At 40.3% G+C, this 121896-nt stretch overlaps 4 protein-coding genes across 7 annotated transcripts in view; 1 reads left to right on the forward strand and 3 right to left on the reverse strand.

Annotated features, from left to right (window-relative positions):
* wdr93 (WD repeat domain 93) overlaps positions 1 to 897 on the reverse strand; it is a 7177-nt gene extending 6280 nt beyond the window's left edge. The window contains exons 1-3 of one of the 3 annotated variants that reach the window (XM_074666679.1): positions 808 to 869; positions 333 to 409; positions 86 to 197 (exon numbers count right to left, since the gene is read on the reverse strand). In XM_074666679.1, coding sequence (XP_074522780.1) covers positions 86 to 197; positions 333 to 334 — 114 coding nt within the window. In that variant the 5' untranslated portion in view covers positions 335 to 409; positions 808 to 869. Of the gene's footprint in view, positions 1 to 85; positions 410 to 807 lie in introns of all 3 variants that reach the window. The other 2 variants (XM_074666680.1, XM_074666678.1) reach the window with 2 other exon arrangements.
* A 340-nt stretch (positions 898 to 1237) lies between these two features.
* Positions 1238 to 28585, reverse strand: LOC141788267 (RNA polymerase II elongation factor ELL2-like). The gene is made up of 12 exons (XM_074667160.1): positions 28430 to 28585; positions 27837 to 27884; positions 11245 to 11372; positions 10073 to 10236; positions 8278 to 8525; positions 7586 to 7710; positions 6177 to 6291; positions 5592 to 6051; positions 5048 to 5099; positions 4527 to 4698; positions 4372 to 4416; positions 1238 to 3793 (listed from the first exon to the last, which is right to left on the reverse strand). Exons 1-12 carry the CDS (start codon positions 28565 to 28567, stop codon positions 3683 to 3685), a joined length of 1806 nt encoding a protein of 601 aa, XP_074523261.1. The 5' UTR covers positions 28568 to 28585; the 3' UTR covers positions 1238 to 3682.
* Positions 28586 to 50227: 21642 nt separating this feature from the next.
* On the forward strand, positions 50228 to 51990 carry serf2b (small EDRK-rich factor 2b). The gene is made up of 3 exons (XM_074666709.1): positions 50228 to 50385; positions 51162 to 51270; positions 51556 to 51990. The coding sequence occupies exons 1-3, from the start codon at positions 50379 to 50381 to the stop codon at positions 51629 to 51631; spliced, it is 192 nt and encodes a 63-aa protein (XP_074522810.1). The 5' UTR covers positions 50228 to 50378; the 3' UTR covers positions 51632 to 51990.
* Positions 51991 to 60494: 8504 nt separating this feature from the next.
* sema4bb (sema domain, immunoglobulin domain (Ig), transmembrane domain (TM) and short cytoplasmic domain, (semaphorin) 4Bb) lies at positions 60495 to 121283 on the reverse strand. 2 transcript variants are annotated; one of them, XM_074666303.1, is made up of 15 exons: positions 121018 to 121283; positions 94713 to 95155; positions 81454 to 81614; positions 81165 to 81227; positions 80519 to 80617; positions 77520 to 77631; positions 76955 to 77071; positions 76455 to 76612; positions 70126 to 70307; positions 69439 to 69589; positions 67738 to 67948; positions 67432 to 67547; positions 66438 to 66595; positions 65592 to 65683; positions 60495 to 65282 (listed from the first exon to the last, which is right to left on the reverse strand). In XM_074666303.1, the coding sequence occupies exons 2-15, from the start codon at positions 94831 to 94833 to the stop codon at positions 64510 to 64512; spliced, it is 2514 nt and encodes an 837-aa protein (XP_074522404.1). In that variant the 5' UTR covers positions 94834 to 95155; positions 121018 to 121283; the 3' UTR covers positions 60495 to 64509. The 2 variants fall into 2 exon arrangements, with proteins under 2 accessions (XP_074522404.1, XP_074522405.1); XM_074666304.1 differs by lacking the exon at positions 121018 to 121283 and adding an exon at positions 111668 to 111873.
* Positions 121284 to 121896: the final 613 nt, after the last annotated feature.

Consider the following 121896-nt stretch of genomic DNA (forward strand, 5'->3'; position numbering starts at 1 on the left):
TTTTGAAGGCTTTAGTCTAAATTTGACACTTAACACCTCTATCATTCAGTCTTTAAAAGTTTATCCACTAACTACCCATTTGTACCTGCGCTGCACTGGAAAGCTGCAGAGTAGGTGTTTCCTCTCCTGGTGCTCCTGATTTGCATACTCCCACCATTTCTGAGTCTGGAGTACTTTTTGTGCAGTGCATGGTCATCCTGTGGACATACAAGAATGTTTCATGTATGATTGGAGGAGCACAAGACAGCTAGTGCTATTTGTTAATAGAGGTTTTAGACGTTAACTTTTTTTTATTTTTTTGAATAAGTATCTAAAAGATTTATGGTTTTAACATGAGCTGGAAACTGTCAGATCTGGAAATCCTGGATTACGGCGTTGGCCCCTGGAAATAATTGTGGTCGACCATTATCTGTAAAAAAGAAATAACTGTGATCGCTATAACTAAAAGTACCCATCACACACAGACTTGACTTTAAGTGTAAGTCAGTGTAAGTTGTACGCCCAGTGATAAAATGATGATACAATGCGATATAAAGACATGTTGCTAAAAGTATAAAGCGTCATATGATCATATCTCCTGCGTTTTACTCTTTCGTTTAGCATAGCTGTTAGCTAAATGTTAATGTTGACTGAAAGAATGTAGCACTGTTATACTGCATAGCTGTTATTGCTAATGCTGTAGCAGTATTGACTCGTTTAAAAGTATGTAAAACAGAAGAGAACATAGCTTTTAGTCTTTTTAATGTCAGCTATAGAATAGCCCTCGAAATGTAATTAACATTTCAGACGGTAGAAGCGCAGTCTTACCTTAGTTGAACTAATGTATGATGCCACACAAGATAGCAGCCTTGATAGCCTATGTAGCATGGAGTTACGCTGCCATGACAACAGCACCTGCTGCCATAGACGGTGTAATGAACTTGCTGCGCAGCCCCGGGTTACAGGGTTTGGGGCGATAATCTATTTTAGAGCAAAAAAAAAAAAAATCTATTTCCTTTGTCTTTATTCATAGAGAGTATTTTTTTTTTTTTTTTTTTGCAACAGTTTAGTATTTTTGTTTCTTATCTTTCAACCAGGGTGTACTACACCGTTCAATACAGGCCTACAGTAAATGCTTCAAACATTTCAAAACATCTGACATTTTCAAAGGCTAACTGTAGACAGTCAGATAGCAGAGTTGTGGTCAGAGCACAGTTTTCAAGACTGTTGTAAATTTAAAGAGAAAGGCTGATGAAATACAAATGAAGACAAAAGACACTTTGATGTTTTATTCTTTTGAACCTTGCACAACAGGAAAAGATAATGTATACATTTGTTAAATGCAGTTCATTTAGAAATCTTTTTTTTCCGGTTCCTTTGTGGCTAAGCTTTACCCAGTAGGCTACATAAAAACACCTTCTGTGCCAGGTCCATTGTAAATCTTCTGCACAAGTCCACAACAAAACTTATGAACTTAAAATGAAACGTTTAATAAAGATTTAAATGAGATAAATAAAATTAATTTGCAAATATTTTATGAAATGCAACAACTTGAAGACCAATGATTCTTTCAGCATCTCAACTGATAAGGTCTTTAAGCAACAACTTGAAACTAATACATCTGTTTCCTCAAAAACCTTTTCATGAAACCCCCCAACTGCGTGCGTGTTGTTGAGCATTATTTCAACAAGGGAGTATTTGTGCTTGAACTTTAGCGATAGTAAGTGAAGGTAACCTTCCAACCTAACTGCTCCATGCTCTCAACAAAGTGTTAGTCCTACAGACAAACACCTGACCATGATTACTTGGCGTACCAGAGATAAATAAGATGCCATCAGAGCCTGTTAAAACCTGTGCACTTTATTTTCTAACTTCATAAATATGTCTTCAGAAAGTACTCAGAGGTGTGAAAAAGCCACTGGTGGCATCAGTTTGACAGTGAAATGGAAAGAGGTGTTTATGTAAGAGATCAGCGTAATGTAAGGCAGATTACAGGAGTGTGTGTGTGTGGGTGAGGAGTCCTTGATGATGTTGGCAGTGTGAGGTTTTTGTCTTATAAAAAAAGTCTTCTTAAGGCTTTCCATCACTGGCTGTATGATAACAGTCAATACAAAAAACTGCATCCATGATGAGAAATAACAGTTCAAAAGAAGTTTTAACTGTTGTCCTCCCGCTCTCTCAGAACGGCTCTAGTGCAAAAAGAACTGTCTGGGAACCGATGCAAGCTACTGGACCAAAGCAGGCTATTTTGTTATGGATTCAATTTTCAAAGCAATATGGCTGCACATTCCCACAATTAAAAGTTGAACAAAACAGTCATTGTCCACTCCAAAGACAGAAGTTGAAAAATACAGCTATGAATAACAGTGTGGACACTTTGGAGTTTCTCACCTAACAGTGAAAATTTTCAGATCCAGAATAAGTAGTAAATGTTGAATCAAGTGGGAGCTACACATGCTCTTTAAGCAGCTTCAACCAAAACACTTTCTGCCTCTATCAGGGCAGCAGACATTAAAATAAAAATAAATAACCTTTGATCCAGTCCAACCAGCTTTTTCTTCTCTACAAAAATCTTTGATCTCAAGATCTGACACTTCTGAGCGAGGACACCATTCAGATTAAACTGATAGGTGGCTTCAAATGAATACATAAGTAGATCTAATGAAAGCAATGAAATGAGAGGGGAAGACACTTGTTTTTCAGTTGCTTTAAATACTATAGACTTGTCGCCTAAATGAAAATGCGTCAGTAATGACTCAAGAGAAGAAATGCTCCCTTGATGGTCCTTTTTTATCAGTCGTTTGCAACTAGACAGCATGAATCTACAACTCCTAAAGTACTTGTATTTTTTTCTGACATTTGATTTTGACTCCTTCAAATCAGATGCTCCAGACAAGTTACTGCCTGAACTATTAGTCCCAGCTCTGAAATGTAATAAAATAGAATTCTTTTACTGCCCATATTGCAACTTGTATACATTTTAATACATCAATTTTAACATTCTTGAACCCTATAAATATTATTTTCTGAGGGAGATAATCTTGCTTGCAGTACAAACAAGTGTCTTCTGAGAAAATATCTGAGTCAAGTTTGGATACCTTGATGTTAATGCAGCGACCTCTTTAGAACAGCATTCCTTTAAGATAAAAATTCCTAAAATCTTAAGAGAAACTGTGACTTTAGTCAGTGGAAAAATCTCAAAACATCCATTAGCAGATATGAAAACTGGATCTGATTGGAAAAAGTTGCACTTTTTATTGTGCTGAGGGCTTCATGTATGCTGAGAAATGTTGATAAAGAATTGAAAAGTTTGCCCTTTTTGCTGCTCCTTTTTGAAAATGTATAAGTTTCTATCAAGAAAGGGGCAAACTTGCCTGGAGCATATTGGAGTCAGGTGTTTAAAGATTAAAAGTAAGATTTGCTACATGTAACACATCTTTGACAAAATGGCTTACACTGACAAGGAAAATGTCTCTCAGAACAAACTGATGAACAGTGATGATTCCCCAAGTCTCAATTTTTGGTTTCTTTGTTGGAGCTCTCAGGTCAAAAATTAGATTAAAATGTGGTTTATATAAATAGTGCCTCAGCGTCATACCCCAGCAGTTTAAGTCTCTGTTGTTGTATCAGTCTCAAATAAAATCCTTTTTTTGGTGCATATGTTTTTTTTATGCAAAGCAGGTGACAAGGAGGAGATCGTGTGCTATGACGAGGCCTGACAGACATCATAGTCCACGATGAGCTGTTTTATGTAGGACAGTTTTTCATGGAGATATTCACAGCGTTTCTTCTCTTCTCGATAGCCTGGGAACTTCTGTGGAAAATAAGAAGTAAAATAGTTGTAATATGAATGATAAAAAAAAAACAGAGAAATGTATTTTTAATGATTAAAAAGAACAATCATACACAGACTGTTTAAGAGTTATTCCCATTCAGGGGAAAGAACAATAACTACCTGCTGACTATACAAGATCAGGCTTATTGCATGGCTCATGACCATTTAACAAGACTCTGGAGCACTTAAGTAAAACTGACCACTTTAAGTTTAACTATTTTTCATAAATTGACATTTTTATATTTAAACTCAGAGGTTATACTGATGTGCTCTGGCTAAAAAACATAGTGTTTTGATCGATGTAATGTAGGGAGATTTGATAAGATAATTACAGATAAAAGTTGTGTAACTTTTTTCTGTAGAATTCTTAAAAAGTTAATTAAAATCATTACTCCAAGTCATATTTTTTTAAAATTTTCCACAAATAAATACTGAAACATATATTTGGGATGTCCTCTCAGTTTTGTGCTTGACTAAGCTGCAGGTCTAAAAATATGTTGAATGTTTAAGGAAGTGCACAGCACAGACTCTTGAGAGGTTTCAACCAAGAAACTCACCTTACGATACTTGTTGTACTTTTCCAGTATTTGGTCTTCCATTATCTAAATGCACAAATTATGATATTGTTAGCATGCATTTATATAATGAGAAACAGCATTACCATTCAGTACTGTGAGCCTTGTATTAGATCGGTAGTATATTAAGTGTGTACCTTATGTTCTTGTGTACCAGGTGATAAACTTTTGATCTTGGACCCCAGCTGAACAAACATGTGAGTGATGGTGGCGATGCGGGAGTGGAGGTCTTTGTATTCATCGTACTCTGCACAGAAATCTTCCTGGTATCGCTGACGCTGCTCCAAACTCATTATCTGGCCATAGGTGCTATACAGAGACCAATAGGAAAAAGTTACCTTGCTGGTAGTTTTCTTCTTGTGTAGTGCCACTGTCTGACACTAGATGGCAGCATTGGACCGTACTCTTCGAGTGTTCCGCTACAGGCCTTTTTAAGGACTACCTTAGAAGAAGCACTTGTACCAAAAATAACAGCAATATATTCAGAAAAAGTCAAAGCTTGAATTTAACCGTACAGTTATAATGAAGTTCAAGCTCATTGTTTGTTACAAACACATATTTCACTGGCCAAAAACTCTCAGTGTATTCCAGTGTGCTCCAAAAGCACAAACAAGGACAGAAAATACAAAAGATGTCAGAGTAAGTTTCTTTCACTCACATCACATAATCAGGCTTCTCCTCAGAGGCCACAACATGTGTGATGTCAGGATCTGCAAAACAAAAGACAAACAGATAAAGAAAATCAAATTAGCTCAAGTTGAGCCAGTTCAGACATGACACTTTGCCATTGTCTGAGCATTAAGCTAGGTGTTTCTGTTTAGCAAAACTTGTTGTGAGTGTGTGAGTGTGTTCCTCTGTACAGACACGTTATGAGCTCGTGGGTATCAGGAGACATGTCAGCTCAGAGACCCAGAGCTCTACTCGGGCTGTTGTTGAGTCAATCAGCCACAAAACACACTCAGGACTCAAGAGAGATCGGCTCGGGAGCAAACACACACTTGCTCATGAGATAATACTGTATTAATACACAAGTGATCTGCAAGTTGTGAGTGTGTCTGAATGTGTTTGTTATGACTTTTTGTTTTGAAGTCAGTCATAGAAGAGTGTTTTGGAGATTGAACCGAAATGAGCTCTCTGATTCAGTCAACCAAAAGCTCATCCTGAAATATCTGACACTAATAAAGTCACAAAAAGGGTCTTACTGTCCAGTTTGTCCAGGTTCTGCTTGAGATCAGGACTCCTCTCCATCCACTGTCCCTTATCGTCTTTTAACCTCTCTCTTTCTTTGTCTTTGTGCTTTTTAGATTTCTTCTTTTTGTGCTGGCTGTTGGCAAGCTGCTGGTGAGTGCAGTCAGAGTCACTTTGAGGAGGCTGATGGCTGCTTACTTTGGGTTCCTGCTCTTTGCTCTGTGAAACAGGTGCATCAGACGGGCTTGACAGTTTGTGCATTAGAGGAAAGCTGTTGTGGCCACCAGTATGGTTACTCGTATGCTGAAACTCAGTCTTTGTGTGGAAACTGGGGTTGAGGGAATGAGTTGTACTGTTGTGTCCTTTATTGGCCTGAAGTTCATTTACTGAGGGCTGCTGTTGCAACCTTTGGTCCACAAGTCTTTGTCTCTTCGTAGCGAGCCTTTCTGATGAGTCAAAAGGCACTGGACGTTTCTGTTGAAAGAGCAACAGATGAAACTGTCTTAATCACATAAAACATGCAATAATATTACACTTATGAATTGTAAGAAAATCAGACTGTTTTATAAGTTAAATAAAAAAACAATGAGCCGTTTTACCAATGCAGAATTTTTGGCTGTGCTTGGATTTAGCACCGTTTCCTCTGAGGTCTTGGGTGTTGATGAATTTGATTGAGAATTCCTTGATTGGTGGCCTATGTGCGGCTGCAGCTTTCTGTTAAACAGAGAGAAAAGGTGGGTCCAATAAGATTATCCATGTGAGAATCAGAAACTTTTAATTTCCTGCTTCCAGAGGCACCTCTGCAAAGTTTTGTGTGTACAGGAGAAGTGATAAAGTTAAGCATAAATATGAAACAAATTCTTAGTACAGCAAGTACAGACATGTTGTGTTTCTGAGAGTTCATTATCACCCGCACAGAGTGTGTGAAGAAGATGTCAGTGAGAGGGGAGAAAGATTGCAGATAACAACTGGAGCCACTCTCTGCCCAAAGCTGTGAGAAACATATCACACCACAGTGACAAGAAAGTAGTCCTGTTCAACTTTTATGACAGATTTTACCAGCGGTATATTCACTGAGAATAGGGATGGGAATCGAACACCGGTTCCTGTTGATAATCGATATGAAATGTTTCAATCCATCGACGATTCCCTTATCGGTTTTTTACATTGTGCCGGAGCCGCCGGGTCTTACGTCGACCAGTCTGCTGCAGCTATCTAAGCTCAGCAGTTAGATAACGTTTCCCAAGAAAACTCTGATTTAGGGCTTTCAGCTTGAAGTTTTACTGAAGAACTGACTTCATAAAGAAATGTACATTACTCTCTCTCAGAAGATTCACATTCAGTACATTTGAAATGGTATAAATCACCTTATTTACCAAAATAACAAAATAGCGCAAGCTTGATGCTAACGTATATGGGAAACTGCATTGATATGCTAGCAGTTAGCATACATCAGTATAACTTCAGCTTCAGAATAGAATTTCAACTTTCATCACAGAAACATATCACATCAACTCTTTGTAAAAAATACTGAGAGTTTCAAATGTCAAAAGCTAACAGGCAGTTGAAAGGCTCATGTCTGACTTCATAACTACGGAAAGCTTCCAAACAACTTAAACCATTGCTATAACCACTTTGAGACACTAGATGGCCTACTTGAATTATTAATATATTACAACACAGTACATAAATGTCACATTGTGTGCGATTTTAACCTGTTTCTGTACCCAGGAATATCCAGACTCAGGGACCAATTACATTTTATTCACTTACAGTATAAACTCAATCAAATGTTGTTGACACAGCAAACCTGTAAAGCTACTTTTTGTACCCAGAAAATTCAAAACAGGAATTGATAAAGGAATCGATAAAGAATCAGGCTGATAAGCAGAATCGATAAGGGCATCGGTTTTGACAAAATCGTATCCCTATCCTTAACTGGGAAAGATTTAACTATCAGCGTGTTTTAACAGTATCCTCATCTGGTTTATCTCTGCGTCTGACCCACCTGGCCAGCAGCCTGCTGATCTGCTGTCTCTCCTCCTCGCTGTAGCCGGGCCAGTCCTTCTGGACGTGCCTGTAGAAGTCGTCTCTCAGCAGGTAGCTGCTGTCTCTGGGGTTCACCTTTGCCACCTTAAATACAGCACACCACACGATGAGACTCCTATTAGTCTTTATTTTATGATCTCATCCACAGAGCACACTATAATTGCTGGTTCCAAACTGTGTGGAAACAAGAATAAATGTTTTTTAAAGTAGTTTCACTTAAAAACTGTATTTGCACTGAGTGGGTCAAATGTAAACACTGTCATGGCTTAGACGAAGTGTCTAAGTGTCTAAGGATCTGTGAATCTGTTTCTATCCAAATGTCACAGACCTCTCTCTAATCTCTTCTGTTTACCTTTTCTGATTATGACATCTGTCTGTCTCTCTACAATCACAACCTGGGCAGAGACAATTACACTATCTGTCTAGTTACACTCAGAGAACTCATGCATGAACAAACATCGACCTGCACAAGTGGATTTAAAAAAGTAAATAAGCACACACCCATGCACTGGAGATGACAGACTAATGAAAATTCATTTAGAAAGTTACAGAGACTCACAAGAAGGAAATCTTTCTGAGTTGTGTTTACAAACGTGTGAGCATGCAGCTGTTTTTATCACACACACGGAAAGACAACTCTTCCTTCTTTACCTCCTCCAGTATGGCACCCAGCTCGGCCTTGTCCTTGGGGCTGCCTCTTTCTCTCTCCAGCCACAGCAGCAGCTCTGGTTTCCTGTAGGGTTTTAGAGCCAGCAGGTGGATGATTCGTTCCCTCAAGGGCTTCTGGGTCGAAGTGGTCATGGCACCGTTCCTGCGGTTGTTGGTGGATGACTTGAAGGAGCTACTGTCCGGCACAGAGGACAGAGGAGCTGGTCTTTTGTTGAACTTGACACATTTACCTGGAAAAAAAAAGATAGAAAGAAAAACAGCTGTGAAAAAATGAAACTGGGGATGAACTCTGACTTTTTGGAATTAAACAAATCTTTATGAACTCAGTGAAATGTGTCTTTAAAGCATCAACTAACAGAAAACAACAGTCCAGACTCTGCCTCTTTAACCTGCACCCTCATTCTCTCTCAGCTGCACTTTCCTTACAACCACCTGAGTAATGGAGAAACATTCATTGGAGTACCTTTTTCTAACCTTTACGGCTAAATTACATGCACATACTGGCCTGCAGCCATTTGTCTTCAGATGTAAACAGCCCATTGATCATTGCTTACATCTCTGCTGCAGACAGATGGGAGCAGTGAAAGCTAGCTCTCTGTGCTAATCCCATTACAGGTTAATCTGTGCTTTTAAGGTCAGCGAGGGGGAGAGGGACAGGAAAAGAAGGCTTTCCTTTTAACCACAAAAGTATGTCCTGCCAAGTGATAACACCTCAGTGCTGTATCATTAGTTTCCTTACAGCTGTTAACCATAATAAAAACACACAGACTTATGTAAGGATTACAGTATGGGCTGTGTGAAGTGTCAGGTGTGGACTCTATCGGTTAAAGCTTGCCAGATAATATTCACTGTGCTCAGGAGCCCCACCTGAGCCTGAAAGAGGGACGTAAAGAGAAGTTATTAAATGTTTCCCTGAGGGCATATACATTTCTGAGTCATCTTCACCTAAAGACCTGACGTTACACAATCCACACAGTCTAAATTTGTCAAACCTCCCAGAGTTTCAGCCTCCCTGGAGCTGCAGCTCTCTCGAACAGGGGGCCAAGAAACATTATTGCGTAACCACAGCAAAGGTTGGCAAAGAAAAAAACAGGGTAAAAGGAAAAAAAAAGGTAGCTCGCCAGGCAATGTCTCTGTTCATATGATTTATCGATTTATGACATGCTTGATTAATAGGGTTAAATAAAACACAAGAAAAAAAATTGTGGCAAATAATAAAAGAAAGTAGTCTGTCAAATTCAGGAGATGCAGCAACTTTTCATAGTGATGTGGAAAACTTCTGTGAACTTTTTCTCCCTCAGAGCTGTGATTTCACCAAGTGCCAAACAATGAATTATAAAAAGAAAAAACTTTTTGAATAACTTTTTCCTTCACTTTTTGTTAAGTAAAAAAGGAATTGGTTTTAGAAGATGCCTCTGAAAGTTTGGAGACAGAGGCTAATGGCTTGACTAAGCTGTCTTTACCTCTTTGGCTCTTCTCTAATTCAGACAGAGAGTTAAAAAAGAGGCACAGTACAGACAATAGTATGAGAGAGAAGAGTGACTTTTTTTATCATCTATTCACCTACAAATGCTGCCTGTTAATTGGAAATCTATTCTTTCATTCAGAAAAAAAAGGTAAATATTCACAAGCATGTTATTCTTTCATTTTTGTACTTACTGGTTTATGTCCATATTTTTACACCATATTTCTTTACCTTTTATCAAGCTATACGCTGTTTGTCTATCCCTAGGTAGAACCCACACATGGATCATCCTTTGTTTTTGTCACTTCTTACTTGGAAGAGTGGAGCCAGGTTTGATCTCGATGGCCGAGCGGCTCCAGCTGTCCTTCTCCACCTGAGACATCCTCTCACGGGTCATCTGGTACGAGTCGTCGGTGGCGCACACTGTGATCTTGTCCTGGATGATACCCTGACCTTCCAGCTGCTCGCGGCCGTCACTGCAAAACACAAACACAGACCCGTTGAACCGTGGGCTCTTTCTGGTCTTTCTGTGGGCTGTGCAGTCAATGCTGTTAAGCTAAAGTGCCATAAGCTAGCCTAAAGCTGCATACCAACTCTGAGTCCATGCAGCATAAAGTGGCTTTGTGGTAGGATCTGGCTAAGACAGGTCTATAGTTACTGTATGTTATGTCACAGGCTTGATATAGCTCCATGAGAGAAAGCCAGATATCCTGGTTCAAAGCAGGACAGAGCCTGTGGAAAACCAGCAGGATTAGCTTGGCTCCAGCCTGCATACTTACTAAACAAGGATCATCTTGGACAAAAGTAAAAAAGTTAAATACCTGAACCTGTGTTACACTGGAGCTAAAAATACAGGAGGATTTATGGTGATGACAAGTCAGTTTTGTCTTATTGTATAACCCTGTTTAATTGTCAGAGCATTATCATAAACCTAACCAGAGATGATTTATCCACGTTATCCTCAATATTTTTAAACTAATGTGACTGCAAAGAGAGCTGGCTTTCACTCTTTGCCTTTTGTGCTGTTTCTTTTGGCTGGAGCAGCTGACAGGAGCCAGAGCGAGTTCAGACCACATCGAGCCATCTGGCAGCAAAAGGCAGAAACAGAGTATAACCCTCTGTTTCCAAGCATATACACTCATACATAAACAAGGCATCGCAGTAATGATAGGGTTAGCCCGGAAACATATATATAGAAAATCACGATGGCCCCATCCTGTATACAACAATCAGTGAGGAAACTGTGTCTTTAAGATGCCGTTTAAGATGTGGGACAGAGGCCAAGCAAAGGACGACACAGCTTCAACCTTACATGACAGAAAAGATCACGCAGGGTCGCAGAAGCAACATCTACTGTAAATATTTCTCAAAGACTCTTGTTTGTCCATCAAGTAAAATAAAATGAGGAAATTTGAGATAATTTTTCATCAGTTTGTGACTCGAGAAACTAAAACACAGCAAGCTTCAACTTGTGTACCTCGTACCTTAAAACATACTGATGGATGCAGTCAAAGCTGGCCTGAGGCTGATCTTTGCTGTCGCTCGATAAGTAGAAGGAGAAAACGCGAATAGCAGAAGGTGACTCTGGTGTGGGAGCTGGGATCTTGATGTACTGTGGAGAAAAGTAGGACACAGTCAGATTTCACTAAAATCATAAAGACAGCTGACCGAGACACAAACAGCACGATGAAGTTATATCCAGCCTCATGTTAAGACAAAGTTTTTGGTTTGAGATTTATGTGGATGTGTGCACTCTACACACATCATAAGAGAATGGTTTCATTGTTTCACAGGCCTGGTGCCAGCCCGTTTAATACTTTTCAGTGTTTCTCAAACATATTTTGAGTTATGTTTCTTTTAAGCTGTCAGCTAACAACGAGGGAAAGCAATTATCTACTCAACAGATTTTTAAAATCAAACCCTGGTGTTGCCAAATGAGGATTAGCCAAGAACACAGGGGCATCCAACTCAAAGTTTTTGTCATCAACATAAATTATAAAAATGTTTTCACAACCCACTGCAGGGAACGGAGCGAGACAAATGTAGTAAAAACAGCCTGAAAGTAGTTCACCATGAAATTATGCTCAAAGTCTGAAACCACCTGTTTGTAGGTACATTTTATCTTTGGATAATGACGGTACTCAGGACATAAATGGTTTTTATATGCATTATTTTATGTGCTGAGGTCATATTTTGATGCAGTGATAGTAAGTGAGGAGGAATTTCTGAAAATCAAAGGGTTCTTCCTCTGAGAGTTATTTAGGTAACAAGTTTTTTTTTTTCCTGTAAACTTCACAGAAACACAAATATATTAACACTGACACCGTACTTTGCACCCTGACTGCTGGTTGTGCCACTTTCAAATCTGATCCTAAACCAAAGAACTTCCGGAGAGACATCATTGCTAGGCGCCGCCCTGTTGGTTGTGGCTGCCTATTGCAGCAGCTCTCTCTTCCTTGTCCGTTTCTTGTAAATTGTTCATTAATTTGAATGATTCACTTCTTGGTCATGGACACCAAACTTTTTGTGTCTTCAGTGATATTTTTACTACTTTTTCTCCTGTGTTTGTCTGGAGATCCTACATGTAACCATGGCTGCATTTTTTACCTGTGAAATTAGCTGTTAGCAGCCTGTAGCATGTCAATGCTAACTGGTGCAAGGCCTGATGTCTTCCCACAAGGTGAGGAGAAGGAGGTGAGGACAACATGATGGTTCTCAGGTGTGAGCTAAGAAGTGACGACATGGACCTGTCCTTCCATCCATCATTATTGGGAACGTAAGATCTATCTCCAATAAGATGGACGAGCTAGCTGTGCTAACCCAGCAACAAAGGGAATACCAGAGGGCAGAGTAGCATCATGCTATTTACAGGCATGACTAACAGAGCTAACGCTGGATTCTATTCTATTCTATTCTATTCTATTCTATTCTATTCTATTCTATTCTATCACTCAGCTCACTTGATCTGTCTCAAGCTGTAACCACACATTCAAACTGAGTGCATCTAAAAGTGAATCATATTCCAGTAAATGTAAGTGATTAAAACATGACATCATAAAAACAAATGTTCTCTCCTTATTGTTTGTTGAGTATGGATGTGTAATATCTGATTTATGCTCCTCAGAGGTCAGGAAAAGTGTATTAAATCCAGATGACGCATATGTGAATCTTCCTCCAGGGACTTAGGAGGAATGTTCATGCATGACATGAGCGTCACTGGGGCTACAAACCTATCTGTGCGATAATAAGAACTCGTGTGAGAACATTCAGTGCAGCTGTCTGGCTACAGTGCTGAGTTTGCGATGGATGAGCAGTGCAGATAAACAGAAATGAAGAGATACTTTAAGCTACGGAAGCCTTTGAAAGGATTTCAGGGAACAATGACGCAAATCCACCTCTTACACAGCTTGATTTCACACAATTTCAATGACTAGCATGTGTGAATACCATAACAGACTCATAAACACGCACACACACGCACTAAAGATCTTGAGAGAGACTTTGTGCCGATCTGTAACTTTAAATAAATCTCCTTGGGTAAACAGTGTTTTTAAGAGTTCGCTCCACTGAGGCGTCCCTGAGATCTCCTGGCAGACTCAGTGGAGCGCACCAGAGCCAAGGCTGCAACCTCCAGGGCAGACAAATGCACCCGAGAACTCACACACAGACATATAATAACAGATTAGAAGACATGAGGATCAGATAAACGCTGATTCGACCACTAAAAAAGATGTAATTGCATGTTTTTGAATGCAGAATTCTACTATTTTCACTCAGCTTTGTGGGAAATTTTCAGCACTACAAAGTCTCTGAGAGAAAGGAAGAGAAACAGATACTCAGAGAGGCTCCTCGAGCTAGGAATGAGCTTCTTTGGTGCTTCACTTAAAACTCAGAGTAAAAAGTCTCCGTGCAGAGGAGATCCACTGTGTCATCACAAGTATTCTTCACTGGCTCCAAATTGAAACGGAGAGGTCAGCCGTTTCACAGCAATTCCCTCCTTCAAGCTGTGGGCAGCTCGCCATCTTTTTCAGGGGGGTGGGGAGTAGCTTTAGGGGACAAGTTATCACAAGAGATTTTTTCTGCTGAGCACCCTAATGCCTCCATTCTCAGACCACAATGTCAGATTTATCCTCAGATTCACCCACCTGTATGTTTGAAAGAGAAAGCAGCTTTATCCAAGAAGCAGCTACTCTTTAAAAAGTAGACACTGTACTGCACAACACTTACTGTAAAGATGTGTATGTTGTTTTTCGGGTGTCTTGGATTTGGATTAGATCAGCTACACTCAGTAAAACTGTGCATGTGTGTGCTTGTCACTTCACGGCTCCTTTTCCAACTTTAGACAGTACAACAGAGGGCTAGCGAATAGACTGGTCCTGAATCCAGGCACATTACCAACCGTCCACCAACCAACCTTGGACCCTGGAAATGTGAGTATTTTAAATGCAGTGTGCTGTGGAGCAGATGTAAGAGCTTTTCCTCAGTGTCCCCCCTGTCTCTGCGTTAGCTTCAGGATGCTAACTTTAGCTGCTGTTAACCTGTTGTTTTAGCCTGTAATGTTACGGTAAACGAGCGTCACTGTTTTCTAAACATTGTGCACTCGGAGCTTGTGGCACTGCTCTCAGTGACGCTGAAGAGCGGGGTGGTATCAGCGGTGGCTCATTTGCATATGAAGGTCACACCCACTAAATCAGAGCGTTCTGAACAGAGGGGCTATGAGAGCCTGGAAACAATGCTGCTGTGCTTGATTTATTGGCTTTTTGGACCAGAACATGTTACTACCATTTCATGAAGACATCGATGATCCATATTAAACTTCAGAAAAGGAGCATAATATGGGACCTTTAATAAAACTGGTTTCTACACATCTAGTTTTATAAAATGGCATGATGCCCACAGCATTAATAAAGTGGCTTCTAAACTGAAGTCTGTGTGCCAATCCCAAAATGTTAAACCTCATGTGGAGCAGAAAACCAGAAAAAACTAAATGTATCCTGATCATTTTTAACTTTTCTTTCTTTAAATCCCATTTTATAAAGAGAACATAACTCAAAAAGAACAAATACCGTCACAGGTTGTGAGTCGCATCTCCATAAATTATTAAGTGAGAGCTGTGCAGCCAACATTCAGCAGGGAGCTTGCTTCTTTGACTTTAAACGCCACTTCAGATGAATTGACGCAAGTGCGCAGCAAAGCAACACAGATGTTCACCCTTTCCTCTTATCAGCTCGCTGCACATGTCTGTACACGCTGGCTCTCAACGCTGGAATCCATACAAACCATACAGCTGAGCTCCGATGGCACGAGGATCCAGACCAGCATGTTTCACATAACTTATGTTTCTCATCCAGGATAACATATTTCATCACTGAATAGCCCCTCAGTCATGATGAATCTTGTGAGCTAACTCTGGATACCTCATTGTTTATATGAGACAAAGGTCAGAAAACATGCTGTTGTTGCTCTGGAGAGCTAACCAGAGATTACTTCTCCACATTAGACAGTTTTTGTTAAAATTTCACAGATAAGATATAAAACTTACTTAAGGACCACTCAGCCATACTCATCAGCTATTTTTAAAAGCCTGATTATTCTAACAGCTAATGTGGAATAGCAAATTCACAAATGTCTCTGTGTGTTTCCAAGCTTTTCAGCCTGAGCCACCTTACACCTACAAATCTGTTCAGGCAATCATCCTCCTTTAATGGTGAAGTCTGAGTTACTGTGGATCCAGAGAAACAGCTGGAAGTCAGCACTGGCTAAGGCAAAAAACCCCAAAAAACTGAGGGTTGGATCATCAAATGCTCCCAAAGGCTAGAATAACTAGCCAATACAAAAACACAAGCTACTCCAAAAGAAAATTGATGATAAAACAGGCTCAAAGGAAATATCAGCAGAATGTCAGTATAATGGCAAACCTTACTAAGTTGGGGTAGGTTAGCTTCATCGTGCCTGTGATTCATACCTGAAGACATTTTGTTTGCTTTATCAAGCACATCTTCAACCGACCATTATGTGCTAGCAATATCGTTATCAGCTGATATGAAAAAAATCAGGGATGCATCGAGATTAAAATTTTGGCCGATACATATAACCAATATTAACATGGATGTTATGGCTGATAACCGATAATTACCAGTATCAGTATTAGTAAAAAAAACAACATCATTATGAGATGATGTGTTGACATAGTTCAGAGAGAAAGAGTGCCGCGATTATGAGAAAAGACAACCATGGAGAGGATCAAAGGATGGAGCACCCGAGATGAACTCAATCAAAAAAGTACAGGAAGAGAGACATAAAAGAAGAGGGTCCACTCTTCTTAGGTGAGTTTTGGTGTTTACATAGTCATTGAAAACAATATCTTTGGGTCTTGAAAGATCGTTCAAGATGCTCTAAAATTGGCTGGCAGCTAATGAGTAAATATTGGTTCACTTTTACACATCGGCCAATACTGATATTAACACTGATATAGTGTGCATCTCTAAAAAAAAAAAAAACGTGCCGTGCTAAAGCACAATTGCCCACTGCAGTGCTGTTCCCCAGCTGGAGAGTACCAGCCAGTCGTCACACTACTGCTATATGAACCAGACTTTAGCAGCTATCACACACGCGCATGGCCCGCCTATGTCATCGTGAAGCATCCGTTTACATGAAGCGGGATCTCATCAGAGTCAGCACAGTGAGACACAGAGAACGCTGCTACAACTTCAGAGACTTTTGGACTTATGGTAAGTCATTTTCGCCCGACACAGCCCTCTAACACCCCTGCTATGTTAAACATGATTGTTGAGAGATGCGCTCGCAGTGATCATATGTCATGGATCATACCACTGTCCATGAGCTTGTGCTTGTGCTCGTGCATGAAGTAAACTGTGCTGAAGCCCACCTCTCTGAAGCGTGCCAAAGCAGTAAAGTGATTCGTGCTTATTCGGCATGGTTGCGGTCACACTGGCCATTCGAAACGTGCTTTAGGGCTGAAGCGTGCTTAAGTATGGCACGGTTTGCCAGTGTGACCGCGTCCTTATATAAAAGGTTCACATCCACTTGACAGATACTGCACAGTGCACACAAACACACACATTACTTTAAACAGCCGAGACAGATCGTGAAAAGCCTTTCTCATGATTTATTGTCAGATAAGTATTGAGACAACAGGGAGACAGTGGAGTACTAGTGAGTAATCTGTTGACATTCTCAGGAACATGAAACAGGCAACATTCCTTAAAATGTAAGAACTTAAATATGAAAAACTAGTTTTCTCTTCTGCCACATTTTAAAATGCTCTGAGGCAGCACACACTATATCTATACTTTAATTTTTGTCGAGCAACAATTCAAAGGCTCTTCAAGGTAAAAGAAAATGATTTCAGATAAAAAGCCAGAGCTTTTTAGTCATTACAGATACCATCTGAAGACATTTCCTTAAATCCCTCTCCACCATAACAAACAATTTATCATTTACAGACTCTTTGTTCATCCGATTGTGTCGTTTGCCGTCACAGGTCTCCTGCTGTTTCAAATGCCCATTCATGCGCAGCACCCAGGAGCTCTTGCTGGCATTTACCCGGTACGATGGCTGCTTGTGTGACCTCCACGGGCAGACTCCTACACCCCCACTGAGCAAATTACAACAAGCGCTTTAGTTCCCAGCCGCACCAAAAGCCTGGCTGGCACATTCTCTTAAGAGACACACATGGCAATTCAAACCCAGAGAGGCGCTCTTACAAAAGGACTTTGCACTAAAAGAATCTAACTGACCATGCATAATGAAATATTTATTGTCTTCCTTTCAAGTCAAATATTCAGAGAATCTGAGGGCTGCTTCTGATCTTCGTGACTCTTCAATAAGACGGGGGAAAAAGGAAGCAATCATAAAGTTATGTGGATAGTCAAGTCTAAATACTCCTGCTAGAGTGAATCCCTGCTTAGGAAATTAATGTAATAAAAGTTGCCCTTGACTTGTGTATTGACCTTTGACCTCTGTAAAGCTCACTGACCCTCAGAGGCCAAAAGCAAAACCCAAGGACCCTGAATCTGACAAGTGTTTCAACAAACAATTGATTCTTCCAACCCAAACCCTGGCCCCTGTGCCTCCTAATTTTGGATTTTCACCCCCAGACAAGCTGGTCTCATCCCAGTCTGTTTGTCACCCTCCTCCTCCCTTCCTCTTCTCTAATTAGAGCAGCTTCAGCAGTCTCATCCTGGTTCTTCTGTCTGTTCAATGATTCCACATCGTCTTTGTAAACAGAAAATATCAAGCCTGTCCCAGTTCTTTCCAGCTTTATAACACCAGTCTGTCCGTCTGCCTCTTTTTTCTTTGTTCTCATCAATCTCTCTTGCAGGCGTTACTCTTGGCAAACACAAAGTGTGTCCATCTGTTTGGGGCTTCTTTGTCTGCAAACTTCCCAACACTTTTTTTCAACGCAGACAGACCAACTTCTTTCAAGTTTTATAATTTCCATTATTATCATCCACAGAACTTAAATCCAAATGGTCTTATTTATACAGATGTTTGCAGTCCAGGGTGTGTGCCATGTAAATCAGTGTAAACAGAGCGTGGATTCTTTTGATCAAATGCCGTCAATCTTGAAGTTGCGAACAGTCCCAACACTCAAAGTTTGCAGGCGTCAACAAAACACAACCATGCAAAGAAACCTATTGGTCATAGTGAGAACTTCATCTCCTTTAGCATTCACTGTCTGCAGAGACAAATGTGCTGAAACATCCTGAAACAGTGCTCCCCATCACTTTATCGACCTCCACATATCAAACTGATCAGTTCGCTCCCTCCTTTTAATACACAACATAAATCAGCACACATCAAGTCCCCCAGGCTTCCAATGTAATTATTCATAATCTTTCTATATTCGTCATGTTGGAAAATAGGAAAAGTGGCATGAAATTTAAACTTTTCACCCCGCCAGCTTATGTAACAGATCAGAGCAGCGGCGGCAGCAGCAGCAGCAGTTGAATGTTTGATGAGTCGTTGCTTGCTCTCTCCCTGAGCTGAATGGCATTTGGTGAAAACCTGAAATAGTGGATACACACACAGTGATAGACAGCAGTGATGTGTTTTTACAATTACTCCAGCAACGGTGAGTATGTCTGTGCTGCACACAGGGGATGCTTTATTTAACCTTTGGTACAACAACAGGCTGAAGCGAATTAATCTCTCAAAGAAGTGCCCACTTCCATTTTTGAGACACTTTTTTGCCAACGTTGTGAAAAGTGGATGATGACAGGTTGTTACAAGTTTCCTTTTATTTCTATGTTACTACACATGTGCACAATACAAGACAAGTTTCTAATTTAACACTCCTTAAAACTAGTAGACATAGAGTTCTGAATAACTCAAGCTCACATGATCAGTCCAGCTGATAGGGAGCAGAAACAGCAGCAAGATACACACTCTGACCCCTGTGATAGTTCACCAGAGCACTTCCCCTAAGTGGGATCATGCCACAGAATTGTTATAGTTAAATAATTCCTCAGTTGGTTGATTAGATGATTGTATTTCTATTACAGAAACCAGCATTAATGTGTAATCATATCTGTTGTTAATACAGAGTGGCTTCAATAAGGTAAAATGAAAATCTTAGTGTTCACGTACATGTCACTAAAGCCCCATTTTTCACCAAGTGGTCTGGTGTGGTTCAGTTCAATTTGGAACTAGGGATACAACGATCAATTTTTCTTGTTCCAATAGCAATACCAGTGCCTGGTCTCTGGGTATTGATTGATGCTAATCCGATATCTTTGTTAAACAATAGCCTGCATGTCTTGTGTAAAAGACAAAACTTTTAAATATTTAAATGTCTACCAGCACTTTGGTAAAAACAATGCTTCCCCAGAGCCACCTCCGTCTCTCTGATGCTCAGTTGGTCCTGTCGAAATGCGCAAAGCAAAGCGTGTGAAAGAAAAATGTCTACCAGCACCTTGGTTAAAACAATGCTTCAGAACTTTAAGAAACTACTATTGAATTGTAAACTTCTATACCCTGTAGACCGGTAAAAGAAAGTTCATCAGAGGTAACATTCCAAATCAAGTAGCCAAGAGTGCCAGTTAAAAAAGGCAAAAGGCTGGTTGCCTGGATCGGCCCCCTTCCACAGATACAGGATGCAACTTTAAGGAGCTGGATCTGTGGGTACCCGATACCAGAACCAGGATCGGTGCATCCCTATTTGGTACAGGTTGGATCTATAAAGCCTGTTCCAAAGCCAACTGTGCCCCCTCTTGATCGGTGGTGTGTAAACTGGATGCCAATAACAGCGTAATAGTGTGACACCATAGCAGTGCGACACAATGTACCCCGCTAATAAATCTAAAGAAGAAGAAAAAACATGACACAGTAAACAAAGAGAAATTATAGCAGACATTCAGCAATTCGTCTTCTATGTGATTGCCATGTGGCTCTTTGATACAAAACACAATCACATTTTGTTTCAGAGAAAGCCGTGCGCCGTCAGGAGAAGTACAGCAGCTGCTGTCGCATGGTAAGTGACGATTCTTTCTACCAATCAATGGACAGCAGTGTTGGAGCTCCACCTTCTGGGGTCAAACGTATCAGTGCGTCTCGCACCCCAACAGAAGGGTCCCAAAAAGTGGGACAGTACGGGTCGGTAATTTGCGGATCTGTCCTGGGATTAATCACTGGAAACAACACTAAGGGTTTGCTGTACTGAGACAAACTGAACTGAACTGAACTTCCAAAAATTTCCTGACCTTAACCCCTCCAGATCTGTTCATCAAAATATATCAAGCTAATTTTTGATTCATCACTCTGTACACAGTTTGAAGAGTAATGTTTACAATGGCTGTCCTCTGAAGAATGTGTTTAAAACAGTGTTTTCCTACAACATTTGATGTGAAAGACTGAAAGTAGACAATTGCCATATATGATCTGATCTACGGCTTTGTCCTGCAGACAAAGAAAAATTATCATTATATATATATATATATATATATATATATATATATATATATATATATATATATATATATATATATATATATATATATATATATATATATATATATATATCTTCTAGTAAAATGCTCGACCTGGGTGCAAAACAGTGTGAAAAGGGTTTCTGTGACAGCAGACAAGTCTGGAAGTTTGCTTAATTTATTTGTGGGGTTGCCTTTGAGAAGAAAGACATGACAGAGACGTCACAATCAAGCAAACAAGTGTGTTGCTCTATTAACAATTTTTCAAGATAACCTGTAATTTGACATTTCTGCAGTATAAAGGAAATAACATGAAAGAGAAAAGTGACATACTGAAAAACAAAAAGAATGATCAGGAACTAAAACTTTTATGGGGGCTGGCAGAAAAATGTATGGATTAGGGCAGTATGTAAAAGTTGAGCGATTGCATTCACTCATGCAGAAAACTGGGGGAAGTTTTCCAGAGTTTTGTGCAAGTGTGAAAGGAATTACTTAGCCACAGCCCACTGTCAACCAACCTCACTACAATGAAGACACAAGGTGAGACAGTCCCTTTCCCCCAGTTAAATCAAACTACAAAGTGGATGGAAGAAAAACTGTGAGAGACTTCAGTTGGAGCACGGGGCTTATGTTTCCTGCTAGCTGTTAGTCGCATGTGAGGTCTGGGTGTAGATCTCATGCAGCCTATTGTTTCCACATCCTCTGCAGCCTGAGTAATGGCCTTCTGAAAACAGGCCAGCTTTTGTTCTGACCTCCTCGGCCCCAGAGAGGGATACCAAGGCACTGCTTCCCCCTTTCTGGTTGATAGGAGAAGAGGGAGGAGGTGCAGGAGGAGAGGGAGGAGGGAAACCTGTCGCCACCACCGCTGGCTGGTGTCAGCAGGAGGCAAGTCACTCAGGCAATGTGCTAATGCAAACTTTGTGTATGTATGAGTGTGTTTGTGGTTGTGTGTGTGTGTGTGTGTTAATCCAGCGTGAGCAAGGAGAGGCTCAACTCCTCCTCCTCCTCCTGCTCATGAGGGTGAGGAGGAGAGAGGGCCAAAGTCTTGCTATCAGCCAAACATCTCCAGAGAGCAACAGACAGCCAGACACCACCCTCATCCTCACCACACTTCGGTAAACATGACTTTTCTTCACTTCATCCCAAACAAAAGAGCCAAATCGTTCCCAGGGCCACAAGTTGACACATGCCATTTAAGATGAGCCCCCCCTGCCACAATGGAGGACAGTGATACAAAACACAATGTGTGTCTGTGTCTGTGTCTGCGGCTGAGAGCGGACGAACAAGGGGCAGGGAGTTGAGGAACGTATGAGGAGAAAAACTTGAGATTTTTGTGTATATTTTGTGTTTATGAACCAAGAGTCAATCAGTCAGTGCTTGGAGCTACTCTGTGACTTCCCTCTCGCTGTGATCCACATGCTGCCACTGAGTGATTAATGTGGCTGCCTTGAGTGGGAGACAGTGCATGTAATCAAGCCCCAGCCTGTAATCACCTTCCACTCCTTTTCATTTGCAATTTCACACAGGGACAGAGCTGCTGCCAGAGCTGCGAGCTCCAGTGTTTGAGAATGAAGGAGGAGAAGGTGGAAAGAGGGGGTGAGGACAGAAAGGATGCTGTGGCACAAGCATCCCCCGAGGTTTTACCCTGCGATGCCAAAAATGATACGTCTCAGGCAGGGGCCGCAGGGCCAGACTGTCAACTTCAACAAATTGTGGGCCACTGTGTCTAACAAAAAGCCCCTCCTTCTCTTCCCCCCCAAGCTAGGTGGGATCTTCCACAGAAATGCAAACTCGTATGTGTGTGTGTCTGGGGTGGACAAACGCCCTTTCACGCCTCATTAGCTTATGGTGCGGACTTTCACATGAGGGAATTCATCGGGACAGGTTCCTCAGCAAGCCAAGATGTGCTTCATATCTCCGAGCTGGTTCATCAAAGAGAGGGGGAGCTTTTATAAAGCCGTGGTTGATGAACGTCGGAGGGTTTTGCTCGTCTTGGTTTTACACACTCTCATTGGATAAATAAATATGTAAGCAGGTTTGTGCAGGAGCTTTTCATTTCTGGTTTTTGAGCAAAAATGGTGATGAAACAAAATCTGGGAAATAAACATACAAAACATTATAATCCTTCAACAGTCTACTCTTTGTGATAAAGTGCAAAGATTAATGTGATCTGGGAGAAAACATTAACAAAGAGCAGCATTCATAACCTGTACAGTTCCTGGTACTGATAACATCTTCCCCTTCCTGAAATCAATGCCACGACTTATATCAAGTGTCAGCCACACACACACACACACACACACATACAGAAAAAAAAACTGCAGTTCTTTGACTGTCCACTTGAGGCTGGCTGCAAAAGACAAGCAACACCCATTAGCTCCAATGTTAAGATTTCCATTATTATTTTTTAATATCAAAATTAAATGTGACAGTCTGGTCTAGAGGTAGGTTTGGGTTTATATCTCAATTAATTCTTGATATATAATTTGAATCATCTTCTTTACATCTAGGGGTCGTTTACAGGACAACGGTTTTAGAGTGAAACGCAAAAGTTTTGTTGCGTTTCAGCCTCGCGTTTACACGGAAACGGCGTTTCAACCTAAAGCGCAAACTTTTGAAAAAGGCCTCTAGAGTGGCATTTTTCTAAAACGCTGCCGACACCGTTGCTGTGTAAACAGTGTTATGGTGCGTTTTCAGTGAAATACACTGACGTCACACTCCTCCTCGTGCGAGCGCAATACAACAGGACAACAGTACCATTGTTAGGATCGTCACAAACCACCATGCCGGGCTTGTACTGCTCAATCTGCTGTATCTGCTGACTGTCTTCATGCAAAATGTGCATCTGTTTCTCCACTTTTGCACTTAGTATTCCCCATTACACCAGATGATCGGCTCAACTCTATTTCGGTGGAGATCTCCCCGAAGCTGCTTCTGGACAAGACAGTTATAGCACTACCTTCTACAGTGTTTTCAGTCCCTCGGCGTTGACATGTAAACGCAATTTTTTTTTACTGCATTTTCGCTGCGTTTTAGCGTTTTCAGATGAAACATTGTCGTGTAAACGGGGCTCTAGAGTTGTTAGCTGGGTTAAATGCATTTTGATTTATAGTGAGCTGTTGATTATGTGAAACAGAATCTTAACAGGGTGAGACAACAAGTCAGCGATTTTTCAACCCCGAATGGATTCTCTTTCCCACAATCACCTGCTCACCAGGCATTATCCCTCACATAGAGGCTAAGACTTAAGCATACTAACGTATAATTAGGGGCACGGCGGAGTTGACAGACAGTTTGGGCATGTTGTAGTCGTCCGTATGGACACTCAAAGCTCCATCTGTTTGCCTGTTTGGAGAAGGATCAAAAGTTAGGTTGAGTTGACATTTAAAAAACTGGAGACGGCCATCGATGGGTGGTCTCTAAACCAATGGGTGACATCATAGAGATAAAGACAATATGTTTCATCGACTATGGCCTGTACTTGAGTGTTGGACTAAGACTCGTCTGATACCAGTAAAACTTGTTTGGTTGTACTGGGAGTGTAATAAAGGTGTAAAGGTTGGTGATTGCAATGATTCAGTGCATTAACTAGAAGTTTCCTAAGGCTGCACTGCAAAAAACTGAAATCTTATCAAGTGTTTTTGTCTTTTTTTTTTTAAGTAAAAATTGTCTTATTATACTTGATATGAGCCACTTTCAACTTATCAATCCAGAAAAATGTCTTGTTTCAAGTTATCAGAGTACAAAAATGAGGTTTGAATCGCTTGTAACCAGTAAAAAAATCTGCCAATGGAACAAGAAAAAATTGCTTGAAAATTTCCTTGAGACTAGAATAATGTCTTAATACAAGTAACTTTTCTCTTGTTCCATTGGCAGATTTTTTCTACTGGTTACAAGAAATTCAGACCTCATTTTTGTGTTAAAATAACTTGAAACAAGACATTTTTCTGAACTGATGAGGTGAATGTGGCTCATATTGAGTCTAAAAAGAAATTTTCTACTGAAAATAAGACAAAAACACTTGAGACAAAAATTGCAGACAAATGTCCAAATATCGGCCCGATATATCGGCCAGCCGATATATCGGTCTACTTCTACTACAGAGATCACTGAAAACTCATCTAAGGAGAATTTGTACATCCTCATTTGTTTTTCCACATATTTTGAAGTAGGTTTCAAAACGATATGAGCATAAATTCAAAGTAATCTGTCATCAAGATCCAGTTTTCGCTTCAACTACATTAGAAGTGAAAAGCATTTGTCAGATAAAAAGTTTTGACAGCAAACTTTGGTCATGGCTTAAATAACTTGGTGTTCTTAATGGACGATGTTTTCAGTGTGCTACATCTCAGCCTTCACTCCATTAGATCCACAGCAGGGGAGTCTCTGTTGTGTGGGATGCAAACAAACCCTCAGGGCAGGCCCCAACACATCTGGACCCACTGTACTCACTTCATTTTGGCTGATGCAAAGAGGGGGACAACAAACAGCCTGCATTCCCCCGCTCATTGTTATTCAAATCAGAGGAGGAAACACATGCAGAGGGGGAGTCTAGGGGACCTTTGCATTGGCAGACTCAACACACACACTGAGAGAAAAAAAATCTAACAGACAAACTCTTACAAATCGATAGAAAAAGCAAACACTAGAAATGTGCAGGCAAGTCAAACAAATAAAAACACACCAAAGCATCCTCAAGAGATCCTCTCTGGTCCTAAAGGCTGCTGCACAACAGGCAGAGGAGGCCGGACAGGACAGAGGACATGAATAAATCATGCCTTTTGGCCACATAGGACACAGCAAAAACACACACAAAAAAAACAGCAACCATCCACAGCCTTTAACACCTAAAAATGTATTCAGTATGTCACGCTTACACACCGCTTTAGCAAATAAGGTGTGCTCTTTTTTTTGGTGCAAAAACACACACACATGGAAAAAGTGGGACAGCAAAATTAGCAGGGCAGAGTTCATTTCATCTACCTATCTATTACTGCAGGAAAATGTGTGCCAGCTCTGCACACACACACACACTCACTCATACAAAAACACACTCTCATGACTGTCTGAGTCAGGCAGACAGGGAAAGCAAATGCAAACAGAAGTCATGATGCCTCATGCTGTAATCAACAGTATTATGGTTACTGTAATTACCTCCAAACATTCATTTTGGCTAATAACTTTATCTCACGGGGCAAAATACAGGGAGGGGCGTGAAAGTCCCTGCAATCCCTCAGACATTACAATGATAGCACAGGTGTAACGATGACACTGCGTCATGTTGAGGAGCTCAGATACAGACACAGGCCTCCAAAAACAGTGTAGCTTGGTGCTCAAACAGCAACATAAAATGTCATGAGTGTGAAGCTAAAACTCATATTTAACCACGGACAGAATGAAGCATAGACATCGTGACCTCACTCAGTGCTCCAGAGCAGGATTACTTGGGTCAACAGTGGAAACGCTGACTCCGATTTACTGACTGATAATCTTAAAATTAGCTAATAGGTGGTGTTGAGATGGGTCTCTTGAAAAACAGCTACAACACATTCACCTGTGAGTCCAATTCACCCTCTCTTTTTTAATAGTTACGAGCTCAGATATGAGCAATAAAGACCAAAGCCGTTTTTCTACCAGACTGTAAACACCTTTATTTGTGAGGTAAAAATATGCATTTTAGTATGAGCCCTGATTTTTGGGACAGCCTGAAGTTGACACATGAGAAACTCTTCACACATCCCTATGAGTCCACATTACAACACCAGATGTTAACAGCGACACAAATCACCAGCATTTTACAAAATCTGTTTAACTTCTGAACCTTAATTTGAACAGGTTACATGCACAACACTGTGTATCTGCCAATCCTTCAATAACGTATTGAATTAAATTATTAAAACCATTAAGCAAAGTCTTTAAGCGAACTGCTTCTCTGCACAAACCTTGACTTAAGGATAATTGTGTGAACTGTGAAGCTGTGTGTGTTGCACTTCTCCTCTTTTCAATGCCACACATTTCCCTGTCAGTGTCTGAATCTACGGCAGATTTTTTTTTAGATAAAAGACTAGAAAATAGACTGACCTCTGACCTCTTACTACCAGCTTTAAGCAGAGAAGTCCTTCACAGTCAAACAGGTCTCAGGGATCTTTACAGGTTTTACAGAAGCCAGTTTGAGAAACTGTGCAGAAAATACTAGTAATAACAGAGAGGAAGTAAAACAAGAAAGGATGCTGCTGCCCTCAATTTCAGGAGGAAAGAGGAAATATTTCTTAAAAATAGATAAGGTCTGAAGAGGTCAACACTTAAAGAACACTTGTGGAAGGTTGTTAGACCAACACTTTCCAGCTTGTGACTTCCATCGCCAAATAAAAAAAAAAAACTGTTTTCAGTAACGCACAGCCCAAGGACACAGCTGCTTGAATCAAGTCAACACACAAAGTTAAGGCTACATGCAGATTGTGGTTCAAGAGTACAGGACTAGAACAGATGATTTTTTTAATCTTTGAGGACATAAAAGACACATGTAAACACATCTGCACATTTACACAGTATATTTAAAATGAGATCAAGCTCTGTCTCTAAGGGCTCTGTACTGAACTGTACCTTGTGCTGGCTCTGACAGTGTGCACCTCTCTCCCCCTCCCTCCTCTCCTGTCTTTTTCCCAGCGCCGCTCACTGACCTAACAAAGCCTCTCCACAGTCACCAGGCTGACCCAGTAACCTGCATGCCTCCTATCTGCTGGAGACGAGCCGCTATAAGCTCCCCTCTGAGCTGCAGTATGGTGGGCCGTGTGAGTCAACAGCAGTGTGTGATGAACAAAAGCTCGTCTGTGGCTGCTGGAGAACTTATTTGCTGTACATTCTTGCTTCTTAAAAAGTCACAGTGATGTGTTGCTGTTTTTTTAAACAAAACTCCAGTTTTATGCTGCTTCATCCATTTTTGAGTGAGTGGTTTAAACTGTGATAAAGCCTGTGATATTAGGTTTGCTTGTGATTATCTTTCCAGATAACTGGTCTAAAAGTTATTATGACATTTAGAAATACATCTGTTCTTGATTAATACATATTCCAACAAGATCACACTCACTTTGCACCATAAACTAAGCTAGTAAAAACAATGAACTTACCCCTTGGTTCCCTTTGAAACAAATTGATGGACCACTTGGTAAGGATCCCTAAAGACAGAAAAACAGAATGTAAGTCTTGTGTAGTGATCTAAATCTGTCGTGTAAACACAATGCTGTAACGTGTTTATACAAAAGTTACACAATCAATGATGCCTGCTTGTCCTCAACGGTCCCTGTTGAAACTAATTATGAGTCAAGCCAGCCTATACTATGTCAATTAGAAAACTTGGCAGGCTGCAGGCGGATCTGCTTTGAAGTGTGAGGAGCGTTTCCCATCAAACAGCTGATGGGCTTCTGTTTCCCGACAATTACCGAGTTCAGTCCTGGTATGGTATGCAGACATGAATCCAACTGATTCAGTCAAGGTAAACTGACTGTAAACTAGTTTGAGCTGCTCTCATTAAGAATCACTTTTACATGGATGACCACACAAGAGGGACTAAGAAAGGGGCAAAGAAAGTGACACATACGAGCTGAAAATTCATCACATTCAACAGCTGAACAGTTGGCAAAACAAGCTCACGCGACAACTTTGACAATTAATCTCCAAACAATTTCACGCGCACTCACACAGGAAGGAGAAGAAAAGGTACCTTAAGGTTTTGGTAAGCCTCCAGCGCTCTGATAGCCGTGTCCGTGAGTTTGACATGATACAGCGTCCAGTTTGAGCTGTTTTTGTTATTTTTTCCACAGGAGAGTCCATACTGCTGCTCCTGCCTGAGCGAAGCCATCGCAGGCTTTTCTCTCTGCCTGCAATTAAAGCTGCTTTCCTCTCTCAGCTCAGCACTCTCCCTGCTACGTCACCGTGGGGGCGGGGCCACGGCGGTGACAGCACGGTGAACTGCACGGATGCAGAAAGCATTGTATTCACTTTATCACTACAATTACTTGTATGAAGAGATCTTCCAAGCATTTTTGTTTAATTTTCAGGAAATTTCCTGTTATGTCATGAGAAAAAAAACACTATTTGATTATTTATTATTTACTGTTTGATTGAACTCTTTCCTCAAATAAATATCAGCTGCTTGTTTTCTCCCAGACATGAAAGAAGTGGAAATAACAGGTGGGTATAAAAACAAGGAGGGCACAACAACCCTCCAAGATTGAAGCTGTAATTTTAGAGCTCCACCTGGTGGCTGGCTACAGAGCACAGGCACTTCAAGCACACCTCTAACATGTTCAAAACTGTAACATAGGCCAAACTAGAAAATCAAAACACATGCTGAATGTGATTTTCCGTTTTCTGTTAGTTTTTTTTTTCTCTTTTTTTCATACTGGTTCATGTTGTGGTTTGTTGTTTAATAAGTAAAGCAGAGTAGAGAGGGAACAGTAAAAATGTAACTAACGGTAACACACAAGTCATTAAACTTTTCACAACTTATTATGCCTTGAGAGGTTTTAGCTGTTTCATTGGGAAGTTAAACCTGTGTTTAAGGTAAGTCAACCAGCCACAGGCCCAGCCAGATTGCGTTGCTGGTTCCAAAATTTTTTTTTTAAAAAAAGCACTAGAGTCCATCATTAATACCCTATTAGATGATATCTTTATAAAAATAAGTGTAGTGATGCAAAATTAATCTAAATTCCCTTTTGTCTTTTTGTCTTTATTTGAACAGAAAAGCTGAGCAGAGAAAGCAAAGGTGAAGGAGACAGGTGTTGACATCCAGCTAAGAGTCTGAGTTTTAATCACACCCAGGCGGCTGCTGTTTTCCTGCACAAGTGTCTCAGTTAAGCAGACAAGATGCTCGGATTCGTTATTTTTTCAACTAGCTTGAACTGGAGGTAGATTTTGGGAAGAAAATGTTTTTTATTGGCTGGAATACTGAAAAATATGACAAGAAAACAAACAGCAAACACAAAAAAAGATTTATATAGATTGTCTACAGTGTGAATTGTACTTTAAATAACAACCAAAAAAAGTGTCAAAAGAAAAACCAAAGTGAAATCAAAATGTAGGTCAGATTTAAAATAGTCTTTGAAAGGAAAGATGCTTATCCTGAGGAGTTAATGGGCTTAGTTATCGTCATTTTTGACATTCTGTCCAGCATTTTGTAGTTTTAATGGTTACAGCCCAAGAAACAAGATCAACTACATAACAAAAAGGTCTCTGCAGGGCTATTTACCTGCTAAGAAAATGCACGTGATGGAGTTAATTTGTTTTGGAGCAGTGCAAACAATCAGGCTGAATGACAGCAGAACTAAGCATCTTAAGAGTTTGCATAACTGAGAGAAAGCACACAACAAGAGGAGGCTGGCAAAGCAGATGAGTCTGACATGTAAGCCTATTTGGCTAAATTGCTTAGCTACTCCCTGAATGAAAGTACATGCCGTTAAGGGGGCGGGGTTACTGGAGGTCAACAGACAACAGGTGGGGACCAATCTTCACATCATGCACTTCCGTGAGTATGAGATGTGGAAAGTCCCTCTAAAGTCAAACCAGTGTGTAATTCTTCTTAATCCAATAAATCTCACAGTTTAAGAAATAAAAGATGCAGAATGAAGCTTAAAATCATCTCCAGAGTCAAACCCTGTCAGGCATTGAAGAAGCAGTCCAACCCCCACCCTGTGGTGCATACCCAGGTTTGAAGGGTCTCCTCCAACAGCCGAGCAGTGTGAGATTAGCTCTTTCCAGCCCCTCCCCTGCTTCACCTGGCTGATCTGTCTCATCCACTCATTGTCTAGAATTTGCCATCTGCTACATGGGAAACAGCTAATGCACCCCAACCCCCTGGGAGTGATGTTTCACACCTCCGGTCAATGACTCCCAGGACACCTGCAGCAGGTAAGCAGCAGTATTGTTTCTCACGTCTCCTCATTTTAAGAGGTGTTCAGTACATATTACAGAACACAGAAAGAAGTTCATAACAACAGGTAAAAACAAAAAATACTGGTTGCATTATGCTGAAATGACATGGGAGCTCGCACTTCATATGGCAGGACTCATCACAAATTCAGATGCGAATAAAAACACAGGACACCCTGTACATATCAAAAAATGAGGTGTTAAGTGCCTCTGTTTTTACTCACACAAACCTCTGGTTTTTTTTTTTCTGTGGCTTGTGTTTTTGTTTTTGTTAAAATAAAACACCCCAGTGACACCAGTTGCTTCTCTTCGCCTCTGTCTAACACCTGAACACGTTACCTGAACTTTACCTGCTTTGGTTATCAGGTACTTCTTTTGATTTGTTTTATACCAACCTATCTCACATAGCTTTAAGACTACATATCAGTGGGGCATGATCTGAGAATCAGTGTCTTATTTTGCTTCTAAATCAGAAGATACTTATTGTTTCATGTCAACACAGGTACAAATACAGTACTTATCTATAAGAAAATTTCTTCTATAGCAGGGGTGGCCAACCTGCGGCTTGTGAGCCACATACGGCTCTTTGCCTTTCGGTGTGCGGCTCTTTGATCCATTCATTATTGTTATGAGTAGTGGTGTACCAATCAATCTAAATTATTGATATATTGATGTTGTGATCAGTATTGATCAGTACTTGGGTGATGAGATTGATACTTAAGTTTCAGTTTCTTTTCTCGACTTGCTCATGTGCTCATAGCTATCTAGATTGATAGATGGATGAAACTTTGTCTCTTCTGCAGTATAAACAGAAACTTGTCTTAGACACGGCATGCTTACAAACGCAATAAATGTCACTTCAAATTTTGGCTGTGTATTGATTTTCATCTTATGTACTTTTGTTTATGTGCGAGAGGAAGTGTGTTTTTGATGTGACTCTTTATAGTACCACGATAATTTTTGTGGCTCTTGATCTGTGACTGGTTGGCCACCCACGTTCTACAGTAGAACAAAAATGTTGTCTTGAGACCTAGATTAACCTCCGGCTATAAGAAATTGGGCAGATGTGGGAATGTCAAATATTGCTGTTTCTTAAGAGTTGTCAAAAAAGAAAAAAAAAACCAACATGTTCACAGCCTGGTATGACAAACAATTTGAATACATTAAGAGTTATAATTTTGTCCTTATTAAAGGCAGAGCTGAGGTGGGAACTCTGCAGCTGTTAGGGTATAGGGTCATAGCCCACTTCAACTTCCCCTTTGTGTCTGTGGTGAAGTCAACTAGAAATAAGGTTGGTTAAGTCTTTGAAAGGCTTCAAAAGAACAATTGTTGACATCATAGGCACTAAAGCGATTATATACAAACATTTTTTTTCTGAGTTAGAGCTAACAAATGTTGACCAGGAACTAACTAATTATTGCAAAGAAGAAAACACAGGAGGAGGTGGGATTTGTTGCCTCTGAATGAGCACATGCAAAAAAAAAAACTCCCCACAAATGCTACGAATTCAGAAATATAGAGCTACTAAGTAGATCAATCACAGGGCTCATGGTCTTTGTTGTTTTGCTGTGTAGTTTAATTTTTGAGGAGGTGCATGGTCATATATGCACATATAGGCACGTGTAGGCGCAGGGCCAAGCAAATCTATAATGTAAACTATGGTGTAGTTTCAACACAGAAGTATAATCTAGGCTTTACTGAGTTGATCCTTTAGTTAAATGTTGATGTAATCTCAATTAGCTATACCTTTTTAAGTCTTTTTTTTAACCTAAAAGATAAAAGTATCAAACAATATCTCTGAAAACTACTTTACAGCCCATGAGAGTTCAGCCTAAAAGAAAGAGTAAAAAAAAGAAATAGTTAAGAATTCAACATTACTGCAGACTCAAGGACCTCTGTGTTGCAGGGGAGGAGGAATTTCAAGGCCATGTGTTACTTGCGAGGCATGCTGGCAGAAAAAGCAGCTCTAAGACTCCTCCATCTCTTACTAACCCACAGACACAGACCACGAAGAAGAATCAATGTTTATTGTTTAAGGAGAGAGGTTTGAGATTTGTTGAAATAGTTTAAATAGCTTCTTTGTCTCACAAATGTTGTCGCATTATGTCAATAGAGTGCTTGAACTTAATGGTACAAAAAAAAATGAACAAAACATAATTATGGTCAAAAGAAAGTAAAAGTATTCAAAATTTCAGATCAGATCCTAGGCCTTTTTAAAATCAAGCAAATAAGTTTTACATTTGTATCAAATTTGGAATAAGGACAAAGACTGCTGTAATACACATGCAGCAGTATTTTTTTTAAAACCTTTATCCAGCTAACACATTGAAGCATCATATAAGATTCAATTCAATTCAAACAATAGTCCTGATGATTGTGTTAGCTTTAAGTACTGTAGCTGAGCTCTAACTAAACCTAATTTCTTCCACAATGTGAAAAACAATAATAAAGAACATCAGGAAGTGCTCGCAGCCTGCTTTAACTTCAGAGATGCAGGCTTACTCAGCAGGTCTGTGAATTATGATCACATGTGAGATTAGCACTTTGTTTTCACTGTCTTCAAAGTAAAGGTGGGCGAAAACTTTCCCACAAAGGAACACAATCAGGATCCAGCTTTTCAGTCCCGCTGGCAGCGTTTCTCTGTGTGTGTGCCTTTCACACATGCATGTATCCACTCGTTGCTAAGCAGACCCAGGTGTTTGGTGTTTTATTGAGATCACAGGCCCTTTACAGCCACTTTTTGCAGTGACTGTACAGGTGTGACTGATCATTCCACGCATGAAAAGAGACAGCAGTCAAACAAAAACTGCTCTGTGCCTCTTCGACCTGGAAAACATCATCAGTGCTCTGCAGCGCTTTTGTGCCTCCACCTCCAGCTCCTATGAATGCAAAGTTGTCTTTGTTTGATTTTGAACCGTAGCCATGAAAATAAATCAAACATCAAAGTGTCTACCTATCTCTCACCCTTACATAGACCGGAGACAGGAGGAAAGACTTTTCTGTATGAGTCCCTGTTTTCAAACAGTTCTGTGCAAATGCTCCAGCCATGAAAACCAGCCACACTTTGCTTACAGCAAAAGGCGGGGTAGTTTATGTCTGTGTTTTTACAGCATAATTGGCATAATTGGACAATTTCTGATTGAAAAATCAGTCTGGTCTGGAATAACAAGCTCCCCGACGCAGCACTTTCAAACAGAATACAATGACAGGCGCCTACCAGAGGATTGGGCACTTGGTAGCGGGAGAGGATTTTCCATAACCAGCTGGTTACACAGTGACAGAGTGGTCCAATAAACGTCAGACAGCAGGCAATTGAAGCGTTCAGGGAAGCAGAAAGAGGCTGCATCTTTGAAACAGTGCTCTGACACAGGAGGCTGGTGGAGAGACCAGACTTTCACACTGAATCAGAAAAATCCAAACAGAGGTGATTTCACATGTGAGAGTTTAATTGTCTCTAAGTGAACTTGTCTTATTTTAACCAATTCATTGTCACTGCTGCAGTGGCCACTGGCTCAACTCTCAGCCATGACCACAACTTCAAGTCAGTGTTTTTTATTTATTTATTTATTTTCATTTAATTTCAATTATGGCCCTAATTGTTATTCCATGCTGTGAAATAGTTCTCATTTAAAATCTAGCATTAAACCTTCTGAGACTGATGGGAATATTCTTATAGCTACAGGACTGTGGTCTATAAATCAAAGTAGAATAGAACATTATTGTCATTGTTACAAGTACAATGAAATTGAAGTCACAGCAGCAATCAAGAAAACAAATGTAAGAAAGTTTACAGAAAGTGCAAAAAGGTCCATAAGAATTTAGATGATGACAGCTTGTCCATCATTCTCCAGTTCAGCCAGACTCCACCTCCACAGGGTCCAGGACTGAGCTTCTTCAGTCATGCGCCAACAGCAGGTGAAGCTCTTCTAATGTGGCGTTGGTGTCTGATGTTAGCTCTGTTAGCCATGTCTGTGAATAGCATAATGCAACTCTGCCTTCTGGTATTCTCTTCGTCCATCTTATTGGAGATAGATCTTACGTTCCCAATAACGATGGATGGAAGGACAGGTCCATGTCGTCACTTCTTAGCTCACACCTGAGAACCAGCACGTCGTCCTCACCTCTTTCTCCTCACCTTGTGGGAAGACATCAGGCCTTACACAAGTTAGCATTGACATGCTACAGGCTGCTAACAGCTGATGTAAACAATGCAGCCATAGTTACATGTAGGATCTCCAGACAAACACAGGAAAAAAAGTAGTAAAAATGTCACTGAAGCCACAAAAAGTTTGGTGTCCATGACCAACAAATGAGCCATACAAAGTAATGATCCACTCCAAATACAAAGATTACGTAAAAGAGACAAAAAAATTACAAGAAACGGACAAAGAAGAGAGAGCTGCTGCAAAAGGCAGCCATAGCCAACAGGGCGGTGCCTAGCAACCTTCATAATGCAAAAGATGAAAAGGTTTGGCAAAGTCATTAGATTGTTCTTACCCCAGATCCATTCAGATGAATGTAACAGTGGAAGAACTGAGATTAAGGAATAAATAATTCATTGAGGGTTGAAAATAATACTTGGACAGAGTTTCTCTTCATGTTTATCAGCAGTTTGGGTCCAGCCTGTTATGAGTCACTGTTAAAACAGTTGGTCACCAGCTCTTTAACACTTGAGAAATTGGATCCTGGAGAAGAATCAGATCTGTTTTTCTGCTTGAGTGTTGTGTTTGTGTGTGCCACTGCATGAAGCTGTTCCCTTTGAAGCTTGATTAAAGTCGTCGTCTTGTCAAGAGCTGTATTATGAACCACGACCAGGTAATCACACTTGAAAGTCAAAGGGTGAGATGCTTTCAAAGAGCTGTGCAGTGTCACGTCTTTAAGTTTAATGCTCCTCCTTTTATGCCTGGTTTTTAGCTGCATGATTGGAATTGCCTCATCCTCGGCTTTATAGGGGAGAGGGGATGGTGGTGGTGGTGGTGGGGTGGGGTCTTGATGACTCACTGAGGCCACAGACGTCATCTTATTCAGGGCAGGTTCCTTTGTAGTGCCACAGCTGTTTGGCACTCCTGAGACGAAGAGTGAGCAAGACAAGGAGGAAAACGTGCTGTCTTGTATACGTACGTATATTGAAACCTTTAGTTTTTAAAGTTTGAGTATAAATTGTTGGCTTTTGTGCCATATTTTTAGTGTGCGGTGCAATTTATAGCGTTTTTTGTGAAATCTTACTGGCCTTATTTTAAATCAGGGAAACCAACGGGAACGCCTTACTTGTTGATTACTATTCAATACAGTCTAGTTTGGCACCAAGTGTGTTGACATCCTGAGCATTAAAGAGCTCATTTAGTGTCTTGTTTTATTTAACAGTTTAAACCAACTTGTTTTCTGTATTCTTAATGTTGTTACTGCTGCTTTGTCACGTCTATAATCTGCTTTGTCGAAGTGTTCATAGCTAAAAATAACACTATTTAATCCTTTAATGACTCATAAAAGGCTGACTGTGTTAAATGTCCGTCATTATCTAATACTGGCTTTTACAGCTGAAGTGCCCCGGGAGCAGAAGTGAGACCAGAGGCACAGGCTGTGTCTAAATCCACCCTTCATAATATTTTTCCCCACTCGTCTCCTGAGGGGTAAGGCACTGTGGATATTTGTTACACCTCGGACTAACGTTAATGGTCTATGCTGAACTGAGACAGTCTGCTGTACGCAGTCCCCTCTGCTGTGTGTCTCTCTGGAGCCCCGTCTGGAGATGGGTGAGGGGTTCCCCTGTGTCTTGCCACTCAGCTAATTGAGGCCTGGTAAAGACCGGTTGTCATGGAGGAGACTCCCTCATATGGGAGGCTACTTTTAGCGTCAATCTCTCTGGGAACGGTTTGAGCTCATGTTTTATTTATACTTCATAGAAGAAGGATCAGTAAGAAATTTAATCTATTTTCTGATATATTTTAGCCATTTTGTGTTAACTGATCTTTCAAGGCTCAAATTTATGTGTCCACGTAAATTTTAAAGGTCCCATATTGTGCAAAAATAAATTTATTAAGTTTTCTTGTGAAATTTGTGGGTCTTTGGCTTTCCTCCCAGCCCACAAAATATGATATTTAATGACACAACCTGTACTTATTAGTGCTTGTAAATGTAAAATCCTGACCTAAAACGAGCTGTCTGGATTTTGGGGATTTGCTGACGTCAGCAATTCCCTTTTTTGACCAATCAGTAGCAAGTCTGACCTGATTGGTCCACTGGAGCAGATACCCCTACACCCCCTCCCACCCACTCCTCTCCAGCAGCAGGGAGGAGAATGCCGAATTTGAAGGGCCATCACTGCTCTGTTTTTGGCTGTAAACAGCCACATAGTTCCATGCACAAGCTTCCCATCTCAGACAAGACTAAGTAGCTAGAGTTCATTTATCTAGGAAATGTTCCAGCTACACTCAGTAAAACTGTGCATGTGTGTGCTAGTCACTTCATGGCCGACTGCTTTTCCAACTTTGGACAGTACAACAGAGAGTTAGTGAATAGACTGGTCCTGAATCCAGGCGCATTACCAACCATCGGCCAACAAACCTCAGACCCTGGAAATGTGAGTATTTTAAATGCTGTGTGCTGTGGAGCAGATGTAAGAGCTTTTCCTGAGTGTCCCCCCTGTCTCTGTGTTAGCTTCAGGATGCTAACTTTAGCTGCTGTTAGCCTGTCATTTAAGCCTGTAATGTTACAGTAACAGAGCTTCGCTGTTTTCTAAACATTGTGCACTCGGAGCTCGTGGCCCCGCTCTCAGTGACACTGAAGAGCGGGGTGGTATCAGCGGTGGCTCATTTACATATGAAGGTCACGCCCACTAAATCAGAGCGTTCTGAACAGAGGGGCTATGAGAGCCTGGAAACAATGCTGCTGTGCTTGATTTATTGACTTTTTGGACCAAAACATGTTACTGCCATTTCATGAAGACATCAATGATCCATATTAAACTGCAGAAAAGGAGCATAATTTGGGACCTTTTAGTGTGATCTATGTCATACCTTTTTTACTTTAAGTGTGAAGATCAACTCACAGGTCAGAGTGATCTTCACTGAGCTCAACATCCTCTTCTCTTTTCTTCCTCTAATAAGCTCATACAGATCCATAAAACAGCCTCCCTGAAGGATGGAGGAAAGACAATACAGCAAAGTTTGATGTGGTATGAGTGTTGGTGTTGTTTGAGTGAAAAGAATGTCAATAAAAACACCACTTTTTTCCTGTTTCTGATGGAAGAGTAAGAATAATCAAGCTCTGAGTCTGAGTGTTGTTTTTTGGTGTCTGGTCTTGTGAAGGCATGAGACATCTTCGATCATCATAATCTAGTAACATGCAAAATTACATTTACTTTTTTTTTCATTCAAAAAAGCATTTCACATTCTACTACCTCAACTAAATTCAAGGAATCTAATTTATTTACATTACCCATAGTGCCCCCTATGCGAGGCAAGTAGACTGAAAATAAGATCAGAAAATGACGATTGTTGAAGTTAAACAGATTTTTTTTTTTTTTAAAGTAACAGCAGTAAAATTTACCAACATGTTGGAAATCATGCTGGTAAATCAATGAAAAAGTTTAAAGCTACAACACCAGGGGCTACTGTGACAACAATGACAGACATTTGAACTGCCAACAAAATCGACAAAAACAAAAATAAAAATAAGTAGGGAAAAAAAGGATTGGGGGCTAGTGAAAAATGCTGTTGCTCAGGCCAAGAAATTTGACATGGATTTTTCTCTGACTCTTTTATAAGAATATTGAGAAAAACACAAAGCTCACAGTCAGGATTCTGAATCAAAGTCAAATTTCTGAATTTTTAAGTCTTCTTTAAAATTAGTATCTTCTTGACACAGCCCAAACAGTTGATTTTTTAACAGGAGGTCCACCTCAGACAACGCCAACCATGGTTCAGGATTCCAGGATGTAAACAGACAGCTTTCCGTTTTGATTTCCAGAGGCAGTGACGTCTAAAGTTTCTAGTGCTCCAACAGAAAACTCTTTCTGCCGCTTGTGTGTTAAACAGAACATGATCTGAGAAACACACGTTGTAAGTGATCTGGCTGGAACAAATTTAATTTGTGTAAAAGTCAAATATACAGTTCACAGAGTGGCAACAAATAAGGTCAGGAGGTTGAAAAATAATCTGAGTTTCTCTTTTATTCATGACAGTCTGCACATATGATCACCTAACAGTTTTCTGCCTGGCTTAAAATTCCAGTTTTTCTCATTCAGCGGTTCAGCCACAGCCTCCAGAGCAGGGAACCGAGAGCTTTAACAACATCAAAAATGATTCTTTCAGGGCTTCATTGAGCAGGTTAAAGCTGTTTGGTGCTTCAGTGCTCAAACATTATTTTTGATCTGACATCAGACAGGTGTCCTGATGTCTCCTTAAAGCCAGCATGTGTTGCACAGTATGAACGAGTTCTGGTGAGACCATTAAAATATTTGTTGTGAAGGACTCGTGAATGAGCTGAGGAGTGGGTAACAGCTCATGCATACAGAGTGTTTTCAGTGAGACAGCACTGCACGTCCTCCAGCTTTCACAGAGATGGAATAATTCTCTGTACTTTACATGCAGAGAGGGGAGCCGACAGTCAGATCGTCTGTCGCTGGAACCATTCAGAGATGAGTCAACCAGGAGACAGTGATGAGTTTGTCTTCGTCAGGAGGACGAACAGACAGAGTCATATACAGAGAGATGGTATGCTGATAATGTGAGTGAATATGTTTGTAGCATTGAAGAGGATGTGAACTACATGTAGACACCAGAGAATGTAAATGACTGTCTGCGCCTGCTGTAGCTGTGGTGTAATTATACCATTTCTAAAACCTGTCAGACTTGTCATAGACACTTGGTATGATCACGCACACCATCCACTGTTATCTACACCTCCTTTTATACCACGCTTTAGCTCAGAAATGGCTGTTACCCTGGCAACCATCCCAAAACACAGGGTCTAAGTCATGATATCATTTCATTATTGCAAAGAGACAGCAGCCCATTTTTTTTTACCCAGCTTACTGACAGCAGCAAAATGATTACACTATGAACGCTCACTGTTAATACTGCACACTGTGTCACTTTGTTACAGGTTACAACAAGTGGCTTTAATCAGGCTACAAAAACATCAGAAGACAGCGTTTGAATCTGTATTTTCAAAGATTAATGCCGCTATTAGATGAATGCCTCTGTGCCATCTCAAAAAACAGCTGAATCTGCTTTTCAATGGCAGGGGACGTTTTGAGGCTCTCAATGCAATCAACAGCAGGATCTAGGGTCTAAAATTAGTTGAAATTTGTGCCTTAATGCTAAAAGTAGACAAATTTTGATCAAGTGAATTGCAGCTATGTGTAAGGCAAGGTTATGATAGTTTGGGATTTGTCATTATAGTTTAGTTTTAGTTAGTTTTGACAATTTTTTCCCTTTACAGTTGAGTTTTAATTAGTTTTAGAGCAGGCATTCTAGTTTTTATTTAGTTTTGATTTTTGCAACAAGGCTTGGTTTAAGTTTAGTTTTATTTTAGCTTCAGTTTAGTTTTAGTTTTTTCATACCTTATTAACCAGGTGCAGGATTCAAAAAGGTCAGAGTAAATATTTTGTAATACTGTTTATTTCCAAGTCCAACATAGTGCTCACTGCTGAGTCAATGCTGATACTGAACTGTTGGCTGCTGCCTTAAACACATGAAAATAATACAAGCTTAATATAAAAAACCTAAACATAAATTATATAACAAATAATGTTAACATAAATTACATAAAAATAATATAAACATAAATTATATAAACAATATAATATGAGCTTTAATCAGAAACTTGGACTCTGTAACAATAAAGGCAGACTCAAATACAATTAAAGTCAGACTCACATGTAATGACACTATTACAGATGCTCTGATTCATTGCTTCACTACGTTACGTCGCAGCACAGCGCACAGCCAGTCAGTGCAGGAAACAAGCACTTCCCAGTACGTCGCTATGATGGTGCTGTATGGCACTGACAACTGCCGAAAACTGTTGTAAAAATGTGTCCGATTAATTTAAATCCTAAAGGCTATTAAAATTGTCAGAAACAATAACAAAGGACATTTTTTGGTTAGTTTCAGTTAGTTTTGAGAACACAAGATACAGTTTTAGTTTACTTATTGTTTTTGTTGTCTTTTCTAGTTTTTATTAGTTTGAGTTAACTGCAATGTATTTTAAATTTTAGTTTTTAGTTTTGTTGTAATTAACTATTATAACCTTGGTGTAAGGTTATTGTGGATGGTGGAGCAATTATAATACTGAGGGTACACTAACAGTAATCAGGAACATTTAGTTTGCAGGTCCTTTTGCAAGCCCCAAAGTTACTGGACTTTTGGAAAGTACCATCCCTGAGCAGGGGATTCTCGAGGGGGGGGGGGGGGGGGGGGGGGGGAATAAACTACCCAGAAACTAAATGTAGACCTTGGTTCCTGCTGTCAAAACTCACAAAGATCCCTTAGTCCTGGGGAAATTTCCTGTTGAAACATCACCGATGATCCTGATGACAAACAAGACTGAAAAAATTAATGTTGTAGTTTATACGCCTGCAGTTACAGTAAGGACAACTGTAGAGGCCAGATGAGACACTTTAAACCTTTTTTAAAAAAAAACTTTTTCTGCAGTAAAAAGCACATTGATTGGTGATATATTTTGTTTTGTAAAGAGTGCAGGATAAGGTTTTTTATCACAAAATAGAGTCTCCAGCAAAAATCTTCAAGGGATACTTTGTCCACAGGTGGCGCCAAATTCAACACAAACAGAAAATTCTTCACAGGAGCTTTAAACTGTTGTGGTCTGATCTACATGATCTACATGTTAGGGCTTAGCTGTGTAAAGTCATGATCACCTGTAAAGAAAATGTCTTAATACACAGACTCATTTTTAAACCTAAATCTTTGGTTTAGATACATGACAAATTTCTTTTGTTGCTGCTGATAAAGAGAGTTCAATCTGTTTGTTTGGTGCAAAGTCCTTTAGAGGGATTTCAATGTTTTGTCCTGATTATAAAACCCTGCAAGAACACCCCTTATCCTAACCTGTCATGATTTATGCAAGACTCTTTCTTATTTAGGGCCTTTAATAAAGCATTTGCTCAAATGTCTTTCACCTGACTTGATTCATGAATCTTTAAATCTAGAAATGTGTCTCTCCGTGCTTCCAGACAGCCAGTAAAATCTGACCCCGCCCAGTCGTCACCAATGCTGGATTGTTCTTCGTGTTTCCATGCAGGAGGTCAACAGGTGCAACATCTGCACTCCAGAAGATTTTACCTCAACACCCACACGCCTCCATTTGTCCCTAGATAACTTTTGATTCAGTGGTTTGCCTCAGGCACGTCAGACAGACCTCAAATAAAAGGTGAAACTCTAGATCTTCCAAAATGCCTTCAAAACGCGATAAGACAGGGGTGGAAACACTGACAAACAAGCAGCAAAGGCCAAAATCTCTCCTCAACCCCACTTTTAATCTGTAAAACAAACAGCTGTTTCTTTCTGCTACATTTACCCTGTTAGTTTATGGGAACATCACAAGATTCCTCTAATGTAGCTTTGAGTTTTAAGACGTGCTTCCTCATTAACTGTGAACTATTCACCTCAGACCTTGCATCTCTATATTGTCAAGAACGTCCCTCACTTTCTAACAGAAGCTGACACTATGAAGGTATGTCCTACTTTCCCAACAATGTACCACATTAGCCCATTTTCAAACAGTTTTTGACAATGCTCTGTGTTTTTATTGTTGAAAGCTTTATGTTTAGAGCAGAGGAGGACAAAAGCACAGGTGAAATGAATCACTGCATTGCATAACAAAGAGGATGATACTCATGAGAGCTGCATGTATACAGTTCTTTCCTTCCTGTCCTAAAAGAAAGTGACAAAAAATCTTTGTAATTATTCTAAAACTCAAAGAAGTAGGGTAGATTTTTGTCTCAACACAATGGAAACTTCCTTTTAAAGTTGACCGTTGTGCTTATTGGTATGATATGCATTCTCAGCCATTGCAATTGCAAAACTTTATAGCCAGACAAAAAAAGGATAAAGTAGGGACCCGAGGTAGGGTCTGCAGGAATTTTCATTACTTGTTTGTAAACACAAACTGGGCTCCTCCTCCTTGGCTCAGTGCCAGCGGCAGCACACACCAACTGCCTCCAACTGTGACTACCTGAACACAATCACTAGCCCAGCAACCACCTGTAGCATCATGTTTCTACATGGTGGGTAGAGACTTGAGGGCCATGCACCTGACTTGGCATGCTAGCACAAGCTAATCACTGGCTTAATTGACACAGCAGAAAGCCAACTCGTGTGGCTCTTCATCCCAAGCTGCTCTCGTAGTGCCTTAAGTGAGTGGAAGTCATCCTCATTTGGTAAAAATCTTTATCTGTTTGGCATTTCATTTCACTTAAGTTGTGTTCTTGCTCCATGCTACTGTTGTGGCTGCTCAGGATAGCTTCTTCCACTCACTAATCAACACACAAAGTCACTTACGCACTGGGTGCGCTGTGATTGGCTGATGCAACCATGTCTACCCTCAGCATGTCTACACACATCGACACACATGTATAGTGGCCCAGAAGTATTGATTAAGTAGGATTATTCCTGCAAAGTTGACATTTTATTATTGTAATTTTCTAGGAAAATCCTGCAGACTCTACCTTTAAACTCAATCCAAAAAGAAAAAAAAGAAGAGGTTAAAATGTTTTGAAAATTACCCGTTTTTTGAAGCACAGTTGACAATTCAAGTCAACATTAATAGTAGAATAACATCAAAACACAAACAGTATTAAGCAGAGGTTTTACCCCATATTAACATTAAAAAATCCATCTTTAACAATCCCCTCCATTCATTCAATCCAATTACCTCACAACTGTAAATATTTTTTATAAAAAACAAGATTTTCTCACCTTTCTTAGTGCTTACAGCTAAATTCAACTAACCCAACACTCACCTTTTTTTATCAGACACCTGATTAAAAAAAAAACAATTTTCCCACTTCCCCAACCGTCCACTAAAATAAAGAAAATATGCTCCTTCTCCAACACATGATAAATGGATAAAGAGTATCTTAGGTTGTCTGAAACTCAAGAAGATAAGGTACTCATTAAAAGTGTCTCTTGGAGGTTTTAATGAAGCCCTTTGCAGATTATGTGGATGGCCTTGATGTAATGCCTGAAGGCAACAGTACTGCTCTTGGACATATTCCTTTCCTTTTCTTTCTTTTCTGTCCCTATTGTATACAAACTACTTACAAGGAAATGTGTATGTACCATTGGCCAAAGAAAATAAAAAGATTTAAAACAAAGCAAAACAAACAAATACCAACAAACAAACAAAAAAAGACATGATAGGTAGCATGCAGTACAGCATGCACAACATAATAATTTCATGGACTCAAGTCAAAATTAGCTCAAACACGAGGGACATTAAGGCGATGCAGAGGATGGAATCAGCAAGTCCCATCAATCATTGGTGACAGCAGGCAGGACTGTGGCAGCGTGATGGATGACAGCGGTGAAATGAGACAAAGAGGAATGCACCATATGTCAAGCTTGTCACACTAAGTTTATACTGCTACACATCAGCACGCTCACCACTTCATGATCTAGTAAACACTGCTATAAACAGATAGCAGTGTAGCCTCTGCATGAAGAGAGTGGTAGTAAGTGCTGAAGAAATTTATGGTAGCTCTCATGTTCTCTCATCTTATCATATGTACTTCACTTTTATTCAAAAGCAACAGAGTTTTCAATAAACAGACAATACTTACAGTCTGCAAAAAGGAGGCACATGAAAAAATCAAACAAAAAACAAACCCAAATAAACACAACATGGCATTTTGGACAGTAAGTAACTAAAATATTCCACTAGCTTCAAACTTTTTGTTGATGACTGAAGTGAAATATTTAAGTATCTGAACCCCAAAATCAGACGACATGTCCAAGTTAGACAGTTTATTTTCATGTGACCATGTGAAAAGCTGTCTGTCACTAAGTTTTCAATATGGAAAAGTGCTCAGAGATAATGAAAGGGCAGGGACTCTTGCTGCCAATACAAATTTCCCTTGTTAACTTCATTATAAAATTAAAGGAAAACAAATTCTTTCCTCCTCATCATCTCCATTTAATTAAACTGAAGATGTGACATGCAAGGTGTAAGCAGTGGCTGCAGTCACACAAAGACAGCATTTACATTCAAAGGTTTGTGGACGCAGAAGCAGTCAACATTGTCAAAATTACCAGGTGGTGATAATTGCACTGCCAGACAAAAATAGTTTGCTTGAAGCAGGACTCTGTCACTAAAAGCAGCTGTGGGGAAAACAAGTCAGAGGCAGACATCCTGGGCAGTCCCGTGTCGCCACCAGCCCAATAAACTGACCGCAGTGTTTGACATGCTGTTCTACACACTGGTAAAGTCTTCAGGCTGCAGCACGCAACAGGCATGAAAAGGTCATTGCTCTTTATCCACTCTATCTCACGTGAAAACTACCAGGGCCTGAAGCTGCCAATGGATCAATGTAATACCAATGTCATCTGTTAGGATACACAGAAATACATTCTAGTCTACATTTGGTTCATGTATTTGTTGTTATTTTGTAAAAGTTATATCTACCATGTTCTTAAAACTGGTCTATGAACTAATAGATTCTAGTTGTAATAGATAAAATAACTATAGCCTCATTCACACATGCTCCAAACTCATGGAAATGTCTAGTACCTATTTATAACTACTACTATAACTACAATTTCCCAGAATTGTTAGGGTTAGGTGTATGTGTATGTCCAGATGGCTGGATTTTTTGCCCAACATGGTTTGGAGTTTCTCCTGTCAGCACCCAATAGCAACTGCTATCTTTTCTTTTTGTCTTTTAAAGGTGATATGAGGAGGGTCTGTTTTGATTGGACTGCCGCACCACCTTTTGGCCCAGAGTCTCACGTACACAGTTGTAAAGATGTGACTTTTAACCAGGCATGTGTTTGTTTTGGGACACAGTTTCTATGTTCAAGACAACTTTTTACTGGATACAACACAATGAGGTAAGGTATTTATCAGTAGAGTTAGGTAGTGCTGTTGTTTGAAACATGACAACAAGCAAATGTAAGTTTGTACCCTACGTTAGCCTCTTTTTTTTTGTCTATTGTCATCATGTGCTTATATGCTGAGGTGTATTTTCTTGATCCCAAACTACGCCCTCTGCTGGGGAATAGTCTGATTGACTTTTTCTTTTTCCCTCTCCTCTCCCAATGTTGTTATTTCTTATCTAGTCAAAGAAGCGCTGGGTAGCTAGCTCCTAGGTTTATCCCATTCCGGTCTTCCCTTGTCTAAGTTTGTTTTTTTATATGTCTTGGGAGATGTGACTTCAGTTTCGTTGTATTTGTTGCAATGACAAAAAAAGTTCTATTCTATTCTATTCTATTCTATTCTATTCTATTCTATAGTGCTACTAGCAGCCCGGTGCTAAGACGTATCCATAGGCTAACATGACAACAAGCAAACTGCCAGTTCATACAGTAGTTCAGTAGCCATCCATATGTAACACTACTGACAGCCTGGTGCTGAGAGACGTGTCCATAATGTGTAATGCGTAACGTTAGTAAATCCTGGTTAGCTATGTCCTGCCAGTCATCCACCAAGCAGAGCTAATGTAACCTCACTCCTCATTTTACTGAGAGACTCCCAAATTTAAACAGACCACTGCAGAATAACTGCTGCGTTTGGGCTGGAACATTATCACTAACAGTTTAGCCCTTTTAGCCTTTGGCTTTCTTCTGCTCTTCTGCCCTTTCTCTGTCTGACGGTTGGGCTCCTGTGTCCACTATTACTACAAAGTTAACCACAGAAATCATTTTCAAGCAGAGAAAACACAGGTCTCTCTTCCAATTATAATTTCGTCAGCTGGTGTGGTTTTTTCATAGAGACCTCGATGGGGTGTAAATCAGTCCGGATCAGGAAGCTACATAGTATAAGCAATCAAGCAGCTGATGACAGAGAGAAACATGACACATACACAGTCCGAAGTTTGGCGTGGTGGTGATGGTTAATGTTAAACTACGCCCCCACGGCAGCAGACCATCCCTGGCAGTAATGCAAAGCCATAGCAGCTGGAGTTTGACAGGAGCACAGCAGCAGGCCGTCCACCTCACTGATCCAGAGGAACTTACAAGACAAACTCAGAGCCTCCCAGAGAGGTGTATGGTCAGTAACTATAATGGGACATCAAAACTAGAAGTAAGACTGACAGATAGAGAGAGGGAAACAGTAGCCCTGTGTGTCAGTTTCCCCCAGCAGTCTACACCTATAGCAGCATAATTAAGAGCTGGTTCGGACCTGATCCAGCTCTAACTGTAAGCTTTATCAAAAAGGAAAATTTTGAGTCTACTCGTAAAGGTTGAGACCGTGTCTGCTCCTCGAACCTCTAAGTTATTCCAAAGAAGAGGAGCCTGATAACTAGAGGCTGGACCTCCCATACTACTTTTAGAGACCCCAGGAACAACGAGCAGACCTACATGTTGAGAACGCAGTTACCTGGACAGATAATGCGATACAATGAGCGCTCTGAACCAGCTGAAGAGTCCTAATAGACTTATTAATTAATTGCTATACATTATACTAATGTTGCACAAGTATAAATATTTCAATTCTGCACATCAACTGTTAGCAGAGTGGTGCTCTTTGCTCTGTCAAATTTATACAGAAGCACAAAGCATTGGTTCCCTATTGTGAAACTTACACAGAAAAAAAAGTTCACTTTGATGACATAACTTGACAAAAGTGGTGTACTTTTATCTGTTTGAGTGTAACTTTTTTTTTTATCAAACATTCATCAAAAGAATGCTCATGGAGTGCAGCAGAGCAGAGCGAATTTAGGACATATAATTAAATACCATAAAGAGCTTATTCTTTACCCAAATAGACTGTTAGCGAGACAATCACAGCTGTAGTTTGATGGCTCATTGTAGTCAAACAGTAATTATATGTCCTTAAAATACTGTATTTGTCTTTCAGCTAGAAACCAAGCCCTGTCTTTATTCTGCTCCAACACGCTCACTTCTACTGCAACACTCATATTTTAAGATTTCTACCTCCACAGAATATGTGGATTGTTAAGTCCTTGTTATTTTGACTTTAAAAAGTGTGCAGTTGATCTTTTTAAAGTATGAGATGCTCAGATTCTCCTGAAGCTGTTGTTTAACTTTTTTCGTGGAGTCCAGCGCGTTTGGCACACACAGGTCAAGCACTAAGTTGTCTTATTGGATTTGAAGTTGAAGTGTGTGGGTAGGAGTTCAGTTTGGGTCAGACGTGAGTCAGTTATTTAGCTTAAATAACTGCCAGACAGTCAATAAAATCACTCTTCCACAACTACAAGGAAAACATGATGTGGTTCTCACACTGAAAACAGGAATAAAACTCTAAACTAACAATAAAGAGATTCCATCTTGCAAATCAAACTATGGCTGAGCAGTAATTCCTTATTATCTGAGGGATCACACTTGTGTCCAATTAAATCCTGTGGTTATGTCAAAAGATTCGAAGCTATTTATAACTTTAAGTTATAAGACCAGTTACTGTTGTTAATTTTGTATAATAAATGACTTGGTCTGATGTATCATTTATGTATGTTTTGATATCATTTATCTATAGTAGTAACTTATTCCAAAAATGTTCTGTTGAATCAATCAGTGACTTTAGTGTAAAAAATGTCTGACTTGGTCGCAGGAATTCAACAGCCTTTAAAGTCTAAATTACTTAAGCAAAGTCTGTCACCTGCTGGCTGTTGTCAGTATAGCTTTTAGCCAACAACTACTCTTCATGGACAACAGGAAAATCAACGTGAAGAACATACTTATAGCTCCCTAAGTCTGACCTGACCTTTTTTTTTTTTTGGCTTTTAAAAACTAAATAGAGCTTCTTCCAAAATGAATACATTAAGTTCAGCGTTGTGTCGGCAGAGTGGGTGTGGATGTGCTTGTGCTCTTTCTATTTGTGATGCCTGTGATAGCCTTTCGATTGACCTCTGAGAGGTTGGTCGAAGGCAAAACTATTCACATGACTGACGTGTTGTCGAAGCTACTGAGTTTGACCAAGTCTGTGATACAGAACATGCAGAAAACACAAATGGAGCAGTAAGAAAGAATTGATGAGCAAAGGTTTGGTCCAACAGTAGATATTGAGGAAGATATAATTTGAGTAAGATTAAACTTTATAACATGTGCCATATTTGTGAACAGTTATGATATTGCAGGATTAAAATCCAAAAATGACAAAAGTGAGACAAATATTCATGGTGTGTGAAAAACAAATATATATATATATATATATATATATATATATATATATATATATATATATATATATATATATATATATATACAGTGAAATATTATAACAGTGCAAGTCACAAATGCCATTGCTGTGGACCTTTGCCTTAGATCATATATCATTGATAAAAAGTGTTAAACTGGGTGTTTCTTGCCCTGCCATCACCACTTCTTTATTCCCATCACATTTTTTTTTCTGCATTCAACTTGTTTAAAACAACTTTCTCCTGATTTTACACTCAGCTTTACACTGGCATCGTATGAATCATAGATTTAGACAAAGTGGTCAAGAGGCATAAAAACAGAACATGCACTGGCATCAAAGTTGAGCCATTACTGCTGTGCCACTACTTTAACACTTAACAGTGAAGCTCTGTTTTGGTTAAACTTCATCATTTGCAATGATTAACTGAAAACATTTAAAGGGTCAAGTCAAATAGCAAATCATGAGAGTTAGTAGAACAAATTGTAAGGTGTAAACATGACACAATTGAGGAATTGGCTTATTGTGAAAGTTTGTTCATAAGTCACATTTTTTTTGACTGTACTTCTGTGAAACGGTGCTAATGGAGAAGTTAAGTTACTCTAATTAAAGGCAATTTTAATACATTGATGTTTAGGTTCTTTATATTAGTGTGCTAATACTGTCCCAAATTACCTGAAACATGCACCAAGAAAATACACTTCATTTATCAAGTATTAACACATTTTGAAATTTTGTTACACTAATGCACTGTTCATAGTAGTTTATAGTTTGTATTTATAGTATATAATTTATGTAGAATTGATGCCCTTTTGTTAAAAACTAAAACAAAGCATTTGTCATTGCTCTTACCCTTTTTTTTTTTTTTTTTTTTTTTTAGGTCAGCTTCCAGTTTAAATGCTGGCCATATCCTCCCAGGTAATGTTTATCCATATTTTTTTCTTCATGTGATTTTGGTCACATCCTTCCTAAGCAAAGTCTTTGTATTAACCTGCTTTTGATTGGGCCTTTAAAATGAGAAACTGCACTGTTTCCTTTAGCTGTCCTACTTCACCTAAATCCATGCCAAATATTTAAAGATTTAGATATGATGTCTTGCTTAATCAAAAATTTCCCATTAAACAGATTTGATTTTCTTTAAATTCAAATGTTTGGTGTGATTTTGCTAAAACTATGAGCTATTTGTTATCAAATCATTTAAAATTGATGAGTGCTTGCTTGGCGCATGCGCGGTAAGTGGGCTTGACGGAATGTTCTGGCTCTCGCACGGAAGTCTCGCGCATATCTGTTAGCCACTGTGAGGCGCATCTGAAGCAGAAGCAGCGTCTGGAGAGACGAGAGGGGAACCCACGGCCCTACGGCTGAGCACATTTGGATTCGGGCGAAAGAAGCGACGATAAAATAAAATGACCAGTGGGTATTGACATTTATACTAACTGTTAGGCTTTCATGTGTTTGCATGGTCGTGTTTTTCGACACCGTTCCGTCTTCACTACCGACGACCTCGGGTTCCGTCTATTTGCTGTAAGCGTGCAGCCGTAATGTTTTTGTTGTCTCTAAAAATACTTCACGATCTTTTTACGAGTTTTAGAAATTGTCACACAATTAAGCTGCCCTTTCTTGCGCAGTTTAATGATGTCGACTAGTGAAATCTGTAATGTGGGTCAGTCACATTAAATGCTTAGCACATTTGTCAACGTTGATAGGCCACTGTTGTTGACCAGCTGTTAGCCCAAGCCTGTGCTAGAGGCACAGACCTGGCTAGCAGATAAATAACAGGATGTCTGCGCCGTCTATACTTAATAGTATGAGGGATTGACGTTTGTACTCTTGATTTATTACATTTACGTTGTTCTGCCTTTGTTGTCTTGATTAACGCGACTCTGTCAAACGGCTGAAGACTGTAGTTTTCCGTGCTGTTGTTCTGGGACTGAGGCTGCTCCGGAGCGCCTCTCTGCCACGTCGGCTGCTCCCATGATCTGCAACAGTGTTATTTACACTAGTTAAACTCAGAACGCTGTTTGTTTCTAGAAATACTGCTAAAAATGCACTAAATTGAGCACCTGAAGCTTCCTGTTCTTCGAAGTAGATATGTGTTCTGTATGTAAGGGTGTAGCTTGCATACCTTTAGTATTGCTCACTGGATCTTCACTTGTTCTAATGCATTGTTTTTATTGTATGACGTACAGGAGGAAACCAACGTGAGCTTGCACGCCAGAAGGCTGCCAAAAAGCAGAGCGAACAAGGGAAAGGGAAGAGGAGTGACGATGGGCTGTCTGCTGCTGCTCGCAAGCAAAGGTAGGCAACAGTTTGCATGATGGTTATGCACACAAACTTCAGCTTGGGCATGCAGGTTTAATTTTTGTTCTTTAAATGAAACAAACTTGAGCTCATGGTTCATTGGCACAACAGAAAGCTTGTTACAGAGCAGCATACACAATACATTTTCAGTGCTTTGTAAGAAAAAAACATTGTGCTTTAAAAAGATCTATACTTAAGTGCACCAACACAAGCTTCACAGAGCTTTAACAACTAAACTCTGACCTTACTTAGTTTTTTGTCTCTTGTCTAATTCTCCCCCAGAGATGCTGAGATAATGCAACAGAAGCAGAAGAAGGCGGATGGAGGGAAGGGAAGCACTCCCTCTGCGTCCAAGTAAAGACATCGGAGACTCATTCAGCCCAGTGTTTCGAAAACATCCCAATGTTCAGCATTCTTCCAGATGTTTATGAGAATGGATCCGTCGTTTCTGTCCAGACTCAAGAATCTGGGATCCTACATTCTTCCCTTTGGCAAATGACATTGCTTGTTGGATTTGTTATTTTACTCGGTAATATTATGTCTGAGCAAGTTAGCGGTTGTCCCACGTTGGTGCTGCATGCAGAGGGGCATCAGTGGTGTAAGCAGCAGCAGAAGAGAGATGAACAATTCTTGACACAAACATCTGTGTAACAGTTGTGTATTTTTGTACAATAATGTCCCCTGCTGGTTTCAAATAAAGTGTATCTTTTTAGTTCATGCTTGTCTGAGTCATTCTGAATGTTGACATGTAACACTGTTTTTTTTAAATATTTTTCACATAAGCTTCATACATAAGTTTTTGTAGTTGCATCTTAAAGTATATTTTTTTGAACAGGGTTACACTTTGGGTGCAGTTGGTTTATGGCAGAGAGAATTTGCAGTTATTGTAGATTTGGATTTAAAACAAATATTTTTTATTTCACTCTTAAATACTTGATCCTTGTAGGTTTTGAGTTGTATACTCGTGATGTGATGGAAGAGATTACACTCAAACCAAGAACCCTGACACTCTCTATACCTTGTTGGCACATGGAGAATTATCCAAACAGACAGCCTGGATAGTGAGCAGCTTAAGTGAAACAAAATGTAGCCCACAAATACAGTGCCTACTTACATAAGTGCAAGATCAAAGTTTTCCCCACATTAACATGCTGGGTAAAAGAAAGTAAGCCATCTGTGTGTTACCCGTGTTTGATAATAGATCTATGGTTGAACAAGATAAATCAAATAACAAGATGGTTTTAAGTTCTGGTATACTAACTACCACTGTTCTTCAAAAGTTGTAAACCAGGCTTTCCCCCCCAAAAAAAGGTGCTGTGATGTAAATCACTGGACTGTTTTTGCACATTGATGACAAAGTCCAGCATTGAATGAGCAAATATTTAGTCACAAATTGATAATAAGATTATTTGTGTGAAGTCCTACATGGACTTGCCCCTTCCTTTGTTTCTTTTTTCTTTTTTTACTGATTATCACAGAAAAAAACATTTATTTGAATATTGAATCCCACTTTAATTTTGATTCTCTTTGTTTTCATGTGTACTTGTAGGTTTATTTTATTGGTTGGCTGCCTCTTTCATTTTCTTTCACTGATGACTGTTCATTTTTACCTGTTTTGAAAAGTGCTGAATAAATAAAGTATTAAGATTAAAAGAGTATTATACAGCAATGGAGAAAGATATATTAAAAAATGTATCAGTCTTTCGAAGTTGTCAGTGATAACCCAAGAGGAAACAGTTAAGCACTGGGAGCATAAGAATACTATATGAGTAGTGAGCTGGTACAGCTTGTGTATTGTGATACTGTAAGTTATCTCTTCAAATGCTGCCTTCAAGAACTTTCTTTATTTTCTATTTTTTTCCTTTTCTTTCTTTCTCTCTCTCTTTTTATTTATTTATTTATTTATTTATTTTTTTACAAACGGGATTTAAATTTCATCAGATTTATAGTGATGGTCAGGTCTAAATGCACTCCTGAATTGGTTGTTAATAATAAACATTAGTAGCAGAGTATCTGCGTATACAAGTCCTATTGTTCATAGGTAACACTCGATATAACAACCCGCCCACATGATTTGTAAATAAGGAAAGGATACATCTGTGGTCTGTGTGTGTTGTGTAACACTGGAGTCTGCCAAATTTACTGTAATTAAAGCATGCCAGAGGACAGAGACATGCTCAGCAACAGTCTGACCACTAGGTGGCAGCACACACAAAGCTATTTCTAAAAACATCACAGCTGAGCTTTTATTCTTTCAGCACTGTGAAACAGAAATGTAAGACTGATTTCATAGATTTGTATTAAATGCTCAATTTGCTCACTGCTACTTACAAAAACATAAGATAGAAGTAAGATGTCTATCTGGTTTATTTTAGGTGCAAAAAATGAGGTATTTGATGAACACGAGGTAGTTATTCATGAGGCAACAACTGCCCTTAAATGGTGGTCCTCTAATATTAGCGCTTGCAGATTTCTGACTATCAACAGTGTGCAGAGCAAGTGTACATCTGAGCCTATTTATGGTCAATAAACTCTGAAATCTGGTGAGTTTGTATCCCCAGTTCTCAGATTACAGGGCATATAATTAACTCACCAGTATTGCTTTGTTCTCGTCTCAGATAACAGGAGAGGCAGCCGAAGAGCTGAATAGTGATGAGGAACAAACGCAGAATCAGCAAGATGCCTAAAATTGAGAAAATCCAAACCATATCCACTATCATCCATGCTACTCTGCTCCCAGCTTTGGGCAGATCTCACTTAAATTCCAGCATAAGGCTCGACAGACCGGCTGTGGGTTCTGGCAAGTTCTCCTTAAACAGAGCAGAAGAGGGGAGCTCAGTGGTAATAAGAGACACAAAATGCAAAGAAAAGACGCAGTCAGCTCAAATAATTAAATTCAGAGTAGAGGCTTCTCTTCTGAATTTGTGGAGATAGTGGAGCACTGGGTAAATGTATTTTTGTGTCAGAACAGCTGCTGTGGTTTTTATGGTGTTGAATAGTCTGGTGTCAAAGTACAAATTAGAAAGAGAATCTACAGTAACGTACTGTATCTGCTTGGCTTAACATATGTAAATTTTGTCCTAAAAACTTCCAGCTGCAAAGATGATTGCTGTCATTAAACCAAAGTGAAGTCAAACCTTATTTTTCCAGGTGAACTTTAGGTTTAAGGTTAGTAAAACAGTGCAATAACTGATCTGGAGTTCATGTACTTTACAAATAAAGTTGTCGTAAGTGTGAGTCCTAGTTTGTTTCCTGTTAGGACATTATGTTCATAAACAGCTGACTAGCTGTTGTAATAACACACTCTATTTTCTGTTTTTATTAACATCTTAATCATGTTTTTGCCTTGATGTATCCAAACAACGAGAGTTAAAAACATTCAAGCGAGATGCAACACAACTCCACACTGACAGATGGTGTATGCAAGACTTTCCTTTGAAGAAGTGAGTGATTATCATGCTCATCATGTGGTTGATAAAAACAGACACAGACAGGTACTGCTCATGTTTCAAAAAGCTAAGCGTTCAGAAAAGCTCTGGGCTTAATTTATGCCTGTTTTCCCTCAAAAAAAAAAAAAAAAAAAAAGTACACAAAGCACCAAATGATGAAACAGGAAAATGTGTTTGGAAAATGATCTCTCCATTTAAAAAATGATCAGTATCAAATGTAAAAATGAAAAGTTAGTCTCTTCTGTCAGGGTCTCAGCTTGTGATACACTGAGGTGAAGTGGACATCAGTCAAAGTCTGACTTCCTGTTTGGAAACCTGTGCAGAGCTTCTTATCTGCACTCTGTTGAAAAACCAACATGGGAATGCCTGAGTGCACATGGCACACCATTAATGCAACAGGAAATGGATTAAAACCTGTTGCAAACTAGACCATGTCCTTGTTAGAGCAGGCCTTGCTTATTCACACTTTGCATGTGTAACATCATGGTTTAGCAGCAGAAGAGTTGACCATGTTAATGTAGCCGGTCTGCAGGCACAGTTTGTCCCCCAGTGTACATTTTTGAGGCAATATGAGACAAAAACACAGAAAGGAGATCTCAAAGTGTTGAGCTGCTGACATCTTACATCACGCAAAAAAAAAGAGAGAAAATATTCCACTTTCAAAATTACGGAGATCAAGTCTCTTCAGTTTCCAAACAATGACAGAGTCCTGTTAAAAGGTGATGAAACAGAGTGGTAAACATGAGCCTGACTTGGCTGCTTTGAAATGAACTGCTGACATCAAACTGAAAACAGGAGGATATATTTTTCCAAAAGCTAGTTAAGTTTATTTTAGTTTGACATGTTATCTTTGCCATCTTTTTTCTTTTTTTTTTCTTTTTTTTACAAGAGTTCACTGTGCAGGTCTTCACATTCATCTTCCTTTCCATTTATTTTCTTACCAAAATACAAAATACTGTCAGGAGAAACACAGTTACAGCGTGCTGCCTCCGTCATTCGTCTTCTTGAATCTCTTGACCCTTGCACACACAAATGCCCAACTTTTTGTATTCACAGAAAATATGTCAATAATATTAAATGGAGAAAATTTAATACAATCACCTTAAAGCAATGATCCAGGATGACGTTTTGGGTGCTTTCTGGGTTTCATTCTCGGTGTATTTTTTTGGCTTTTACATCTAATCTGGCTTCACTAATTATCTCTTCATGAGTAAGAAAAGTTTTCTCATCAGAACAAAAAGTACTTGACATTTCTTGGCCCTTAAGAGCCTTGACCTGCAGGAAATTAATGCTCCTGACAAAGTAAGTAAAACTCAAAACGGAGTCCTCCAGCGACACAGGAAGGAGAAGTTTTCGACACTGATTTAATTTGGTTTGATTTAGCTGCACTGGTAGAGAGACATGTTTTATTAGGACAGAGCAAAGCTGGCCATGTCTCTGGTGGCGCCCTATTTCCATTCCCTGTGCTAGGCTAAGTTTAGCTAGGCAGCTCCTCAGATTGCAGTTACTTCATTGTTACCATACAAACGGTAGAGTAGTATCAAACAAGAGGAAGTGAGTTTGCCAGTGTCCTTCTTTATTTGCTTTTTTGGGTGAGATTTGGACCAGACTAACTCAACAGGGTGAGACTGAGAACTTTAGATTATATTTCTGGATGACCTTCTTTTCTCATTACGAGATGTTTTGGGTCATTATGAGATAATTATGAGAAACCGTCCTTTTTAAAAATCACAGACAATTGAGTTTGAAAAGACAAGAAATGGTGTGTGACCTTGGAAGTTGAGTTGAACTGATTTAAAAAGAGCCCAAGCTTCTTTCATTGACTGTGAAAAACTAAATCTGCTTTTCAATTACACTATCAGCGAAGCGTTGCCATGAAATATGCAATGCAATCACAGCTGAAACGCATGCTGACTGTAATTGTTTTCAAGGCTGAGGCAAACAAAAGGCACTTTTCACAGCACAGTGATTTGTTAATAATGAATAGCAAATTACCGTCTTTGCTCTTCATCAAATGGGCGGTGACAGCAGATGAGCGGCTGGTGTTGAAAGTAAATTGAATCTGTCACAGAGCATCGAAAGGAAAGAGAGGACTTTGAGAGTAAGGGTGATTTAAAGAAACAGAAAGACTGACAGACACACAGATAGACAGACAGACATGGATGTAAAGTGTAAGATAAAGGCCTTGAACAGAGGCTTTTCTTTGTTTTATAAAACCTGAATCACTCCACAAAAAGATGCTTGATCACAGGTCTTCATGCAGTTACAGTCGACTGCTCCTGAGACCAGGAGTGCTTTAACACACATGGGAGGTCTGTGAGGGAAGAGGCCTATTATTCCTGCTGGCAGCTGATCTCTGTCTCAGCAGGGGTGTTAGGACATCAGTAAGAAGAGATTTATTCACATGCACTGACCTGTCCCAGCAGAGCTTCCTGCAGAACGCCGGGTTTGGGTCTGAGGCTCCACAGAATACAGACTTAAATCAACCTGGAACCTCTGACTTCTACAGGGATGACATTAAGTGATTATGTGTATACACACAAATGGATAACATTTATTCACTTCACTGCTCCTGTCACTTATAATTATATCTACTGTCTACTATTTACATGAAATCACCATAAATAAATAAATAATATTCCTGTGTGTTGTTATTCTGTATCATAACAGGAACTGAATGTTTCTGATACTGTCTTAACTCAACAATAGACTTCATAATACATGAACATTATCCCAGTGTTGTCAGCAAAACATTTCCATAATTAAATAAAACAAAGGAGCGAACTGCTTTTCCACAGTTTGACACACAAAATAGATATGTATGTTTTTAATGCAAAGCAAGGGAGTTTAAACTATGGTCTTTAGTTCCTACATTGCCCTTCAATTTCAATTTCATTTCCTTAAGTCAGACAAACAAAACTAGAAGGATCTATAGGAACATAAGGACTAATTTTAGAAAACAAATAAATAAAAGGTCCCATATTGTGCTCCTTTTCTGCAGTTTAATATGGTTCATTGATGTCTTCATGAAATGGTAGTAACATGTTTTGGTCCAAAAAGCCAATAAATCAAGCACAGCAGCATTGTTTCCAGGCTCTCATAGCCCCTCTGTTCAGAACGCTCTGATTTAGTGGGCGTGGCCTTCATATGTAAATGAGCCACCACTGATACCGCCCTGCTCTTCTGCGTCACTGAGAGTGGCGCCACAAGCTCCGAGTGCACAATGTTTAGGAAACAGCGAAGCTCGTTTACCGTAACATTACCGTATCTGCTCTGGTGGACCAATCAGATCAGACTTGCTCCTGATTGGTAAAAAAAGGGACTAGCTGATGTCGGCAAATCCCAGAAATTCCAAACAGCTTGTATTAGGTCAGTATTTTACAAGCACTACTAAGTACAGGTTTGTCATCAAATATCACATTTTGTGGGCAGGGAGGAAAGCCAAAGACCCACACATTTCACTGAAAGACTTAAAGTGATTTTTGCATAGTACGGGACCTTTAAGCAATGTTCTGTTGATTTATAACATTGACTAACTTACAAACTGTTAGCAAATGTTGCCTTTAGCTGCTAACATCACGGTTAGCTTTTAGAAGACTTGAACTATCCTAATGTGGAGCCAAGAAAAGCTCACTTCAGCTCTGTGTTATTAGGTAACATTAGCTGATTTAGTTAATTCATTCTACTACGTCTAGAGAGGTGGGATGTGGGCCTTTCTATTTTTCACTGTCTTTTCAGTTGCTAAGGAAGGGACACAAATTGTACCTGTTCGTACATTAGTTACTTAGGAAAACCTGTGAAACAATTCTAAGATTTTTCAGGCACCCATGAGTCACCCACCCAGAGCGCTACATAAGAGGAAAATGTTTGCAGTGTGGATAGGGTGATGATGACTGTAGTGATACCAACGCACACAGCACATTGTCACACTGAATTAACAGACTGTCCTGAGATGAGTTATTTTAATACAGGTCTGCTCACTCACTTACACATGTTTGTCAGACCTCAGTAATGGGATGGGCATTGAAGTTAAAGGTGTGAATGATAAATCAGTTAGAGGGTGCCAGTTGAGGGTGGAAGTTGGCGTTTCTGCTCCACCATTGTCATCCAAAGAAGCAGAGGAAGCAGTCATGTTATAATCTTTGTTGGTGTTTTCCATAAATTAACATCTTTCTATTAGATGAACATCTCAAAGTTTTCAAAGAAAGAACATAAAATACTAAATGACCTTGGGACAGCTTTAGTTCCCAATGATTTGCATTTCACTTCAACAGTAAATCCCAATTAATTATGAATTTTTGTCTTTGGTTGGATTTTGACGCCCAGAAAGACTTTGGTGTTTGTCTATGAGGCTGCATTGACATTTTTTTTTAATTAAAAAAAAGAAAGAAAGAAAAAAAAAGGACTTAAAGGCGGCCTGATCTTGATGTACAGTAGGAAATTGTGTGTGGAGACTCAAGCTTTGCAGCGGCTGTGGTCAAGAATGAACAAGTATAACCAAATAAAGAAGGAAAACTAAAGAAGGTCCAATGATCTCATTGGAGCCCCTGTGAAAAATGGGTTGCAGCAGAACTGTTGAAGTAACCTGTTTTATCACCACCTGGTCCTTTATATCCGATTATGAGCTGGGTAAATTAAATCAGAACGACAAACTGGAAATAAACCAGTCTTAACCCGTCCTGTGCCATGATTGAACAGAGCAGCAGTGTAAGTCAGAGTTCATGTGTCATCTTCTGTCCCTCCCTTTTCAGTTAACAGCATTCAAAACTGGCTGGCAGCTACACACAAATCCCCAAAATGTACAGCATATATCAATTCACAAAGCTGACAGTTATGACAGGGCTGCCCTCTGGAGCTGTGTTTTTCCACGACCAGCGTGCAAACAAAATAAATCATGTTATGGTTGACCACTCTGTAGCTCTGCTTAAAAATGATTGGAGGACACAAGTCAGCTGGTTTCCAGCAGCTTAAACCTGAGCCAGCAAAGACTGAATGAAGAAACTGATGCAGATGAGCAACAGCAAGAGGAAAGGAAAAGAATGTGTCAATGAGTCACTGATGCATTTGAAATGATACACTTTGATTTTAAAATTATATAATTAATTCAAATAACCAAGTAGATGAGTATCAGTGATATTATTTTAAATCAGGAGGATCTCATCACTCTGAGGGAAGATGGCATTTATTAAGATCACTGTGCTCTCCAGTATGTCTGTCTGTACATAAATAAAGCTTAATAAAACGGATGTATCTAACTTTTTAGGTCTGCACACACACAGAACATTTTTTTCCCTTAGATGTTTCATCCTTCCTTAAGCCATTAAAAAATTTAAATATTTGATCTATTTTTCATTAACTTACAAACATGTGGAAGAGGATTAAAATATTTAAAAATATGTTAAAATGTTTTCCATGTTATTGATGGAACTAAAAAAAAAAGTAACTCATTTATTTTTACATTAAGTTAATATTTTTTGGGACTTTTATGCCTTTAACTCAATAAGTAAGGACAGTGCATAGAGCAGGAAAAAGGGTTACAGTTGAGAGTGACAGACAGGAGAGAGGCCACAGGCTGGACCTGAACCCAGTCTGCCCACATAAGGGGGAACCCCATGGAGCTGGACCTAGACCACTAGGCCATCTGCGCCCAAGTTCATTCTGTTTTATGTTGAAAGCTCAGCCACATATGGTCCACTGGAGTGTTACAGACATATCTGTAACTTTGTGAAAGAATCAAATATTTGCAGCACATAACAGACTTACACATGCATGTGTCAAAACATGTATTTTATTCATTTATCTTAAAAAATTAAAATAAAGTGCTTTCATATGTACAATATAATAAAAACAACAGTCACAATCTCAATGATACAAAAAATACAGATCACAATGTTATTTTTACACAACAAAATAAAAAAAAGAAATCATGCAGGCAAGACCACATTTGTCTAATAGTTATTCAGTCATCTAAGCTGATGGTGTTCAGTACGCTGAGGCAAAGCTGTCGCTGTGTCTCCATGTGGACGATTTGGAGCAGTGCTGGCGTCTGACTGTAGGACTACATCGAGCAGCACAGATCACTACTTTACTTCTAGTTTAGCCGTTACTTTGTACTACGACAGGTTAACAAATCCTGAAAGGTGGATCGCCTACTTAAGCCGCTTTAGGAAAATAGACTGCAGTAGATGTTCTACAAAATGTGATATAGTTGGCTACATTCATGTCCAGTACAGTATGTTGCATTACTGAGGAGCCACTCAAAATGAAGCATCAATCACTGCCATGTTATTTACTTTATTAGTAGAGCTTGTTGTTATTAAATATGCATTTATCACACAGTATCTACCTTTTTGGCATGATGAACTATTAAGGTCAAATATGATTCTATCTTCAACTTCTCTGTTAGAGATGGTTAGTACTCTTAAATATTACATGTTAATATAGATGTTTCTTATATGCACAGTTTCACCTCTGACACAAACAAAGACTGCAGAAAGTTACGAGATTTTGAGCAGCTCCCAGTGTTACTGTTTGCAGGTAAAGTTTATAGCGGCTTGTGTGGATCTGTAAATCTACTGTCGACCCGTGTCGTGTCGTGGAGTTAAGTGTGCCCACTAAGGGCTACAATCACGCCATCCACCATGTTTCTGTTGGCGAGGTCACTGCTGGGTAGTGTAGGATGTGGCACATGGCTAAAGGCAGAACAACTTGACATCTGAAGGCATTTGGAAAACATGTTGTGAGGTTGTCTAAAGCATCTCAAAGCAGGGCACTGAGAAACCACAAAGTGACTTCAGAGTTCAGGAAAAACTGTACTCTGCACCGAAGCTTTTTGTATCCTAAAATGTGTCTTGCAAATATTATTCTCAGTTCGACCTTTTGCGGTCTCTGCTTGAAATTTTATTTAATAGGTTAATCTTTGAGGAAATTATCTGTTGACAAGTTGCAGTTTTAATGCTAGGCAAAGCCAAGTGAAGCCAAGCCTCCTGCGGCTGGTGTTATTGTCATGTTTAAAGCTCCTGTGAGAAGGTTTCAGATGGTTAAAAAACAGACTGAAACAAACTCACTCCTCTTTTTGACGGGGAAAAGTAAACAAGACCACTAAATGGAAAAGTTACTATTTTGATGCAGTTAACTGTAATGTCTTAAACTACCAGTGGGGGGTAGGTGTCCGACCCGGTGATTAACTGCACACTGCTAATACGGCCTTTTTTCACATGATCCGAGGCAAAAAGAAGATTTACATGTCATGTTCAAAAAACAGTGATTACACATGTATCAGCAAAGGCCGCTTTGTCAACAAGAGGGCGCTAAAGGCAAACACCTCACAGGAGCTTTAACATTCATGTTTAAGATTTGGATCAACACTGTCATCTAACACTTGGCGAGAAAGTGTAAAAAGCAGTATCTAAATTCATGTATTCATTCACATTAACCAGAACTCCCCCTGCTTTGACTTACTTAATCGACAACCAGCTGGAGAAATGTGCACTCTTCAGTGCCAGAGTTGAAATGTATGCTGAAATAGGCAGTAAAGCACTAAAAACAAAAATATCAGCAGTGTTCACTCTCTAGTTTCAAGACTATCTCTACAACACATCTTGCACAAGGTCCCTTAAAAACACTCAATATTAAGCACAGATACTTTATATACACAACAAAAACAAAAGAAAAATCTGAAACACTGACCACTGTTGCGCAGTATGCTGTGCAATTACATTGTCAACTAGCAGAAACTTTTCGTTTTGTCATCTGCTCAGTGTTTGAAATAGAAAATGTTTACTCTGAATGACACTTGAATATATACTGTAGGTTTACTTATCAATACAGTGAACTGGTGATGTATTCTAAGACATGTGGTGCCGTATCCTCTCATGGGCCGTGTAAATGTTCCTTATTTAGATTTACACAACACTGTCAGCTTCCTGCATCTTTGGAAAAATCTGCTTGTTAAGTCTCAAAAGTCAAAGAGGAGAGTTTGTGAGAGTGTTTGTAATGGCTGCACTGGTCCCTGTTAGAACTGATTGCTTCAAAGCAGCCACACCTCCTGTCTCTCAGTAGTTGCATTTCTTTGAAGATACTCCATTTTTTTCTGGCATGTGCAAACCTGTAAGTATTCAAGACCCTGATTACTTGTGCTTTCACATTAACTTCACTTCGATAGCTGAGTTTGGTGAATGCCATGAATGTAAGACATGTAACCTGGTGGGGGTTGTACTGAGCTGTTAGGCTGTTCTGTGCGACTGCATCCCTGTACAGTCTGTGCAAGAGACTACTAGGTGCAGTTCCTCCACTACAGTGACAGATATATGTTCATATCATGTTGTGAGGGCTCTTTAACATTTATGACCCTAAAAAGTTTGTACTGTCAGCCTCAAAGTGGTTGTACCTGTAGCTGCAGATGTCTCTTTTAAAGGGCAGCAGTTAAAACTTTGTGATGTTTTCTGACTGATGAGATGTTTATGGATTAATCTTCGTGCCACATCCTTTGGCCCCAGTTCAGAATCAACATTAAAGTCGTTAACGTAGCCCAACACGATCTTAAAAAAGTTCATTATGAGATAACAGTCTTCGAGAAACTCCCACTCTTGCACTTTATATTTGTTTATTTTCAGTGCAGGTATACTTTTAGTGAAACCCCTCTCTGGTTCCATCACCATGTGCTCTTTAACAGTGATCGATGCAAACACTTAGCATGGGAGTGGTTGTGACTTGATGGCACTATTGCATTTGAGTAAGACAATCAAGTCATTTTGGATTATTTGGCACAGTGCACATGATGATTCTGGTGCAGCCCTGAACATGGAGGCGTGGACATTGCTGATATCTGTGTCCATTTCTGAGCCCATCGTGGTCCCTGCAGGTCAGAACAGAAGAGTAGAGCAGGGCTTTCTCAGGTGAGCCAGGGTGTCCTAAATCTTCAACGGTGTGATGGTGGGAATGAAACACACTCTTTAAACTTCCACGTACATTCAGGAGGTAAATGTTTGTTTCCAGGCCTCTGGAGCTTTGTTTATGATCACATTCAGTGATCATCTCCCTCAGTAATGCAGTCCTCGATCTGTTGCTCCAACAGCATTCAAGATGAGCTGTTCTCACCTTCATTTTTCAGTCGGGACATTTCTCCAAAACAAACGTGCTTCCAGCTTTCCTCTCTGATGTGTGGATCACAATGAAGGGTAAATATTATAGTATTCTAAACCTGAACTCTTGGTGGTCGTGGAGCTGTAGCTTCTTTGTCGTGTGCATAACAGAAGAGGAGATGCATCTTCTGCAAAGCATGATGGTTACACATTCTGATATTGGGCTGGGTGATGAAGCAGGATCAATAATTTATTCTCTTCTGTTTTTGTTCAACATGACAAAAACTATAAGATGTGCAAGAGATGTTGAACCCTGCAAATCTAAAGGGAGGCTGATAAACACCTGGACATGTATTATCTTTGTCCCTGCACTGTCCAGCCCTACACATTAGTGGTCTACGAAAAGAACTCCAACAGAGACGGTGAGTGTGAGGATCTTTCTTAGCAGCTGCCACGGCTCCTGATCCTGGAGTAACATGCTGCGTCCTCTTCCTGCCTCGAGCAGTAAACCACACCATCTTCTGGCATTTGGAGTGGAAATGGTTAAATGAAATGACCTCCACGCTGATCACAGAACAAAGATGACTAAAATAAAAGGTGTACTGTGACGTAGAAGGATGTCGGGTTTCCTCTCCTTCACTCTGTGGCCTGTATCCTTCATAGCGATACAGGGTGGCATCTTTTTTGTCGTGTACGTTGTGCTCTCATACGATAGAGTCCTTGATCTCAGAGCCAAGCCTCACTCTGGGCCGTGGGCAGGTGGGTGAGTACTCCACGTGGCTCTCTTTCAGGTTGAGCGGCCGCCTGTCAGACGCCTCGGAGAAGCTCTTGCTGTTGTCGGGCGACGACTCGTGGGTGGGTGTGCTGCAGATGTAGTTGTCATTTAGAGTCTGGTAGCCCTTGTGATCAGAAGTAGAAACGGGGATAGTGTTACCGTTTAAGGGTAAGCTCTCTGCAGGTTTTCCCACAATCCTTGGCTTCTTCTGCTGCATGTTGGGGCACTCGTTGTGCTTCAGCATGGACTTCATGTGATCTCTGTTTCTGTAGATAACAAACAAGGAGAAGACCACGAGGGAGAACGCCAACAGAGCGCACACCACAATCAGCTCGTTCCAGTACGTCTTTGTGCTGACCTGCTCCGAACGAGACTCGCCCGGCAGGATGATGGTCTCCTCCCGCTCAATGTGCGGCGTGCGAGAGTGACCAATCAGAGTGGTGCTTTCTTGCCGAGGCTCTGCTTTTACACAGTAGTTGGCTAACAGCTGGTGGAAACCCTCCTCCTCAGACCAGCACTCGTAGGTCTCCATCCTGTCAGCCTGAGCCAGAACCACCAGGCCCCCCTCAAGAGTGGCGTACAGGAACTGGCTGACGCTGTCGCTGTAACGCCACCTCCTCTGAGCCAGGTTGGAGCGCAGCTTACAGGGCAGCTCTTTGAACGTGCTGGCTGGAATTGTTATGAGTTGGCAATGGGAGCCACCTATATGAAACAGGATATTCATATCAAAAAATGCAATGAGCTATCTAAACACAACAAATAGGAGAATCATTGGACAAATTTTACAATCAATACAACTACGTAAAGAAATAGTCCCACTTTTTTAAAGAATAACACCCCCCGTCTCTAACAGTTTATAATCCATGTAGGGACATGTTTTGGACTTTGGGTGCATACATCCTACATAACACTAACACATCATTCCTACATATGTAGAAACTTCTTCTCTGACAGCTCTATGCATATACATGAGTGACTAAAAATATCTGTTCAGAGAGAAATCACACTCACCAGTAGCAACTGGTCTGGCTGTTATGGCACTGGGAAACGTCCGGTTACAAATGGCTGAAGTATCGGCCTCCTCCACGTCCTGCTGCCAGTGACTGAGACGAAAACAAGAAAAACAACAGGGTGTGGGTCAGCAGCTGTAATGAGAGGCACCTTCTGTGGAGGCACCAATTTCTGCTTTCAAGCCTTTCATTTAAAACCAGTCAACAACTTCATCAGCACGGCTCAGAGAACAGCCGTCTTTCCTGTCACATGACGATGAGTTGTATTTAGGTTTTTGTTGAGTACATGTTTAAATCCAATGCAGCAGAAGTACAGTGAAATAATGGGGGATGACGTGACCTATTAACCAAACTAGTTTCCTGTTTGTATTGTGTTAGGAAATTTTAACAATTTAAATCTTGGTGTTTCTTCAAAAAGATCAAAAGCTGAGATTTATATCATAGAATTAATTTGTACATTATCAGCTTTTTTGAAAAAGAGAAAAGACTTTATATTCATAATTATCTTGAGTTAGGAAAAAGAAACCACAACTGAAAAAAAGTAAAATATATTTGGCAAATTTCCTGTAGGAGTGTCCTGACAGATCTTGGATGAAAAATTATACTGCATGCTTGTTAGAAAGATGTTAAACTTATTTCGTTTACGTAACTCATCATTGACTTGTAGTGTCTTATCTTCTAACATTCAGGTTTTTTGTTTTAGAACTTTGTTTAATAACTTATGAATCACTACACTCTAAAAAATATAGGTTCAGGCAGATAAAAGAATAAAAATCTTAAAAATCTTCTTGGGAACATTTTTTCGATGAGTGGCTGAGTACATGTTTTTAAGTATGACATCTCTCACCTGTCAGGTGGAGCCATTCTGACATCACGACACAGCTGACCCGTCCAGGCGCAGTAAGGGTCTCTGGACAGCACACACTCCCCACAGCTCAGGTAGTTGGAGCAGTTAGCCACAGGGACCTCCACCAGGCCGGAGTTAGACGACACAAACAGCAGACCCTGCAGGAGAGAAGAAACGAGGTGAAATCTGAGACGCTCATTCCAGAGGTGAATACAGGGCTGGATACAGCATCTGCTTTTAGTTGCTTTTTTCTGATTTCCAAAAAAAAAAGCCACACTCAAAGATAAACAGAATAATCTAACCTTAACAGAGGACTAACACGGGCCAGCTGCTACCAACAGAGTTGTTCAATCGCGCCTAAAACACATGGTGAGCAGGCTGCTACGCTGATCTGTCTTAATCATAAACTATTCTTCATCTGCAGCACTTTTCAGACCTTAGCTATCATTTTTTTACTACAGAAACGCTACATTAACATGAATGTGACATTTATATTTACTTACAGCACATCTATGTTTTCCCAACAGTTCAGTCTATTTTTAGGCCGTCATATGTACAGTATATTAGATAAACATCATGTCTGTCTTTAATATCCCTATTTGGAGCTAAGAATATACTCACAAAACGTATCCTGGACTATATAAACATTACATAATCAGAGATAAGATTGCTGTTCAGCTGCCTTTGCCCGGGGGAGACCATTATGTAATAAAGAGAGAAAGGTAATGAAATTTAGCTCTGGGTAAAATGCCAGAGAGGATAATAAAATCCGTTCCAGACAGAGCTATAACTTACAGGAAAACTCAGTGGAATGGCCACCGCTGAAGGAAAATGTCTGAAGACAGTGTGTGAGCTCTGCTAAATTACACTCTTCCACATTTTTACCATTTGAGAAAGAATTCCACTTTATAATGAGTAAACATGAGGACACATTAGGCAGAAACTGACAAACACAGTGAAACAATAACCATTAGAATGACAAAGTGCTATTTACCCTCTTAGGATCCAGTTCAATGTGCTGCACCGGCTGAGGCTCAGGAAACAGAACCATCTCCTCGATGATGTGCATCTTATCGTTGGCATTGATGGCTTTATGGAGCTTTCCATCATCTGTGGGGAAATAGAAGAAGGGAGGCTGTGACTTTAATTACTGGCAGGGAGAGTTTGTGAGGATTGAGGCGACTTCTGCTGTTTAAAAAGCTCTGATTCAACACATGGTTTTCATTTCCTTTCTGCAGATTTTTTCCATAAAAATTCTCTAAATACCAGAAATGTGCTTTTGATGAATTACAAATTGTACCTGTTCCAATAAAGAGCACATCATACGCTCTCTCCATGCCTTCTATTTTGTGCACGGCGATCTGTGTGTAGCGTACACTGCGTTTCAGCAGCAGGGGTGCGCTGCGGATCACGCTGTCCATCAGGAAATGGTCCTTGACGAAGTTGAGAACTTTATCAGGCATGTGCAAGGACGACTGGATCCCCATTTGTCTGGCATGGTTGGTCACACACTGTGAGGGAGTACATCAGAAATGAAACTGTTCAAGTAGTCCTGGAATTACAAACATATAGGGATGAACAGTATTTAGGGCTCCTAACTTGGCTTTACGTATGAAGAGCTGCCAGCTATACTTCTCCAAACAATAAAATGAGTGAGCAGTAAATAATAAAAGTGGTCTAAACTATGTTACCTCGGCCAAGGAGGTTATGTTTTTAGGAGAGTTTGTCTGTTTGTCTGTGAACAACATAACTCAAAAAGTAACAAACAGATCTTAATGAAATTTTCAGGAAATGTTCAAAATGGGATGATTAAATTTTGGGAGTGATCCGGATCACCGTCTGGATCCAGGACTTTTTTAAAGGATTCTTTATCATTGTGAGATAGGGCTGTTTTCCCCATATGTGTATATAACTCCACGATAAATAGTCCGATTGCTTTGCAAAACAAGACAAGACAAGGTCACCATAATTTCTGACAGATGTAAAAGTACGATCCAGATCCTGGCAATACTCTGGATACTAAGATCCAGAATATGAAATATGTACTGGATCATCATAATTTTCAACACTGTCAGGTAACAAATTATTGTATAAACCTGAAACTAACACCAAATTGTAGCAGACAGTCTGCTGAAAGGAAGTGTAACATTAAAGTAGGACTAAAGTGTTGGAGACAATCACAATATGCTTGGCAGAGGTCTGAGCCCTCTGAGTGCTTTTTTAGTTATTTAAGATACAGGTTTTATCACTTTCTAGCCTGTGACCCTATGTAAGACAAGTGAGTCAACCACATCATTTAATGGTGTTTAAAAAAAGTTACAATGCAGGGAAAAGATATTCATTGTTCAGGAAGCAGGTCAGGCTGTGTGTGTCTGTGACTGTCACACTGGTTTCATTTAAAACACGTCTGCTGAAAATTATCCTACATGGCTGCTTGGAATAAACTCGATGCAAGTGATGTTTTCAATTTTCTGTTGCAACCACCTCAGGGGTCATGTGGTAACGAAGAAAAGTACTAGAAAACGGATGGCACATTCTTATTTCCATGGTCTTTTAACATAAAGTACTTTTTGCACAACTTTTGTGAGAATTTATAAAGTTTTTTAACTAAATTTAAATGTTTTGTTTTCAGAAGGCAAACCACAACCTCCTAATGGTGTCTCATGGATCCCCACTTTAGGAACCACAGCTTGAAGACACTTGTGTTAAGTTTTAGAGACTTGTTAAAATTTAAGGAGTGCATTCACAAGAGAGCACTTGTCACAGACCAGGCAAAGAAAATCAAAGCACAAACATCTCCTTTCTATCAAGCTCTTTTGTTACACAGCCAGAAATTTTACTTGTACATGTTAAATTCATTGGAGTTTAAAACATATATTTTGTACGTGGGATAACAACTTGTGTATTTCGATTGACCTGAGCGGAAAGAAGAGATGCACAGGCCGGACCAGAACACTGAATTGTTTTGTTTATCACAGAACCCTGTGTATGATTCACTCACTGCTCCGGGCCGTGGCTCTGGTACCGGGTGGTTGTAGGTGTACCACTGCTGCGTCTCTCTGTTGACCTCTCTGTAGCGCCCGCTGAAGGCTCTTTCCACCTGTGCCATGGTGAACGCACACACTGCTGAGCTGCCTGAAGCGCCTTTATACCTGGAAAAACAGCAACAGAGGATCTTTTCTCTATTCTGCATTTATGCCATTAGAGTCCATACATGTTTCCTGTCTGAAAATGAATCATTTAAAAATTGTATCTTAAAAAATATTCTGATTTTATTAACATTTTCTACACATCCAAGTCGTTCAGCAGCTCCTTTATTCTATTCATGAAACTGGAGCAGCAACTTCTCGCTGGAGAACAGTTGTAGAGTGGGCGCTAGAATGATTTCCATATTAAATCCTTTATTTTGTTGATACATTAATTAGCCATTGGGGTTGCATGAGCTTGTGTTAGTGTTTAAGCTCATTACAGCTGCTCTAAATTCAGAGCAGCCAAGTAACAAAACGCTACTTGCCAAGTTTGAGCACAGATATTAAACAAAAACTGGCTCAAGATGATGTGTGAGCTCTTTGTAGATTCAAGTGTCTGTGTGTGTGTGCAAAAAACATCAACTGTAACTGTGCCATGATTTAGAATAAATAAAATGCTTGTTACGCGATCAAAACAAACCCTTTCCTTTGTGTCTTACCACTGGGAGGTGAAGACGCCATAGAAGACGGTGCTCTCCCAGCTGTCTCCCATAGGCTTCAGGACAAACATGTCCTGGATGATGTTGAAGGGGAAGCCGTCGTCAGGGAGGGAGCACAGTAGCTGGGCCTTCAGGAAAGTGGTCCATTTTTTCTGCAGCACCCGCTCGCCACCTTTATCCCCCTGCAGACAGCCCAGAATGATCAAAGTATGTTAACACAGGAGGCTCTGTTTCATATGTAACCTTTATTTAAACAGGTTTGGTTGTCAGGGTCAGTGTCCTGTTTACAGCACCTCTGAAGACAAGAGCAGAACATGTCTACAGATCCTATCAATGTATCATTTGATGATTCCATTTCCTTTTAGAATCCAAAATCGGAAAACGGATAAAGACTTATTTCATTTCTCGTTTTCAAATCAAAAATCAGACAACAAATAACGGCTTATTTTTCACTTTTTTGATTTTGTTTTTTGAAAATAAAAATAGAGTATGAGAGAATGGAATTATCATGGGATTTTTGTTCTATTCGTTTGTGGTTTGTATCATTTTCGATATGTTGTGACCGAGAAGTTGTTGACTTCTTTTCTCAGGGAGGCCAATCTTTAACCGCGGATCTTGAAACCTGTTCACAGAGATAGAGAAGGCGATATACAGTGAGTGACGTATAAAAAGACCACTATGGCCGCACTGGAAAGAGATGCCGATGTTATTAAGCAGTTGTTCAAAGCTGGGCAGACCCACGCAGACATTTCTCAGTCTGCACTGAGTGTCAGACGTTTCTGCATCCAACACAACCTCAGGCGAAAACGTCATGTTACTGATGCCTCCTAAGTGTGACACGCTTCCCCTCTTTAAAAGCATGTACATGTCCGCCATCCTTGACAAAAATGTTAACTAATAATAACTGTAAAACGTTAGCTATCGTGCTGCTCGATTCACATCTCAATGGAATCACCTGTTAGAGACTGACTGACCTTCTTGTGAAAAAAAAAGTCAACAACTCTGGGTCAAAACACATCAAAAATAATACAAACCAAAAACGAATAGAACAAAATTCCCATGATAATTTCATTCTCTCATATTATATTTCAAAACAAAATCAAAACAGCAAAAAATAGGCCGTTATCTGTTTTCCAATTTTGGATTCTAAAACGGATATGGACTGAACAAATGATACACTGATAAGATCCAAACCCAGGGAAAGGGGTTGGACTAGCAGTAACAAAGCTGGTAAAAAATCTGAGTGCCAGTCCCCAATTTCTGGTCCTACTGCAGCAAAGTGTCAGAGCAGAGGAAATAGCTGAGAAAAGATGCCAAGTCCTCCTGCTGAACATATTCCTGCTTCAGGCTGAGTTACATGACCAGTGACGATTTGGTGATAAGAGTAATGGTATCAAAGTGAGCTTTGGAAAAAAAGACAAGGAGTGACACAAAACAGTATTAAAGTGAGAACCCCACCAACAACCAGGCTTTAACTCCTGAGGCAGCACAACAGGTGGGAGACAGATGCAGAAAAGCCGGCATGATGGAAAGACCCAAAATAATCCGTTAAGATTTGTAGATTATTGCTGTGTAAAGTAAAAGCTATCCAGAAAGAGTCCAGCTCAGACCTGAGCTTCAGACTGTGCTCCAGAACTATTCCAGAAAACAACAACACTACAAACAGAATGAGCTGAGCCTTTTTCAAAGGGTTTATTCAAACATGGTCTAAACTCATTAGTGTGTTTTTTCTCCTTTATAACTCCCGGCTACAATGTGTCTCAGTTTGAGGTGATCCTCACTTTGTCTGCTGGAGACTTCAATGTGATGCGTGTTGCAAATCAAACCACTAATGACATGAAAAGAAAGGTGCTATGTCATATAATCAGGTTGCAGATTCATAAAATAAATCTGGGTTAAAATCAAGCACAGAGAAGCTTTAGGGTGATTAATATAAGAGTTCTGAACATGTGTCAAGTTGTATTTTGCACAGTTAACATAAATAAGAAGTTAGTTTCAGAGTGGATGGAGACTTAAAACATGCTGCAGTTATGAGCTGATAGACTGACTGATGGTGAGTACTGCTATGTGTCAAAGCTGCAGTCCCTCCTGCTTGCTATAGAGGGCACTAATAAGGCCAAAATAATCACCTGTTATTTTGTGAAATAAACATAATCAACCCAGTATTATATTGTTCTGATTAATTCCAAGTATTGAAGTCCTTGTTTGTTTTGCATCTTTACAGATTTTTTTTAGAGAAGGATGTTTTGACAATAAATTGTGGACGATAAAAAAAAGCCCACATAAAAAGGAATCTGCAAAAATGATGTCAGCTGCTCTTTGAAGGAGAGAAGACAAGAAAATTAAAAACAATGATGAGTTATTCATTATAGCTTTTGAAGTCAACCACGCAACTCAGACCTGACTTTTCTAAGACAGAGAAAAGGCTTTCACTCAATTCAAGCTGTCTGGAAATGCTCACATAAACAGTTATCAGTCAACTTCAACATGACTAGCAATTATCAAAGGGCCGGTAAACACACAGCAAAAGACACTCCTTAAAAACAGCCTGCGAGCTGAAAAACACAGGAGGAGCAGGAGGAGGAAGAACATGACAAAAAATACAACAAGTGGTCTCGCCCAATCTCAAGACAGCTCCACTGCCTCACATCCAAACTCCTCCACCTCCAGAATCCTGAGCAACTCCTACATCACAGCACCAGGAGAAATCATAAAATGCACAGCTATGACTACCTCCATTTCCTCCTCTGTGTGCGCTCACACACAAACAATCATGTGGCTCAGCAGAGAGGTGAACCCTCGTGGGACTGATGCCTGGCCTGGAAGCCAATTACTAGGCTGTGGTGGTAGCGTGTCCACATAATGAGGAGCCCACATTCCTGCTCCCTCAGCTGTCCACGCTGTTGTTGCTGTGCTCCGCTGCGCAGCTTGTACTTTCAATCGCATCGACCACTCCTCTCAAAAGTCACCCTCCACAATAACTCTCCTCTTTGTTTCGCAATACACCACTATTTTATTGAAACTTCACCTTTCAGATTCAGGAAAGAGAAACTTAAAAAATTGTGCCACACTATGTTTATAATCTGCCTGCTTCCCTTGGTCCCTCCGTGTGCACACCTGAATAAACAAAGAAAGAAGGAGTGGAAGAAGGGAGGGGGACATTTGGGAGAAAGGGGGAAAAGAAACAACTCGGAAGCAGATTTATTTGGCAAACTCAAGTAAAACAGTAGTTGCAACACCATGAAAACACTGACAAGCCTTTGATTTATTTTATCTGCAGTGAAACATGTCATCTTTGGAAGTTAAAACACTATCTGCCAAGATTAACGTCCAAAATATTCAAATAATACAAAACCACGTTCACACATTTCTGGCCTTGGTCTGGTGCACAGGGAGAAAAGGGAGTTCATGCTTTCTGTCAGCGTGTTACAGATACTGAGGCCGCTCACAGGGAGGGGCCTTCATACCTCTGTGTTACCCAACTCTGATCTGAGTTCAGCACTTTCTGCTCAGGGAGTGCACAGGTTGTGTGCTCAAAGTTTATACTTTTCTGACAACAACATAAAAAAAGGAATAAGTAGAAAGAAGAGGGTTTCCAGCTGCGACGGTTACCTTGAGATGTTTTAAACTGCTCTGTAGTGACAGACTAGTCTTTATTCTGCTCTTAGGCTCCATTATACAAAGCTGTGTCTACAGAGGGAGACAGGAAAGTGTTAAAGTGAAGAGGAGAGGTACTGGGAGGCAGACAGGTGCATGCAGAAGAAGTGGCTCGCAGCTGATGGAGGAAATTAAAGGAATTTAAATGTGAGCTTGATTTTCACAGCCTGCATCAAAACCAGGGCTGAACGATTTTGGAAAATAATCTAATTGCGATATATTTTTTTTACCAATATTGTGATTGCGATTTAGCATGCAATTTTTTGGGGGGTTATGTTTATCTCCTACGTTGGTAAGACCAACACAACAAAGGTTACTGTAACATAAAAACAATTTTTCCTGTATGCCAGGCCTACATGTCATGTTTACAAATTACATATACCTTTTTTTAACAATTACAGTCACAGTAGAATATTGACTGATTGATTTAACTTCAGGCCTTATAGACCTGTAATAAAATTATCATTAATTACCTTGGATAAAACCAGAGAAAGGAACAAAGTACTGCAGAATGAGAGGCCTGTTATAAACAATAAATCCAAAATTAAATTTAAATCCTCTGGTCTATAGATCTCACATAAAATACAGTGCAGAAATATAAATAAGACTAAATCTCTGGCTCAACCACTGAAATATGTCAACATGTGGAATGCACTTTTTTATAAAAATGAAAAAGAAACACTGTGTTAACATAAATTTAAATATTAATTGTATAAAAATCTTACTGATCTCTCATTAGTAACAAAACACAAACTAAAGTAAATGCACTTTCAAATATTTTTTTGTTTGTTTTCTAATTGCAGCCTTTGCGATTTGAAAATTGCATTCTGTTACATTGCGATGTCGGTTTAAATTCAATCAATTGTTCACCCCTAATCAAAACCTCACTCTATGTTTCAGCTCTGACTCAGAGTGATGTGAACAACACACTAGTATGATACGTACATTTGAACATACAAACAAGGGGATGTTCACGTTTTGGGACGTTGTTGTATCTGATGTGTGCTGCGTCTAAAAATCCACAATAAACCCACCTAAATTCACAGATGTACTTCTCAACCAAACTTACACATGACAATCTGTGGAAAGTTTTCTTCTGTGGCAAAAGCTGTTAAAATAACCTTAAGTACTGTACATATGAGCTGCTGTTAGCCTGTTATAACTGCGTTATAACCTTTTATAATGTTCAACTGGACAAGAAGCTCCCAAGCATCACTGTAAAGTTTCTGAGTGTGTGTGCTTTGCAGCTTGGATCAATGTTGTGCTTTGAGAACTTTTTCTCCAAAGGAGATACTAAACAAACTGCACTGCCCCAATGGCTGTGCATTTTAACTAACAGCCATGTTTCCATGGGAAGTATCAGTGACAAGCATATTTTTAACACTACACTCTGCTCACTAAATTTTCATCAACTCTTGAGGAAAGCAAACATCTCCTACTGGTGTGATGAGGGCAGCTGATGTGATTGTTTATGTCTGAGACTTCAGGGACTTTACTCCTGAGTCATGGACTAAAATATAACATACATGTAAAGCAGGTGTACTTTAAAAACTGAACAGAGGGATGAATTCCTTTGCGTCACCTTGACACACTTGTTTGTAAATGCTCTCAGGCTTTGACCCAGCACTCTGGAGAATAAAGCACCTGCATCACTGCTGCACTGCCACAGACTCTGAAAAGAAAGCAGTGTGGAGAACGAGGGCTGCTGCATTCCTCGGAAATAAAAGCGCTTTATAGAGCAGAGAAAGCCATTCTTCTGTCTCTATTGCACAGTTCATCTGCAGTGAGTTGCCACAGTCTGGGGCCTTTCTGTCAATGATTTCCATATATAGAACCCAGAAGGTGCTCCGCTGACTTACAGAGGTGTCGCAGCGCCGAATGGCAGAGACTAGCAGGACCAAGTCATTAAGCTGTCACTTAAGATTACATGCTGTCCCCACGATTATTCACATTAATGCCTCCATGAACAAGAGCAACAGTCAGGGAGGATGCCGAGTGTGTGTGTATCATCATGTGGCTTTATAGCCCTTTAATTGATCTGATGACAGGTGAAAAGAGAAGAAGTCTGCTGTTGGTTTTTCAGGGACCAAACTGAACCCTCAGAGAGGGAGGAGGGGTATGACGTCAGTGGATGAAATGACGTGAGTAAATTCTGCAGTTGCTACAGTTTGCCTGCAACAAAAACAGGCCATAGTGTAGAGTGGAAAAAAAAAAGCATTTCATATTGCTGCGAAGCCCTCTTGAATACTAATAAAGCCTGCAAAGCTCAAAGCGCTGGTGGAGAAAGGCAACGAGCTTGAGGGACGGACTGGTGCAGCTGACATTGTGAGGGAGATGGAAGGAGAAAGGGAGATGACATTGCAGAGGAAAAAGGGAGGGAGGGCATCGTGGTGAGGAGGAGGATGATGATTCAGGCAAGGGGAAACCAAATCTGTTGAAAACATGTTTTACGCCGTCAAACAGAGAAAGCTTTAATGTACCAGTGACAAGTTTCCATTGCATGCACTGGCACAGTTAAATGTTAGCAAACGTGCTGTGACATGGCAGCGTCCCGCCTTCTTTTGAGGTAATTGTATCAGGATTAAGGAGAGGAAGGTTGAACCCTGCTGCTCCTCTTATGTTTCTGCATAAATGTCTGGTGGAAAACCTCAGCACGACCCCAGGTGTCTTACCTTACACACGCGAGCAATCCTCGACACAATGGTGTTGTCAAAGAAGTCAAATTCTTTCCCCGCCTCGCTGAAAAAGAAGTAAATCTTGTCATCGTCTCCCACGGGGTTTCCTATTGGCTGGCTCTCCTCGATGTAAGCCGACCCCACAAAGACTGGATCTGTTAGAAATAGAAAAAACACACATAGGAAATATGTGTTTAGAGAGAGATGTTAAACCTTTATCGTATACACAAGGGAACTATTTTTCAGCCCCTTTTATCACTTTGGTGCCATCATACCTTTAAGGAGAGTGTGCAAAGGAAAGTGTGTGTGCGCGCGTGTGTCTGGTGGTTTTTGAAGTGCATGTGCTATGACTGATACGGCTTGTCATTGCTCTCGGTCTGCATGCATCTGCGACTAATGATCGCTACTTTTCTGAGCTTATCTGCTCTGTTGGGTACATAATGGAAGATGTGTGGAGAGAAAACACAGTTTATCGTCTGGGTTGAATTGGAGTTTACCTTGCAGCCACTTTAAAGAGTTCTCCGTCTTCAGAGCCGTTCCCTGACCCAAACTCTTGTAAATGACTGGCTCGTTCCCTTGGAAGTTGCTGACAGTCCCAGTGTACAATTCACCATCTGGCAGAATAAAGAGCAGAGACTGTGAGACGTAGAACGAGGAGCCTGATTTGACATTAATTAAACATACCAACATGTAAAGGAATGATCTGCTGGGGGCTTTCTTCACTGAGGCCGATCAAGTCTGAAGTAGTGTGGAGTGAACTGAGAGCAGTCAGAGAGGCTGCTTAGACAAATCATTTCTTCCACTTAAATCCAGCTCAATTATTCCCTAATTGCTTGTTACAGAAGTTAAACACAAACAGAGTCTGCTGGTGTCCGGTCATTTATCAGAAAGACAGACACAGACAGATGACACTGGCAGGCGAATCATGGCTCATTACTAAATCAAAGTGGCAGTTTGCATCTCAGTCACTCCAGAGAGAAGTCGCACATAACGTCGTTCTCATGATAAATGTTTACTGTGGCCTGACGAGAACAAAAAACACATTGTTGTGTCGCTTCATACCGACGATGATGGCCGTGGATTTGTACTCTGGATTAAAGGGGCAGCGGCTGCGTCCGTCCTCCATCACGACCTCGCCCACTTCATCTCTCTCCAGCGTGAACGTTGATGTGTTCTGGAGACACACACAGCACATGTCCCTCAGGCACAGTCCAATTAAAGTCTACTTATGGTAAAGAGTGAGCTAAAGAGAGCCCAGCAACCTCCTGCTCTTTCTCTACATTTATCTTTAGCAAACTGATACACACTGAATGATAATTTAGTGTGTACCGGCAGTCTGGTAACTTAGGTATTTGAGGTAAAATATTATTTGTATAGTAAGAAAATAAGAATAAGCACTATGTGCTTGTCTGGACACCTCATAAAAACATCATCACTGTTGATTAAGAGCCTGATGTTCAAAACATTTTTACTAAAAATTCCATTAAAAAATGAAAACCAACACTAAAGAAAACAATTCTGATGGTTTAAGTTTAATCTCATTTTCAAAAATAAATAGTCCCTTTATTTCAATATTTACTCTTTATATGTGAGATTTGCTTTAATGCTGCTGTTTCAGGAAAACACTGAGCATTAAAAAAAGAAGCTTCCAGGCCCACTTATCGAGATGAGTGTCAAGAGTTGCAAGAGAAATACCCCAATAGAGACAATCAGAAAGTATTAAAAGATGCACTCAATTCATGCAAGTTTGTTCTTTTTCATGGGATTCGTTAAAAATACTACTTATAAAAAATAAATAAATAATAAAATAAAAAAAAAGCCACCCTTGTCCTTAAACTGTTCCAAACAACTTTTCCTGATGTCCGTCTTCAGGAAGTGTGTGTGTGTGTGTGTGTGTGTGTGTGTGTGTGTGTGTGTGTGTGTGTGTGTGTGTGTGTTTTAAACAGGCAGAGGGTGTGTTTCATAATAAGGCTGATGACAAAAACAAAGATTTGGTTTCAGTCAATAAACAACTGTTGACCACTGCTTTGTTGATCCATGCTGTCTTATCTATGTCACACAGTGTGTTTTAGCGAAGTGGTCCCCAACCTTTTACCCGCCATGGACCGACTATTCTTCTGTCTCCTCACTGGCTCTTTTACCCTGCCTAAAGAAACTTTCCGAAGATGTTTACTTTGTGTCCATTTTGCAAGCTTGGGGGGTTTGGCTTCAAGAATCAGTCTTAGACAAATATGACAGAGAGAATCTGGTTATCAAAATAAAACATCATTCAGAATCAGATAATAAATCAAACTGAAATAATAAAAGTTGAGTATTTTTTATGTGCGGCCCTGTACCAACTGACTCACGGACCGGGGATTGGGGACCACTGTGTTTGTGTGTATGCTAGGTAGAGCCTGTGTAACATCATATTAACATTTCTGGACACATATGATAATTTAATATGTTAGCCTCGTTACATCTGAGATAAAAGAACTGACAATTTTAGACCAAAGGCTGTATAAAACATGGATGTAGTCTCAACGACATCACCCGTCTGTTTCTGAAACGGAAAATGAAGCACATCGGCTAAAGCGGCCATATTAGTATTGGGGGCTTCGCCTACAGCCTGTCGGTCACGTGACCCTCAGGTGTGCCTTTTTATTGGGGTTGATCGCGATCTTAACATCTTCTGAACGGCCAAGTTAGAAAAAGTTCACCCCTCGTACACTGGGTGTCGTTAGTAAAATTAGCGACTCAGACAGGAGACGTTTTTTGAACCAGGCTGTATAAAGGTTAATTTCTGCTTTGAAAACAGCTTTTTTTTGGCTTGGTGTGTTTGTGACTTCCGGTACTTCTGGGGCCAGCCTCAAGCTGACACTTGACAAACAGCAGATTTTAGCACTTCCGCATTGTCTTATATTCCAGACCGGAGGTTGCCGCTTGTACTAGACACAAAAAAGACACATTTTTGGGGCTCGAGCCAGCAACTATTCGATTTTAGATTTTTTTTAACTAATGACACAAAATTATACAAAGTACCTTTCAGATATTTCCATAAAAACTGAGGTGATTTGTAGTTGCACCACCAAAACTTTTCAACACAGATGATTTGTGCAGTTTCAGTGATAATTGTCATTTGAAGCTCATCTGAAAGTATCTTGGCACAGAGCACCACAGAGGACTTTGTCCTCGTCACTCATAATGATGTGTGGGCAACTCCTTGACTTAGAAATAACTTGTTCCATTTACAACTAATCAAATCTATCTAAACGTGCCTCCGCTTGGAAAATCTTCCCATGCTCCATCGTGATGAGTTATTGTTACACTCAGGCCTTGTTTTAATTCATGTCTGTCACATGTTTACTGGGTCTGCTTGGCTTCAGTATATTGCTGCCTGTGAAATCCAAGGAGACAGGACAGCTAAAAAAACAAAACATTTATTAATGTTCAAATTATGCATCTCTGAGAGCATCTGGACCGTAGGAATTCCCTGAATGACACAAACATAAACAGACACACGCACACACTCTCTGGATCTGGACTCTATCATCATGACGAGTGTTCATCCAGCCCATCGGGGCTCAGAGTTGCCTGGAATCCCAGTTCACGGCCTTAAGTCTGACAAGGTCATCTTCAGTCTGAGATTTCCAGTTATTTTCTTCCTCACTGACGTCAAAGGGCAGAGTTTAATACCCTGCTTTAAGAGCCGAGCTGTCGCCAAGCTTGACTACCCCCCCATCACTAAAATCAATGTCATCCCGGTTACCAATGCTCCAGATTTACTCCTCCGCAACAGATCTTGTGCTTCCCTCTTGCTGGAAACCACACAGCTTGTGTACCCCCTGTTGACTTGTCTGGCTAAAGTGCCTCAGCAGCATTTGGTTACGCCTGGATAACTACAGATCCAATACTGACATGGTGGATAAAACAGCTTGATTCTCTAAGAACACAGGAGAAATGCTCAGAAATTCATAGCTGTGCTCGCAAAAGAAGCGGAGCAAAGTGAAAATCAAGATTTTTCTTCTGACAGATGGAGAAAAATCAACTTTTGGAGGTTAGAAAGGGAACTTAATACTCACAATGTAGGCGCAAATAGGGCTGAAGGCGTATGTGCCACACACATAGAGATGAGTGCTGTTCAGCCGCAGGAGGATTTTGATGTAATTGAAGCAATCAGTCTGGAAGGGGAAGAAATTGAAGAGAGAAATTGAAAGAACATTCTTACAACTGCACATGCTTTTTTGAGAAATCCTTAAACCACTGTGCCAGTCAAATACTCCAGAAAGGGCTTGATACAAATTGTTAGAAACATGAAAATGCTTTGGGGAAAACCTTGCAGCATCTCTCAGCTTCTCTGTAATACACAGGCATGGTTGTACTGTGCGGTACAAAGAGTACCAAGGTTTGTCGCCTAGGGATACAACAGCTGGCATGACAACACAGTAATAGACAGAGCAAGAAGCAGCAGCCGTGCACACACTCTCAAAAAGGAGCAATTCCCAGTCGAGCCTGCACACTTGATGAATCTATTTGTAAGAAGTGGAAAGGTTTGTCAACAGAGCATTCAGTTTATCTTCTCAAAACAGAAGTGAAACGATTCAGAGAGCACTGCAAGGAAAAAACAAACACCTGCACAAGTAAAACTCATCCTTTCCATCCTGTCTGTACAGAACTTTTTTTCCTGAGGTGTTTTCATTATTGTGCAGCAGAAAAGACGACGCTCACCTCCAGGTTCTTCCCTTTGAAGCTGCATTCCTCTCTCTTTCCAGCAGGAGTGCCCCACGTCAGCTGAGGATGAAAAAGAAAACCCTAAATAAGTGATGCAGAGTACAGGAAACCATGCTGATTTTTATGAGGGTGTTTCTTCAATGTCAAAATGAACATAGAGGTCCTGGTGAGGTGTATAAAGATGAATCAACTCATGGAGTGAACTGTTGAGATGTTCATATTAAGGCTTTTTAGCCCACCCTCACTTTCACTTTTGCCTCCTCTGATCCATTTGACTAGTACTCACGTTCTTCTGCAGCTTGGTCTTGCTGTTTTCGGCCAGGCTGAGAGCAAACAGCGCCTCCCGCGCTCCAACATACAGCATGTCGTCCTCTTGGCTGAGCAGCAGAGAGGTGTAATTGAAGACGCCGTCCACAGAGAATCTCTTGGCCGACCTTTCCTTTGCATCTGGGAAAAAGAGCAAGAGAAAAAACACACGCACTCTGGAGATTATTATCGCACAAGAGGAGCAGACTGGTACAGAGCATTATCCTGATAATGGAAGAACAAGAACACACAGAAAAGTGCTCACAAGCACATAAAAAGGTCCTCAATTACAGAGCTGGCAATTTTGCAAAGCTGTTAAGAAAGTTTTTGCCTTCTGCAGCAGGGGCACAGCGATTAATGATTTATACATCAAACTGTATTTTTAATAAATGCATGTTGGGAATGTTTAAGAGCTTCAAAGGGATCCAGCCTTCATCCTATCATTATAACTTATGTTCACAGCATTTGACAGAAGAATTCTGAAAAAGTTGAGATTAATTTTTCAAATCTGACCAAGTTTTTTTTTTGCATTCCCCACATTGGCTTTATTTTCAGCAATAGAGCTTGCAGCATTATATCAACACAGGATACCACAGTCCTTCAGTGTTTCATCATTTTCAGCACTCCAAGGAAATCTGTTTTTGTCTAACAGGGCTTCACCGAGAGCCACAAATTCAACAGCCAGAACAGGTGGAAAAACATCCTGTTGCTTTATCTGCAGTGTAACAAACAGTGGTAACTTTCAGTCAGATCAATTTAAACAAAAAGGGAAAAACTGTCATCGAGCAGCTTGTCATCTCTGTATCCTCTGACTCTCCACTCTGTTTATCCTCTCTCTGGTGGCACCCAACACCGTTGCTCTGTGAAAACATGTCACATGTGTGCCAGAGAGCCACGTCCACACTTTCCTGTGCTGGCCTGCTCCTCTGCTCTCTGTGCTGGCATCGGAGTAAAAGCCTCTCCAGCTCAACACCAATCCAAATCTCCTTCATTCTGCTGCTGGCCAACCCTCTTCAAGTGGATCTCTTTAGGAGTGAGCTGTAAGTCAAATGAGTTACTTTTTCCCCCTGTATCAGTCCCTGGCCTGCAGAATCAAGTGGTTCTTGTTATGAAGTGCAGATTCAATGAACACATTTTAGCATTTCATTTCAACTGGTGATCCTCTGCAGCAGCATAAGCAGCAGTTTTTAACAAACTTCGGAGAGGTTTGGATTGGTTTTTGGAGCCTGTTTGTGTCACAGAGCACCTCGAACTTCACCTACCACGAGCCTCAGCTGCTCTTCAACATGTAAACCAGTTTACAGTCATCAGGATCTTTAGACAAACAACCGAGTTTGGTTTCATCAGTATCTGATGGTTGGATATTCTGATGTCTATCAACATGACGAACACTCTTCCAGAGGTCATCAAAGACATGGGATATGTGAAAGCAAATATTTGTTCATCCTCTGCTTACATACTTTGCATCCTGTGCACTTTTTCTCCATCTTTGTGAATGTTTATCCATTTCCTCTCATTCCAAACATATTAAACACACTCCACGTGCTCCCCAAGCCAAAAATGCTGGGGGTCACACTCTCTATTTGCTTGTCCAAATAAGATTACGGGCTCGTATCGGGAGTCGTCAACAATAATATTTGCTGCAGTTAAACCATTTACAGCCCTCTCCCCGTGTATAACCAGCTAAATGAATTCAAATTTAGACTCTTCTGAAGGCAGGGGGGAAAAGAGAGACCAGCAGTCGGTTTATCTTCAGCACTCCAGGTGGTTCACTGGACCGTGATGCAAATGGAGGCAGTAAACAGCAATAAACGTTTACAACCCGCGACTTAAACTTTTCAATGTGCTCACAAACAAATGGTTGGACTAACACTCAAGGCGCTTTGGCAGATGATTGTCTTCCTCTTATGGGAGGGAGAGCCAGCTGCACAAGCCAGATCTTGTCCAAAAATCAAATCTTAGGCTCTCTACAGTTCAACAGCGCTCATTCTGTTCAAAACGTTTTGACATCTGGAGTCAATGAAGAGAGGGGCCTGTCGTTAAAACCAAGGGAGGGGATAGGTTTAAAAAAAATTATGAAAAAGAGTTCCTATTGTCATGCTTAGGAAGAAAACTCTTTTACAGAGGAAGAAAATCTAGTTTATTTCGAGGTAAAGTCAGTCTGTTAAAAATGTCCTAAATGCTCCTAAAGTGAGCTACCCAGAGTCCCGATGGACCCTGCAGCTGGCAGACAATGGAGAGCTTTCTCCTCTCCCAACAGGGGGGACATATCATTGCTTCTCTGTCACAGCTCCCCTGAGTCTTATCCATCCACTGGAACCAAAAACAGCATATTAAACATCTCTGACATGAATCACAGCGACGTCCTCTTAGACAGACAACAAAATAACGAGCAGAGGAAAGCAAACTCATAAAGGAGCTACTTTGCAGGAAGATATGTGTGTGTGTGTGTGTGTGTGTGGGAGGGGCTGAGGTCGGGGTACTGAGTGGGAGTTGCGGTAACCAGGACGATTGGATTAAGATGTTGACCTATGAAGAAACATGCAGTCAGGGGGAAACTGTTACGAAAGCACTGTGAGATGGGATTCTGATACGAGCAGGTCAAGCTGCAACACACGTCAGAGCTGTATCAAGCTGAAGAAACTCAACACCTCTCCTCTTTTTTCTCTATCATCCACAGATGTTGGCTCTTTCATGCTCTTTCCAGTGCAGCAGATCAGCTGTGGGTTTTGACACGGTGGCTGCAGAATGTCAGGCATCTGCAGGACATTTCGCAGCCAGGCTCCAGGTTCATACATCACTAGCCTGTTTAATCAGCTGGCTGTCACCAGGCTGGACTTTAACCTCTGCTAATGCTCATCACATCACACCCACCATCAATATGGCTGCTTTATTGCTGGAGCTGAATTGGAAAGTGGCACAGGTTCTTTAAATTTTATCCCTGAAAGTCAAGCTTTATTTATTGGCTTCTATTCTCTGAGGTTATGGAAAGCTACAGGCTGTGAAAGTATTTAGTCAAACAGACTGGAGTGCAGGGGCCATGTTCAAAGGATGCATCATTTAATGACAGTCTCCAGCTGATAGACTCTGTAAAACTATTCAAAGGCAATGTGTTTCTTTGCAGGCAAAAAGTTACATCCCAGGGAAGAGATGAGGATAAAAACTTAATTTTACCAGCTTTTTCTTTAATTTGAGGTGAAGACGGCTGGATCGAAATCAGACCACTGAGGGTTTCAGTGAGCAGCTGCTCTGTGATCACAGTAATGTTTGCTTTGTACAGAAAGAAGCAGAGTAACTCTGTGCATACACAACCAACAGCTACTTCTGATTATTTAAAGATGTTTTTACAAAGCAGCTCAGTGAGACTGTAACCATAGTACTTCAACAGTAAAAAAAGTGCTTTAACTGAACTTTGACTCCTGTGTGACCCGTGTCAAAACACTACAGTGAAATTAATTGATATTTTCCTTTGTCTGAGTGTCTTCAGTCACACTGGAGCTGTGTGTACTCTGTGTGCTCCCTCACCATCAGGTAACTAAGATATCATCACAGGGTGCCAGTTCACAGACACAGTCTGGCTGAGTAATAAAACCCATGCCAGCACTTTGGCAGGCGTCATATTTCAGAGCAAACAGGGCAGGATCAACCTATTTTTCTAAGGTTTAATAGTACTCCGAGGGCGGGGCCATTGATCCACTGCTTGGTAGGTATACGCTTGCCAAGAGGCTCCTAAAAGCCCCGACTGTAAACATGCCCCAGATTTACTAAAGCAGCATGAGCCAAGTCACAAGGCGAGGGGGCAATGGGGACAAAGGGGTTCACTTGCAGTCTGGGCAGAGAAAGCCCAGAAGAGAGCAGAGGGGAGCAGAGCTGATATTAATCTCACAGTGAGCTCTGCTATCGTACATGTGAGGCACAAACAGAAAAAAGGAACCTCTTCTCTTTGCCAAGCAAGGCTACACAACGGCGCACAGCTTCAAGGCTCTCTGTTTGACTTGATTTGACGATGAGGCTCAAAGCAGAGCTGCAGCTCCCTGACAGAAGCCCAGAGAAGTCACTGCAAGGTCATCTGGGCTCTGCTTCTCCTGTTATTTCGGCAAAGTGGTGGTTGTTTACTGGCCGCTGACTACTGGCATCCAAACACAGCTCTGTTCTTTGCTGCTGTAGTGTGTCAGCCAAATCAGAGCAGAAACCCTGTTTGTCTGCACAGTAAGAGGACACACGCCTCAGATGACAACACCGAACAGGTTGGGGGAAAATTGAAAATGGACTTCACATATTTTCTCCAATTTTTACACAAACATTTTACTCAGGCTCTGGTGACGACGCTCGAGCCACATGACTACATTCTGTTTCTGTCAAATCACACTTCCCTCGGCTGTAAATAACAACCGAAGGCGCTGAATCTGTATCAGACGGCGTGTGACGTCTGCGGTATCTGTGCGTCTCACAAATGTGCTGCTCTGTTTGGAGTCACTGCGAATCATTGTGTGAGGCTGCAGCAATTTTGTGCCTTCTATGTGATGTGTGTTATCCTCATTTTCACGTGTGTGTGAGACAGAGTACACACACACACACACCAACACACACATCATACTGAGGAACAGCTGCACCTTGCAGATAATAACCAGAGCCTGTCAGTGTGTAAGTCCAGTGTTTGTTGTGTGTGTGTGTGTGAAGGGATTATGCAGTAAAAAGGTGTAAATGGTGCCACATGATTACATGTGCAGGCTCAGAATCAGGGCAAACACAGAAAATAACCCAAAATGACTGAATATTTTCGATGACTGTTTATGAGTCGAGAGCACTGTTGAGGCTGTAAAATGCTGAAAAACAACCCTTTTACCATGAGAAGAAAAAACATCTTCCAGACGCACATACACTGAGGATGAGGTCAGCGCACCGAGCACTGCGTTCATCCAAAAGCAGAGAACAAGAGGCTGACACACACATGATGCTCTGCTCTGTAATTATTGGCTCTTAGGTGTCATCCTGATGCACTCCGCGTTGGCACGCACCCAACCAGCACTCAGAGCAGCAGAGCGATGGAGCGCAGTGGTCTATCATGGCTGAAAGCTTTCGAAATCCTGGATATTAGCTTGGAGAGACAGAGAGAGACAGAGAGAGACACTCTGTGGAATTTGAGTGAGTTATTCAAACACGGAGAGGCAGGGACACATAGTTGGTGTTATTTCTTCACACACAGACACACACACACACACACACACAAATTCAAAACAGACGTGTCTGTGCTTGTCATGTGTGGGGTGCCTCTTCAACACGTTTCTTTCAATCCTCTTTGTACCCAGTGTCTTCGACAGTAAGACGCAGTGTCTGTCACTGGGTTCTGGTAAATGAAGGTTTCTTCAGAGCTTAACCTGAGAAGAGCAAAGTGTTTCTGAGCAGGCTTACAACCAGTGGAGATGATTGTGACTAAACCTGAAGGAATCAGAAATCAGAACTGGGTTTTATAAAGTCACTATTTTCCAGCTTTAAGTTTCCCAATCCTTTGGCATTTAGTGCAGACAGGGCCACACTTACATTATCCATACACTTCTTTCCGTCTCTGTCTATAATTCAACTACTTTCTCTATTTATCTTATTTTCTCTATTTTTTTATCAAACTGTTTCGTTTAAGGGTACAGTTTTATTTGAGCTTGTTGAATACACTACTTAATAAAAAAAGTCATTACAACATGTGTTAATAGGATTATACTTATAATCCTTGACATTTTCAAGTAAGCAAACACCACTTCTTTCCTGTAACAGCTACTGAGTTTAAAACATTCTGTAATTACGGTTCAAGACATTCGTTGTCCTTGATGAAAGCAGAACAGGGACTTGTGCACTTTGTATTCAGCACTAGGGATGGGTAGCGAATTAGGTATTGACCAAATTCTGTCTGTGGTACCAAGTACTGATTCACGTAAAATCAAATGGTACCATGTTTAGGTACCCAGAGGCATCCTTGTGACTGTGAGAGAGTAGAAGAGTTGGCAATTTTCCATGCTGGACTTGAACACAGCATTGCAAGGTTATATCTTGAAGGATAAATATGTAAAATTGGAAATCTTTGAGATTTTATAATTAAACAATTCAATATTATTTACCACGTAAACACCATAGACAAAAAAAAAGGACGTCATCTTGCTCTGTTCCACAAAAACTGCTCCCCCTGGTGACTGGCTGCAGTATAGGTAAAAAATATCCGGCCTCTCCAGCCATTCTAGATGGGCTGTGGTCAAAGTTTTAAAAAATTAATATGCCTCATAGAAATGTTTCTCACATCTGATTGCTATGGTGGCTTGAAGATATCATTTGGCTGTTTTGTATTCAAGTCCTCTTTTTTCCCGAAAAGTTTAGTTTTCATTCGTTATACAAGGTAAAAAACTAGTTTTTACGTTACGTTTAACAATGATTGACAGCTGCTGTTCTCATGTTTTTTTTTCGGGGATTGTTAAATATGTCAGGAGTTAGAGTCATGAAGTGTTTGGACTCTAGAAGGAAAAAAATATATATCATTTTTGTCACCAGGCTCCACTCAGATTCTCCCAGAATCCCTCACAGTCTCTACTGCGCAGACTCTGGCTGCACAACTGCTACCAATGGCAGCGCCTGGCTTCAAAACGGTACAATGGTAAATGGCGGAGCCGCGCTGTCCACTCTATATACAGTCTATGGTAAACACACACCAAAGCACCGAAAATTGGTACCTTTGAGTACTGATACCGATCACTAGGTACTGGGGATCCGCACCGTATCGTTTCAAACGTGAAAGGTACCCATCCCTATTCAGCACAGTAGTTTAAAAAGATGACAACAGTTTCTGGAAAATAATATTTGTGTTACTGTGAAGCAGTCACAGGAAATCAAATATTTTCACCCCTTGAGGTTACTCAGGAGTCTATCAATAACACGAAACAAGGACAGAGCGCCTTTAGATTAGAACCGAGGATAAAGGGATCATTTTTTGAAGCTCAGACAAGTGGACTAGAGGAGGAAATGTGTCATTTGACTTGTGCTGCAAGCTTTCAAAGCCATCCTGCCTGCACAGATTCATCAGTGGTTTCTGCTCAAACAGGAATCCCACAGAACAGTTTGAATCATCTCCCCTGCCATTTCTTGCATCAAAACTTGTCGATTTTAAGGGCAGCGGTGGAGCCGGTGCAGTGTGCTGAGTGCACTCACTTTGTACCGGCATGTGTTGAAGGTCGCTGAGTGATACTACAGCACACAGACACAAAGCTCTGACCTGTGTGTATGTCTGTGTGTGGTTTGTGAATCTTTAGAGAGGTACTTGATGAGGAGAGCAGGACTCTGAGTCACATTTGAGCCCCTTGCTCTCTACTCATTAACCACAAAGTAACCGAGGATGTGAAGTGGTCAAGCATGTTGGTTTTACGCCTCTTGCTAATGGCTTTTCTTGCTTGTGCACACACACGCTAACACACACACACGCTTACACACACACACTTACATGACTAAATAAGCTGCATTAGTCGCTATATTTTTCCCCATAAAAGGAGCCCCTTTGCCCTGAGAGGTCTTCAAAATAAATAATCGCACTCTTCAGTCAACAGGTGTAACTGATACTGATTAGGACGGCACTTCCTCCTATGAATCCATGAGTGTTTCAGCTGCACGCTCATCAGATGTGCTGTCACTGCTGATCAAGTCAAATAAAAAAGAAACCAGAGTATCTCAACTCATGATGATGGATGGTGTCTCTATAGATAATAATTCCCACTCACTGTATTTAATGAACAGTCAGCCAGGCCTCACATGGTCCAGAGTTCACCCTCTTTTAACATACACTACACCACATGTGGGACTAGAAGGCATGTGGAGTGGATTAACAAACTGGATCTCATTCAGTGAAGTTCTGACATGCATGAAAAGATACTTCAGGTCTTTTGATAAGATAAAAATGAGTGATTGGAATAGGGATGTATTTTAAAGATGAACAGAAAAACATTTTCAGATTCTGAGATGTTCTGGCTGCATGGTCCCTGGAATGAAAAATCAAAAATTGCCACCATGTTAAATTCTGCATTAGTAATCCACAATGACTTAATAAATAATCTCTTTCAGGGTGTAAAACTGGTGATGAGGGAAAAGCTTATCCTAAGCTTGTTACTATTAACAGCTCTCCCTTTTATTCCTCAGACTGGCTACTGACAGAGTTACACAGCTAAAGAGGTAGAAATGTATAGAGGTTTTCAGATATATGGATGTGTTTCCACCTCTGCAGGGGTTTTGAAAAACCTTCAGACACATTTGTATGAAGCAGCCCACAGTGTAACTAAGTATAAATGTGCCTAAGTCTGAGATTATCGTCCTTAAAATATGCCCTGTTTGAACACTCAAGTGTGTCAGAAATAAGAAGAATCTTCTGGAGTGTGACTTTAATATAAGGGGTACCCAGAGCTGTGCAAAAAGCATATAATTCATGAAAGGGTGATAATGCTAAAACTGTAAAACTGTTATTTTCTGATCATCAGTTGCTGTGAAACTATGAGCTTCACTGCAAAATGTCAGTTTTGAGGCAAACATCATTTTTTGTTTCGTAGAAAAAAATCCTCTCAGCAAACCAACCAAACACCTAATGACTCTCTTTAACCTCACATTCCTCTCTGTCTCTCTTCATTACCAGCCACAACATTATTTCTTGCTGCCTGCCATTTTCTTCAAATCAAACTTTCCTGATTGAAATCTGCAGAGACTGAACTTTTCTGTACATTCCCTGGAGCGTGCAAGTGACAAAGCCATTAAAAGGTCTGAAACAGACGGAGTTGATGTGCTGTAATTACGCTCCATTGTTGCTGCTGTTGTGGCGTTATAAGCGGACACTTGTGAGTGCCACCTCTGCTGGAAGCCGCAGACCGCTTTTCTTTTCAGGATCAGTAGGCGTGTCCTTTCTGGGGTTTTAGGCGGGCACTGGAGCATGTCATGAGTATGTGGCCTGACCCCTCTCTCGCTGCCCCTTCTGTGTTTCTGTACCACGATCCACACACGGCCAAGGTCACAGGATTATTATGCATGAGGGAAAGAGCACAATATTCAGCAAACATAAACCAAATGTAAATGAAAGGACACTCTGCTTGCTGGGCCTTCAAGACATGCCCAGCAGCTTGGCTTACAGGGAGATTTGATTTGCTTCAGTACTAGCAGCTTAAGGGAAAGTATTCAGAAGTAAAATTCTCCCTCCTGGTCTGTATGTGTCCCCAGTTGATATTTAGTTCATAACAAACAAATCTGCCTCATTAAATGGTGACTAATAAGAGTAATCAGATGCATTATTGGGGAGCCATTGGTTTTAAATCTTGTGTGTTGTCTTAAATTCTCCATTCTCTTCCATACGTACTTTAACCTACAGCATTTTTGAAATGTTCAGAAGCATTAAAAAAGACTGATGGTAAGCATTTCTATCTTTAAACCAAATTCCTTTCCAAGACAGAAATAATGAATCATAATTAAACAAGTTTTCTATTCAGGTTTGCTGCATCCAATCAAAATATTTTTAAAAATCTACGTTTAAAAAAGAAGCATGGTTATTTTCACATGGTATAATGAAAGCTTTTCTGATTGCCAGTGAAAAAAAAAAGTAGTGATCTGTAGCAAATTTTGGGGATGCACCAATCCAGCTTTTCTGGTCCTGATACCAATACCGTTACCTGGGCTTTGGGTATCGGCCGATACTGATCCTGATTCGATACAAGTGTGAAACAAAGACCTGCATGCTCTACTGTGGAATAAGACTGGAAATGTTTTGAGTAAAAGACACAAATATGTAAAAATGGAATTACTGAAGTTAATACTTATTTAAACTATAAGTGTTTAAATGTTTAACAGCAGTTTGGTTAAAAAAAAAAAAAAGCTTCAGAATTGACAGAAATGACTATTTGATTGTAGACTAAATCATAGTTTAGCCTAAGTGTCAAGTTTGGACTGATCCTTTCCTACTAATACCTGAGCCAGCTTTGAGGGGCTGGATCTCTGAGTACCTGATACCAGGATGGGATCGGTGCATCCCTAGTAAATTTATTTAAGGGCATTTAGGGAAATACACTTTCTGTGAGGAAATGAAGCCTTTTCTTACGCCTAACCATTAAAAAAAAAAGCCAGAGACAACTCTTAGTTAGCTTAGCATGAGCTGCGGCTGAGGACATAAAAAGTCTTGCTTGACACACAAAGCAACAAAAGCCTATGTGATCTGTTTTCTTTTTAAATATGCTAGCTGTTTACACCTTGCTCTGGTAAGCTGCATGTATCTCCATCAGAATGGTATGAATCATCTCATCCAACTCTTGGCAGCAAGGCTAAAAAAAACACGCTGCTTTAAGTGGAACCAGAATAACAACAAGAAGAGGGTGACATGCAAGAGGCAACAGTTTATAGAGAAGAGCCAGACAGTTTCCAGTCAATCTCATCAGCTCATTTTCAGTTGGTCTCATTTAACAGAGCTTGAATTTCTTCTTCTTCCCAGTTAAGGAACAAATCTCTGAAACACAACAGAAATATGTTGAGAGAGGTCTGTAATAGCTAACATGGATACAGGCCATCTACCTAACTAATGCTTTCTTTAAGTCACATGATCCTTTGTGCCGTCCCTCAGCACGAGACCAATAATGAAAACCAGACAAGCCCCTTTCCTGCAGAGACCACTCAGTGCACATGGGAGACCAGCCTGCTCATTAGGAGAGGAGGAAGGAGCAGGAGGAGAGGTAAGACTGAACAATAAAGTGAGGGACAGCTTTCCAGGAAATGGTCCTGTTGAAGCAAGGGTCCTCACCCGAGGAAACAGCCCAGGTCTCCCTTTTCTCACAGACTCTACAAACCTGAATGCTCTGCATGTTCCCCATCAATGGGGCTGGCTGAATTGAGGCTGCTTTATATACAAAATGTTTAGCATGTCAGTGATGCTGCAGACCCTGCTTATGCAAAGCAGCTCCCTCTATAAGCGGGAAACAATCAGTGTCAGTGACATTTAAATAGGATTTTGTAAGCTGTGGTCTGTCATCAGCTGAAAAGTGCATTATCTCGCAGTGATGCTAATGCTCTCCGATTGAAGGAATCATAATTGCTACCTGCTGGTGTTATAAAACATGAAATTAAGATTATGAATGCTGAGAAGAGTTGAGCGAAGTGGAGGAAAGAAGACACATCAGTGGCTCTGAAAACACTCTGTTGTTGGGAGCCTTGGGCCCATTTAATCCATTTAGTTCTTTGAGAAACCAGCTAAATGGCTCCAGTATGAAAAAGGTGGTTATTTGGTTTAAGTAATGCCAGTCTGAGATGGTGCATGTCGATTACAACATCAAACCTCGCTGAGCTGGTTGAAGAGTGAAGAAAACAAGCATCAGATTGTTGTTTTTAGGAGCTTCACTGACAGACAGGTAGTGTTTACAGGAGACAGAGCACCCTCTGTCCTTTTAAGCCTATACTTTAGTCGCTGCTTAATCGGTATATTTGTCTTTGTGGGTACTGCTGCACATCAGAGACAAGGATTCAGGAAAAAAAGAGTAAATTAAGGCACCAGAAAGCTACATTTAAGAGTCAGCTTATTATTCTGTTCTTTTCCAACAACTACATCATAAGATGTTAAAAATAATTAATCAGCAACACTAAAATCACCCTGAGTCCCTCCCAAGCAGTCGCCTTATTTCTCCTTTCCTTGTTTTGTTGTGAGCTCTGTTAATGCATCAATTAATAACCAAAAGGCTGTGAGATAATCGGTAAAAAGGAACATGCAGTTGTTGCATCAGTAAAGCTAAATCTACAGTTACTATAATAAGACCAGTGCTGCAGTGCGTGTGGAGAAGTAACATACAATGAAGAAGTCGGTGCAAAAAGGTCTCACATTCAATCAGTGAATTCACCAGAGGAAAGAAAAAGGGGAAGATGCGAGGTGTTTTTGAAGGTCGTGAAGCCTGTTGAGATGCACTCACAAAGCCTCAAGTTGCTGCCTTGTGTTTGTTTCAATGAGTAACAAGCTGAGAGGTCACATGATAACATATTTCACAACGCTGAAAAAAAGAAACATAAACAATGAAACTGGAACAAATCGTCTTCTGATCTTGAAATGGGAAACAAACAAGGAACAAACCTTGAAATTGTTGCATATATTTATGAGGGCTGGGGTTTGTTGTTCAGGCATCTAGGCCTGGAGGCACTCTGCTCTAATGCACCTGAGTTTGTTGTTATGCTTGCTGGCTTGGTAACAACAAAAATGGATGTTGTGCCCCTATCTGTGGTTACTGTTTCAGGTACGAGAGGTAGATTTACTATTCAGATAAGAAACATACAGTATGAAATGACTGGTCATAGACTTCACATTGACACTCTGTGATATTTACCCTCTTTTGGGTCAGGTCAAGGATGCTACTACCCCAATGGATATTCTGGAGCTACACCAGCCAACACAAACTGCTGCTGGCTTTGTGTTTCAGGTAGGGATGCACGATATCATCGGCACAATATCGGTATCGGCTGATAAAAGCTTAAAAACACGTTTATCGGTATCAGCAGGTATGAAAATTTATGCCGATATGCACAGCAGATAAGGTGCTTTTCAGCTAGGATTATTATTATTTTCCATCTGAAAAATAAACTCCTTAAATAAAATGTAGCACTTCATTTATTTGCACTGCAGAGCTCAGTGTCTGTCACCAGGTTGTTACAGTAGCTTTAAAAAACACAAATTCAACTTTGTTATGTTTAAAAATGCATTGTACATTTAAAGTTCATGTGATCTAAAGAAATTATTTTTCTGTATTTCAATACTGAATGTCTTGAGTTTGAAAAAATAATACATTTCTTATTTATGGTAAAATCAAATGTTTTTTGTCTTGTTTTATGTGTGTTTCTTAAACAAATAAGACCGTCACAATAAGAGTAACATATAAATTCCAGTACAGGATAGACTTAGCTTTCTTTACAGTGAAAAAAACAAACAAACTTGTGATTATCAGTATCGGTATCGGCCAAAAGGGGTTTCGATATATTGGCATATCGGATATCGGCAAAAATCCAATATCATGCATCCCTAGTTTCAGGCTGTGAAATCTATGCCTTCTTATTTTTTGTCTTTATATGCAGTGAGTCCTTCATGCTAGCATAAATGCTAACAGCTCCAACATTTGATTTGAAATTAAAGAGGGTTGTAGTGAAAATAAGAATTCCAGCGTCAGACCAAGCTGACAATAACAACATGTGTGTCAGGTAATTCTGTGAACTTACTGTAAGGGAAACTGATGCGTGGTGTGACGTCATCTTCACTGGTCGTCAGTGACTGCAGACAACTAGCCAATAGCAGCACAGCAGCCAGAAGACAGTGGACAGTTGCAGCAAGCGTCCACATGGTTGCCTGATCCTCTCACGCAGACATACACAACAATACACTGTTTGTTTTAAGATTCCTTGGACTTCATTAAGCTCCTCTTGTCTCTGCTGAGCTTTTATATTCTCACTCCCATACTCCTGCAGGCTGAGGGGAGTGAACGTGTCCTTGACTTGATTCTTGTACTCCCAGAGGTCCTTACACACGGTTAGCAGACTCTTAGTGCGGAGGAGAGGAATCCTTCCTGGATTAAAGGCTGCTTGTTGTCATCTCCTCATAGTGCTCTTCGAAGGCTCAGCACTAAGCTCTGACCAGTGGCCATTTAGTCAAAGTCCTTTTGGATCTGTGGAAAGAAGAGCGAGAAGATGTTTTTAAATGTTTGATCAAAAAACATGTTTTAAGAAAGATGAAACACATGCTGGAATATCAGATCAACATCCAGCTTCTGACTTCTTATTCAACTACTACAAAAGCATAAAGAGCTAATACTTCTGGCTGTGGTTCATTTTGGAAGATGGTGTGCGTTGAACTAGCAAACAAAATCAAGAATTAAAGAGTTGTGGAGTTAAACAGCTCTGGCAGCTTCAAACCTCACTCGCCTCATCCCTCTGTCCTGAGACTTTCACTGAGCTCACACATGGCTTTAGCTCAAGCCTTCATGACAAAAACAAATATTTTTGCTTCCACTGTGTGCTCACACAGCCAAAGAAAAACTCAACCAACAGATCATTCAAACCACCAGCCAACTGACACCAACACAGACTGTGGGGCAGCTTCCAGGGCTGAACAAACTTTACGTCTCTGTGAACGTCCAATTTGCACTGCAGCCAGCAAAGTTGTCTGCAAGATAAAACACATGTAGGATTTTTGTTTTAAATCCTGGTATTTAATTATACTGTCATCAAAAATCAGGGAGAGATCTCTGTGAAGATAACATGGCAGCTAGGCTCTAATTTGGAGGCTATGTGGGGAAACGCATAAAAGGACTTCGACTCCCAAAGACAGCTCTGTAATTTGTCTGGAAGAGCAAAATGAACACATCTGCTCTCTGACTTTTATTGGTTTGGATGTGACTGTGCAGATAAGGTGCTTTTTATTTGGATAAACGTATGAGATTTTATTTAGTAGGTGGTTAAGCTTTCCTGGAAGTCATCTGAATTAAGTGCAGCTTAAATCTGCTTCATCATAAGTTTTACAGCCTGATGGTTCAGAGGGACTGGGCTGTGTTTCAGTTCTTGGGAAGGCAATGACACATTCCTTGATCACTCTTGGGCTAAAGAGAGATGCTGTAACCACACAGCATTGACTATGAGCTTTTAAATCAGTATGGCAAACAGCTGTTTGTTTACACATCACTCAGAAACAGAGCTGCATTAGCACATACGATACATGGGAAGGATGTTTGAGACCGACTGGCAGCTTTGTTTTTGGTCTCCACCACCACAAAACCAGCAACTAACATACTGCATGCTCCATTCTTCAAAAGGATGATAACTCGAAATAGCTGCCTACATCTGTGAAAAGATGTTATGTTTGAAATAGCTTTACGAAATTCAAAATTTGAACAATTTTAACTAGGGATGTCCCAATATTACATTTTCACTTCCGATACAATAGCGATACTGCAGCATTGAGTATTGGCCGATACCGATATTAATCCAATATGATATCAGCATTAAACTTGCATACTTTTATTCCTTATTTTGTAGCATGTCTGTCATGTTAGAAAAGGCTTGATTAAGTGATATTATTCAATCAAAGAACAGTAATCAGCAACAGTAGGTATGAGGAAAAACTGACCCATTTATTATTAACCAATGGGTAACAGAAACTGCTTATGTAGGAGATTTTAGATGCATTCCGATACGATATGGATACTTGGTTTTTTTTGCTGATATCGGACTGATATCTGATATCAATATTGGACTGGGACACCTCTAATTTTAACCAGTACAGCATTTCTCACTTCATACATAGATATATATTGATAATATATAAAAAGGGTAATGTCAACATGCAATGATACTTGCAGCAGTGGAATGACCGCATGCTAACTTGCACTAAATGGTAAGTACAACAGAGTTTATGAAGTTTTCTTGCATTTGGTAAATAACACAGAGCCCCTATAAACAAAAACTAACGTTTGTGTCTGTTTTGAACCCTTCATGGATGACACTTTCTTCACAGACCTGTTCCTGTACATGTGAACGTTGGGGTTCATTTAAAAAACACATCATGAAACCCTGTACCGTGTAAATGGCAATAACTGTATTTTTACTGAAATTCATTATATTTATAAAGGTTATTGCTAGTCTAATTCTGTATATGGGGCCAAACAAAAGATTGTATCTTATCCTATATCATCTTGTATCCTTTCAACATTCAACTGTATCACCTATCAAAAACCTTTGCCTTTTGACAGAGTTCGTGTATTGTTACTCTGACACATACTTTGCAGCAGTATGTTCAGATATTACAAAAAAACTTTTAAAATAATCCTCCTTTTCCCTGTTAGTACCGTTTTCTTTAGTATGTCAAAAAGAGAAATCCTAACAGGAGCTTTAAGTTTCTGACAAAATAAAAATGATCAGGTGACGCTTCCTGGTGGAAAGTGGATCACTGAAGTCAATGGAAGTGATACGACGTGATGCGTATGTGGAGGTCATAGTTATGCATTAGGAATTTCTTTCAGGATTTACAAAAGAGATAAGCCCACTCAGACATTCCTAGCTCCAGTGTGACTAAAAGAACAAAATATACAAACAAAGCATTTCCAATGTAGGATATTAGGCAAGGCTCTGAAAACCTAAACAAGAAGACAAACAGTTTCTTCACTCTCCAGATTTCTCAACTGCTCTGGGAAAAGCAGAGATATCAGCAGGCAGAGCAAACCTCACCCTGTGAGTGATCACAGCTCATGACTCCTTGTTTTCTGACAGCTCCGCATGTCTCCCCTTGAGCTGGGCCCCCACAAAGGTGGTGACGTTTAGAAAGTAAACACTGGAGAGCACATGGCGTCTCTGGCTGAGAGCTGGCGTCACTGCAACAACTCCTTGGAGACCTCTTTTAAATATTTACGGTAGCTAATAAATTCAACAACAGTACAAGAGGAGCGGGAGGTCACAAGTGGTCCTCGGCCTGCTTCAGAGACAGTTCCCTGCTGAGTGATACAATTTTAAACTTCTGATCAACCTGAACATACAACAGACTCTCTAAACAGCTTTTACAACCCTGTCCTCCTGCTACCTGCCAAGACTTGTCTCTTTCGGTCCCCTGGGTCCAGACCAGCAGACCAATATGTCCGTGTCATTCACTGCTTCAGTCCCAGCCTCCTGCTGCTACACTGAAGCCTGCTCGATCACTGAAAGCTGGAACATCCGTCTATGATCCCCTAACATCTCCCTCCTCCCTGGCTGGTCCCTCTCATGCCTGCTGGGACTGCATCAACAACAAGCCTGGCAGCCCAGCATGAGCCGCACACCCCGGGTCCTCATGCTCTCAGGGCAAATCCTTATGCAACTGCAGCTCTTTAAACTTTAATGAAAAGAACGAGAGAGATGCTGTTAGGAGGGTTTCCTAGCACTGTGATAAATAAGGAAACATTGCGGCTAATTGTGTGAGTGAACAAAGCAGAAATACACTCTTGCATTGACCTTTCGGTGCCTGGAAATGTTGTTAATTAGAAAATCACTTTGGAGGTCCCAGAGTGGCCACAGGGTGTTCGTGGAAAGTTATAAATGGTCGCAGGATAAGTGGTGATAATTGGTGCTTCAGACACATTACAGCATCATTGATTTGGTTCAAAATGCTGGAAATATGTTTGCTAATATTTTCCCTACGACTTTCAGAATTGTACAGATATCCAGTAAAGTTGTGTTTAGGACTTCATTATTTACTTCTCTCAGACTTTCACACATGAGCATTTCTCACAGGATGTTGTTAAATCAAAAGGAAAAAGGTGGTGTCTTGGAAATCTAAAGGATGAATCAGTGAAGGCTAAAATGTGTTGCGTCCAGAAACCTGAAGAGGACAGATGGATAATCAACACCGGGACAATAAATGTGTCGAGGCTTTATAGGTGAATAAAGGGCAAGTAAACAGATGTTTTTTTTCTTGCTGTTTCGTTTCGCTTAAAAAAAAGTCACAAAATCATGTATTCAAGCATTAATCATGTCGTGTCCTAATCCATTCTGAAGAACAAGGCGCATGGATCTGAGGGAAAGTATTAAAAATTAATAAGCATTTAATCACATTTGACAGCAAGTACTCAAGCAAAGAAAGTTATCTTATTAGAAACAATGGTTATTGGACTTATAGGATTACAGCTCTATTCAGCTGTGGCTGTAACACTACAGACAACCTGCTATGCTCTGTGCTAAAGGACCCATCTGCTCATCCAGGGGAAGGTCTGCTGCTCCCTGTATGTCTGCAGGGGGAATCTGGTGCCATATTGCTTCAGGCTACAGATTCATTAACCTTTCAAACTTTCCACGAGGCTCCCTATTAATACCTGCATCTGCTGAAAGAGAGAAAGGGTGTGACAGACTTATTGGTCCATCCACTCGGCCAGGTCATGGCAAGTTAACGGGACGAGGCGGAGCATAAAGCTAGCCGTTTTGCTAGCTCGGTATAAACTGGCAGGCTTTGTGCTCGGCAACCAGCTCCTACTATTTCATCCCTGCAAAGTCACTTGTCTCTCATTTACTCTTTGGCACAGACTGAGGCACTTATAAAGATAATCAGCTGCCGGGCAGGACCCTGTGATGAAAGCTCTAAGACAGAGCTCGACGTGAGGCTAGATTAGGCCGCCGTCCAATCCATTAACAGTATCATGAGTACATCTGAGTCCAAGTGAAAGAGAGCTATAAGAGCATTTGCATTTAATTGAGCTGCTGCAATCAAATTTGAAACTTGAGTGGTTCAGTTTTTGCCAGGTTTAAGGTGACTTTGAAAGACTGCAACTCAAATTGGACCCCAAACTGCTCTCAACAAAAGAGAGAATAAAAGTTCAAAATTTCACATCATCAAATATCTTTGTCTTTTGATATTTTGTTTCAGATGCCCACCCTTACACAACATGGCCCCTTTGCATCCAGGAAGATTTATGGAGCCATTATGCTGTGCCGAAAAGGCCTCAGTAGGTGACTGACAGGGCAGAGACTGCCTGCTGCGTCTGTCGTTATAAATCTCACATATAGCAGTCTGCTTAGCTCAGCAGGCAGTGCATTTTCACTTTAAAGTCGACCAAAGGGACAGAGGAGGAAGGTAAAACATTTCCCCCTGAATATTTGTCTTCTTTGATGTCTTTATGATATTAGGGAGAACTAAATGAAGGAAATAATTTTGTCATTATCTTTAATCTACTATGAAATATAGTTTTGAAAAATAAAGCTTAATGATCTCTAAGTCGACTCACTCGTCCCAGGGTAATGGCTCTTGTTCTTAATTGTAACGGCTTTATTGGCTTGTGACTTATTTATAGTAGCCTCGACCACATCCCTTAAAATGTAATTAAAAGTAATTAGTAGTTAATTACTCGCTGTATCATTTTCATTACTCAGCTCAACTTAATTTAGCTTTAAAAAAAACTCCTTGTGCCTACAAACCCATTCCTCTGACATACATCTCTGTGCTTATCATCAACAGCTAGCTTTGCCTTTAATGATGCCACACTTCACAAACTAACTCAGCTGCTTTATATGTGGGTTTAGCAAAGAGCAGACTTAACAAGCTGGCTGAGTTATAACCTATCAGTGCACTCACATCCTCTCTTTTAGATGCTAACAGCTTCCTAACTGCTTCAGCCCACATACTAAGCTAGTTAGCATGTCCCAAAAAGTCTCTCCTAAAGGGAACAGCTTGGATATCTGAAACCAATGAAATACGCTGAATTCACCTTTTAAAAATCATTAAGTTTGAAAACATTTGTCCATACTCATGAGGATAAAGTGCCCAATCTGTCAGTTCAGGGCTCATCAAATGTGAGTAAATTTTGTTGATCTCCTGCTAGCCTTGCGCTTTTTTAGCTTAATTTTACATTTACAACATAATGGGTTTTTTCTAAATTGAAAAATAAATGTTTTCAACTTTCAAAACAAAAACAGCTAACACAATTAAATCTAAATCCATTGAAAAGGTGTTCCAGTTAGATTCAGCCAAGCTCACTCCTCCAGACGGGCCATTCTCATCCAGACTGTGGAGGTCAGACAGAAGTGGTGGGCAATGAAGTTATGTATATTTTCCCCCAGAATCTGTGCTCTAAACAGATTAAAGCCACCACCCTGAGAACAAATAACTCTGAAATTCACAGACTACTTTCTGAGCCTAACCCAAACATCACTGCTTTTACCGTCATGGCTGAACTCTGTCACAGTAACACTGGCGGCTATGCTGCATTACACATAAAGAGCACTGCACATGAACCAGGCTCTGGATTCTCTCTGGACTGTCTACGTCAGGGGTGTCCAAACTCTCAAAGAGGGCCACATATGAGTTTGTGGAATTGACCAAGGGCCCACAGCTCCTACTGACATATCTATTGATCATGACAGCAACATAAGAATTCTTATTGAGAGTTCAATTAAAAAAAAATCTGTCACTAAGTGATGCCAAACATACCTGAGCGATCATTTCAGACTTATGAAATCAAACCTCACCTGTCATCACTTCTTCACAAAGACAATGTTCTCCAATCAGGGGCGATAAAGGGAAACTGTGTCAGGATGTTTTTTAGGGCAGGATGAGGACCTGGATATTATCAAGACTGTTTTTTAAAATGCTTTAAAACTTTTTTTTTTGACTTGCCATCAATGTCTTCAACCCCAAATATTTCCTATCCTGTATTCTCAACAATTTCATAACACAATTTTTGTCTGATCTGCAACATATCATACCAATGAGCTCGTCTTCTCTGTCTAGTCTGTTCTCTAAAGAGTTTTTTTTAACTTTGGATGTTTATGAACCAAGCAGCCCATGCACAGTCCAAATGTACTTCAGTGAGACATTACTAGACAGACTTTGTTTTTGTTTGTGCACTTGACAGAAAATGTAAACTAGGTACACATAATTTAGAAAATGATACATTTTAGTGCCATATTAATATAAATCAGGGGTGGATGAGAAATTATTAATACAGCATCAGCTGGTTAGCAAAGAGGTAGGGATAAGAGAGTGATGACGTGATTTAAATTCACCGTCTTATCGTTAGACACACGCTGTGATTGGTTGAGCAGGGTTAGTGACTGAACGTCAGCCTGTCAGCTAACATCAATGAATGACGAAAGCTGGGGATCAAATGGATCTCAGGCTATGATTGGCCCCCGAGCCTGACTTTAGATATGCCTGGTCTACATCAAAACCATATCCGTACCATATCACTAAAGTAACCTGATAAAGGACCAGCAAACCCATCACTTCATCAAAAATACTGATCTCATCCAATCAGATTACTACATTTTCTTATCCGACAGAGTAGTAAATTGGACTTATTTCTGAAAGATGATTTAATAAATCTGAAAATGTGCATATAAATCAAACAGGTACTCTGACTGATAACATTTTGTATCTTCTAAGTGCAGGAAGCCTCGATCAGGGCTGAGTACTCGGTCTATAAAAGTACAGTGTGCTGTACTTTGTGTGAACCCAGGGTACCACATTTCCTCTCCTTCATCGAGCAGGGCACACCAAGAAAGCAGACTCCTAAATAAATCACAACTGGGTTAAAAATAAACTCCAACTGTAAAATGTTGGGTGCACACACTGGTCATTGCTTTCCTAGGGATACACAGCAGATTATGGAAACTGCGTCTATCAGAGACAAATCTTCAGGATATCCTCTCACACAGGCCTTTAAGTAGATTTTAATATGGGCAACTTTGTCATAACTCATAACAAGCTTAGAAAAACATCTTTCCAACCAGATAAGGTTTTGTTTGGAAGTCTTAAAGGAAATTCCTATAGAGCAGGAAATGAAATGCTGATTAAATGTAAATATTTTAAATAAAGCCTTTTTAATGTCAACAGAACTTAAGGAATCAATAAGACAGACTTTCAGGAGTAAAATACAGCCTCTGTCATCCATCCAATATCTTTTCCACCCTGCAGGTAACATGATTTTCACTTGACTCTGATACACAAAGAGTCCTCTGTGGTAAAACAGAAAAGACGAGACTTTAACATGCAGTAAAAGTGAAAACCTCTAGGCTCACTGCACTTATTAGGACTATAATATCAGACAGCTGCCCTCTGAATCTTCAGGATCCTGAGGCCCGGAGGCAGACGCTAAGTCAAAGAGACAATTGTTGTAAAGATGCCAAAATAATACTGACTGTTTTTTAAGGTCCACTAATTTCAATGAAGCCTGAATGAAGTCGAAAGGTCACAGGATAGATAGTTTTTTTTTCTGAAATTGATTTTATATTTCAGTCTTGAAATGTTAGCTAGATATCTTAAAAACCACTTGAAAGATTTTCAGTGTGTTTTTTAAAATTTATTTTTGGACATTTGTGCGTCTATTGGACAGGACAGCTTAAGAGAGACAGGAAATGAGGGGAGCAGAGAAATGGGGGTGGCATGCACCAAGAGGCCATGGGCAGCGTTTCAACTGTAGCCTCTACATACAGGGCACGTGTAACCACAATAAATCTTAATTTTGGTGTAAATTATTGCAACAAATTTTGCTTTGATAAAAATCTCCTGAATGCTTCTTTTTTTTATTAGAGCAGAGTCAGTCCTCTCTGACTACAGGTGGAGTCATTTCCTGGACACAACATTATCTGCCGTCCTCAGTTTATCTTACAGGAACACAAAAGTCTCAGAGAATTGAAACCAACAGCCTTCACTGAATTATTGATTCACGCGTGTGATCCCAGAGTGATAATAGTAGGATACTGACATTTCCTGCATGTATTATTAATTATTCACAGAATCCTCTTTGTATTGATGACAGACTGTAATACATCCCGCTGTGCGATGTCCCTGATGCATTCCAACACACTCGATGGCTTTTAAAAAGCAAAATAACTGGAAAATTATGTGTAACAAATTAGCGTGTAACCCAAGAGAGATCAAAGTTAGCAGGAAACTGATAGGCAACTTTAGAACACAAAACAGTCTCTTCCCATAACCTCTAAATGACTCACTCTAGAAAGCACTCAGTAGTGGCATATTGCGCTCTGCGATACTCCAAATGTACTATTTCAGTGGGAGACAGTGAGCACAATCTGTTCATCTGCATCTGGATCCAGAGCAGTATTATATCACATACTGAAACTGAAGCATTCAGCAAATCCTCGACACTTGGGTCAAAGACTAACTATATCTCTCTGTTCATTCAGAAACATGAGCTAGGGCTGGATGATTAATCAAAAAATAACTGAAAGTAAGATTTAGAGCTTCTAACTGATGTAAAATTGCAGCCTGGATTATTTTTATTTTGTAATCTCTCTGTACCAATACACCAACCCCTTAAAATATACTACTGGCTGTGTAGTTGCACGACAGGCAGCCAGGTGTCACAAAGCGTGACAGCTGCCAGAAAAACAGCAGAAGACAGTTATTTTCTACATTAACATCACAGTATTAAAATGATTTCTTTTGCTTCCAAGAAATACAAGTTTTTTATTTTCTCTTTTTTATTTATTTTTTTAAATTTGACTTTTTCCCCAAAACATTTTTATTCTAGCTGATGTGTGTTTTCAGTTAATAAATACTCATTAATTCTTCATTTGCACATATGTTCATTTCAGTTACTTGTTTCAAAATTAAACAAATATATACAAAATTAAATAAGTTGAGAGCAAAGACTGTAAAAAAAATGGACGTCCGCTTGCTCGGCTTGAAGTGAGGTCTCCACAAAAACTGCTCCCTCTGGTGGCTGGCTGCAGTATAGGTTAGAAAATCCGTCTTTCCAGTCATTCCAGTCATTCCAGATAAGCTGTGGTCAAACTTAAAAAAATTATGACACCTCGTGGAAATGTTTCTCACGTCCGATTGTTGTGGGGATTTGAAGATATCATTTGGCTGCCTTGTATTCAAATCCTCTTGTTTTCTGGAAAGTTTTGTTTTTATTAGTTATATGAGGTTAAAAACAAGGTTTTACGTAACGTTTAAAGATGATTGACAGATGCCTTTCTCGTGTATTTTTTTCAGGGATTGTAAAATATGTCGGGAGGTAGAGTCAAGAAATGATTAGACTCTCGAAAGCAAAAAAATATATATTAATTTTGTCACCCGGCTCCACTCAGATTCTCCCAGAATGCCTCATCGTCTCTACTGCACAGACTCTGGCTACAAACTGCTACAGTGGTGGCGCTTGAGACGGGGAAATTTTGGCTTCAAAACTGTACAATGATAAATGGCGGACCCATGCTGTCCACTCTATATACAGTCTATGGTTGAGAGTGGGATAATCGTGCATTAACTAAAATCAAGGTTCAATCAATCATGATTTCGATTTTTGCCATCATCGCCACACCATAACATGAGCATAACTTGTTAGCTGCAAGCAAAAACAGAGTTGACAGAGTTCACTGGAACATTTCTTAAGCACTATCAGAAAGTGGTCGTTTAGTTTGAGTCAGTTTCCAGAAAGATGTTAGCTCATGAAAGCAGAGGGGAGAAGATAAACTTGAAGGATTCAAGCTTCACAGAGCTCTGTTCCTTATCGTATAAGGTGACAGCACACCAGTTTAATAACATTACTGTAATGAGCTCTATGAGAGACTGTTGTTATGGTGAACAGACTATTGCTGGGGATGCAGCTCAAATCACAGTTTCTGGAGGTCCAAGTAAAGGCATATCAGTTTACAGAAAGATCAATAAGTTCTTTCTGGTGGGATAAAATCCTGCCTCTATGTTGCTTTGACACAGCCACTTGCTGAACACTACTCCTTTTACCTCACTGGCTTTGCATGACCCTAAACTACCAGACAGATTAATAATTGAAGAAGTTGCTGCACTATTCCCATGATAAAGCACTGTCTGTGTCTCCAAGTCAAAAGCTACTCTATTCATTAAAATGTACTGATGAACATTAAATGTGCCACCAATTCTATCATAAATTTAACCGTGGTGTTTGTCTTTAAACAGCATTCATCCCGTCATGATATGTACACACAGTGGACACTAAACAGCATGGTGCTACATCCCTTTGAGTGTGATCCTTCACTTGAACAGACTCTGAGGAATATTCAAATTCTCTTTTACATCTCTTTTGCACACACTGCTTGGCTTTGCCACGCAGGAAGGAGCAATTATCATTTCAAACGAATGAGTGAAGCAGAACTGGCAGAGGGGATAAGTGCTCAGTGGAGAGTTGGGGTCACCTTATTCCCTCTGATACAGAGTTGCCCTTGCCTCGAATTATTCGAGCACGGTGCAGAACAGTGGGAGATCGCTTCTCATGAAAAACTTGCAAGGCGTCAATAATGAGCTCTGAGTGTCAGTCACAGAACGGAGAGTGTATGAGGCCCAATTTTCCACGTCTTCACACAGAACTGTTGCTGAAGCTGTGACAACCTATGGAGGAATATTTTCCGACATTTAAAAGTGATTAACACAAACTGACTGGGAAACTAATTTCAAGAGGCTTTTGTTTTTTACTGACTTCTGGATTGAAAAGCTCTCCACACTTTTAAACTGATGGTATTAGATTTATAAAGAGTGATGACCAATCAGGAAATCCTCATCAGTGGAGCCAAACATTTTACTTCCTGAAGAAATATTACAAAAAAGACAGAAGATTTTAAATTTGCTTTGGGCTTTACAGCTTAACATGCTGCAAATCTAATGATAGAGTTTATTTTCTGTCCTCTCTGGTCAGTATGGTCAGAGCTGTTGATATCAAAGGTGCAAACAGCTACAACACAGATCAACATCAACGTCTTGTTCTTTCTCAGGCTGATGATGATGATGATGTCAGTCAAGTCTGTGAACAAACTCTGTGGCGTGACAAAGGCGAGTCAAGGATTTACAGTCATGTAATCACAAAATAGAGGTCTTTGTGAGGTCTGGAGCACGCTGTGTTAGCATCACAGTTCATCTGCTAATTACACCGTCAAACTCACAGACTTGGCCGTCCATAGTGGACCACTCATCTCATGACTTAAACATGGAGCAAGGGGGGCACCATTAATCCCCGCAGTTAAACCGATGTGAGGACTCATTTCTTGACTCGATTTGACAGGCAGGGCGATAGGATTTAAGAGCATATCAGATGACGATATTCTGCCTCTGGCCCCTGCTTCACCTTGTCAGACTCGTGCTGTAATCACTGCAGAGTGTTCAGGTACCAACGTCAGTGAAGGTAATGACAAGCCTGGACCACAAAACTGTTCATATTACTCATCCCAAGTGGAAACATGACACAGTGCGTCTGAGTCGTTTGTCTGGTTCGCCGCCTACTCTCCGTTGGCTGTTTACTCACAGCAAACACGCTGACTTTAAAGAGAAGCACCTCGTCTTTGTTTACCATCAGGTGCTCCATCTTTGTCTCCGACAGCAACTGACACCAAGACAGTAAGTGCTAAGTCAATACTGTGGTCACACCTGGCACAGACCTGATGACAACAGATGATACATGAGACGGATGAAGAGTGGTATCATTATTTATTTATGCAGTTAGAATTAAGAGATAATTTTATTCAGAAAAGTGCTGACATTCAGCTTTTAATCACTGTTAAAACGTAGATTTTGATGTGTTACATTAAACAGTAAACTTAACCAAAGCTTCCACACCTGATCACAGTATAAAGTTATATAGTTGTATGGCTCTTACCAGGGGAATTAAAAAAGTTAAGACCAACAGCTAGGGATGTCCTGATCAGCATTTTTGTCACCAATACTGATCCATATTTTTTAGGATTGAGAATCGGCCAATACCAAATCCTGATCTGATTCACAGGTTTGCAGAGATAAACTTTGCACACAAAAAATGTGAAGCCACACACTTTTCTCTCTTGTGTTAACAATAATAAATAGTAAAAAATAAAAGCTTTAAGTCTTGAGCCTATTAATTCCATCTCACTTAGTCCAGCTAGTTTGATGTTAGAGTCAATACATTTATTTTGTACGAGGCCCCCTGAACAATACGCTTGAATTGGAGGCTGCCCCGAACACAACCTTCATGAGACAGTGTAAGACCACAAACGCAAATGTCCGATTTTTACATTCTAGTTTGATCTGTATCCACACTGCTCACATTTTAACCACGAATTTGCTTATGCTAAGCAAACAGACCACCCTGTGTTTGTTTTTGCCTTTTCGAACTGTATGTCCTTTGAGAGTTACCGTAGGATGCTGTAAATCAGATGTTATTGTTGGATCTGGTTGTTCAGTAATAAGCCTAAAATGCTATTCCCCATCAATGTACCAAACATTATTTTATTATTTTTGCGCCAACTTTATGGGTTGTTCGAACTCAGAGTGCTCGGGTATACTGATATAATTTAGCATTTTTTTTCCAATGACGGCTAATGTGAATGATCGGCTAAAATGCGGATCACTGATACTTTAAAAAATACCATAATTGGCCCCAATCCAACACTAGGGATAGGGATAGGGACATCCCTACCAACAACTTTTAAAAAAGTCAGACTTCATCCATAAGAAGCATCTCCTGTTACCAGCTTCCTCATGATGGTATACAGTCCTCTCATAAACTTCAGTTTTCTGTGCTGAAGCACGCTTAACTCACACAACACTGGAGCTTCAGCATCACATGAAATCATTTGATAACCAGGGTGTTGGAAATTATAACCACAGATGTCACCACAGCACTATGAACTTGTGCAGTCAGCGAATAAGAAGTTGGAAAAGCTATAAATTTTATTCTAGACCAGAAAAATGTATCTTAACATGCAACACAGGAAACCTTTTCTTGCCTTATAACATTTTCTTTCCTTTACCTGCTCTAGGAGTAAAGGTTTGTTTTGTTGTTATCTTTGCACTTATAAGTTTCTCTTTTGCAATTTGCCGTATTAAATCCCAAATCTAAAGACTGTCTTGGGACTAAATTAAATAACAGTAACTGTATCACACATCACTCCTGAAACACAAGCTTCAGTTCACAGGCTCCAGGCACAAAGAAGTCACAGTTTATCCTTTTCTCTACAGTTCTTTCTAAACAAGAGGAAAAGAATGGGGAGGACACTGGTTTCTCTCTGGAGAGAGACACATTACATAATATGTTTTCCATCCGAAGACAGCTCTCTTAGTTTGGACCTCACCCTGGTGGAGATTGAGACTTATCTCCGGATGAATTTGAAACACTTGTCAGATGGGAGACAGTGACGCAGTCTAAACCTGCCTTCATAATAAACCTTGATGAGTCATTTGAATGTTAACCAACCTGGATTTGCAGGTTAAACAAGGGTCTGTTGATTCTTGTTGGAGGAGTGGGAACACCCGTTTTTCACAACAACAATAAGATTTCCAGTCTTATGGCGGAAATATCAAAACAACAATAATCAAAGCCTGAGATTGAAACTCTGCTCCTCTCCAACTTTCCCTTCTGTGCTCAATTTCAAATGTAGAACCTGATACTATCTAAACTGTGGAGTATTGTTTTTATTGTCGCAAGGTGACAATATCAGAAACAGAAAAAACAGAAAAAAACACATCACACGTCTCCTCTTCTGTTAAAACAAAACAGAAACCAAATCCAAAGAATGACAGTTGGCTCGACATACTGTGAAATTAGCCAATGCATTTGCAAACATGAGAATTACTGCACACTTTGTCCATTAGCTTTGATGTAGATCTGTATTTCATTACTGATTTGTATAAACTTGCAGCTACAGACTCAGCTCCTGTACCTTGTACACAGTCAGGATCTGTCTGTTATAAATGGGTCAGACACAAGTGGAACACATGTTTTTGCTATCAAAAGCAGATTTCTGAGGGGAAGTAATGCCAGGTTGGATAAAGATCCAGCAACAAGAGAGGCTAGAAATGACAGGTTGATCTGCACGGCACCAGAGGGACATCACCTGCATTCAGAGCCCTCCTCTGGCCCTCCATCTAAACCCCAGCAGGGCTTGGCCGGCTTTTATACAGGACCTGCAGGTCACACATATGAATATGAATAGCCCTGCAAGTGGTAAACAAAGCTCTGTGCAGACACAGCAGAGACAGCAAATGAGGCTGCAGCCAGGTTTCAGTGAATGCAAATGCTAACCATCAAACCGTATCGCCCATGTGTAAAAGCGAGGTGTGACTTTTCACAGTTTAGGTTGCAATAATACCACGAGAATTCCTGCAGATTCCTGAAACCGTCTCACCTCCCGTGCCAAATGTTCTCCCTACTCCTGTTAGAGAAAACAAAACGTGCTCAGGATTTTTACACATTACAACAACAACGCCTTCCTGATCTGAATCTGCACTAACTCAACTCAGCTGATGAAAAGGCGGCATGGCTGGCTCCATGCCTGCCCCGTCATCCTGGGTGCATTCTGGCTGCAGCCCAATGAAATGACTGTTTTCCCACATCTCAGCCTAGTATGAGAGGCTGCTGCAGTGGGACCCTGAACACGCAAGTTCCCATCAGCCTGTGCTGAGCACTAACTGTCCCTCTGGACTCTGCTTTGGGGACATCTCTCTAACCTCTGTAGCATTCTTCCTCCCTGTTTTCCACTTCACAACCAACTCTTCTCCACATGCTGACCATTCCTCTGAAGTTGTTACAGTGGGTGGAGGGCAGGGTGGAGTCTCTGTGTTTGTTTTGAGTGTTTGATTGTGTGGGTGGGGGTCTGCGTGTGTGTTTTAGAAAAAAAAAGACAGGGAGAAGAAGGCAAAATACTTTACGAGTGCTTCAAAAGACAGGGTCTGTGCAGCTTTGTTTACAGTGTGAGACTATCAGTGTTATTAGAGATACTGATATACTATCACACAGCAGAGGAGGAGCAGAGGCCCAGAGGGGAAAGAGACTGCTCTGCCGGTCATTTACAGTCAGATTCAAACCAAGCATATCAGCACTATCTCAATGCTGAACTCACACGCATGACGGCCTCCAGATTGGATTCATCACTCCATGAGGATCAAACTTTAAAACCACTTCCTGTTTGGGGATAAAAAGGCCACAAAGGAGGATATTTCACCAGTTTCTTTCACAGAAATGCAGATCAGCATTGAAGGAATGTCAACACCTTCTACTGCAAAGAGATAAGAGGAGCAATGTGTTATTAAAAGAGTGTTTCACTGGACAAAATCAATTCCTAAATGCCCCACATTGTGTAGTATGTCTTTAAATGTGAGGTACATATAACAGAGCTAGTGCAACAGGAGTGGGTCTTATTTGTAGTTTCTTTAAGCTAAATGTGAGGAGCAGCTGTTTACACACATGGGAAGACATAATGCAGAGCAGTCCATTAGACTGTCTCCTCATCTACATGTGTTTCTACTGCTTTTTCAGCAGCGCTGCAAAAGCTGAAGTCTCCTTAAACTTTATGATGTTTAGGGATTTTTACTAAGGACCAAGCAGTCACTTTGCAGGAGACCCTCACCAAGCACATCCTTTAAGGAAAACTGAACCAGGATCAGCTTTATAGGTCGAATAATAAAATAATGGATATTGCCCTCAGAGGGAGTAGAGTGAGGACAAGACCTCTAGTTCACGGATCTGATGACACGATGTGAAGCTCTAAGGTGCCGTTACCGCAAACTAGACGTTATAATATATTTAAAGTCTGTTTCAGGTCGACGGCACATAGAAAACGCTTAAACCCTTCGAAATTTCGCTCTGTTATGTTTTTGAAGATTTTTCCAGCACAATAAAGACAAATGCGACGGGTTTCCTCCGCTCAAAGGTGTTTAACCTGGAAACGTTGGAAAACAGTGCAGGCAAAAAAAGAGACCTTACCGTCCTCGAGCTGCAACCAACGAGAAAAAAACTGCCAAAGAAGCTCCGGTTTCAACCGTTGTGTCGACAGAAGACCACAACACCGTTTAAATCCGAAAAGTATCCTTCTATCTCTGTTTAAACTGAGTCCGTTAATGTGTCCGTGGAGTGGAGTCCATCCTTGGTGCTCCTAAAGACGAGCCTCCTCTACTACACACTGACTGAGGGCTGAACGCTTCCAGGCTCGTAAACTTTAGCTCCGCCCACTGCACGAGCTGCCTGCCGGTACAACCACAGACTGCGAGAGTCTGCGACACACATGTGCCACTCATTTCCTCAAAAAAAATAAAAATAAAAAAAAAACTGCCCAGTTTCTTCTACTATTTTACTTAAAATGGTCTACTTTTGAGTATTTCCTGACTACACATTATCAGGGCCGGTTGACTGCGTGTTTTTTTATGCAGAAAGTCAACAACACCCTTGCAAACATTTTCTTATGAGACCCAAAGTATGTGGAAAATAAGTCCCCTTCTTTTTCAAGCCTGCCAAGTTGTTTCACACTCCCAAAAAGTGTTTCAGTCACATATGGTATGCCCTACCAAAATAAAAGCACTGAGCAGAATCTTCATAAAATCAGGCAGATTGTTTTGTCTTCAAATTAAAACAATCCATACACATAAACTATATAGTTACACAATCACTTGTCAAAATTCATTTCAATAAGTGGATCAATACAATACCCTTTTTTAAACATAAACTCATTTTGTCATATTCTGAAGTATGCACATCCCTTAGGAGAAGTGACTCAAATCTAACATCATAATTTCTGAGGTTTTTGGACAGATTTCCTTACTACGGGACAGTCTGCTGCCCAGCAATGTCTTTCCTTATGGCTTCCCTGCAGCATGCAAACACTGACTGACAACTGAGAGCGTCCACCACAAAGAGAATTACAGGGGATTATGTGCAAAGGCAAAGACCTGAATACAGACAGACTCAGCCATTCATGTAATCTCATTTTTGGCCTTAAAAAGTGTGAAAAAAGAAGTGTAAATTCTAGTCCTCTGGTCTTCCCTTGGAGCTAAAAACAACAGACAGTGTGGCTTCAGGACACCATATCAGAATTATCCTAATATTTTCTTGGCATGAAACAAGTTGTTGTGAAAAAAATAAAGCCATTCTTTGCACCCACAGGGGATAAGATATCATCAACATTTAGTTAACAGCACCTTTGCTTATAGTGACATGCAGTGATGTGAGAATTTGTCAGATACTGTGAGTGTTAACACTGAGAGAAGTGATGACATTAGCCAAGCCATGCTGCAGGCTGCATCCTGACAGACGTCGACACTTCTGGAAATGTTGTCAGCCTCTGAGTGTTTTTGCGTGACTGTGCCACAGTTAAACCAAGTCCAACTTGCATATACACAGATGGGCGCACTACAGAAAAAAGCAAATGGGTTTAAAACTATTCTGTAAATACACATTTTGTAACTTTTGAGGCTTTCTTTCTCTAATCCCTCAAATTCAATCAAGGATTATTTCTGATACGATTAAAATGATTTAATTTATGCAAACATTGGGCTTTCAGGAGGGGGTCAGAGGGGCAATCAGCATGAGTCCTTATAAAAATTGGCAAAATTATCTTTATTACTTTCCTGCTTACTGTATTGTGGTATAATATGCAAAAATATATAAATCAATCAGGCTTAAAATTCATCTACAGAGACACTTGTGAAGTATTCTGACTACTATAAGTGGCCTCCAATAATGGGCATAATGGTGTTTATTCTGAGGAATTTGCACCTTTAAGAAATCATCTTGAACTTGAGGAAAAATACAATTAAAAAGCGCTATTCAAAATCCTTGAGGTCGCATTTAACAAAGATTAAGCTGTTGACCCGATCACTCCTAATCTGCTGCTGCTACAAAATAATATCCCTTTGTCATGGGACAGGGATGCACCTCTAAGCACCCAGCAGCCATTCACATTGAGGTCACACCACCCGTGGAGCTTTTATTGGGGTTAAGTATATGACAGACTCTTTCAGTAATGCACAACACCAGATTTGGTGACTTGCTCAAACATTAAGTGATGTTATCCCCCCAACAAGCTTTAAGCCCACGGCAGAGCTGTGCTTATGTCAGGGAGAGAAGCACAAGCTTGAACTAAATCTAAACTTATTTTGCACCACAGTTTGTATATGGATGCTGTTGGCTAGTAAGCAAAAATGTAAGAACTTGAAGCAAAAGTTGCAGGCATTAATAACTCCAGAAGTATATATTTTAAAGGTAGGGGTCATTTAAAATCTGTGTAAACAAATATCTGCATATGAGCACAAAATCTATTCATAACAAACAAGATTTTTATTGTGTGAAGTTTTATTTTTCAGTTTGCAGTCCAGGTACTATCCAACTCTTGCATTTAACTGTTCTGCTGTTGTATGCAGGAATATCCTCTAGAGCGGGAGTAAAAGAGGCAAAAAGCATGAAATCCTCGATCCAATTAACTATTGTCTGAAAGCAACTCAGAATAATGCATTTGTGCTTTTAAGAAGACGTTTCCCAAAAAGTGCAATTATTAGACAGTTGTAGCAGATCTCTCGTGTGCCTCGAGTTGCTATTTGGACAGTGAACAAGACAAGTACAAAATGTTGGTGTACTAAAAAGCAAAATAAAGAAGGCAAAGATGATAAGCATTTACCAGTTTACAGAACTATGAGCATTTTGGCTTGTATATATATATATATATATACATATATATATATATATATATATATATATATACATGAAAGGTGTTTGTAACAGAAGCTGGTGGCCAAAGTTGTTGACAAGTAACAAGGTCAGACTCTGAGAGTATGTTGTGCTTCTCCTGCAGGCAGTGATGATGTCAGAGCAGCCCAGAGCAGGTGCCTCCAGCAGACCCATCAGCACTCTGACTCATCCCCATGTCCTCACCTTGTCCCGCTCCGACAGTCCCTGAAATGTCCCCACATCTTTCCTCGCACTCGCTCTCTGCACACAGGAGACTGTTTCTCTCCACGCCGATGATTCATGACTATTCAAGTGACGCAGCACTCTCTAGTTTGATGGTGTCCCATTTTCCCTCTCTGTAAATCTACCTGACTCGACCTGTTTTGACAAGTTGGTCACATATCAGAGCGAGGAATGACTTGCTGTTTTGATAACTTTAAATCAAACTGCTTGTGCTCCTCACTGTGACCATTTGTTTCAGCCCAGTTTGGTAAGTCAAAGGAACAAATGTCTCTGAAGAAGATACAAACTACAACAAATATGTCCCTTTGTTACTTCAACGCACATGTGAACCATTACCTTACATTATTCCTGCCCTGTTGGTGTTAATCAGAGTCACTAAGGTGTGTGGTTGCTAAAATCATGTTAACATGGTAAAGAATTGAATACAGATTCATAGCTCCTGCCTTAAGTTAACCTACTTAGAGAGCAGCCACAAGCCAAACCAAGTCAGGGAAAGGCACAACCATAAATACTGTAATACATCATGGTGGACCAAAGTGCTGAAGTGATTAGCTGATCAACAGATTGTGAATGTAGGAAAGCTAACCAAACAACACCTTAGTTTTCTTGATAATCTACAGACCTCACTTAATAATCAAAACACCAAACTGATTTATTTAAAGCTCATGTAAAAGCTTTGAGCGGCACAAACACTATCTATTCTACCTCTATATTTAGGTAAAGGCAGAAATCCATTCAAATCTGAGAAAGTAAACAAAACAACCACTAATTGCATGGCTAATTACCACTAGAGGGAAGTAAGACAGTATGTTTTTGCTTGCCTAATTTGGTTGAACCAACCCTTTGAGAGTAAGGACAGCACTTGTGTCCATGTGTGGTGCTAACAGATAGTGTGACCAAACAGCACCACTGAGACAGAGAAATAAATCACAACAATCCCTGCAGACAGCAGCTCATGTCCATATCAAAGACAAGAGAGGTGGTTTCCTGTGTTTTTACCACTTCCAACCTTTTCTGCAGTCTCACAGCTATCCCTCTCTGTCTCTCTGTATCTGTCTCTGCAGTCTCCTTCCCTCTCTGTCTGATTAACACACATGTCAGGGGCAGACCTCTATTTAAAGTGACAGGAAAAATAATTAAACAGGGGATGCAAATCATGTCATCATCTTTAATTGGCTCTTGCTTTCATTCCTGACATGTCCAATCATTCCTGAGTGGGTTTTAAGGCTTTTTTTTGGGTCCATGACTCATTTTCAGCTTGAGGATTACCAGCTAACCTGTGGACACAACTCATCATAAATCATTCTTGTGTTTTTTTTTTTCTTCTGGGTTGTTTTCTCATTAAGATTAAAAAGGAATAATTAGAAAACTAGAAAACAGAATTTATATGTTGCCTATATTTTGCATTAGCTCATGCAAGCAATTCTGCTGTGAGGACTGATCAGTTGAGTTGCATTTAAAGATAAATGAAAAAGAGTAGGTTATGGAGGGAAAGATTATATTTAAAAAAAAAAACAAAAAACAAAAAACCCACAAGAAACGACACACACTTGATCCAGTTCAACTGCTCAGATGTCTTTGTATCTCCTACAACTAATATGAACCATTAACCACTGTCTGATACCTTCTGTGCACCCACACAGGAGGAAGGGTTGACGTCTAAATTAAAAACATCTCTACAGGATGTTTTCAGATTACTCCACGTTCATTTAAAGCTACTTTACCCCTGAGAACCTGAGATAAATATCATGAAATGATGAGATCAAAATGAAGACATCATTTTGTGTGAGTTTGTGTTTGCCTTGTACATAGATTTTCTTTGTCTGGCTCTTTCCCTCTAGTCTAGAGGAGGCTGGGAGGCTGTGGATGCCGCAGCAGGAGGGCAGAGGTGAAGGTCCTGCACAGCTGCACAGCGGGAGGGGGAGGGCTGTGAAGAAAGCCTGAAGGCTAAGGGAATGAATGAATGAATGATGAATTCATAATTTTAATGTATCACCTGGCATATCTTCATTACACATGACATGAAATATATTATTAGAATAAAGGAGGACATCTGTTGATGTAAGAAAAAGCATCTGTTTGTTTTCTTTGTCTCTTTAGTACAATGGCTCACTGGGTCTTTATAAGGAGAATTGTGCTGCAACTAAGAAACACATGCAGTAGTTTTAAAAATGCAGAGGTACTGACACATGCTACAAATGTTAAAAAATGGGCTAGACACAGAGAAATAAGCTGCTTTAACAGCAAATGTTTGAGAGATGTATATGAACACAGAAAACACATGCAGAAGAAAAACACTGAAAGCAAAGAAATGAAAGCAGGAGCTCTACTGGTCAGTTGAACAAATTAACTATTTTACTATAGACAAGATCGACTGAGGAAGACAAGGCAATGAACCTTTTATCAGATCAAATATCCATCAGTGCTGAAGGAGTGAAGCCTTTGAGGATCTGTTCTCAAAAACCACAGAACTTTTTTGACTTTTTGCTAGAGTTACCACTCCCAAGTGACCTTAGTTAGATACAGCTCTGAGTTAGCCACACAGCTAGCTACTATGAGTGGACACTGCCAGCTGCTGGGTTCTACATCATAGATCATAATAGTACATGGACATAGTCTCAATGATGTCGCCCATCTGAAACAGACTCTTGAATCCTTTTGATGGCATTTGCAATATTGGAAATACCAACTCAGCCTAACGGAATAGAAAAATAAAAAAAAAAAACACATGAGAGCTTCAGACTAGCATTGTTTTTGCATCAGGCTGTTGATCTATTTATTTTTGCAGTAAGAAGTTTTTTTTTTCTTTTCATTTCTAAAGAGACTATTATGACTTATGACTTCTAGGTATATGCCTGATCATAATCCCTATCTAAAAATGAGATTATTATCAATAAAATGAAGGGCGTGGTTACGTTGGCTCCGCTTGGCAGATGAGCGCTGGCAGGACTTAAGACATCGGAGCACTGGACTGTTAGTAGCACTAAATAAAGCCAAATCGGGGTACAAACTTACAACGTTTGCTTGTTGTTACATTTCAAACAACAGCGCCATGTAACTATTAAAAAATACATTATCTTGTCGCATTGTACCTGGTAAAATGTTGTTTTGAACAAAGAAAGATTTAAAAAGAAGATCTGATCTCTGTTCATTTCCACAACGTACACGTCTTGTGAAGAGTCATGTCTTTACAACAGTTTGGGCGAGACTCTGAGCCACAATGTGTCATTGTAGTACAGTTGAAACAGAGCCCCCTCACAGCCTCTTTAATCAATGGTTTGTATTTGGCTTGTGGACACAAAGGGAACTGCATTTTTAAAACATACAGCATTGACCTGCTCTGAATACAAAACATATTTTAGCTGCAGAACTCGGTTAAACCTGTAGCTGCTGGAATTTAATTGTTACTTCTTGTTACTATATTGTGCCATTTTCTTATCCATACAAAAGAGTTTGTCACGATAAAGTAGGTTTAGACCAGAAACAATACAGTTCAGGTATGGAGAACTGGAGAACTTGCGTTTGTCTCAGTTTGCAGGGTTTTTTTTGCACAAGGTGTCTGCTTTTTTTCTATTTTGTCATTGCTCCTGAATTTGCAGCACATTCTCCCTGATTTTCCCCCTGGTAGGCTGGTGACTACAACCCTGCAAGGGAGTAGTGGTAAAGATAATAAGGAATGTTTATAGATCCTCATTGGTAAAAGAAAACAGTGGACCACTGTTTCCCTGTGCTCACGCTGTTTTGAACTACAAGTGACCAGATTTAACCACAAGGGGGTCATGTTTCGTGGTGCCAGTAGCCACCTGTAACACAAGAGCTCACGCTCTCAGTATTTCATCACTTTTAATTAAACATCTGATTCAACCAGTAGAGTTAAATGAGAATCAACATATTGCTTCGTTCATCTAGTTACAAATTAGACTCTGCAGACGGTATTTTCTTTTAAGTGGTGGACATCTATGGTGAACACTTTGATGTTTTCAGGATGGAAGACGCAGAGCAGATGTCTGGGTCTGGTTTTTCCCCAACATTATCAAATGTTTTATTCTTAGGAATACTTTGTGGTTACTCTGTTCAGAGAGAATGGAAAAAAAATCAAACACTCTGAATCTTTGATTAAAAGAGGGAAAATAACAGCTGACAGCGCTCACATAGAAGCCTGTATATAGACCAAAGAGCACAAAAACACTCACAAACACACTCACTACAATAAAACCGTGACTATGTTGAAGGTGAAAGGCATCTGAATCCTTTTCTGTGCTGCGTTCAGCGCACAAATCAGTTACACACCGGGCAGAGTTGATGAAATATTGATTGAATTGACCTTTATACTTCAAGTTTTTCACTTTTCTGCCGTGAGTCAGTTCAAATATTTATATTTCCTCCAGATGATTGGTTTGACGTCAGAATGACCAGTGAGTGAAAGATCCAAAATTAACAGGAGTGGCAGCATGAAATCGTAGCACAGCTAATGCACCAACAGCACAGGTTCTGCATCCTTAGCTTCACTTTACAGAAAACTCTTGAGACAGAATTTAAGGAGAAAAACACAATCAGGGGATGATCTATTGACATATGAACCGCTTTGGGAGGCATATTTAGTTTTAGATTTTCTGCTGGCTACATAAATATCAGGGGATTAGTGAAACATTAACTCCTTGTCTTGATTTTTAAAGGTCTTGGGGGGAGAGGGTTGTTACAGGATTTAAACAATCAATGAACTATCTCAGTGTGACCACAAACTAACCCCCTGTAATGCTCTGACAGCCAATGAGAGCTGCATTTCCTCGTTGCCTGTTGTTTTGCTGTTGGACCAGCATCTTAATTACTTTCCATTTATTCCTACAGAGAGCATTTCGGAGCTAAACAGCCTGGAGGAAGAGCTGTTTCATGTGCTAAACATTGATTTAAAAACCCACCAACATATTTGCACACGCTGTTCCGTTAGGGAGGGCAGATCATTTGAACAAGGCCAGCTGACTTGCAATATATCCCAGCCGGTTTCTTCCTTTTTCGTGTGGTTAAAGCTGCAATTAATGATAATAATGACTCATCTGAAAAGCACAGAAAATCTCATTTAGTTTTCAGTTAATTGGAGAACAAAATGCAGATTACTAAATGTGGAAAATATATGGACTGCTTAGTGAGCTTGTGCTTTTTGATTGCCTCCACTTAATTCTAGATAGGCATGATATTTGAAGATAAATTATGTAAATGTTTGCTAAAGCAGCAATTTAAGGCTTTTATTTTGACACAGAAAAGCAGGGAAGCATGTCTGGCTTTTTGTCAGCTATATGAGGGATAAAAATGGAAAAAACATCCAGATGAATTAGTCATGAGAGTGTCCACATGAGGAGTAGACCAGCCATTATTAAATATTAACATTTCAACACACTGGATGTAAAAGGTTAGCTCGCAGTGGATCGCTGGACTAAATGCAATTTGGTCATCCTCAACCCGGCGAGAAAAATGCACCAGTGACTTCATTCCTTCCCTCCATTATCATTAAAGTGTCATTTAGCAGCCAAAAGCTGAGGCAATAATAGAATTACTTTTCCTATTAGACTCAATGTCATTGAGCTGCACAGTGAAAGAGCCCAGTGTACATAATGGAGCAGAGAGAGGGAGGGAGAGCAATGCAAGTGTCAAAATGTCACAAGTGAAGGAGTTCACACCATATGCACACACCCTTTTTCCTCAGTGACACAACAGAAACAATCTATACGTACATAATGAGACTGTCAGTGTTTTATAGTCGCCAATATATCCTCCCCGGTCGGCTGGCAGGAGTCAAACTAAACCATCACAGAGGTGCAGAAGCAGCTTTGCTTCACGTTCAAGCAATTCAGCTTTTCTCCTGTCAAAGGAAGGTGATTGACACAAGAGGAAACCAGATCACACACAGCACCCTGGAGCATATTTAGGATCCATAAACCCAGCAACACATGCACACAAGCAGATTTTCTCTCAGTGTGTCTCTGTCTCTTTCTTAAACACACACTCACAGACACACACACGTGCCTCCTCCAGCAGCTTCCAGCTCCTCACTCGGACACAGACGCACAATGAGCAAAGACCTTAAATGAATACAATCTATTGCCATGACACCCAGAGCCCAGATGACCGGTATCTGTAGTAACTGAGCAACCACACACCACTTCATTACTCCAAGCACAAACTCAGCAGCAAATCTCTCCTCCTCCTCAACCTCCTCCTCCTCCTCTCCCTCCTCCTCCCAGGCTGCAGTGGATGGCAGCAAAGCCACCCGGTGTTTGTCCAGCACTGTCTGCAGGAGAGAACAACGTCCTTTCATCCTTTTGTCTTATCGTGGACCACGATCGCCTGCTGTCATTAGAGAAAAAGGAGGGACTCACCACCGCGTGCTGTTCCCTCCCTACGGCAGGAGAAGACAGAAGACAGAGAGGAGCCAGGTGGAGCAAGCAGAGGCTGCAGTGGCAGGCGGAGGAATCCCCCTGATAGTGTATGTGTAAGAGGAGTGTGTGAGGGGGAGCATGGAAGTGTGTGTGTGTGTGTGTGTGTGTGTCTGTGAGTATGAGTGCATGCGTGTGTGAGTGTGTGTGTATGTGTGTGTGAAAGGAGTCAGAGCTGATCCAGCAGATGCAGGCGGGAGCCACCAATCGAATGAGGAGAAGGAAAGAGAGGAGTGTGTGAGAGACAGCAGAGGAGGGGTCTGATAGCATTACATCATGGACTAGAGACCGGCAGGTTTGCAGGGAGGTGGGCTATGGGTGGGGGAAGATGTGTGTATGATGGTGTGTGGGTGTGTGTCCCTGTGTTTGTGTTTATGTCTGCATCACAAACACTGAATATTCTCCCTCTGCTGCAGAACACAGGATGATTAAAGATTGTGTCCATGCTGCATACAGTGCATTGTCGTCATGCAGCCTGCACCTGTGTGTGCGTGTGTGTGTGTGTAATCAACAGCTTTCCTAGAGCAAGTATACAAATTAATCATCTTTTATAGATCATGTGCCAAAGCCTCCTTGCTGTGTTCCATGTTCAGATCGGTACAGATGCTGATGGCCCTTCCCTTTTCCCCCAAACACTGATGTCATACACACTAACAGTTTGCTGGAGATGGACATTTAAAAGAAAAAAAAAATCTCAGTCCCACCCCTTCCCTCCACAGGACAGTCTCTCAGAGCTGCAGGCTAATAGCTCCTTGTCACTTTAAAAAAGCTCTGATAGACACCCTGTTATGAAGTCACTGACATTTCAGGTGAGCGACTCCA

The sequence above is a fragment of the Halichoeres trimaculatus genome, unplaced genomic scaffold, assembly GCF_033239565.1.
Source record: "Halichoeres trimaculatus isolate MK-OKI-2021-1 unplaced genomic scaffold, fHalTri1.1 fHalTri1_scaffold_3, whole genome shotgun sequence".
Classification (NCBI taxonomy): Eukaryota; Metazoa; Chordata; class Actinopteri; order Labriformes; family Labridae; genus Halichoeres; species Halichoeres trimaculatus.

Coding starts and splice junctions, on each gene's coding strand:
- LOC141788267 (XM_074667160.1), bottom strand. CDS start 28,567: ATGGCTTCGCTCAGGCAGGAGCAGCAGTATGGACTCTCCTGTGGAAAA. Junction 10,237..11,244: donor ATCCATCAGTATGTTTTAAG/GTACGAGGTACA, acceptor TGTGTTTTGCAG/TGACGGCCGCGAGCAGCTGG. Junction 3,794..4,371: donor AGTACAACAAGTATCGTAAG/GTGAGTTTCTTG, acceptor TATTTTCCACAG/AAGTTCCCAGGCTATCGAGA.
- serf2b (XM_074666709.1), top strand. Junction 51,271..51,555: donor GCTGCTGCTCGCAAGCAAAG/GTAGGCAACAGT, acceptor ATTCTCCCCCAG/AGATGCTGAGATAATGCAAC.
- sema4bb (XM_074666303.1), bottom strand. CDS start 94,833: ATGTGGACGCTTGCTGCAACTGTCCACTGTCTTCTGGCTGCTGTGCTG. Junction 76,613..76,954: donor CTCTTTAAAGTGGCTGCAAG/GTAAACTCCAAT, acceptor TATTTCTAACAG/ATCCAGTCTTTGTGGGGTCG. Junction 67,949..69,438: donor CAGAGCCACGGCCCGGAGCA/GTGAGTGAATCA, acceptor ACTCCCTCACAG/TGTGTGACCAACCATGCCAG.